The sequence below is a fragment of the Macrosteles quadrilineatus genome, unplaced genomic scaffold (genome assembly GCF_028750875.1).
Source record: "Macrosteles quadrilineatus isolate MER2022 unplaced genomic scaffold, UCM_ALF_1.0 Scaffold_2__2_contigs__length_208266976, whole genome shotgun sequence".
In the NCBI taxonomy this organism is placed as follows: domain Eukaryota; kingdom Metazoa; phylum Arthropoda; class Insecta; order Hemiptera; family Cicadellidae; genus Macrosteles; species Macrosteles quadrilineatus.
In genome coordinates this window covers 207,112,454-207,234,364 of record NW_026542595.1, presented here as the reverse complement: position 1 = coordinate 207,234,364, position 121,911 = coordinate 207,112,454, and the positions used below count along the sequence as shown (strand labels likewise).

The following is a 121,911-nucleotide window of genomic DNA, read 5'->3' as shown; positions in this document are numbered from 1 at the left end:
TTTGTTATTCCGCTATTTTACAGCAAAATACTGATGTTCGACGCCATATATAGGAATTGTGTCTTCTTTACCATCAAATTCCAGCATATTATCAGTCGTCCATTTGGAATTCTGGTAAAGCTTTTTATTCACATCTGTCTCTTGGGATAGAGCACAGAAAACATACTACTATAACCCAGAATGCCAACCGCATGGTAAAAACAATTAATTGTTTTGAGAGAGCTTTGCCTGTCAATCCGTAGGCAGCGCCACCAGCGTTGCCATGCACTCAGCATAGCAACGCTGGTGGCGCTGCCTACAAATTGACAGGCTAAGCTCTCTCAAAACACTTAAAGCTTTTTACCATGCGGTTGGCATTCTGGGTTATTGGTTATAGTAGTATGTTTTCTGTGGATAGAGGGAAAATAACATTTTCCTCAAAAATGTCCTCATAGCGAAGTCCATTATACATAAAACCCATGTGTTTACGGCTGTTTTAAAAGAACTGTTGAAATTCAGAGTCCAAACAGCCGTCAAGTTGCTCATTGCCGCTTGGAAAGTGGTTTACGAGACCAGATTCACAAGAAGGAAGAATTTTTTTTATCGAAGAATAAAACTGATTGCCAGGAACCAATCTCTTGACATCTCGAGCTACAATAAGCGAGTTGAAGCTGACAAATTGAACAAGAAGTGTGCGGGACAAATCATATCGTCAAAAGCCAACATTACCATGTCCTCGTCATTGCACTCACTTTTCTGGGAACATTTAGTCCCGTTACAGTGTAAACATCTCTCAACACCAGCAGAGAAGTCAAACTCTTCATTCAGGGTCCCACTGGGGATGACTGCCAAGTGTTGAACGCACCTCTTATGTAGATCAAACTGATGCAGAACGCAAACACGTGCAAAAATATCCACAACCAACTGTGCACTTTGTGTTGACCTTTTTCTCCGACATATTTAAGCCCAGGTATACCGAGTCTCCACGATTCAAACAACTTAGAAAGGGGGAATTGAAATGTTGTACTCTCTGGTGAAATTGGTTCCTTTATATCAATTGCACAATCACGTTGAATCTGTTGTACTTGGGAAGTTAATGATTTTAATGATTCATCCAATGAGAAAACCTTTTCATTAAGAAACATGAGAGCTTTCAGTGATTCTTCAATTGTTAAACTCGTACCTTCTGAACTTTGTTGCTCGTTACCAAGTTTTACTGTGGTTTTAGCCTTCGTGTATTTTAATTTTGATGTGTCCAACTTATTTATCTTTAATGGCTGATTGGTTAGGTTTTGATTATTGACTACATTCTCACCATTTATTCCTCCTTGTTCTCCAATACTTTTCATTAGCATCGCTGTCATAAACATCTGATTTGTAGTAAAATTTCAGGTATATAATCAAAAGGTGTTGGGTAAACCCCCTATAAATGTTCTTTAGGCTTTCAATCATGGATCTGAGCAATATCTTATCTACACATAAAAGCTGAGAAGACTTTAAATAAACCATCTTCACTAAGTAATACATTTTAAACGCAAATAAGAATGAGATGCTATAATAACTGCTGTAGCTATTCACAAAAAGAAAGAGTTTTTAAAACACCACAATTCTGACACCAATGAAGTTAATGTTTACACACTATCATTTTATTTTATGAACAGAACTAGTTTTTCGATTAGTAAACCTTCATTTGATTTTTTCATTATCAGCAAGTTTGGTTAGGTTATGGCAGTTTAATTTTATAATTAACAAATTATAAGATTAGGATTTTTTGAGAGGATAGCAGGCTTACCTGAATGGGATTTGTATTCCTGTGCCAGTTTGGACTCTTTCTGATTTAGGTAAGCCTGCTATCCTCTCAAAAAATCCTAAAAAATCTAGGCCCTTGTGCTCTATGCTACACCCTTAACCTCAAATTATAAGATTAATTTTATAATTAACTAATAGTGGAATAAAAACTACTTAGATTAGCATCAGGGAATATTTTTAGGCATCCTAAAAAATATCAAATTCTAGGGGGCCGAAGCCCTGAAGGAAATTACCTTTTTAGTTACCATTGGTCCCTCCACCAGTTTTTATTCTGCAAACCACAAACACAATACAATTGTGGATTGGAAAGCTGGAAGAAAGTAGAAGCATTATTAAAACAAACAAAATCAGGACAAGGAGAACACTCAATGTTTTGTTTGCACTTGGAAAAATGTTGTTGGATGGGATTAAAACCCTGCAAAAGTTGTTTGTGTAAAAATCAGACTTGTAGGTTTTTAATATGCACAAACAGCATAATCTCGATGTCGTTTAGTCCTAGTCCTAAATATGATAGCGACTGAAAAGGTATGTGTGGCCAATGACAACAAAACCAAATGGGTCCATCTCCCCACTTCACAGCTGCTGCACCCTTTGTGGAACTTGAAAGATTTTAAGAAGAATATATACTTATTAAATTCAAGGAAAAGATAAGCTAAGCGATAATGTTCAGGCAATGATACCAGATAGCTGTAGACAAAATAGGCAATAAATAGCAGTTGAACATTGGGTGGTAAGTTCAACAGTTGCATTGAAACTTAGCGTTTCTTTTGTTAACTTTCATGAAATTTAATAGTAAGAATGTACAGAAGATGTTGATATAATTGTTCGGTAAATGTTGAAAATAGATAGCTTCTATCACCAAATTTACATTATTAAAGCGAAACAGTCAAATTTTGTGATAATCGATTAAGGCCATTAACTAAATAAAAATACAGACATATTTACTGAAAAGCGTTTTTGGTAGTTCTTTATTGAGCGGAACAGTTTTGTGCTGCTTCTTGCATTCAGTAGGTCCAATATACAACAAATTGCTGATCACAGCCTTACCCTCTCTTTGTAGCCAAACTGTGAAATACCATTGGTGGTATAGTTTTTGAAAAAGACACACTCTCTCCCTTTAGAAACAGCGCCAGCTGGCCAAGGTAAGGCCGTTCTCCTTTCTTACTTTTAACTAGATATTTGTTGAGAGCACAGATAGTTTTGGAATACAGATATAGACTTTAATACTTTCTCATATTGATTAATTCAGACATTTTAATATTTTAGGTTATTTAAAACAATAATATGTATTTACATACAGACCAACTTCTATTGCCTCTTTTGGTTTTTAATACTTATTTTCAGAACATTAACATAAACCTTAATATTTGATTGAGAATTATATTTTGTCGTTAAGTACCATTCATTTGTTCTTGTTATTATATCTGTGTTCTGTTATCATATCTCTGTAATTGTTTAAATGTTTGTTCCACTTATGTGCTGTGCTTGGCTGCATATAGAATTTGAAACAATTGTCTAAATTAAAAGATAATAATTTGAATACACTAAGTGGTGAAATAAGTGTTTTGTTTCTAAAGTAAATAATATATGTGAACTATTTTATACAGCGGATACAAAAAATAGCATTATTCTTTTCCTTGTACTCCATCGCAAAGCGAAGGTATAACAGCTTGTGGTAATAGCTCACTCTAAACTAAAACCATTAAAAAATATATAAAGCTGTCACTTTGACTGGGATGGTAGATACATAGGATAAATATGCAACGTTAACAATTTTTTATTAATATTACCGGTAACAGTCTTTTAAATTAGGTAAAGATAGTACAAAATAATATACAAATAGTACAAATAGTATACAAATCGTTGATTTAGATATACAATATAATATACATTAAACAGAGGAAATCAATACTTTGCCTTTTTTTTATTATATAAAAACAAAACAGATCATTATTTATATTATGAACACATCAAATGTATGTTAACTAAAATAAAATGTCATCACTACGATTAGCCGGATTAAACAACTTACAAATTTGTAAAATATAAATCACTGCTTGATTTTGCATCTAAGTTTATGTTTTCCCAAAATGTAGAAAATGTACAATACCTAAACGGCTTATTTACAATTTGGCTTTAAGGAATTTTATATCCAAATGAACTCTATTAACTGAATGATTCCTTTATAATTATTAAACCTTTTACAATTTTGTTCCTGGAAATGGATGGTAAGATTTTAGTTTGTAGCTAACAGGTTCTTAACACTGAACATAAAAAAACCTGATGATCTTCACACGGATACAATATAAAATATAATCGTGTTAAATACCTTATGAAGGTAAAAATGAAACAGGACATATAAAAAATACAAATAACCAAGATTAACAATTGGAAATTGCATCTAAACCACTATCAGTCTTAAATGGTGTAAGGAACCACATTTAATTTCAACTTGAATTTTATGAGGCCAAAATACTGACTGCAGCTTATCTGGGTGGAGTAAATCAATACAAATAAAAAATCCATGATCTCTAAATAATAATTACTGAATTAACATTATCTTTGATAAGCAAAAATTATACAGTGGAAAGTTAAAGATAAAGTAATGTCAAATAATGATCTACATAACACATGATCAATCTACAAGTCTAAATAAAACTAAATAAATAGTGTAAACACACAATAAATATTTACTCCATTGATTCAGTGGCGGCTGGATCAATGACGTAGTACAGAACGTTATCTGACAACAGCTGGTCTGATTCACTGACTGGTTCGTCAGTCAAAATAAAAGCACTTGTAGATCCTGGAAACAAATAAAAAAAAAACAAATTTTAATATCTTCTATGAATAAAATTATTTATGTAAGACAATATTTTCTTCTATAAAGCCTCCTTCAGATCAGAGTAGCTTTCTCATTTTTATAGAGGTTTTAAGGTTATAACCTGATTTAAAATTAAATGAATTTTTATGTAATCACTTAATTTTGGCAGTATAATTTAAATTTTACTAGTAGTGTTATTTAAAGGTTCATAATGGACTTTTTCCATCACAATGGTAAAATGCAATACACAAACTTTCTGAATCTGAAATCTGAACCCGTCCTAAGGTGAAAACAAACTTAACCAACATATTACACTAGGGATATATCGACTCTCGATACCCCCGATACTAGGAGATTGGTATCGGTATCGAAAATCTATCCTCAAAAGTTGATTCTGATACCGATACGATACCAGACAGGTCCGTGAAGATCGCATGATACTTTAATGAAGGACTTAAAGACAGGGGTTTGTGTAGTGTTACCAATTCATTAAGAAAATTTGGTAGAACTAATCTATAAATGATTGTATCCGTATCGATATTAGGAATTGATAAATTTTGTGATCAACACATCACTAGTCGTAATAATTATAAACAAAAAGTTACAACCAACATTGCTGTAAAAATTACGATTCAAAAGTTTTTGCAGCTTTTGTGATTTTCCCCATAAAATATCATATTATTTACTCTCACCAATATCCAAATACGAATCAACAGCTTCATACTTGGGCTTATTATTCATCATTCAACTGGGGTATTCAAACCCAAATATGAGTAAAAGATGTGTCAAGAATATAAAAAATAGTAGTTAACACAACGAACGCGTAAAGATAGTGTTAACGACATGAGTAGAAATTTAAAGCACAAGCCTAGACTATTTACGCGAGTTACGTACACTACTGTACCTATGACCCGTTTTTAATCAATAACAATCACTACTCATAACTTTTAATAGAGGTTATGTTTCCGTTTATAACCTCTCATTGCCACTGACAGAGATGCAACGACTCATTGTACCGACCAATAATTGCACCACTCATTAACAATTAAATTGGTGTTAACAGGTGATTAGTTGCAGTTCGAAGCATTACAATTTTACTTCTTTTCTCCCAATCCTTGAACCACATTGGTCCGTTATTCATGTTGTCAAGTAAAACAATGCTGTTAAGTGAATTTTTTTAATTCAAAGAACTGAACTGAAACGGCTAGTTAAAAAAACGGTCGTAGGAAAAATGACTTAGATAACTTTCTTACTGACTCAGATCATCTGTTTCTTTTGCATTTACTAAAAGTACAATGATCAAGGAAAATTCCTGCTTTGGGTCCAACCCAGAAATATTACACATTACCCTATCCACCAACTATCCTCCAAGCCATTCACAATTGTTAAAATATGCATTTCCCACCAAAGACAGTGAATTTTTCAGGAGTCGTATACTTGAACTCAACAAGACGAGATTTGAACTTTCAAACTGAAGTCTCGTCTCTCAGCCAAGAAGACATCAGTAACTTACAATACTTTGTATCACAGGTCACGTACCACTTATCGTTTGAATGTCACTGATGTTAATCAAAGTCGAGTCATCTTCTGATGGCTGTTTGGTCACCAAGTCATTGTTTAACAGCAAACATCCGTCAGGCAAAACAACCGGGAAGTTCATCACAACTGGGCACTGATCATCTGAAAACATTCATACAATACTAAAATTATGCCAATTTAAATTACAACTGGCAAGTCAATTATAGCTGGAGAGCCCAGCCAGTTTGTAACTCTAACACAACTGTAACTAAAAAGATTTTGTTACTAGAATAACTAGAAATAGAATTTCTCTAGGCCAAGATGGCAATTTGCACAGTAAAGGGGTATAAGCTAGCTTAGCTCAAAAAGGTTCTGGTATGCCATACAATATACAGAAGACACAAAAATGCACAACATTTTCTCCCCTGAGGGAACTTGTCAAGTGTAGACAAAGAGAGGACTTGTAATAGTCAAATTTGAAAATAATAATCTCAAATTATTATTTTGAACTGAGTCAAATTCTTTTTTAGGCTTTGAGTTAACACCTTACTAATCTGTGTCCTCAGAATAGTTACAAAATAAGACAAATATGAACACGCCTAACAAGAAAATATTATTAACAAATATAAAAAGAGATAAGATTAGTAAAAGCTGGAAGTAGCTTATAGTGGAAGAATATTAGGAAAATCGACCTAACAAATTCGGACTAAGTGGAAACTTAGTTTATTTTCCTCCATAAGAATAACATGGGATTTTTTTATTTAATAATAACTTTTATTATTTATCTCAATAACCATTAGAGATAGAGCAAACATTGTAATATAAAAAAGATGTATTTTTAGATGTTCTTTAACCTTTCTATTTACAAAAATTCTCTAATATCAATAGTTTGTGAAATATTGTCAAAAAAGTGAAAATTGGCCGCCATTTTCCAAGATGGCGGCTGAAGCACAGCAGGGATTTATGGGGACTTTTGAAATTTTATTTATTTAGGCTTACTAAACAACTGTGCACAGTCCCGCCGAGAGGGGGGGGCCAGCGGGGGCATTGCCCAGGGGCCCGGGCCGGGCCTGGTCTAAAATGTAGTATGTAGTATAAGTAGTTATAACGTAATAATATAATAGAGAATATTGCTGAACGTACTTTTTCAATAATTTCACAATCCATGTTGTATTTAAAATAAAACATTTTTAACGTCTTATTGATGATTTATGATGAAGATTTATTGATGATAATTGTTACAAAAGTTTTAAGTTTAAGGCTTATTGCGTAAGCTGTGGGGCACTGGCACTAATGTCTAATGTGATATTATTACCGACCGCGACGCACGACGGGTGACCATAGAATTTAAACAAACACGGTGTTTATTTAAATTCTATGCGGGTGACGCTCGCTACGATTCGTAGGATTGTATACCGGCCACGGGCAATTTCAGTTTCAGCCTGACTAGCCTGAGGGAAAAAAGGGAAATTTCGGGCTTCGGCGAGGGAGGAACTGTCGAAGCGAAGTGGAAACACTGTTTTAGTGTCAGTTCGTTGTTTTGATTGTGCAGTGAGTGAGGTTAATGTTCTGTTCTGCTGTTTACCGTGTGAGAAGTGGCGTTGCCGGCGTTGGTTTTTCTAAGCTTGTTTTGTTGTGAAATGACGATCGTTCTGTGTATAGGCCTAGTTTATTAATTGAAAAACTGTGCGTTTCTGAGAGTTTTGTAACTACAACTATGGACCCTTATAAACATAAATCGGGGGCCCTTAAAAGAAAAGAACGAGAAAAGCGACTTGAGGCTAGTAAAAAGGGATTGCATTGAGGACGTTATTTGAAGTTGGTTTAAAAAAAGAAGATTCTAGTAATGAAGACGTATCATTGGAAAGTGCATCAAGAAGTACAGAAATCTGTTGTAAGAATGATAAAGATGACAATCAAATCTCTTCATTTCAAGTTGAAAACGAACAGCCATCCTCAAGTAGGCCTAAGCCTATTCAGCTTGAAACCCCGGCGCCGTTGCGTTTGGGGGATGGGGGAGTGGAGTGGGCCCGCGGCAACGATTGCCCAGGGGCCCGAGATTTCTCTCTGCGGGCCTGACTGTGCAAAGTTTCCACTTAGTCCGAATTTGTTAGGTCGAATGGCTTTATTATTTCTAAAATTCTTGGACTATTAGGAAGCTTAATTTAAAGTGAGACAAAATCTGACCTGAAACAAAAGAGGTGGATACAAAGTCTTGCTAACCACTCATCAGCATTAAGATATACCCAAAAGATTACCCGATAGGGATTTTAATATTAAAATAAACCACTTTCTTTGTAATCAGCCATTTTACTCAATATAAGATTATCTGTCAAGAACGTTGACTACACGATACTTTATTTAATGTTATAAACTAATTTCACATGCCACTGTATTTGTATGAGACCTTCACTATTAAATAAAATCTCATTTACGTAAAATAAATATTTTAATAAAATTATTTAAATTTAAAATTGTTGCTGACAACCAGATGATTCCTTTTGACTTTGGTATAGATTATCATAACTGTTGCCATCATTAATGGTAAACACAGACCTAGCGTTGTGAGGCCAGAGGGAGAGGGAATATCTTGAACAAAAGCAACAGGCATCGAGAGAACTTCTCCATCTAAGCTGACTAACTGTTGTATGTCTGTAACAGAAATGTAACAAGTGAGGAAAACTGTACAGGTATACATTTACAGCTACAATTACGACAAGAAGGTATGGATTGTAGAAGTTGCCTTTATAAAGCTATATTACACAGAAGCCAAAGGTCCCAAACATGACGGATTAGAAGAATTTTCTTGATAACCAAGCCACTGTTTAGCCGTCATACTCAACTAATCATCAGCAGCTTTTTTATTTCATTTTATCGCTACAAAAAAATTGTATTGGTAGAGAAAAAGGTGTTCACTGAACTTATAAAACATATTTTACACAGATTTTATTGAACAGGTGCATGTTCCCGTATTTTACACTCGAGAACACAAAATTACACCACTATCTCTCACTCACCGTCAGTTCCTTGTAGAACATTTATGTCGAACGAGACATTCTGAGTGTTACCATCTGCCATAGTTGTGACCAGGTTTGTAGTAGTCAGCTGAGAAATATCTGGCATTTGCACATTCTCCATGGCTTCATCGGGATCTAAAGTACAAAGAAAAATAAACATACAGTAGACTCCCTCTTAACCGGAACGGTTTAACCGGACTACACTCGGCGGAAATTACATCTCTTTAACCGGACAATTTTTATCAGCACATCGGTTTAACCGGACTAGATCGGTAGGAAGTGGGCTGTACTGAAACGACTGTTCTCGTAGGAAATATTTGAGACCAGTGATTACGTGTCTAAACACAATGCTCTCCTTAATTTAGGTCAAATATTTGGGTTACATAACAAGTTTTCGGGGACGTCGGTTTAACCGGAAAACCCGTTATCCAGACTACTTAGTGATTTTTACAGCTTAAAAAAATAATTACTGGACTTGAGATAAGTGTTACTTCTTGTTGCTTGTCTTAAAACTTACAACAATATTTAACATTGTGAATCACCACTGACCAGAATACCACAAAAAGTATATAAAATGATAACCTAAATATTAAACAAGAACTCGTTATAAATGAATAACACACGAGTATTGTTAGTTTAAAATGATGAAAGATCATAAGTGATCTATTGACAAAAGTACAAAAACCAAAAACCTGTTCAGTTTTCTCCGATACTAAGTAAACCACAGCTACTGACCATCGACGTTGTCTTCCTCCATCAAATCGTCTGCAGCAGTTTGCAGTATGTTACTGGCGGAAGCATTGTGGACTGTAGGCACAGAACCACCTTCTTCCCTTCCCTCAGCGTGTTTGTTTACTAAAAAGATGAGAAATATTGTTACACATTTATTGACAAATTAAGGATGAAAGTAGAGAGCAATATACATCTTTGGCTTCTCCAATGCCACAAAAAATTAAAGTAGTGAAATTAAAGAACTTGCATTGATTTATCTTTAAATAAAATTGTGATTTGTCGCTGGTTTTAACAGTTTTATGACACAGGAAATATTTTGAAAGGACATTCACCTGGCCGGCCAAAAACAAGTGATGGCAAAGTCAAAGAAATCCAATAATTCTGCATCAGAAGCCTGAAAAAATTTATATCCCGAGTTCTGACGAAGTCTTACCTAAATCAACACTCCTTCATGTTATTTGTAAAAGATTACTTCGTGCCAACAAAATTCAGTTAAGACATCACATTAAATCCGCCGATTGTCCTAAGGGTACAGACTTTGCCAGTTATGAGATTCGTAACAATCGGAATTTTATTAAAAGAGTGCTGTTCTCAGACAAAGCCATATTCCACGCAGGTGGTTTTGTTAATCTTCACAATTGTCGAATATGGAGTTCAGCAAAAACTAACATTGTACAGGAACATGTGCCCAATTTGCCAAAAGTGAACGTATGGTGAGGGTTAATGTATTACCAAGTGATGGGCATTTCTTTTTCACTAAAAAAAACAACAAAACATTCAGTGACATAATTTATCTAGATATGCTAGAACAATTTTTGTTTCCTCAAATGAGGATGTTGAAGAGTAGCGCCTATTGCCTGTTCTCCCAGGAGTATTGATTTGATCTCTTTGTACTTTTTTGTAGGGTTGTGTAAAGAACATTTTTTACGCTGAGAAAATTTGTGATTTGTCACACCTACGTGTACAACTTTAGAAGTGATTGCCATATGTGACTCCAGAGATGGTACTCAACACTTGGAAAGAAATTGAGAACCGCTTTGATATCTGCAGAGCAGCTAATGGAGCTCATAAACAAATGTATTAAGGTATGAAAACACCTTCGTTCATTTAGCTTCAATTTGACATTGAATCCTTAAGCACACGCTTGTTTTTTTTACGCTGGAGTGTGCGCGGGGATCTAGCGGACACCCAAATAAAAATGGGTATAAAAAAGCATTTTTTTATTAATTTCTTTAAACTTTGGACGTAATATATATATTCAATTTATCATATTGTTGTTTAAGTCTAAGATAATACCATATCCTTTAGTTGATTTGAAAATAATAGTTCGAACCCTTTCATGATGAAATGTACTAATGGTGTTAAAGAGGGGAAAATTGCAGTTAAAAAGTTTTTATTGCAAAGAAATGTTATTTTTAATTTTACAAAAGTATAATATTTGTATTAAACCATCAAATCAATCAATATTTCATGAATTAAAACATTACCCGGTTTGTAGAAAATACTGTACAACAATTCAAAAAATTAAAAACATTCTTTGATAATGTATGTTTTTTTTTCAAACATCCTTGTCCAATGGTTGGTTTGGACGTACTTTTAAACACACTTCACAAATACTTTAAATTTTCTCCCAGAAGATTGGTTTTTTAAGGTTTCACACTTAAATTTGGTCTTGGCGTCTTTTTGTCCAAGGCAGACGGTTATCAAGGCAGACTTGTCTTTGCACTGGGAGGCTACGTCAGTGGACTCTATGGTTGGACATTTATATCTAATTGGTTTCCAAATAGGCCTAATAAGTTTTTTGGCAAACTTTCAATACTATCAAAATTATACTGATAAAGTTATTAGTACTTATTATGATAATAGATCTGAGACACTACTACGCACGCGGGGGTACACTAGACCCCCCAATGAACACTGTACTGGTAACACAAGCACGTAAGTGGGGGTATGCCAGACCCAGGGGGGTGATAACAGGTCAATGACTTGGTCAAGACTAACAACCCTGCGGCCAGAAGATAGCATATGCTGTTTTAGGAAGCTAGTGTTATGCGTGGGGGTATGTCATACCCACATGTGCGCGGTTAAGGGATAAATTGATTAATTTATCTTCAATCAGTTATTTGTTTAATTAATAGCCAAACTTGCCCTACTTAGAAACGAGTACTATTAAAATAAGTAGTCAATTCAACTTAAGCCCATAGCTACCTTGAAAGATGCAGGTTTGATAACCATGTAACAATGAAGTTGAATCCACAATTTTTTTAACCTTGGCTTGAAATTTCTCTTGACTAACTTAAGATATCTTACTAGTAAAATATAAAAACATCTGATCTTATTGTAATGATTAGGCCTACCATATAATGAATTTAACAACTTAGGTCATCTTACCATATTCTACACTGTCCCTTCCAAAAGTCTAAAATACAGACTAAGGGCATTTATGTCTAAATTAAATGATTAAATAGAGATCTGTTTTTAACACTTACTTGAAACTTTTACCTGTTGCACATTAGTTAGGAATTGAGTATTGTCCCATTCCTTAGACTTGTCCTTGTGAAAAGCAGCGAGATGTCTCTTCAGAGAGCTCCTGTAACGGCATTGTACTTTGCAATAAGCACACTGGTATCTCAAATGCCTGCTTCTATGTTTGCAAAGTTGCAATTTCTAAAACAAACAAAAAACACAAGGAAAACAGTGTTCATAGCCATTTATTGTACTTTTTCATACATTCTAAATAAACATAACTTCTAAGTAGATGTGTGCAAGGGACCCAATTTTTGAGCCAAGCATAACCAACCAACTAAGAGTAATCGTAGGCAAAGTCACAAAATTGAGCTGAGTTTTTATTCTCGTGGTTTCAGAAAGCCTTTGCAAAGATTGCACTATACCTATAATTTCATTGTGACAGCAAGAGATGTTTGAGCTAACCGAACTACAAGTGGACTGATGTTTATTTATATATCTTTATAAAGCAAGCTAAATCAACTTACCTGTGTAAAAACTTCTTGGCAATCTTCACACTGGAACACTGACTTTCCATGGATCTGTAGATAATGTGAATTAAGTGTTTTTTTTGACAATAAGTTGACCGAGCAGAGATCACAGCTAAAATTACCCATGTGAAGTTTTAAATGTTTTGTAAAATTGGATCTCTGGCGGAATTTCTGGAACAAATATACCATGTTAGCTATAGATCTACTTTTGCTACAACCACAAAAATGAGTGAAAGACACCGTGATGCCTTGTGTAGTTTTGTTACTGACTAAGGTCAGCTGTTTTTTTTGTTGTCAGAACTAGGGATGTGTTGATTCTCGACCACCGATTCTTGGACATTAGTATCAGTATTGAGAATCGATTGTCAAGAGTAGTGATACCCGACAGTGGTTGAGAAAAGTTTGAATACATATTCAAGATTCTATCAACAAAATTTGACAATGGAATTTCAAATTTTAAGCAATAAGTTGCAGCATCTAAAAATAATTAAAACAAGGTCAGCGATGTATTAACAACTTAAACACACACAAAACACCTACAGACCATGAAAAATCTGTGTTTTGGTATAACATTATTTCCAGCGTTACAAAATGCAGAGATATTGCACGGTAGACAATTCAATGACAGGGGACCGGCAAGCGCCTTGCTAACTGGAAATAATCATGTTGATACTGGTATTGTGTAGGTCATTGCTGATTAATGATTAACTTATACAGAGTCAGGCAACATGCCATTGACTTGCTAACTTGAAAATATTGACTGAAGTAGAAATCAATTTCGTCATCAAGTTCTTAATATTTTGGCCTATTGGAAAAATTATATTTCCAGCATAGACTAGATTGAATACTTTAATTAATTATCTTCGATACCAATAATACATTTCTAATATTAAGCCCAGATAAAGAAATATTTGGTTTCAATCGGAATAATTTAATCTTGTTCTCTAAGTACAGTACCACAAGGCAAAACGGAAGCAGGTAGAATTTAAAGAAAAAAATAAGACTTAGTTGTATACATTGGTTGAAATAGAAGTGGCTTTACCTTATCACAAAATCTGCAAGTGTGCGAAGGTTCAGTGTGCATGCTTTTCTGGTGGTGGGAGAGGCCTTTTTCACTTTTGAGCTTCTTCAAACAGATTGGACACTCCTGATACAATCAGATCAATAGGGGTAAGAAAACAAACATAAAACCTTAGAGATTTTATGGAACTATACATTACATTCCCATGCATAATGTGTAGCCAGTTTTATAAAAAAGGTTATTACACATACTTTCTCCCATTAGCCTGTCAACAACATTTATCACGAATAAGCGGAAGGAGTAACTAAATGATATTTTATGGGGACCGTAATTTTTAGGGCAATGGGAATAGTACCATTTTGTTTAAAATCGTAAGAACCTTAACACACTGAATTATAATTCGGTCATTTATCATAAATGAATGAATCAGTGTCTGTATACGACCTCAAGAAATGTCAGTTGCAAAACTCCAACCAGTGGATCCAGTCTCTTAACTACCCTAATTCCGACTTAACGGATGTTGAAAGCTTCTTGAGAATTTTTGCCATGGTCTCTCCTGCTGTATTCGGCAAAGTTCACCTCGTCTTGTCTCAGAGAAGAGGTGAACCATTTTCCTCAGTAATTGCCAATTGTTGTTCTGGTTCTGTATTTATTTGTTATTTGCTATGCATGTGCTATTTATTATTACTTCTTATTTATTATGTTTAAAGCGCTTAATGATTCTTGTGTGAGCATGTACTTTTTCCAATTGTAAATTATAGCTTTGCATTTTTGTAGGTATGGTATTTACTATTTATTGAACAATGGCTTTTGTCATTGTCATATGCTTAAATAATCAGATGATTATTGTTATTGTTTACATTTTATCTTTTGTGTTTAATTAGTTCTGGAATAAAGTTTACTAATTAATTTACGTGTATTTTGTCATAATATAATTTGAAAATTACTTAAACTCATATGATGATGAAAACATATTTACGGTACTTTTAATCCTGATCATATTAATTGTTCTATTTGATTCTCATCTCTAAACTAGGCCTATACAGTCTATTTGCTATTTGTGTTCATTACCCATAAAACATTTTCGTGCTTTTGTGAATGAATCACTAGTCCATCCATTCTGGAAAATCTTTCTCCACAAGTTGAACAGCTGTAGGTTTTTTCATCTGAAAAATGCATTTAATACATTTAGATCAATTACAAGGGACAAACAATTTCACACTTAAAAGTTTTTAATTATTACTAAACTAATTACAGTAGTACCTAGATAGTTTGACACTTTATGGACTTAAGGGATGTCGAACTATCGAAATGTTGAACTATAGCGAGTAAATGGAGTTTAATATACAGGAAAGTAAAAACACAAGTCTTATATAGAAAGCACCCAAATGTATTAAATACTAAAAAGCTTAACAATTAATTTCACTGTTCAGTAGTTAAGTCTCAAGTCAACTATAAATGAAAATTAATGTTCAAGTCAGCTTAAATCACATTAGTAACCATTAAATATCACTTGATAAAATAGCTCAGCCCGTGTCGAACTATCGAAGGTTTACTAATTACTTTATAAAATAAACGGTATCAGCAATCTGACACATACTTTCTCCCATAAGCTTGTCAACAACCTTTACAGGGTGTCTACCAGATTTCTCAAATGGATTTCCCGACTTTTCATTACCATTTCAATATAAATCCCGACCAAAAACTCGGTCCATTCTCCATGTTACTACACCTTTTTCCGTCTCGTGGTCACGGTATCTTCGTCATCATATGTTGTCACTCGTGACGCAGCGAAATCACTGACGATCGAAACGAATCACATGCCGAGAAAATCCCGTATTAAATGTGGGGGTGTGTGAAGCAGCAAAACATTTCAATTCAAAGCAACGATTCGATTAAAAAAAATGTAGATGTAACTCGATTCGAAGCCAAAGGAATTTTTCTATTCATACTTTTCAGTGGAGTGAAATATCTGTTTTCAATCATACATTAGAAGAAACAGTATTTCTAGAAATATCAGTGAGCTTCTTGCCTAGTTCATAATTTTTACTTGCAGCATCATGTTGTTAAGCATGTTACCTATTTTATTGTATTGATTTTATAAATAAAAATATGTTTGGGTGTAAACAAATAAAAACCTTTGTAAGATTTAAATTCTGAATCTTTCAATCGGTTTACATTGATCAAATAAGAGGATAGAATCAGAACTACAAGGTATACATAACTTCTTGTTTGGCGAAGCAATGTCTCAGTGTATGCCAATGCCATGTACTTGGATGGCAATAACCTGTATGATGAAGCAATGTCTCAGTGTATGCCATGTAGTTGGATGGCAATAACCTGTATGGCTAAGCAATGTCACAGTGTATGCCATGTACTTGGATGGCAATAACCTGTATAGCGAAGCAATGTCTCAGTGTGAGTGTATGCCATGTACTTGGATGGCAATAACCTGTATGGTTAAGCAATGTCACAGTGTATGCCATGTACTTGGATGACAATAACCTGTGCTGTATGGCTAAGCAATGTCTCAGTGTATGCCATGTACTTGGATGGCAATAACCTGTATGGTGAAGCAATGTCTCAGTGTATGCCATGTAGTTGGATGGCAATAACCTGTATGGCGAAGCAATGTCTCAGTGTATGCCATGTACTTGGATGGCAATAACATGTATGGCGAAGCAATGTCTCAGTGTATGCCATGTACTTGGATAGCAATAACCTGTATGGCGAAGCAATGTCTCAGTGTTAGTGTATGCCATGTACTTGGACATGGCAATAACCTGTATGGCTAAGCATGTCACAGTGAAGGCTATGCCATGTACTTGGATGGCAATAACCTGTATGGCTAAGCAATGTCACAGTTTATACCATGTACTTGGATGGCAATAACCTGTATGGCTAAGCAATGTCTCAGTATGAGTGTATGCCATGTACTTGGATGGCAATAACCTGTATGGCTAAGCAATGTCATAGTGTATGCCATGTACTTGGATGGCAATAACCTGTATGGCTAAGCAATGTCTCAGTATGAGTGTATGCCATGTACTTGGATGGCAATAACCTGTATGGCTAAGCAATGTCTCAGTATGAGTGTATGCCATGTACTTGGATGGCAATAACCTGTATGGCTAAGCAATGTCACAGCGTATGCCATGTACTTGGATGGCAATAACCTGTATGGCTAAGCAATGTCTCAGTATGAGTGTATGCCATGTACTTGGATGGTAATAACTTGTATGGCTAAGCAATGTCTCGGTGAATAACTTATATAATTAATGTCAATCATTTGAATAATGTCAATAAAGTTATATGGATATTGATAGTCAAAGTAACAGTATCAATGTAACAGTCAACTATGTATATGGATGGAAGTTTTGCAACTCGTTCATCCCTAACTTTGAAAGGTTAGATTATTCCCGACTTTCGGCCAAAATTCATGACTTTTTCACGACTTTTCCCGACCTTTCAAAATCCCCGACTTTTTCCCGAATTTCCCGGAATTCCCGACTGGTAGACACCCTGCTTTATAATGGGTAAGCGGTGGGAGTAACTATGATAATTTTGTAGAAAAAAAACACAAAATTTACAATAACTTTTGAACCGTAATTTTTACGTAAATAGGATTTGTACAATTTTGTTCAAAATCTAAAGGTCTTTAACATAATAAATCTTAAGCAAAATCGTTTGGGCTATTTTCGAAGAAATCAGATTTTTCCGTTATTTAATGGGTTATTTATGGGAAAATCCCCATTAAAAATCAAAATTTCGAAAAATGGAAAAAAAAAACGCCTGGAGATACCATGGATTAGTACCTACATACCAAATTTAATCTAAATCGGACTACAGGTGTGGTCTGTAGCTCTGTACACATCCACTCATACAGACACACACAGACATCACTTCGAAAACCACTTTTTTGGGTTCAGGGGGGCCCAAAATGGATATATCCACTCAAAACTCAAACTCGAAAATTTTTGACAAAAACAATACTTCCTCCATATAAACAAATAACTCTCATTTTTACTTTCTCCCCCTATACCATAGTATATGGAGAAAGTATTGTTTTCGTCAAAATTTTCGAGTTTGAGTTTTGAGTGGATATATTCGTTTTGGGTCCCCCTGGACCCAAAAAAGTGGTTTTTGAAGTGATGTCTGTGTGTGTGTGTGTGTGTGTGTGTGTGTGTGTGTGTGTCTGTGTGTGTGTCTGTGTGTCTGGATGTGTAGCCTACAGAGCTAGGGACTACACCTGTGGTCCGATTTCAATGAAATTTGGTATGTAGGTTCTAATCCGTGGTATCTCCAGGCGTTTTTTTCATTTTTTTGAAATTTTGATTTTTTATGGGGATTTTCCCATAAAAACCCATAAAAAACTGGAAAAATCGGATTTTCTCAAAAATGGCCTGAACGATTTTGATAAAAATTTTGTATGTTGTAGCCCTTTAAATTCTGAACAAAATGGTACAAATCCCATTTCTGTAAAAATTACGGTTCAAAAGTTATGGTAAATTATGTTATTTTCCCATAAAACCCCCATAAAATAACAAAAAATAGGATTTTAGACAAAAATCCGGTTTTGATTTAACAGAGTATGTTATGATCCTTACAATTTTGATAGTTTTTGTCATTTTTTAGAAAATTTTATTTTTAATGGGGATTTTCCCATAAAACCCCATAAAAAACTGGAAAAATCGGATTTTCTCAAAAATGGCCCGAACGATTTTGATAAAAATTTAGTATGTTATAGTCCTTTAAATTCTGAAGAAAATTGTACAAATCCCATTTCCGTATATTTACTCTCACCGCTTACTCATGAGAAAGGTTGTTGACAATCTTATGGGAGAAAGTATGTGTCAGAATGCTGATACCGTTTATTTATGTTAGCTTAAGGATTACATTGAATATATAGTCCAGGCGCTAAACGGGTTGAGTATGCACTGAAAGTCTGACAAAATTTGACTTTTGATTATTGTTGGGGACATCTAGTAGATGAAAAAAATCGATGATGTCGCATTTCTAGGGTGGTCACAACTCAGGGGGAGGGGGGGAAGTTGCGCGGGTCATCGGTTTACGTTTTCGCGTCTAACTCACAAACGGTTAATGATAGAAAGGTGAATTAAGCGTCTATCTACGCCTAAATATGTTGTCCTTCAAAAAGGTTATTACAACCTTTCTTCTATCTCTTATACTTTAGGCGCTAATCAACATTTATTGCAAAAAATAAAATTTAAAAATACTTTAAAATGAAATATCAGAAATATTGCGCTTGTTTAGGGCATATTACAAACTATTTATGGTTAGAAAAACTAACAAGTAGTACAACAGCACCAAGTTTAAAGAAATCTGTGCAAAAACAACAGAGCTACGTTGATTTCAGTAAGAGTAAAAGTGGAAAATTCGTAGTAGTATCGAGGCGCGCATGGATGGTACGTAGCCCAGAGTCAATATAGGTTTGATGTTGTAAGTAACTATGGGAAAGCTGAATTTTTCTATGCTGTTAGACCATGTTGAGATGACCATTTTCCCGAAAGTCAACACTCCTCCCCCCTTGTGCTTTCCTTTTAACACCCCTTTTTAGATAAATTTACAGCCTCTTAGCAATTAAGCTATAACTTTAAAACGGGTAAGGATAATAATGCAATCTTTAATTAATCATTTTGCGTTACGATAATCTACAAAAAGAATTATGAGATAAATAAATATTTAAAAAGAACTATTATGGATTTCTGAAGAAGAAGAAGAAGGAAATTTGTTCATTGTAATAAAATATCAATACAGTGTTTTTTTATTTAAATGCAAAGAACAATGGTCGAAGACCGTCTGTTTTGTGTTAGACACACTGATTTTAAAATATTTTAAAACAGTTGAAAAAAATTCCATGAATCACATACAATTATTCAAAAAATAAACTGATTTCAACTACAGAATATACACAAATAGCACTACATACTAATACAGATCAGATAACAATTGAATGAATAATACAATTTAAATGTAGCCTACTGAGAATCTGAATTTTTCCTACAAACAGTTAATAATTCATAAAACAAACCTGTTACTTTTATAATTACTTTGATAGATACTTAACAAACAATGTTTTATAAATTTTTTAAATTACATAGATTTTTCCCATTTTTGTATTGATATCTCAATTCTTAAATTTAATAATTATACTCCATTATCAATTCCCACCCTTTACTCCACGCCTCTTTAAGATAATTTCCAAGTGCCCGCCAATCTTTGCCATTTAAAAATTCAAAAAAAACTCATATTCATTTAAATATAACTTGTTGGACCAAAATTGACGTATCTTTTTTTAAAATTGGACATTCTGCTATAAAAGGGTACACGTTTCATCCCGGTTGAGATTACATAGTGAACATACATAAATTTTATTTTCCATATAGAGTTAACTTTTTATTAGACGACCCCCTTTATTTGTAAAAAATGTTTTTAGGGATGATTACGAATAAAAAAAATATATCCACCATTTTCCAATATGGCCACCAACTTTGTTATTTCTTATGGAATACGCTGTATTTTAGTATTCTTTTAGAATTTAAAAGCTATTTTTTTCTTCGTGACATTTTTTCTCTAAACCTACCCCATTTAGGAGTTACAGCCTGTTATATCTAAAAGAAAGGCTTGTGGTGTACATTCGGCATCCTGTAGCTCATAAACGAGTAAGTTGAGAGAGAAAGTGCAAAGAATAAATAAGTCACATATAAGTCCTCGTTAAAAAAATTATATATAATACGTTAAAAAATACTGATTTTGTTGTTTTGAAAATGGCCACCATTTTCAAAAATGGTAGCTTACTTTGATATTGGGACAATTTATTTTATGGTTTTTTTTTTATGTAGATGTGATTTAAAAACTTGTTTATTCTTTGTATTTTCGCTCTTAAACTTACTCGTTTATGAGCTACAGGATGCAGGATGTACTCACAAACCATTTCTTCTTCGATGTAACTCCTAAACAAGTAGCTTTAGAGAAAAATGTCAAGAATAAAAAGGTTTAAAAATTGAGTGTTTACATTCTAAAACAATCATAAAATACAGGGTATTCTATAGGACTAACAAAGTTGTCAGCCATATTGGGAAATGGCGAACATATTTTTAAAATTCGAAACCACTAAAAACACATCTTAAAATAAAGGGTAGTGTCCCATAAGAAGTTAACTCTATATCTCATAATAAAAAAGTTATCTATTGGTTCACTTTAGGTGAGACACCCTGTATAATAAAATGAGGCTCTGGCGTACAGCAGCAAATGCACGATATTCATTCATATGTATCCACTATAGTCTGTATATGTACTGAATGAGCTACATAATGTTAATATAATCTATATAAAGCGGCAAATTCAAATACAAAAACCATAATATACGTAATTTTTTTCATTGTTGCGGTGCACAAAAAAATCAAATAAACCAAAAAATAAAAAATAAATAAAATAAAAATCAATTTACTGTACTATCTATAACCACTATATGCAAACAAACTGTTAATAACTATGTATCATTTTAAAATGTAAACTATGCACCCCTAATTTTGTATCAAACATTTTGTTGTGCGACCTCGTATAAAAAATCTACAAAGAAAAGTTTCATAAATTAATCCATAAAAATTACTTTTTTATGTTTATGATATTTTTTAACTATGAATATTTAGGATACCGTGGTAAATACACTTTTTGTAGAATATCGTAACGCAAAATTATTAATTAAAGATTGCGTTACTATCCTTACCCGTTTTAAAGTTATAGCTTAATTTCTAAGAGACTGTAAATTTATCTAAAAAGGGGGGGGGGGGTAGAGGAAAGCACAAAGGGGTAGGAGTGGGGACTTTATGGAAAATGATCATCTCAACATGTTCTAACAGCATAGAAAAATTCAGCTTTCCCATAGTTACTTACAACATCAAACCTATATTGACTCTGGGCTACGTACCATCCATGCGCGCCTCGATACTACTACGAATTTTCCACGTTTACTCTTACTGAAATCAACGTAGCTTTGTTGTTTTTGCACAGATTTCTTTAAACTTGGTGCTGTTGTACTACTTGTTAGTTTTTCTAACCATAAATAGTTTTTAACATGCCCTAAACAAGCGCAATATTTCCAATATTTCATTTTAAAGTATTTTTAAATTTTATTTTTTGCAATAAATGTTGATTAGCGCCTAAAGTATAAGAGATAGAAGAAAGGTTGTAATAACCTTTTTGAAGGACAACATATTTAGGCGTAGATAGACGCTTAATTCACCTTTCTATCATTAACCGTTTGTGAGTTAGACGCGGAAACGTAAACCGATGACCCGCGCAACTTCCCCCCCTCCCCCCCGAGTTGTGACCACCCTAGAAATGCGACATCATCGATTTTTTTCATCTACTAGATGTCCCCAACAATAATCAAAAGTCAAATTTTGTCAGACTTTCAGTGCATACTCAACCCGTTTAGCGCCTGGACTAATATATGAATTGGTGGAAATATCTGCTTCGTTGTAATCGGAAAGGTTGCTAATGCCGCAGCTAGTTTCGGCTTTCAAGAAGTCATCTTCACCTCACCAGAAGGTCGTCGATTCACATATCGTACATAGACACACAAACACGAACATTGAAACGATAAAAGGTACATGTCTTGAATCTGCATCCATTCGGCCATGACACATCATTCCCAATACAGCCAGGGCCGCCACCTTTGGTTGGGAAAAAAATTGGGACAGACCCTCCTCCCCCGGATTAACATGGGCATAAACACAGGCCCAAGGGACCGAAATCGGGACTCTCCCGACAGAATGGAGACTTGTGACAACCCTGACCGCTTTTAAAAATGGGCCCTGTGGGCTTGAACTCAGGGGTGCAAGAGGTTTTAGGTTTGTTTGGGGGAGCAAGGATTAAAAACATTGGGCATATGGACCCACGGCTGGCTTGAATGAAGTACAATTTATAAACTCCAGTTTAAGATCACTTTATCCTGCAGCTGGGGTCATATACCAGCAATCTCACAACGGATGTTTGCTCCCAAACCGTCCAATGTTTGTGGTTTTTCAACATGGACAAGTTGCTTTATTAAGCCCAACAAAATATTATTATGATGATATTCTCTGTGTTTTCCAGGGAAATTTTACGGGTGGAAACTATTAGCATCCCTGTCAATCAGAACCCTTTTTACCAACATTCCCAAGTTAAAACGCTGAACTTTTGGAAACTTACGATGTCTGTGTCTATGGAGACGAGCCCCTGTAATGCTTGTGTGCATAATCCCACAAAACTCACAAAGTAGGGAACGATCTGGTTTAACGTGAGTTCCTAAAACAATTCATAAAAAATCAGTTGTTTATTTTCTGCACAGTAAAGACAAAGTGGATTGTATTGATCTTTCTAAAGTTTAAGGTTCTGGTAGTTTCAATAAGATAAATCAAGGCAAAACCAATTGATAGAAACTAGAAAGGTAAGATTATTTTTGCTAGTGTAAGTAAAGTAAATGTAGTCAGATATTGTTTGGAGATGAAAAAATTAGGCCTAAATTATGAATTTACATTTACTAAAGAATAACAAATATTGAATTAGAGAAGAGAGAGGGGTAGTTACTAATAATAGCATATAAATTAAATATTTGCAGCTTTTATTTTTATAAATAGATGTACATTAGACTCTCAGTAATCCGGCAGATATAGGACCGTGATACAACCAGATAAGTGAAAATGCCGGATTACTGGAATGTCATCAATAAAAACGCAATCAATTAAAAAGCACAAAACGAGCGATCAAGGAAGGCTATGATGATGTATATATTACCGCAAAGCTCCTAAATACAGTCACACTAGACACTGTGAATTAAACTGTTTACACAATAACGTGTCTCAACTTGAATACCCCACCACACTTGTCAAAAAACGCCAGATCACTGCAGTGCCGGATTATAGACGGTCTACTGTGACATTAAAATTATTCATGAATAGCATATTTTTAAAGAAAATTGGCAAATTTGAGTGAATACTTTACATGTTGGTTGGAAGAACCTAACATACATTATTTATGTACTCATTGTTCTTACGTAAAATATTTTTAGGTTCATCATGAATAACAAATAACTTTTTCTTGACATTTAAAGAGATTAAACATCGGCAGAAAAATTTCAAATGTTTTATATCTAGATAGCATAATAATTCATTGGTCAAGAAGATATTACATCTACTTATAAAAAATGAACAAATATAAAAATAAATATCAGTGATAGCGCCATGGATAATTATATAAATAAAAAGGATCAAACTGGAAATAAAATCTTTTATCAAATCCTGCAGGGGGAATGATAAAAACTAAATTGAAAGGATATCAATGCAAACTTACTTAAAGTCGGATAGTTTTTGTGTTCAATAAACTCTTTTTGGGAGTTAAACTTTTTGCCGCATAATGTGCACGTCTTCCCATTGCTGAAAGGGCAGTTGTGGGTCAAAAAAAGTTCTGCACTATTTGAGATCAGATGGCACCTACAACTCCACGTGTCACCTGGAACATTTCATATTTCTATATATTTTGCATATCCAGTGCAGTCAGTCCTACCAACTCAGAGTAATGGGCAGCAGAAAAATGACGGGATATTTTATCACAAAAATCTTCTCAAAAGGTGCTAAATCGCAAAGACATGATATCTCTTGGAGGTTTTTATTGTTTTTATTTTGATTCTTTAATGGTTATTTTTGCATAAAACCTAGAAATAATAGAAAACATAATTTTTTACAACTTATTGTTCTATGAATATAATCATTTTAACTGCAACAATAAGTTACGATCCTCAAGGAAGTAAAAATTAACGTGTGAGTTTGCTGCTACTTTTAATTTTTTATTATTGGGGACATTGAGCACTAGTGTGGATAATATGTTTCTCTCTCTTATTTTAGGGCCAATTTCATAATGTTGTGCTTTACTGTTTAGTTCTAGAACCAGAGGACAAGCTAATGTAAATAATTACACAATTTTATTTGGTTAATCTAGTTTTTAAAAAAGTGAAATAACAAGAAGAAATAGTAAACCAAATCACACCACACATTAACTGCATAGAACTAACATCAAGATAGACCTGTACTTGATAAATAAGAATGATGAATGAGAGAGCATATACTTTATCTATGGTTGTAATGTAGACCACTATGTTATCCCTGGCTTGCCTATGAATGTGACTTAAATGTTGACTAATTTACAAGTTCTTTATTGTCTTTAGATTGGTGCACAGACTTGTAGCCTATGGTGACGGGCAGCTAAAGTAAAAAGTAGGGATGGTCAAATCTCGAAATTTCGGGAAATTTTCGGGAAATTTTAAATCTCGTTACACGAGACGAGATTTCTTTTTGACCGAGATTTTAATCGAGACGAGAATAAAAATAAAAAAATTAAAAAAAATTAAAAACGCCTGCAGAAAGTCAATGCAATACCCGCAATACAGGAGCGTGTTGTAGTTGCGTTTCCTTTGCGAAGGCGTTCTTATTTAATTAATTCTTTTAATGTAAATATTACTTTAATAACATTAGAGAAGTTTTGTTAAGTGTAAGCAGTGTGAGGAATGTTTTATTACTATAAAAAGTCAAAACAAGTAAATATTTTATAAAAATTAAGAATTGCTTTATTTTATGATTTATTTTATTTTAGGATAAGTTGAACTCTATCCTAACTGATATCACTATGTTTCCTAATCGTAGGCATTTTTAATAAGTTAGGCGTGATTAATAAAAAAATGTTATGCTGATGTTTTTTAATAAAAGATTGTAAATATTCTTGCCTATTATAATTATTTTTGTATTTAAACAGTCATCTAACAATGTTACAAAATCAGGTAAAAATTTTGAACGTGCATTTCCCGTTGTGTATGAGAAGGGAAATCCCGTCTCGATCTCGTCTCGAAATTTTATGAGAAATAAAAAATCTCGTCTCGTCTCGTCTCAAACTAAAAATCCAATCTCGTCCATCCCTAGTAAAAAGTAAATAGTTACCACTGCAGTAATGTTCCTCCATGTGTTGATGTAAAGAGGAGAGAGAGTAGAACTGGAGTCTACAATACTTGCAGACTATCCGCATCTGCCTGATAGAGTCTTGTGTGTCTTTCGCAATGGAGCAGCTCCGTCGATGGTTCTGCAGATTCTCGTTACGTGCAAACACCTAAACAGACAATGGTCTGACTCTCTTAACATTTGTCTTGACCAAACTAACTGTAAATACCATAACATTCTCCACCATATATGTGACATATGCATCACTCATGGCTTGTTTTCAACTACAGGGGGATGAAGAAAAATATTGTTAAATAGATTTAACAATTGTTTGATTCCCATCCCGACTAAATTACAATACGCTTATAGGTAATGTACACAATAATTATGATGAACACAATTAATAATACGATCACCAGTCTCGGCTCTTTGCAGACGCAACCAGATTTCAAGAGAGGACATCTTAAGGAGTTTCAGTAAAGGCAGACAGCCTGTTGTAGGAGTGGTTCTTATCTTAGCTTACAAACAACTCAATGCAGAGAAGGATCAATCCATCCATTTAACTCTTAAGTTAAATGTTCCCAGAGTATTTTCTGAACCTGTAAATCCTTTGGGCTTCTAGCTGGACACTAAACTAACATGGAATGACCATGTCCTGCAGGTTTGTACCATGTTTTCAAAAGCTATTTTTTTGTTAAGGAAGCTAAAATATGTTGTTACTAAAAGATATTTGATTAATGTCTACCATACAGTTTTTCATAGCCATATCCCCTATGGCATTGTATTATGGAGACAATCACCAACATTTTCTATAATCCTGCTCCTACAAAAGAAAGCCCAGCGTATCAATACCTCAGCCGATTATCTTACCCACAGTAGGCCTATTTTTCAGTGACTACACATTTTGATAGTGTATAGCCAGTATATTCTGAGTTTCATTTTACAGATCATAGAGGACATCTCATGTTATAAATGCCCAATATACAAAGGACAGCTGGGGCTTGTTTCGATCACGTAAAAACTGCCTCTAATCTTGAAAGGTTATCAATGAGAACTTATTTAGATTCAAGGCTGACTTAAATTAGATTAGTAAACTTCTGCATCTTAAAATTTTAATTTACTAGAACTTCTGTATTGTTAAGTCTAAGGTCACGTTTCATCCATGGCTGTCATTATATTGATGAACAATATCAATAGCCAAGCCAAAGTTAAGTTACAATTTTATTTATTAAGTACTAGCTGGCCCGACAGACTCCGTCCTGTCCTAATGTGGTTTTATGTCAAATGCTCGTTAATTTTCAAGATGAGCTCTTTTGCAATGCTCAATCACGTCCTGGTTGAAGTTCGTTTGCTACGCTTACTCACCTTTAGGTTGGAGCTCGTTCGCTGCGCTCACTTGCCTTCAGGTTTAGCTCGTTCGCTACGCTCACTCACCTTTTAGTTGCAAATTAACTGTTGTCATAAATTTAAAAAAGTAATAGTGCTGCACCCTGTTGGTAAACCTATTAACTTTTTAATGCTATTGAACATCGCAGAATCAAATTGTTTAGTTGAACCAGCTGTTAAGATTCTTTAATTCCATTTAAATATAAGTACTCGTAAGGTTAACATGGGAAACTCCAGAGGCACTGGGGCGGGGAGCCCTTTTGACAGATCTGCACCAAACTTCACACAAGCCATCTTTAAGTAATGCCTGAAAGTTTCATTACAATCTGTCAAGCGGTTTCGGAGTCCATAACGTTCAAATATGTATATATACATACAAACTTCCTCTTTTATAAATATAGATTAACCAACCTACCATAAAACAGCTGTTGCACTTGAACTCCCCAGTGTGTTTCCTTAGGTGTCTGTATAGGTATATTGACTTGGTAAAGATTTTGGAGCAAATATCACATTTGAAATCTCCACCTGGCTGGAAAGAACAAATATGATCAACAAGTGTTGAAAACATTGCACAGAAAAAAGGTTGTTTACTTAGACTAATCATTAATTGAAAGCCAATGACAAAAGAAATGGCAACTGAGTACCAATTTCAACAATCTAAACATTATTTTGAATTAGTTTGCATGGTGTAGGCCTAAAATATGAATTAATGTTTTAGCTTCACCTAGCTTTATAATATAGTATTCAGGGTGAAATTTAATTTTGATATGGCTGGAACGCTACCAATCGACCTTCTAATAAAGGAACATCTACAGAAGTCTGTAAAGAAATAAAGCAGACTGCTTCAGAGGAAACTGATAAGGTGTAGATCGCCTCAAGAGCAAAATATTCCCGCAGCAGCAAACCTGCAGACTAAGCGAATTTCCATTCCATTTGCCTGATTGAATTTTCATTAGCATTAGGTTTAACAAGTACATAGGTTTGCTGCTTCAGGGAGGGTAATTAAGTGTTTTTAGTAAAATATTAATAGCTTAGCATAAAATAAATAAATTTGCCAAGTTCAATCAAAATTTATCCATAAACAAGCAAACTACAACATTTTACAATATTCTCCATTAAAAATACATGAGAATTTTAAACTTACAGTTTTTTTAATTTTCACCGTAAGTAATAATCGTACAAACAATTATTTGGTTTTTAAAGCTCTTAAAAATGGTCTAGAGAAATTTTGTGTTTTGAGGGTCAAAAATGAGAAAAAACAATTTTTACCCAATAAAAACCCTGTAAAACCTCGTTCCCATGGTCTGATCATGCTGGTTTGCGAACTCATTTAAGTTATGACAGGATATGGAGCCTTCAGAAGTTACCTTGTGAGGATTCAAAAGGTCGAGGCAGATACCTTTTTTTACACTATGGAAACCTCAGAGACGAGAGAGAGCATGCAATCTTTTGGTGCCCAAAGTTTGAAAACGAGCCTCAAAATATGGAGGAAAGCCTCAGCCAGAGGGTCAGAGCTGATAATCTAATCAATAATGTTAGAGAAAGAAGAAAACTGAAAAACAACAGAAAGTTTCATACGTGAGGTTATGGAAGAGAAAAGCTGTTGAACTGAAACATTAAAAAACCATCCTGACCATGAAGTAATGCTGAAAGGTGATCCCGTGGCTAGTTAGGGATTGATTTTAGTGGGTTGCCCGGAAGAATTGGAAAGTGGCATCTCCACGTACCCTTAGTGTGCAAAGGCATCAGCAAACAGATTTTATCCCCTCTTGCAAACAAATCTTGATAAATATGATTTACCGTACCAAAGTGTCATAACTATAACTATTACGATTTTTGTTCGAAACAGTTGATTTAACAACACAAATAGTAAAAGAAAACTGTACAATTGACACATCGTTCTTACCTTAGATTGATTATCTCTCGTCACTACTTTGTTTGCGTGTGTCTCTTCATTTGTCTGATCCACTTTCGCATTATCGCTGCAACACCCATCGGTTATTTCATAATCACTGGCAAAAAAATTATCTTCCGTCTCAGTCAGTAACTTTTCAACGATTCTGTTCCTTTCTTCATCTGTAACATCATTGCAAGTAGCAAAATCTGTCTGAAGGAATTCGTTTTTCTCGAGGGAATAGAAAGATGTTGATTCCAAAGACGAGTTATGAGGATTGGTAACATCAGAGGGTATCAAGGACGGCTCCACTGTTCCGAACAAATCCAAACTTCTACTATGTTTCAAGTTACAGTCGTCATTGATCATTTCGTCAAAGGACTTGGTCAGGTGAAAGTCAATATCATCGCTCAGGTCAAGTATTGGAGGGTTCAAATGAGATTTTACAATAAGATTTTCTTCCAGGTTTTCTTCTCCATTTTGTAGCTGTTGAAACTTGCAATTTTTATTCATATCAATCTTGTCTTCAGGCCTCAGACACGCTGATTGTGTAGCAATAGTTTCACTTTTGTCTTTCTCTCCATGTTGTTCTGAAATGTTCCAAGTGTTATTTGCTAAATCCATGCTCTTGCTTGTATCGATACTTGAACTATCAGGTTTACAGTTTGTAAATGCTTCTGGATGAAGGTTTTTTGAAATGTCGACATTGACTGACTGACTAGTAACATTGTTATCATTCACACTAATAACGTCTGACGATATTGCTGCACCAGGGTTCACGACTTTTACAGTATAAATGGTTTGGTTTAAGTCTGATACATTTTTTGCATTAGAGTTTTTTTCCAGTGCTTTTTTGTTACATATTTCTAGATGTATTCGATAACTCTGGAACAGAAAATATGATTATAGAATTCTTTTATACATGGGAAATATTATAGAATAACGTTGAATTTTATGAAGAATTAAAGGTTATAGGTATTACTGTTGGATTGATCAACTAAATCGGATCAATCTGAAAAAGAAATCAGATAATTTAACCCTTTTTATGTATTCAAAAGCAAAAATATAATAATTGTTTATAAAAAATGAGTTTTCTGTTGCTTAAATCAGATTTGAAATATAATATAAGCAATGGTTGGATACTGGTGGTTGTCTTACAAAAAAAGAAAGAATCGAATGGCCAGTGTAGTATTTTTATTATATGACATTACTACACGAAAATCCACTCTCAACAGTAAAGAAAGTATTTAAAATAACCATTGGACATGGATTGTGTTTGAAAAGCTTTAAGTGCATACTAATATTAGGGAAAAATAATTATTAAGCCAAGAATTGGAGAATGTCTACAGTAGAATTCCATGAATCAATGTTTACTCACAATGTCCTTGCGGAAGTTGACCTTGCAATGCGGGCAGCGCAGAGAGGGTTTTGACAGGCGGAGATGAGTCCTGAGATGTCGAGCAAACGCAGCTACGTTCTCCTCTACCTGGCCGCAGGTGGAACACTCCCACTCACTGCGACGCTCGGCACCCAGTAACTCTCCTGGGAGCACATCAGGCGGCATCTCACGGTAGTAATCTGAGGTAAATACATTCTTACACATCCTGGTCCATCTCGCTTATTTGCAAAAGTATACTGAATAGGCTTAGAATCAGATCGATTCTTACAGAACCTGGTCTAACTCACTTTCTCCATAACATTTCTTATTAGTATTTAGATGCAAAGTTGTGCTAAGGTGAATTTACCGATCTACCTTGCTATAGAACCAAACAATGTGGATATATCCCAAAAGTATGTAGAGTGTGGGTGACCAAATAAATAAATTATCTATATTATAAAATCCCAGCTTAACATTTCACATACCGGTACAATTGAATATTTCACAAAATTATAAATAAAAGGTTAGGTTAGGAAGATTTTGTTTTATAAACTACTTAAAATTTTATTTAAAAATGGATTTATCGGTGTGGTTGGTATAATACCAAAGTACCTCCTTATCCTTTGCTTTATTTGCTTTATTTACTTGCTTTATCCTTTTAAGATTCTTTTAACTTTATTTTAACATTTTCTGTAGAATATTTAATATTTTATATAACATATGTAACAAAACATGTTGACCTTGTCTATTGTAATGTTTATATTACCAAACGACAATAAAGATTTATTATTATTATTATTATTACCTCATGATCATATAATCCATGCTCCTTACCGTTTTTAGAACTACAGCACTGAAATTAAACATGCACAGGTGTATTGAAAGAAACCTGATAACCTAGTGAAAATTATATTTGAGCGGAGCGAAGCGAAGCTCTTAGGGGTCGACTTCAATGCAAACTTTCTAACACCTTAACTCAATAACGGCTGAACATATTTTAGCCAAACTTACCAATGTTGTTTTGTCAAATGTTTGGAAGGTTTAGACAAAGCCAATTTCAATATTTGATAATACCTACAGGGTGTCTAGTTTATTTCCATTTTAAAATTAAAGACTAATTCCATATTTTTCAAGACTAGTTATTTTTCAACAAATAGTGAGTGTCGATACCAAAATCTATCAATTCTAAACGTAGTAAGTGGTGAAGGAAGTAGTAAAGGCTAGCAGTGCAGAGTGTGGGAACGCTTTGGGGCAGTTAGATTAACGTATCTAAAATATTAAAATGCTATGGGAAGGAAGGAAAACAAGTCCACGACGTAGGCAGTGGTGGAGGAAGTAGTAAAGGCTAGCAGTGCAGAGTTTTGGAACGCTTTTTCTAAAAAAATTTAAGTTTTGGTACCTGTTTAGCTCTAATTTTGAAGGCGGTCGAAATTCATTACTTTCTTACGACTTTTCCTGACCTTTAAAAATCCCCGACTTTTACTCACCCTGCAGGCCTAAATGTACAAAATTTAAGAAAACAAACCTCATAAGGTATGGTGACATGACAACTATCTATATATATAATACGCTAAGCCGATTTTTGTAAACAGAACTCCTCTCTCATTTTTGGACCGATTTTGACGATTAAAGTGTCAAAAGAATGGCCCTGATCTGTAGTTTTGCAAAGTCTTTTTCATTTTTTTAGCGAATTTCCCATATAGGGAATAAGCTATTACCGTAGTACTCATGGTAAGACCTGGACCCGGGACCAATTTTTTTTTTCGTTTTGAGGTCCCTAGAGGCCAAAAATACCATCCGTTCAAATTCATATATATATATATATTTATATATATATACTTTTGTGCCCACCCGGTTTGGCAGTCAGTGCGCTGGTAATTTACTCGGTGTGGCAGTCACCCGCCCGAAAGCCAGTCAGCTCTCCCATAAGCCAGTCAGGTATGGCTTCCCGTGCACTTTATACGTATGAAAACAGCAAACCGGTGCTGCTGCCTGTGTCGATAAGCGTAACTGCAATACCAATGCGGAGACTGTCTCATCGTGTGTTCTATCGTGGAGTAGTGTAGCCAGTACGGCACCCTACCCTACTTTGTAGCGGTAAAACCCAGCGGTCTGTAACGTTCGTTTACTCTTTGTTACTATTTGTGTTGGGATAGTGATTAACTACGTGTTAATGTTTAAACATGTTCATACTCCAAATAAATATGATGCCTCTCTAATAAGGATCGTCGAATATTAATTAATTATAATTGGTTGAATCTTGATCCTACCCGTTCATCATCTCATATTTTAAGTTATTTTGATTTTTTTTACCTTCAGTTGAAATTTTAGTTTCTCCTTTATACAATATTTTTTATCCTAGTATTTACAGTGTTTCCACGGACCGGGAACTATACGGATTTTCTTTATCTCGAGAAATATACGTGAATCTTGTCCGAGATACTGGAACTGTTTTTTACGCAATTGCGTAACGCGAAGGAGTAACTATTACATATGACAACGATATTATTCTATCTGATAAGAATAACCATGAAACTACGTTCGAAAGATAAAATATTTTTATAATAATTTTAATTTTACAAACAAACTATTACAGGAATTATATTTTGGGACGGATGAATGATAAGGAAGCAACAAAAAGTGGTCACGAGTGCAAATACGGTGGGGGGAGGGGGGTACAATATAACGAACGCCAGAAACGATTATTTGTTTACTTTTCAGATTCCTTATCAAATCTCTCTCTCTCTCTCTCTCTCTCTCTCTCTCGCTCCCTAACAATGTACAGATTGTGGACTTTACGATTTAAGTTTTCCTGCAATTATTTCAGTTCAATCCCATACCTATCCTTATGGTTTCCTATCTATTATTTTTCAAAATAAATAGTAAAGCAGGTTAAACTATTTTTTATTTTATTTTCTTGAAACCAAACACTCTTTACCATCCGGTATTCTGCAGAGTCAAATGTTTAACACTGTGTTTATAAAAATTGAATGGCCGCACAATTTTGTGTTTAATTTTTTTTTTTACTAATAGTAACTGGGATATTTATATATACCAATAAGTGCTGCAAGCTGTAATAAATGCTGCTGATTAATATCAAAACAAGTTATAATTTATTTTGTATAATACATCGGTCATTGAATACAAACCATAATGGGTTTTCTATTTGTAACTTTAACTTGCAAATACAGTAGAACCTCGCTTAACTGGAGTCGCATCATCATGATGCCTATATATTATATAACCTCACAAATCCCAAGAAAATGTTTTATTAACTGTGTTTTTCAGTCTAATATTTCGATATGAACGATATATTTAACTATTTACGGTAATTTTTATGTGCAGTAGGTTCCCAATTATTGAAATATTACAGTTCATTTAACAAAAATAAGATGGAAGCAAAACGGAGAAATATCGATCAGTATCGTCAAGGTCAACCTATACGCTCGCACCTACAGACTGACAATCTTGCACTGACACTGACATACTGACAATCGTCTGCTTCTGTCTGCTGTCACAACACTACAATATTTTGTGGTTGGGTCGTTGGGTGATTAGTAACCATGACAACTTGTGGATGTAGAGAAACCAAAGAAAGAATAGAACAAAGAGAAATAATAAGAGGTGTTTTACATCATTTTTATCTTTATCTTATTTTTATCATTGTTATTATTACCAGAAAGACTTAAGTACAGTACTATGATTTTATGGTGTTTTATGAGTTATTTAATATTTTTATCCCCATACTTCTGTTCTGAAACATCATGTAGTAGTAGCCTAGGATGACTACGGTATCAGTAGTCTTCTAGTCTACATTTTCATTTTGTTTTGTTCTTTACGTGATTTATTGCTGTACAGTAAGCAAGTTTTGTTTTGTTTGAGTAAGCATACGGTGTAGTTTTTATTAGTAAACCAAGGTTAATGACTTAACATATCACGGTTGCGCAATACCTATTGTATTTTGACTATGTAAAATGCAAATTTATAATCACGTTAACGTCCATTTATATAGTGTCCCGGAACGGCATTGTTCCTGAGTAAGAAACATATAAATATCATATTTAAATTATCCAGAAGTCCTTAGTTACTTACACGGGGAAAAAAGTTTTAGGCCTAAATCATTTGAGACCTGTACATTACATATTTTTGGTCGAGTTTTCGACCACTGGACGACCACTAGTTAAAGTTAATTGTATTACAACAATCTTTATAGTAAGCAATATAAGCTTGAATCGGACTTATCTGCCTTCAGCTAATCCATCATAAAATGATAGTACGTTAGAGAGTATGCCCATGCTGAAGTTTTACTTATACTTGAAGAATGACTTAATTTAGTACCAAGAAATAAATCACACCCCTTACACACACTGTGCTGTTTTAATGCTGTGTAGTTGATTGCTACTGTATTAACCTGTGATCGCATATTAATTCATTCATTAGGAACGTATTTAAAAAAATACTACTTTTATTTTTTTTTTATTTCTATGATTTATTTACAATAACAGAAATGTGTAAGATTAAAATAAATTAATGTGTTGCATTGTCCATTTAAAGTTACATCATAGTAAATTAAAATTCCACTGAAACTTAAACAATAAAAGCCGAAATTAGTTATAAAGAAAACACGAGTTTCCTTTATATTGCTTTTACAATCGAAATATACATACTGAGCCACGGCTCGGTCCCCCGGTACTTTTCATTTTAAATATTCAAATAAAGTCGATTATTTTTAATGTTTTATGAAACGTGACATAGCAAATTTCCACGGAACTTTTTTTGTCGGCTACTACTTTATTTTATTTTTTGGTCAGGTTAGTTTAAAAACAGTGGATTCTGTATACAAAAAGTGAAATGTTCTAAATCATATTTTTTTATTTTTGGCTTATGTACGTAATTTAAATTGTACGAGAGGGGCTTCCCACCGTGCCGGATTGCGCCGTGCGGGCATATTTTGATCCAGTGGCGGGTGTTGGGTGTTTTGAATAAGAATACTGAATTGCTCGTTTTAAGATCGTATCATTACAAATCCTATCATTTTAAGATTTGCTTACACTTACGAGAAATGCATTTTCCATTTGTACATTTCCCAGGTACAAATTTTATGAAATAACGTACATTATTGCGTTGTTTGACAAGTAGCTGGGGACCGAGCTTTGTTCGGGAAACTTTACACTTTGAGAGTATTCCTTGGTCAATGTAATGCTATCCCAAAAATAATAATTTGCGGTTTTTTTTCTTGACATTTAACTTCTATTCAAATAATAATATCATAGTTTACTGAAATGATGAGATAGAAGAGTTTTTAAAAATTTGTTTGGTTCCCCTAAATGGCCGAAACTATAGAAATTACCCAGTATTTTTCACGCTGAATTCAAAGAAGGCTATTAGTAGTATGAAAATCTTCCCACCTTCCTTCCTTTGAAGTATTAGTCACTGCAAGAACTTGGACTCGCTCCAAAACCAGAACCGAAACGTTTAATTTACCCTCAATTTATAAAATGTAATAAGTTACAATTTTCTGGAAACTCAGGACACTTTCTGACTGAAAATAATTACGGTTGATCCTTGTTGGTGAGTACCAAAAAGGAACCTTAGGTATAAACATGGTTGTATATCCAAGTTTGGTTGTCCTTGATATTGCACTATTTCATTGACACTGACAAATTAGGGCTAGGCTGCACTATAAGTTAATTGGGAGTTTATTTGATATCTAGTCCTAAGCTTATAGCCATCTTAAGGCAAACATAACCAAAACCTAACCACAGACATATAAATATAAGTGATATAAATATAAACACTCATCCTCTGTAGGCCTAAAGCTACCTATCTATATTTTTTTTGGGTTAGGATTAGTACTTTTTTGAGAGAGTGTCATTATGTACTGAGCACACTTAGATGATATAGGGTATCAGTAATTTATGAAATTATTTATTTATAAAAAGCAACCTAACGGAGTTACCTTAATGATGCACCCAGTATTTAATACAAACATTAAAGCTTATGCCTATGTATATTAGTTTTAAAACGGAGTAGAATAAGGCACCTATAATCTAGATTAGGCATTGATTAGTGTTTATAAACTAAACATGGATGAACCACTAAGTCAAGCTACTAATCCAGTTGTTCAGGCTAGGCTAAACTGAACTCTGAAAGCATCAATCTCAAAACGGCCACAACTTAAGAACAGATCCTAGAATTTGATTTATTTTAAACTTTATTTTTCTGAAATAGATAGCTAAACTGTCCAGTGCAATCATCCCACACTGCAAATAGCAACACTCAAACTTAGTTAGGTAAGCTAGTGGTAGGTTACAACTAATTATTATCCCTGTGACCGATTCAGAGTAACATCTGACATCAGTCAGAATCAGACGACATTATTGACAACGACACTCGTCGTGTCGTTTCTTTAATTTACGGTATAATATAGTATGAAACATCTACCATATCCATAATAATGTTCTACCACTGCACCTAAACAGCAGAAAAAAGCAAATCACCAAATTCAAATCACCAAGATTCGCACAATATGACAAATTATTTATAAATCAAAAACAGTATATCTTCTGTGCCAGTAGTTAATGCGTGATTGAACTTCAAACAAACAAACACACAAACTTTCACATTTATAATATTAGTAAGATAAGATGTATTAATTAAATATCAATTACAAGCTGTGTGCCCGTTCTACGCACGGGGATCCTCTAGTGGTCAGTTGAAACCTTCCTAAATAAAGAAAAACTATTGGTTTGCATATTTTCAGATATGCTAGCCAAACTATTATATACAAACAAATACAGTATCTGACAGTTTCAAGTAAAAAAAAAATGCGTAATAGATCTATGAGGGGTACACTTCCATATCTGTTGGCACAAACAACTAAATTAGTAATATTGATTATTCGATTGTTTAATTCCATATTAATGTTATTTATTTGTTATTTGTTATTTATTTATTTGTTATGTTATTTGGTTAGTTAGGTTAGGTTAACCTTACCTAACTAACCAAACGATATATAGTTATAATACTATACCTCAACCTCGCCATTAAACATTCAGGTTGGAAATTTCACTATCAAAGGTGCTCTTGGCCTGTCCGTACGGAACACTGAGTTATATGCGCTACCAACTTATAAATAATTGTTTAAGCCTACGAACCCAAGAGATGGATAATTGGTCTGTTGGACGTATGGTCCAGCGAGCAGCACATAGCGTTGAGAAGACTCATTAGAAATACGATTTGAGCATAATCCGTAAACCTCTGTTACAATCACCCACTGCAGTTGTCGCTAAACACTTTACACAACCACCATTGAAGTGCCGTCAACGAGTTGAAACCTTATATGTAAGCTATTGGTAACGCTTATCTAAAAAATGTAAGTTTCCCAGGCATATAGAACACTGAGTCTTTTCCCCGGTTATAAACCCAAAACTCGATAGAAATTCTATACACAAAGAAGCTCTATTTTCATTTACGGTTACTCTACACATTATTGCACTTGCGATTAATTAAATCCGTTATGTAAGGAAAAACGGTTTTCATCCAACTTGGTTTGGATTTGCTTTTGAAACTTGATCTGAAATGATTGCGGTATTTGTAAACAATATTCAATGTAAACATATCAGTGACAGCTAGAGAAAAATAATCTTGATCCGAACAGCTGTTCACTATTTCATATGATGATTACGTGATAAACATTGTGAGAAAACTTGACAAAAATCGCACAAAATTGGGTTTTAAACGTCCGTAAGTTTTTTTTACAAAGTAGCGAGGCCATATTTTAATAGCTAAAGACACTTTCGCCAATCCAGTGAATACATTAAAATGATTCGAGGATCTTGATAGGTACTCTCGTTTTTAGGAGAAGGCCGCGTAAAATGGCCTTTGGACCGTGTCAGACGGAAGATAGACAACAACGGAATTGAGATAATAATTGATGATTGAGATAATAACGGAATTGAGATGAAACTTTTTTCGGATTCTTGAATGTTTAAAACGTAAAAATAATCTAAAAGTTGATGATTCTGAGCAATGTACAGACAAAACTCTAATTTTATTTACATAGATTAGTACCTGTGGTGATTTTTATTAGAAATTTATTGAAGTAAATAAACAGCAAAGTTAAAAACCATCTGACCAGTGTTTTTATTTAAAAAGTACGTAGGCCTATTTGATTGGCTTTGTTTTCTGAACTAAAATATCTATTTCCTGATCTATTTTTAGTTCCTGTTTTCGAAACATAATTTGGCAAAACAATTATTTATTCATTAAACAACTTGATGGAAAAATAATTTCTAAACATTGGAGGACAATTAAAAAACTTTTGAATTCTAATAAACCTAGCTGCCGTACCTGTGTTTTACATCGGAGAGGATTTTGAAGAGAAAAAGTTTGATACACGTCACATATTTCAAATCCCACTCCAAACACGTCATGTTAATACGTTTACTTCCTTAAATTAAGAATGTCAGAATCTCCAATTAACAGGCCCGTAGCAAAAGTTAAAAGTTTCACAAATCGAATCGTTTCTACCTTTTGGACCGCAAAATCAAAGAACTTTATTGACAGCATTTAAAGCTGACTTCGTTAAACATTCTGTTATCCACATTCTTCAAAAATGTAAACATTGTGAAACTTTGGAATCCCATGGGGCGTAACTCAAAGAAAACACGTTAAATGTAATCGGTATATTTGTTAACCAGGTACAGGGCTACCTCTTGAATTGATATAGATAATAAATCGAAAAATAAAGAAATATAAGTTGATTGATTATTGGCTCTTACAAAAGGGTAAACAATCAAGGAATATGATTTAATTAAGTAACCACACATTACTGAGTCTATATCTTCATTCTTTCTTGTAAAAATCGCTTTGATTGTGGCTATATAAAATAGGGAAGTAATATTTCACTGTGCTCAAAAAGCTCAAGAACCAGCAATAAGATGGAAATAACCGGCAGAAACTTTAACCATCCACTGGCTCGCTAGTCGCTACCCCAGGTCGGTCAGTAGCCGGGTAGCCCATCAATGGAACCCGTTAGGCTCGCCCCTACCTCTCGCCACAAAAGAGACAAGAATTTTGCCTTGTTCCACACGCCTTTGATTGTTTGAGGCGGGAAAACTATTTGTGTGCTACGGCCCGCGCAACACAGGATATTGTTTTCGTATTAGTTGGCCTTTTTCCAAGATGACCGTGACCGTTAACTTATTTTATGGACTCCCTTGGAGAATAATTCAAAACTACAAAGAACATTTCTAATCCCACAGTATACTAGCTATTTAAATTATAAACACTTTGGTGTTTGAAAAATAGTTTTGGACGATAAATTTTGCAGCTTTTTGAAATCATCCAAGATGGCCGCTTGCCTCCAAGGACTCAACAATAGGCCTAATTGTGCGACTATAAAGCAATAACTTCCCACCTTACGCTTGCGAATTAGTACGGTACATATTTGTATCCACAGTTGCCAGGACGACTATTAAGACGACCAAACATTACATTGACATTTAGGTATTTAATCTGTAGAATAGTAATTGTTAAGTAATCTGGAAGACAACTAATTAAAATGAAGTGCGAAAGATGGGTTATGAGAGTGCTCAATGCCTGAAGCATAATCCATTTGTTTGAGGTGCGGATTTTCAAGCTTGTAGAACAAATAAATATCACGAAGTAGAAGGGCAGGGGTGAAAGTGACTGAAGTGACGGGATACCCGGGTGGATTTTCAGTGACTGGATTCCAGTGGTATGCGGTAAAATATATAGTGACTGGCTTAGCAGCACAAATTTTACGTGACTGGCTTTCCCATGCAAATGCGGTGGTGACTGCATTAGCATAGCATTTTTTACGTAATTATATTTTAGTATTTTTAATAAAAAAAGAGATATATACGTTCAGATATGTCTAGGCTTAAGATATTTACCAACATATATTATATATATATCATAGTCTTGAAATATATTGGGGGGTGCAACTGACTGACTTCCAGTGTATATTTTATGTGACTGGCTTCCCGGGCGCGGCCGTGTATATATATATATATATTTATATATATATATATATATGTGTGTCCGTTAGCGCGATAACTCGAGCAAAAATGATCCGATTTTGATGAAATTTGGTACAAACGTGTAAACCTACGTTTATTCGAACGAGTTCGCGAACCAGCATGATCGGACCATGGGAACGGGGGTTTATGGGGGCTTTTATGGGGTAAAAATGGGTTTTTCCCATTTTTGACCCAAAAAACATAGAATTTTGCAAATTATTTCTAAACTATTTTGTAGAGCTTAAAAAAACAAATAATTTAGTATATTGAAGCATTATAATGCGCCTAATGGTTACGGAGAAAATTCCAAAAAATTGTAAATTTAAAATTCCCATGTTATTCTTATGGAGAATAAGTAAACTGTTGTAGTTTGCTTGTTTATTAACATATTTTGCCCAAATTTGGAAAATGTTTTTATTTCTTACTAACTATTGACATTTTACATAAAAAACACTTTTACCCCCCTGTTGCAGCAAACCTAAGTATGTGTTAAACTGATTCTATTTAAATAGGGAATAAATGCGATATTTTTAAGGCAGGGTGTCCACAGAAATTTTGTCATCAATTTCCCTGACTTTCCATGACTATCAATGACCATTAACCATTGATTTCCATGACTCACGAACTTAACTCAAAAATTATAATATACCGTACACACACGAATAATACTGCCTAGACAAGTTATTTCACAGAAAATACTGAAATATGTATTACCAGATAACAATGGAGTACAATAGGTACAACAATGAACTAATACAAACTCAAAACCCATAAACTAAGACAACTGTATAAATTGAAATTGTCGTACATTTGTGAAAAATTCGGAAAAATAATACAATAGTCGCGGTTACGGCCGACTAGAGCATTAAAAGGTCCCCTGAAATCCATCCATCATTGGGGATTTCCATGACTTTCCATGACTTTTTGCCTATTTCCATGACTTTCAATGACCATAATTTTTTTCCATGACTTTCCATGACTATCCCTGACTTTCCAGAATGTGGACACCCTGTAAGGAGACAATTTAGTGTAAATCCAATCAGGCAATTGGAAATTCGCTTAGTCTGCAGGTTTGCTGCGGCGGGGGTATTTGAAATCTTTATTAGTTTGGGCAGGATCTTCCATCAAAGTTGGGTTTTCTCCCATAAGATTAACATGGGGAAATCTAAATATTTAATTGGAAACTTTGTCTCCACTAATTTGAGAGAACGGCTGGGCGTAGAAACTTGGTAGAGGTGTCCAAAGAAATGACTTGGTCTGTAGATGAGTTATCAAAAGAAAAACGAAGTAAATTCCCTTAGGGCTCTGCCCCAGAAGCCTTTAAAGATCCCTCCTCAGATTTGTTTACATTTTGGCCATGTGGATAATACTAACTTTTTAATGAAACAGCTGTTAATTTTTGAATTGCATTTTAAACCACGCACATTTATTGGGAGTTACTGAATTGTCCAAAAGAAGTATTTAGCAATGTTATTTTCTGATTTTAAAATTGATTTTCTTCTGTATCATGTCATGTTTTGCAAACGTTCCATTACGAAATCAGTGGAAAATCCTTTTATAACAGTAACTCCTACAATTATTTCTTATTGAACTATCTTATATCTATTGTACGGGTTGGTGTCTGCCTTTTCACACTTTTGGTTATATTTTATCATATTATTTCAGACAGATCATCATAGGTTCATGAGATTATTGTCATACATGTATTCAATCATTGGAAAAATCTTCGATTGTGTAATACAATACAAAATAATACAAGTGCAGAAGTGTCTTATTACCTTTAACAGTAATCCCACAACCAATTTCTCAAAACTATGCTAGAGGGTTACTCATTGGCACGGAAGTATGATATGAACTGACGCGATGTGACGAATGAAAAATCAAACTTACACTGTGACGGATGGACCTCCCTTTGAAGTTAGAACGTGTCTTCTCACCAAACAGATATTTTTTCTCAAATAAAATCATAGATTAATCTTTATTACACTGATGAAATCACGGAAGTTTTTAACTACAAAAGATCCACCAATACGATTTTAATACTACTTAAAGGTTCTTCCAAAAGAAGAGATACCAGTTAACATACTAATAATAACTCCGATGACGTAAGGTATGGGAAATATTTTATTAATTGAATGATCAACCATATTTGGTAACTAACGCAATTAATATCATTATAGTTTTTCCACTTATTACTCTTTAAACTATGCTAAAAGCTCAAAATATGTATAATTTCATCGCAGTTAGATGAATTCGCATAAGCCTTGAAAGTAACCGTCGATTTCGACGGGTTTCACCTAGTTTGTACAATTCTCTCAAAACAGCCAAGTCTATGAAAAGTTACATCTTGTAATCATATGGATCCATGCAGGATGATTACTGCCTGAATTGCAAAATCAGGCCAAGATTGAGAAAATGTCGATTGGTTTAGGTTCAAGGTCGGGATCAACCAGAACTGTGGTTGGTTCACCTGATGACATTAGCAAGCAAACACAGGAAAAATACTGATGAAATAGCAGTCACTTGTGTAACTCTAGTAAATGCGAAGTGGCAATTTGCACTCGTAGGCTACATATTATATTTTTTCTACAGTTATAATAAAGCATAGAAATAATTTGTCTTTCAAACACCAAACACCACGTTTTAGGTTAGGTTAAATCCAAGCGTTGAATGATATGAGAAACACTGCAACAGCTGATCGTAGTGGTAGTATCTTTAAGTGTTGCCAACTTATTTTCAAGCGTACACGTATTACGTGCCTAATAAAAGCACGCTGTTTTGTGTTGTTTGGTTGGAGTACTGTAGTGAGGGAAAAGAAAGTAAATGCAGCAATTAGAAACTGTTTGTATTATAATCATTGCAAGGAAACCCACTTTGTTAGGTGACTAGTAGGAAAGGGATACCTATGTATGTAATGTCCACATCTTTACTTATGAAACTTGTTATAGATGTTGGATAGTTCTTAGAAAAACTGATAAGTTTAAAATGATGAAATAGTTAATTGTTTATTATAGGCTAACTAAAAACTAGGGATGGTCAAGTTTCGAAATTTCGGGAAATCTTCGGGAAATTTTAAATCTCGTTACACGAGACGAGATTTCTTTTTGGCTGAGATTTTTATCGAGACGAGAATAAAAAAAAAAAAAAATTAAAACGCCTGCAGGAAGTCAATAATGCAATACCCGCAATACAGGAGCGTGTTGTAGTTGCGTTTCCTTTGCGAAGGCGTTCTTATTTAATTAATTCTATAAATGTAAATATTACTTTAATTATTTTAATAATATTACTTTAATAACATTTGAGAAGTTTTGTTAAGTGTAAGCAGTGTGAGGAATGTTTTATTACTATACAAAGTCAAAACAAGTAACTATTTTATAAAAATTAATATTGCTTTTATTTTATGATTTATTTTATTTTAGGATAAGTTGAACTCTATCCTAACTGATATCACTATGTTTCCTAATCGTAGGCATTTTTAATAAGTTAGGCGTGATTAATAAAAAAAATGTTATTCTAATGTTAAAAGATTGTAAATATTCTTGCCTATTATCATTATTTTTGTATTTAAACAGTCATCTAACAATGTTACAAAATCAGGTAAAAATTTTGAACGTGCATTTCCCGTTGTGTATGAGAAGGGAAATCCCGTCTCGATCTCGTCTCGAAATTTTATGAGAAATAAAAAATCTCGTCTCGTCTCAAACTAAAAATTCAATCTCGTCCATCCCTACTAAAAACATTTGTTTTTTATTTATTGCTTTATTAAAAACCATGAAACGTGATCGCTCCGCTCAACTGGCTTTCACTGCTATGAAAGCAATCCTAGTAATGATTGCCTAGATGTATAAAAATTATTGCTTACTTTATATGGTTTTGTAACACTTACTTTCTTCATGCATTAACTTTTTTGGTGGTCTTCTTCTTTTCCTTAACTTGGGGAGGTATTGATGATCTTGCATTTCAATTCCCCTTTGTAACTGTTAAAACACAAGCAAGTGTTTTATATTAATGCAAAAACATTTTACATTATATAAAATATAGTTTTTGAAACTACCATACCATTGATTGTTTTGATTTTAAAATCAATGTTTGTGAATAATTATGATACAATTTACACAACTATTTTGAGGACACTGTTTTCCAGATAAAAAGATGCAATTGGAATTTTATTGCAGAAGGAACTCTACGGTTGCTATTTTATCTATTATTAGAACTAACATATTTAAAAATTGGCCTTTACAAAACCACTTTCTGTTGTTATCTTTCAACACAAAAGATTGCACATTTTTTTTGGAGGGAGGTGTGCAATGTAGAAATTTATTCTAAAACCTTAGAGATCTATCCTTATTCTACTAACGATGGCCAACAACTTAAGCTGCAAGTAGCTTAACTAGTACTTAAACTTAAGCTTAACTTAAGCTCATTTCCTACTTGACACATTAACATAAATTTTGCACCCAGTAAACAAGATGAAGCAACAAAACTCAATGTTTTATGTCTTTTCCTACCCAATACTAAACAGCTTAATATATACAATACTTATTGTAAAAACATGAGAAAATACCAACAGACTCAAAAATTTCCTGGAATTCTTCATCGGAGCTGTGTATCAATTTGGATGGTCTTGGGAATGAGTGAGCACCCATTTTTTCAGCATAGTACGGAGCATACCAAACACGAAGCTCTTCTCCTTTTTCAATATTTCGCAGACTACAGAAATAAATACTTCCTTTTACCTGCAAAAGTTTATTGACACTGTAAATATGATCTCAATCAGATTAATTTTGTGACAAACAAGAGATAGTGAAAGTTTTAGAATATTTTTTTTACATTTTACTCCTACTTACAAAAGTGACCCATTTCGGGGCAAAACATTTATTGTCCAGGTACAACGGATTTAGTACCATATCAAGATTTAACTCACAAAAAAACAGTTTAAGTATGAACAGCCGTTACCTTACATTTGGATTATCTCAGGGGTCGATTCTTGGCCATCGTCGAACGTTCAAGGGGGTGGCGAAATTTAGGGGTGTGCGATGCATCGAAAATGCATCGAAATTTCGATTCGATTCGATTCGATGCATCGAATCGCGATTCGATTCAGTGGTGGTCAAAAAACGATTCGATTCACGAGGGAGTCAGTATCCATATACGAAAAACGCCTGCAGAAAGTCAATGCAATACCCGCAATACAGGAGCGCGTTGCTGTTGCGTTTCCTTTACGAAGGCGTTCTTATTTAATACATTCTTTGCATTAAATATAGCTTTAATTGTTTTATATTTTTTTGTTTTGACATTGCAAATGATTAGAGGTTTTGTTTTTTGTCTTGATGTAAGCAGTGTGTGAAATATTTTACTACTGTGAACCTAGCCAAAACAAGGTAGGTTACTCCAAAATCATTTTAAAAATAAGTCTGAAAAATTGTTACTTAATACTTAACTAGTAAGATCAATGTTATAGACTGATACATTTGGTATTTTTGTTAGGTGTCTGTCGGTCCCCGTCCCCGAATTTTTGTTGGGGCAAAAGAAAAAAAAGAATAATTTATTTCCAAAGAAACACTCTTATATTATTATATCTATTACAGAGGAATTAAAATGTTCAAATGAGAATTAAAAATTAAGTTGGCTCACGACCTTTAAGAATAAAGACACATTAGAGCAATTGCCGCACTGCCACTAGCCAGAGCCAGGTCTAGTCGTCTACTGATAAGAGTAACAAGACAAAAGCCGTGACGCAACACTAACAGTGCAAAGAAAACAAAGTCAAAAGAATAGAAAGACTATTTATCCAGACATACTAGTATAATCATTTATTGTTCATTCAATACCTAATTAAAAATATATTTTAGTATTTTACATAATAAATTATAAACAAAAGAAATATCTGATATAGTGAACAGATCTCAGGGTGTCCACAAAAGATTTGTCATTAATTTCCATGACTTTCCATGACTATCCATGACCATTTACCATTGATTTCCATGACTCACGATCTTTACACGCAAATTATAATATAACATACACACACAAATAATACTGCCTGGACATGTTATTTTGCAGAAAATACTGAAATATGTAATAACAGATAACAATGGAGTACAATAGGTACAAAAATGAACTAAAACAAACCGAAAACTCATAAAATAATACAACTGTAATAAATTGGATTGTCGAACATTTGTGAAAAATCCTGAAAAATGCTACAACAGTCCGGGTTACGGCTGACTAGAGCATTGAATGGTCCCCTCAAATCCATCCATAATTGGAAATTTCCATGACTTTCCATGACTTCTTGCCTATTTCCCTGACTTTCAATGACCAAAATTTTTTTCCATGACTTTCCATGACTATCCCTGACTTTCCAGAATGTGGACACCCTGGATCTGTATCTTGGTTAAATAGGGTTAAAAAAATATATTTCTAAGATCCAATACAATATTTACAACTCACAAATTACATTGAATTAATTTCTTTTAAAATAATCTCTAACAGTTTTGTGTTTTTGAATAAAGAAATATATTTCTTTGTCTCTACTTCCTTGTTTCATCACTTGCATTTTGTCAGCAATTGAAGCAACTGGGTAGCAACCGGGTGGTGTAAGAGGGGAGGGGGAGGGTCTATGACCTTGAATTCACACATCGTTGCCCGTAGTGATGGGATAACCGAATGGTTTCCATGACCGAATAATCAATCAGTTATTTTTTGCGTCAATCGGTTATTTTTAGTTGAATGAATCACCGAATCAATTTTAGTCATTATTCACTATCACAATCCACAACTAATTTTTATCCTATGGGAAACTGAATGGCATTTAGTCTTTCAGCGTCAATCGGTGATTTTTAGTCGAACGAATCGCCGAATAAATTTTAGTTACCTGATAATGTGACAAACTAAATCAACTAAATAACTAAATCACCGAATCGCACGGTAAGACTAATTTAACCGAACCAGGATAAAATAACCGAATTAGTCTATTCAGCATCAATAACCGATTGATTCGGTTATTTTCATTCGGTGATTCCCACCACTAGTTGCCCGGGCCTGGCTGGTGAGACTGATTCATTGTTTTTGTTGACATACTACTACCCTTCCTTAAGAGAAAAAGGCCCTGCTGTTCCAAAAACATTGAGGGTAGTTTAAAAACATTGACCTGTGTTGCCAAGGGCACTAGAAGATAGCATTTAACTTTCTTGTCTCTTGATTTAATATTATTTTAATCTTCTATATATTATTTAAGAGTTACTTTTCGGGTACCTAATTAGTTGTGATATTGTTTAGCTTCATTTTATGGATTTTTAATTCTTTTCATTCATTAGCTATCAAAATCAGTTGTTTTAGGATTTTAATCTCTTGCAGTACCGGTAGGTCTATACTACTGTATGACATGATATGCATTTTTTAGTCCTTATTAATTATACCATAAACAATGTTTGTATGTTATTTACTGTTTTTGAGTTTTATAGGAAATTAGTTTACACAATATCTTTTCTTCAATGAGTTCTCCACTTGACATGTTGCTTCTAGCCTATTACTATTTTAGGCCCTATAAAAATAATGCCTATATAAAGCTGTAGGCCTACTGATGCCAATAATAATTCTTTATTTATGATGATGTAACAAATAATGTAAGTGTGAGGTTATTATACTAAGGAGGTTAGGAGGCAGGGAATGAATGATACATGTTGCATGGTGGAAACATATTATTTTTATTTTCTTCTTGCTTGCAGTCCTGAAGCCGGTCCACAGGCCCTAAACTTGTGATATGTAAATTTATTTCTTAATGGTCTTTTTATATTAAGTTCCATTCAAATTTGTTGTAATTTAGCTACCGGTACCTATTTAGTTATTTAAACAGTTATTAAAATGAGAATGAATGTCTTGATAAAAAAAAATATTTTCTTCTTTCTTGCAGTTGAGCCAATTCCAAGTAAAAATTATGAAATAGGCAAGTAAAGCAGCTCACTGGTATTTCCAGCAGTTATTCTAATACATATGATTGAAAATAAATATTTTTTCACCTAAAATTCATATGTAAGTATGAATAGGCCTAATACCACATCAACAAAAATTTGTATTACACAAATGTGATAAATTTTAATTATTGTTAATCCACTCAATTGACAATTATGAATAGAAAAATACCGTATTGCTTCGAATCGAGTTGCATCGAATCGAATCGAAAATCTTTTGAATCGAATCGTTGCTTCGAATCGAAAATTTTTTGCTGCTTCGCACACCCCTACGAAATATCAAACTATAGGTGGTATATGAGCGACGTGAAGCTGGCCCGCCCATTCCAGCACACTTTTTTTAAATGTACACAAAAAAGTGTGCTTTAAGTGTGCTCTTTATAACGGCTATTAAAAAAAACTGTGCTCTTATAATAATTATGATATAATCAATTGTATTTGGGCGTTATTAATTGGATAGTTAAAGTATTGAGTTTTTCCTTGCACGAAACAACAAGAAGGCTCTAGTGTTTTGACCTTGGTGAATCCGTCATTGGCCACTGCCGAAATGTAATGTCATTACGGCCCGTGTTGAATTATCGAAAAGTTATGCTATACAAAAATTATAATTACTACCGTAGTTCAAAGGCATTTTGTGGCAGCCACTTATTTTAAAACAGGGCTTCAAGTGCATACAAATAAATAGTTTAGGTCAGGATTGTCAAGAGTCAACTGTAATAGAAACATGTAACATGTTTAAGTTTAAATTACCTAACTTTTTAAAACTTTAATTTATAATTTTTTTAACCTACGCAACTAGTACAATTTATGAACAAGTTAGCTTTTAATAAAAGATCTATTCTCACCTGGAAACATATCATATTTTGCTCCTCAGCTGAGCTGGCAGGAAGCACAAGGCACATCCAATTGCAAAATATTTCTTCATAAGTTTCTAGATAAACGCTCTCTGATTCATTTAGAAATACCTGGAAACACGCCCACTGTTTAAAAATACCACCATCGATCTAACCGATGTACACACCTAAAACTAGAAAGTTACAACACTCATTCAAATTTTAAGGGTGTAGCATAGAGCACAAGGGCCTAGATTTTATAGGATTTTTTGAGAGGATAGCAGGCTTACCTGAATGGGAAAGAGTCCAAACTGGCACAGAAAACACAAAACAAAACTTTACACTATATACACAAAACATTAGTACAATGTTTTGTGTATATAGTGTAAAGTTTTGTTTTGTGTTTCCTGTGCCAGTTTGGACTCTTTGCCATTCAGGTAAGCCTGCTATCCTCTCATTCAAATTTTAAGATACACCACTTGATAGTTAAGGATACCCATACAGTTGTGAATAATTTCTGTGATATATGGATATATGTGATATATGATACAGGTGATATATGTGTGTGCGCATATCTCACACAAAACTGTGTGCCAGTTTGGACTCTTTCCCATTCAGGTAAGCCTGCTATCCTCTCATTCAAATTTTAAGATACACCACTTGATAGTTAAGGATACCCATACAGTTGTGAATAATTTCTGTGAATACTTTTTGGATTAAATCTCAAGATTGGTGAATAACAGCTTTGCCTATTTGCTCTGCTAACTTCTAATAGGGAAGATTTGTTCTGACCCAGACAACTGCGGCCGAAGTGAGCGAGATTATCTGCTCAATGGAATCCAAGAAGAACTATGGGTGATGGGATCCCAAACAGCAAACTTAGGTCTTGTGTGTGTGTGGAATTGCTGATGCTCTGACTGTGGTTAACAATAAATCTTTGAAACTGGATTTATAACTCCTAAAAGGTTAAAACATCCAGGGTTGTTCTTTCATTAAAAAAGAATGAACCACAGTTGAGAAAGCCTAATCAAAGGCCAATTACAGTCCAATTATGCTTTAGTAAAATCTTTGAAATTGAATGTTTGAAACATTTCTTACAGTTAATTAGAGATAAATAATATCAAACAATAGCCAGTTTGGTTTTCAGAAGAATATGTCTACATTTTGACTTTTCTAGCTCTCTAATCTCGTTTTTTTTTTTTTAAGGTGGTTAATAAACATGTAGCCTAAAGTAACCTAAATGATCTCTTTTTGTCCTTAAAGATTTTTTGTAGCTAGCAAAAATGTGTAAGTTAATAATTACAAAACTATAGTTTTTGTTGGTTTTTCTTTATTAAACTTGGAATTAAAAAAGTGTGTTTTAAGCTTGGAGCAAGATTGTTAGTTCCACTTATAGTCATTTTCTAGACAATAAGTCTACAATATTTTCTACTTTTAAAAATACCTACGTAAAATATTAGGACCTAAGTCTTTTTTCCAATAATAAATTCAAAGTAGGCTATAAAATTGTTTAAATTAATTAATCTTATGGCAATAAACGATTCTGGATCTGTGAATAAGATTTTTACAAAAATGGAGCAGCTTCTTTTTAGCTGAAGGCCCTGTAATTTACAGCTAAACTTATCTTTAAAACACTTTGACTTAGACAACACACTAACACTTAACACTTAAACACTTATCTTGTTACAAAATATTTACCTTAATTGGAAACTCAATTCTGACATCAATCAACGTAGAAGTCTTGGCAATGAATGGTCCAAACTTCAATCCTTTGGATATCGGTTTGGTGGTAATAACAGTTTTTGACCCATCAGACAATTCTCGTACTTCAAGTCCGTCTGGCAATGTGAGGCGAGCATATGAGAGGGTGGGAGTGTCGCATATGTGATCGGTGAATCCTTCTATCAGCGTACAGCTATCTACAATGTGACGTTCCCCGCATATCTCACATTGACCTGTAACCAATTTTAAACTTAAAAGTACTCCGGTTATTTTGCATCAAAAGCAAGTTAAGTGAACTTATTGCACTTCTTATGGTAACAAAATACATTTTTTTAACAACACATTAGGCCTAACTTAATATAGGCCTACTGTCTTGTAGCTTAGGACCTTCTGAGAAGGGAACTGCTTCCAATTAACAGATTGCTAACGAAAGATAAAATTGCACTTTGGTAGGCCTACTGATAAGAATGTTGATATTTAGAACAATCTCTTAAACCTAAGCCCTTAATAAAACACATGCCATAAGTTATAAAAAACATAACCCAACATAGATTAGTGACTAGGTAAGGTTATCACGGTACGTTTCCTCAAACAAAGTGTAATAAGGCTAACTCAAATACTGTAGGCTACATACATAACGGTACGGTAAGTTAATAAAATTCATTGTTGTAGCCCCGGAATTGTAATATATAAAATCCTATTTGGTTTTACAATAGGCCTACCTTTATCAGTTCCAAAAGATATAAGTTAAGTAAATTTCAACATTTTCAGCATAAAAAAAAAAATAAAAATAAGGAAACAGAAGTAAGATAGCTACAATACTGATACGTACAAGGTAAAAAAAAACTGGCTCTGTAGAAAGTTACCTCCACCTAGGTTTACAATTTTTCTAAAAGAAAACATTCCTAATTAACTACGGTAACCAATTTATTTAGCCTAGGCTACCTGTGATGAGCCTGTTCATGTTTAGGTTCGAGCGGTTCGGCCTCGCCTAAGGGAAGAGACGGGAAACCAAAAGGAAAAACAAAGAAAACTGTACGGAAAAATTCTGGGGTTACGACAATACCAAACAGGACATGGAAAGAAAACCGCCAAAAAATTTTCTGTAGGAACTGGGTAGGGAATTAGGCCTATAAGTGTACCAATGTTTTAAGTGGGTAATTATGTCGACCTCCAGTCAACGAGCTCTTTTTTTTTATCTGTTCGTTTTTTAGCGCTAATTCCGAAAAATGACCAACTTGAAAACCAGTAAGTTAGGGCCTAGTGAATTAAGCTAACTGAAAGGATTGGCGCTATTGGTTAGCTGTTAAAGTAGCCTAGTAGGCCTAGCAATTTATAATTTTTAAAGGCCTAGTAAAGCAACATTTTTTCTGACCTAGACTATCCTATTTTTGCAAGTACGAAGTAAAAGATTTACATTACATTTTCTTACGATCCTCCCTTTCCCTTGTCGGGGATTGACTTTGAAATGTTATTGTAGGGTAGGGTAACCCTCGTAGCCTACAAAAAAAGTATCAAGAGTAGCCTAAGTTAAGAATATTTAAGAGACCTACCACTTTCGATTGGGGCAAATAGGCCTAAAAATGCAGTATCTTCGCTTTCAATACCCATATTTATATATTATTAAGAAGACTCGGAACTGAAATAACTAAGAAGTTTGAAGATCATTTTGGCTGGTTTAGTATATCAACTTATAACCTCAAACACGGAAACTACGAACTAGAACTACATAACTTCTCAACTTCTGCTGCTAGCCTAATAAAAAAATGTGAATTTGTTTACTGCATATTTTTCTTCTTTTTTTGCCTGTTGGCTGAGGGCTGACTTGGTTTTATAACACAATGCCACAATGCACTGCAGTCAACTTCACACGTCATACAAAAATGTTTACTGCTGAAAACATTACAAAAATGTATAGGCTGTAACCAGGTACAATTTTAATTGTAATACAGAGTTGGGCAAAAGTGTGGACACCCCCTATTAACTTTTTAATGGGTGGAAAACCAAACTCAGCACACATCTACAATCTACATAGGATAAAAGTTCACTTCTTGGTTGGTATCCCAATATTCCCAATTTCGTCCGAAAACCCAAAATATTGTTATTTTGGGATGGGGGTAACACAAAATCTAAAATTTAAAGCCCATAAAGTGACACCTTTTTTTGTCCTAGGACGCTAGGCACGAGCCCGGAATTGTTTTTCACATTACTTCAGGCTAGTGTGGAAAGTGCTCGGTTGTTGCGAAAGTCACATTTGTCACAATTGTGAAAAATTGGCTCGAGACGAATCCTCTTTATAATTTTTAAGTTTTATGATGCTCTGGAGGCTGGCCAATGTTTTGGTTTTAGTTCGCAATATTTTCAACGTCCATAACTGCGTGGTTTGCCGCCAGTGGCGGTCCTAAGATTTCATTTCGGGGGAGGGACGACCACCGGGGGTATGTAATATCTCTCAGAAAAAAATGGGGTCCGGGGGTACCCCCCTCCCCGGAAAGTATGGAATTTAAAGCCTAAATAAGCATTTGAGCTCTAAAATATGACCAAGTTAATAGTATTTATGTTAGCTAATAAAATATCAAATATTTTGGGGGGGATATATCCCTCCCTTCCACCCCTGGGACCATCGCTGTTTGCTGTGTGAGAATAACCAATTTCAGCATGGTTTGCAACGGTTAACATTTTATTTTATTTATATTATTTCATTATATATATTTTTAGCATAGTTCTTTGACGTTACCTATTGTAATTATTACGATTGGTATAATAAGTATTTTGAACCATTATGGTTTTGTTGTGATCTTATTATAGCTCAGTGCTCATTGTGATCTAATAATCTATCGTCACGTCGTATGTCTATGGTGCAAATACACAACAAAACAAAACAAATATTTTTTTTCAAAGTGTTCTTCTTCATATTCCCGCCAAATCTTCTTTTTATTCGCATAATTACGATACGAACGATTACGATTTACTACAAGAAGAATAATAGGAATTGCCGTTTTTGTTTTAGGAAAAGGAAACAATCAAACTGGAAGATAGATTTAGATTGATTGATTTAGGACCAATCAGTTAAGAAGATTCCACTGCTAACAAGATTTTAGTGAGTGAGTCGGCTTCGGCTAACACATTTACATAATATTAAGTTACAAGTTACATTTTATTCAAGGGTGGTAGTAAAGTTAAGTAACTTTACTTGTACTTTACCATCACAGTACTGTGACCTGTTCTTACCTGTGCAACTTTAACTTACCGTTCAAAATCAGAAGGATCACTCGGAAAAAGGTAAGCCTATACCTACAAGTTGTATTAGCATACGGTACCTTATTCTAGTGTAATTAAGGCTTAAACAAAATGGATAAAACAAAACAAACTAAGTTCGGCCTACTGGTATCTTATATTCGTGTGCAAAACATTTACTAACTCTAGGAAGGCATCGCTTAGGGTATCAATAGGCCTATGTGAATTTGAAGCAACTTACATAAAAATTGCATACAGTAAGGTATCATCATACAGTGTGACGTTAAGGGTATCAATACGTAAATTTGACGTACTGCCGGCCGTTTTTTACTAGCCTATAAGTTACACTTAGCTGGCCATTTTACTAAGTTACACACAAAGGGTATTGACACGTAAGATTGACGTATTCGTTCCAAGAAACGGACTAGCAATGATACAACTACCAACACACTACGACCCTTAACCAAGGTAGCCTTCACAAGGCAAATATGACTGCATTAGAGTAACTTAGGCCTACTGCTGGAAGGAGGGGAATGAGTTTTTACCGGACATCAACCAGCTGGTTATATTTGGCAATGATATATATGAAATATAACCCCTTTAATAGAGGTTATAAGTAGTGATTGTTAGTCCTTTTGTCGGCTGGGAATTTATGAGGATTTGTACAGATTTTTTTATTGATATGTTATAGCCTTAGAGTAAGATGGTGTAACATATCGTAACTTACCTCACTTGTCCATATTGTATTTTCCGGACTCGTATGGTAATCCCGCACTCGACTTCATCTCGCACGGGAACGACCACACTTCTGGAAAACATCTATTTTCAGGACTTATAACGTAATATACAGGGTTTCCTGGAACTCTAAACAAATTTTAGAGCATTGTTCCTGAGTAAGAGACATAGGCCTATCTAAATACCATATTTAAATTGTCCGGAAGTTTTTAGTTACTCACATAGCCGCCATTTTTTCACTTATTAAGTTAATTGTTTTCTAAAGAACGGTTAAACATACGAAATTGAAACTTGCACAAACATTTATGACAACTTAACTTAGACAAAGCTAACATACCAAAAAAGTTAAGATAATTTTTCAAATTCATAAAACAAAATGGCGGTCATTTAAAATTTTGATTTTATTACTTTGTTTTACAAGAATAACTTTTTTAAGGCAATATCATTACAAATTGATTGACACCTTATTTGGACAAATATTAACTGAGATATGGCAGCTTTAGTGATGCGTGACCGCTTCCAGCATGCACTGCAACTAATCTCCAGCGGTCACATATTACTAAAGCTGCCATATCTCAGTTAATATTCGTCTAATCTTAAAAAACAAGGTGTCAATCGATTTGTTATTAAATTGCCTTAAAAAGTAATATTTGTAAAATATTGTTAAATATTTGTAAACGGTTTTTGAGTTCTAGGCTACGGTATTTAGGAAACACAATTTTTAATTGCCGCCATTTTGTTAAATGTATTTTTTAAATTGTGATAATTTTTTGGTAGGCTAGCTTTGTCTAGCTGTCATAAATGTTTGTGCAAAGTTTCAATTTCGTATGTTTAACCAATCTTTAGAAAAAAATTAATAAATGAAAAAACCAAATGGCCTGTGTAAGTAAATAGGGACTTCCAGACAATTTGAATATGGTATTTAGATATGTTTCTTACTCAGGAACAATGCTCTAAAATTTTGGTAGAGAGTTCCAGGACACCTTGTATACTATTAAACTGGTAAGTTCCTTTGAAATGTCAGTGAAAAACAATTAGGTAAGTTAGGCTAAATTAATACCGTACTTTAATAAAATGGCGACCATTTGAAGGTAGGTAAGCTATTATGAATGGAGAAGAGTATAGTGGTGCGACCTTGTAGTCTTGTTACCGACATGTTCCTTAGACAGAATTGTTACCGGTAAATAAGTTAGCCCATACAGCCAATGACAATTAAGGGACCTACAGTTTATAGTGGAGTCCGAACCACAATTTATGGAAGGTCAAGTTATAGATGTATTGGAAGTATATTTAGGCTCTAACTGTTACAGTAGACCCAAGGGCGCAGGTTTTAGGTCTTAAGTTTTTGGAAGCAAAAATTCCCCGCAAGAAAAGGGGGTGGGCCGCAATTATATCTTGAGCATATAGTGCGGCACATGCAAACCACGGGCCTGAGTATTCCTAGGTACAGTTCGGCCAAAACTTCTGTGCCCGTGGACGGGTTGCTACTAGCCGAACTAAAACATACGGGTACCGGTTATTGGCAGTGCTGGAGGTAGGGGCGAGTGGTTAGCAAGACAAAAATGTTTTCACAAAAGTACCCCCTTGCCTAGACCCAACCAGATCTGGTCGCGTGCACAGAAACTTTGGCCGAACTGTCCTTAAGGCTTATTTTGCAGTTCTAAGTTAAGTCTAAGTTAGCCTTCATGCCAAGTTTGTAAACTTGAATTTAAATTTCTGGACACTACATATGCTGTTTCTCAGGGCCGTCCCGAGGGTAATAGACACCCGGGGCGAGATTTAAATTTTCGCCCCCTCCCCTAACAAGGTATTTGGGGGGTTTGCGTCAATCGACCCAGCGTCCAATATATCGATATCAAACGTTTTGCAAGTATTTCTTTTATAAATATAACAACTACACTGAACTAAATTATTAAAAACATTGAATTTACGACTCACAACGGACATCACGAAAAGACTATAACATATGACTATGAGTAGAAAAGTATGTAAGAATTTGAGCTTTGAGGTTAGAAACAAGCAAGTGTAGGTGAGGCGTGTGGGCGAATACGCAGTATGTTTGTCTCAGACTCGCAGTATTGCCAACAAGTCACATGCCAGACGTAAAAGTAGTAATAGTACAAGTTGTAGGTTATATTAAATAACACGGTATTTATTTTATGAACAAAGCGAAAGGTATAGATTGCCTTTTTTTAGAATAGTCTTTGATTACATGTTTACGAGTTTTCTCTAAAATATTTGTTTGCCGTTTGCCGATAACGTTGTTAACTTTTAAACCTTCCAAAGCCACGGCGCCCCCAAGCCACGGCGCCCAGGGCGGTTGCCCCGCTCGCCCCGCCCTCGGGGCGGCCCTGCTGTTTCTGATGAAAAGCCTACATGGCATTTTTGAAATAGGTACATAATCAAGTGGCAAAAACACAAAAAATACTTGGTACTAAAAATTATAGGTTAAGCATTACTCCATTTAAATTAAAACGTTTGCAATACGCCTTCCTCTTTTCTGAGAGCAAGTTAAGTTGTAAGCTTTTTTAGTTTTTTCCTATGATTGGTTTTAAGCTAGTATTTTAAGTCTGATTGTAAGACCTATTTTTTCTTACTTTTTCATTTTGATTTCCCCAGCGGCCAAAAACACCATCTGTTCAAATTCATAGATATAAGTTTGAGTGTCCGTAAGCATGATAACTCGAGACAAAATCTACCGATTTTAATGACATTTCGTAGTGTAGTGCAAACCTACGGTTATTCAAACAGCTTCAGGAACCAGCATGATCAGTCTACAGAAACTGTGTTTTATGGGATGAAATTGTATTATTGGTGTAGCTTTGCAGTACCTACGTTTAATAACTTAGTTGGCTGACTGGGTAGCTGAGTATTGTCACAATGTTTGTGACTTTGTCAATTGCACACATGTGTTTAAAGACAATAAAAATCTTTGACTTTGACAGGTAGTACTCACCTGGGAATCAAAGCTTGCGGGATCGATCCCAAAAGAAATGAGTAACTTTTTGGTGGTTTGAAACACTTGGCTTCTGGTTCGGCTGTTCCTGATCATGGAACTTTAAATAAATGACCCTGGCTAATAAAACAGCTGATCCTGGTCACTAACAAATCCACACAGATCATTTTACTCCATTTTACTCTCAACCTTCACCCATATTTGAGTTAAAACATACACCTAGGTGGTGTCCCCACTTAAGTTTATAACTAGGCAAATTATTTAAAAAAATATATAGTTTTGGAGAAGATAAAAAAAAACTAAATTTAAAATCCCCATGTTAGGAGGATAAATAAACTTTAGTACTTAGTATGGATAACTTGTATAGGGATAAATTACATTTTACTCCTTAAAACCAAAATTGGAAAATTTATTTACTTCATATATATCAATATTTCAATACGGTAACATACTGTATTACCCTCCCTGTATAGCAGCAAACCTATAAACACCGTAATCATTAAATTTTATGTTATCAATACCGTAGTGAATAAATCCGACAATTTAAAGAAATATTTCCCAGCAAAAATATAAAATAAATTAAAATTTGGTATTTGGTAAGGTTTGCTGTGGCAAAGGTATTTTATTTGGTAACTTAGCTTAGGCCTATAGGTACTACCTATTCAAATACATTATTATGCACAATTTTTACATATCCTGTTTTCCCCTATTTTATACTAATAGTATATAAAATTCAAATAGCCTACGTACAGTTTAAATACTCCGTGTATAGGCTTATACAGTATTGTAAAAAGTAGCATGTTTCATTATAAAATTTCTTTTAAAAATCAAATTTTTAAATTATTTTAGGTGCCAGTGGTGTAGTCGTTAATTTTCCAGTTCAGTAACACTTCAAGTCTCGGAAGAAACACGGGTGCTCAACTTTTTAGCAGGCTACCCGCTACAGTATAGGATTTTTGGATCAGCTGAGTGTGAAAGCCATTAGCGCTATACCACACCACTGTTAGGTGGGCTTCCTCCAATCAGGTGTGTAGTCAGGGAGTGATATCGGGATTAATCACTCCCACCTCCCAAAAAGTAATATGTAAGCTGAATATACACAGAAAATTATAAATTACACGGTTTGTACCTAAAAATAAGCACAAAACAGTGTTTTAACCCAAATAGGTGCAAGACAACCAGATCCTCATATTTGGGATCCCCTGAGGTCAAACCCCTACTGAAAATCATTTTTGGCTACTTCACTGTAAGATATAACATACAAGTTTGAATTTCAGATGTCCTTGGTTCCCCATATTGCTAAAGAGCTGCTGAAGGAACTGTACTGTGAGAGTCTTGGTTCTCTGCCACACACAAACTACATCCGACCCTGGCGACTTACCCAAGCTGAAGATAGTGGCGTGTCCAGTCTAGTCAAGGATCAAGATGGCATCAAGGTTGGTTCTGTTAATTTTACATGACAAATAACTTTGGCCTAGTGAAAAGAAATTACAAGGGTCTCGTTTTTTTAGTAGGCCTAAGGGCCGTTTGTGTGTAAGTTTGCAGCTTCTGAGTTCGCTTGTACGCTGCAATGAGGTTACTCACCGCTTACTGGCATCATTTGTGAACAGAACGATGCCATTTGCAGCTTTGTAACTACATATAGCTGCGAGTCTAAAAAAGTTGTTAAATTATTGAATCTTCCATTGCATGCAAGATATTTTTTTGACTGCGAGAAACATATCAACTGCAGACATTCATCACCAAATGACTGAAGTTTATGTCCCTAATGTAATGAGTGAGGGTCAAGTGCAGAGATGGGCTCATGATTAACGAATTGGGGGGAAATGTCCATTCCGGAAGGAATATTGTTTTTGGTGGGTACTCAGACTTCACAGGAGGACCAAAAAGTAAAAAGGTTTTCCTGGCCAATTTTATATTCCCGAATCCATTCTGCACTTTACCCTCACTCATTAGCGCATTAGGGCCATAAGTTTCAGTCATCTGGCAATGAATGTCGGCATGGGATACGTTTCTTATGGTAAAAAAACCTATCTCAGACACTGCACACTGCTTCAGACAGCATTGAAAACCTATTCCAATATTGATATAGCCTAATCCAATTTGAGTTCTTTAAAGTTCAATAGACTCATCACTTTAGTATTTTTTTAACCCTCCAAGTGTCTCTAGTTTTGGTCTTAATGTTCGCCCATTTATTGTGCAATCGCAGGGTTTTATTAAAATGTATCTTAGAAACTTAAAAACAATGTAAAGTATACTGTTTTATATATCATTTTGTTTGGAAAATTATGGGCTTCAATGTAACATATAAAACATAACAAAAGAAAAAATGTTCAACAATTTTTGTGGGGTTAACATTTCTCAAAAACTATAAAATAAATGAAAAAAATTTATGTTTGCGTTCAATAAATGGTTATAATTTATAAGTCTACAAATATTTTAAACAATTAAACGTAATAAAACACATCAGTCATCGGTGCGAGGTTAACCAAGCTGTTTACAGCTGCAGCAGTGTTCTGTGATCTGTCCAAGGCGTTCGATTGTGTGAGCCATGATGTATTAAGTAATAAACTGAAATATTATAACTTCTCTGATCTGGCACTGTCTTGGATACAACCTTATTTAAAAAAACAGGCAACAGAGAACTGTCATTAAGAAAAATGGTAAACATTTCATTTCAAAATGGCAAACCATCAATTGTGGTGTACCCCAAGGATCAATTTTAGGTCCCTTGTTATTTTTAATATTCATAAATGATGTTCCTAACAATGTATCATCAAACCTAATATTATATGCTGATGACACTACAGCTATAGTAAAAGCAAATGATGTACATACTCTTAGATTAGAGCTTGATCGTTCCATTGTAGACTTAACCCTTTGAGTGCCAACGTCCGGGGAACCGGACGTTTTTAAAACGAGCCAAAAGTGCCGACGTCCGGCCGACCGGACGTTTTTAGAACGAGCCAAAAGTGCCAACGTCCGGCTGACCGGACGTTTCGTAATGATCGAACAGTTGTCATAACAACCGAATGGATACTCGGATTCTTTTAACCCATATATTAACATTGAGTCGAAAGTTACTAGATGCGATACATCGATTTTCGTTGGTCGAAATATCGAAAATTCGATTTTTACAAAATTTTAACCTAAAAATCGCCAGATCGCGCTCGGCATTTTTAGCGCGACCTTCGGGAAAAATCATCGGCATTTTTTGAGCGTTACTTTTATTTCTCGCCTGGCACTCTAAGGGTTAACTAGCTGGTTTGCGGCGAATGGTTTAAAACTTAATAATTCTAAAACACATATTATGCAATTCCAAACACTACAAAATAAGCAAAACATAATTTTTGAATTACCATATGAAAATGATATTATAGCTTTTGTCGAACAAACAAAATTTTTAGGCTTAAATATTGATAAAAATTTGACTTGGAAACATCACATTGAAATATTAGCTAAAAAATTACATACAGCTTGTTTCCAGATGTATGTTTTAAGAAACATAATAGATTCTAAAACAAAGGTCATAGTTTATTACGCCATATTTTTTTCCATTATGCAATATGGTATTGAGTTATGGGGCTCAACATCATATGCCTCAACTATTTTTAAGATACAAAAGAAGTTTTTAAGAATCTTATCATTTACACGCAAAAAAAGTCATGTAAACCGCTTTTTGAAACATATGGAATGTTAACAATGTCTTCACTTTACATTTATAAAATTCTGGTACACTTCAATGCACAATTATTTATAGACAATCAATTTATTCATCAATACCAAACACGTTCAAAAAATAATTTGCAGTATCCAAGACATCGGCTATGCCTTCTATGAAAGATCGCCGTACTACATGAGTCTGAGGCTTTACAACGGTCTACCTGCTCATTTTAAAAATATCAATAGCATTGTAAAGTTTAAGAAAGAATTAAAAACATTCCTTATAAAAAAGAAATATTATACAATAGAAGAGTATTTAAATGACTGTTTTTAAAAAGTGACTAGTTTAATTTTAATCCTTAGTTTTAATTTTTATTTTTGTTAGCTAAGAAATGACAATGTCATCTGTTTCACCAGCTTTGCTGGAAATGTAAAATGTTTTATGACAATAAAGTGATATTATTATTATTATTACAAATACGCACGTCAGCTGTCTGCTACAATTATGATCGGCTCGAGAAAAAAAAGCGCTTAGAGACAGACCTCGGGAGAAAGCTTAGAATCTGCCAAAAAAAAACTACCTAACTCGATCCAGTTCAATCCGATTTAGTCAGTCATAGAGCCTTCGCCGTAAACAGTGTTTGTGACTGTGAGTCGCAAAAGCGACACAAAACACTACACAAAGTGTGTTATGAGTCGCTTTTACGACACATAACACTCGAAGGGTTAAACATTTTTTCACAACATACCATTTTACATTAAGCAATACTTAATTAATTTAAAAAGAAGTCAGAAACTTAATATTTCTTTTTATAAATCCGAGAATATTTTTAATAGGGCTAATACAAATGCCAAATCCTTCTCTTATACCATTAATGGAAAATCCTACTGGTAATTAAAAAATACAAAATATCTTTCCTTGAGGAGTGGTCATTCCCCAAATAACAAGACCTTACTGAAAATGTATCATATGTTATGTGGGAAAGTAATATCAGGTGATAAGCTGTAATGAAAATGATACTCTCTCTTTGTCCTATCCAATGCCATACAAATCATCCATGATTATAAGTTTTAATTTATATAGTAAAAATATGCTCTTTCATTATGAAACGCCCAGTATAATTCTACATATTTAGAATTGAAATAAAGTACTACTATACAGTTTATTAAATGATTCATGTTTCAGATCTCTCTCGACGTACAACAGTTTAAGCCGGAAGAGCTAAGTGTAAGAGTTGTCGGTGATTTCATTGTAGTAGAAGGGAATCACGAGGAACGTGTTGACGAACACGGATTGGTTTCTAGACAATTTACTCGCCGCTACCACTTGCCTGACAATGTTGATATTGATGCTATCAAATCAACAATGTCCTCGGACAACGTTTTGCAGTTGACAATTCCGAAGAAAGTTCTTGACAAGAAAAACATAGTCAACATCCCTATCTCTAAAATAAACCCTCCACCATCCCCATTTACCAGCCCAAAACCACCTGCTGAGAAGAGAATGAAGATTGAAGAAGGAGCTTAAGACTGAAGATTGAAGGAGGTGACCAAGTTAAGACTGATGATTGAAGTAGGTGCTTAAGTTAAGATACAAATAAAGACTGTATTAGGAGCTTATAAGTTAAGAATGAATATTGAAGTAGGTTAAGATATATTTTTGGATACTTTTTGTTAAAGTTTGTCATCACCATTCTCATTCCTCCTCAATTGAAACTCATTGAACTGCATTATTCCTACTTAAACACTTATAGCCTTCACATTAGCTAATTGGTGAAAATGAGTAACTTTAATACCTAAACTAAATCTTACTTTACTGAGTTCCATAACAGGCTAATAATTCTATCTTTTGCTATAATATACTGCTAACTTCAACAGTTCAAGTTACTGCCTCCAATACCCTCAAACTTTTGATTCTAAATTGTTGTTATTGGTTTTAACTTGCCAATCTATAAGTTTCAGATAGAAGTGTGGTTGTAAATTAACAGAAAAGATCCAAAAAGTTTTGTTTACATATGAATGATAATTGGATTGATGTGGTTTTGTTGTTGAAATGTAGTTGTATTTTTTCTTTAGTCAACATTCCTGTTTATCATGTATAGTTCCTTAAAAGACTGATTCATCTCATTTGTAGTGTATTTTTGTAAATCGTAAGGTTAAAAGCTTAGGCTATTTCAAAGTATTTGAGCTTGAAAAAATCTTAAGCTTTGGTATTATTCTATAGCTTTAGTTGTACAAAGTAATTTAAAGTAACTGTAAGTGTTAGGTATTTTTAACTGTTTTTATGTACAATCATCTGATTTTTGTTATTTACCGTTTAATCTTTTGTGCTCCACTCTCTCCTTACCGCAAAATAGCGTAATACTTTGATATCAATTTTGTGACAAGGTTTTGTAGAAAGAAACAATTTCTTATAAATATTCATGCTATAGATTTCAAAATTATCATAGTACGCTCATTCAGTGGTTAAATCTTTCTGACAGAAATCCCATCTCAATTCATTGCTCAGGTAACAGGCCCAGGCCTCTACAGTTTAAATGTGAAATGTGACGTGCTATGGGCCCGAGAGACAATTGCACCCCCTTCCCCCTACTGTGCAGGAATTTTTCTCTTCCATTTGCGCCCCTTGACCTAGGCCCTTTTATTAAAGCGGCCATGAGAAGGCAAAACTAGTACTTCCGATGTTATAGATTCTTATTCTTCTGCTATAGATATCTCCATGATGTGGCAAACTAGAGTAGTCAGTGTCAATGGACTGGTGGACTAATTAGTAATTACATGTAGTTCTTGTGGAAACTCCAAGGATTATTTATCTATTGCTAAGGACTCTGTTGGGACTTGCCATAGCAAAGTTATTTTTAGTTCTTGCATGCTGTGTTTGCTGCAATTTATTCATTTTTTTCTTAAACCATTCTAAATTTATTGTTATTGTTGCTGTTTTGTGTGATAGTAAAGCTATTGCAATGTCATAAGTTCAAGGTGGTTTTACTGTGATAGATACCACTTTTACAAACCAATCCATTAATACTTTTAAACTTTAAATTTGTAGACTTAAATGCTGTTGTGTATTTTACCAGGCCATAAAAGCATTTGTTTGTGCCTGGTTTTGGGTTGAGTAAGGTTGTCTTATTGCCCAACCAATTAATTGTGCGTTGGTTGTTGGTTTAGCTTAACAATTATAGGTCAATATTTTACAATAGTTACACCTTTTTTCAATACTTTTTACATTAAGATTTTTAAGTAAGATATGGATTTGATGGCCAATATACAGTTTCAAAATTTATGTTAAAAAAGTGAGAATAGAATTAAGGTAAGTTGTTGTGTTTTGGTTGTAAGCATGTTTATTTAAATAAAACATTTTTCTTAATATTTACCAACTATTTTTCCCTGTGAATCTTCCATCCAACAACATAGTTGACTTGACAATGTTGACATCTTGTAGAATCAGTGAAGATATGGTATGTTACAAGAGCTGAGAGACAGTATGGTGCAGAAGTCGTATAAATTTTCATGATCAAATTTAACCATGATTCATCTATCTAGCTATGGAAAGCAAAATTAAAGCAGTTTTATTCCACTCTTTTAACAATGGAACAGAACTTTATTTCACGATAATAGTATACATAGTCTTATAGAGACTAAAATAATAGTCTTAAAGCTACGGCCACTTCTGTATAAGAGCCAAAAAGACACTATAATTTTGAATGTATGCACAATAAAGAAATTTGTATCTGTAAATTTGATATAAACAATTTCAGAAAAAAACATACAAAAGGTTTTAAACTGTGATGGATTGAACAATAGTACATTTCACCATGTACCAAGAGTGACATTTTCCTGTGCTTAAGCTCCACGTGTGAGGCAATGCCAAACACAGGAACACCAAATTCCTCGTGCAAAACAAAACCGAGCATATGAGATTATGTTTCACGGGTATAAGGCGAAGCGTAAGACAGGAATAACTGGAGCAACTGCCGAAAACTCACGTTCAGGACAAGTATTAGCTTACTCTGTATTATACTGTGTGTGTGAAACAGTTATTTAAAGTCCATAACTATTATAAATAATTAAAAAAATACCATTGAGACTTTTTGTATGAATAATTAGCAATAGGGATTGGTATCAGTTATACTAAGAAAGTTTTAATTTGGTAAAATATATATTTCAAAGGAGAAACAGAAAAACCCAAATTGTATATCTTACGCTAAAATAATTTGTCAATACAAACTGTTAAAAGGTAATAAAATAATATAACTCTACCCATATTATAAGTAATGAAATTCATTAGGTATGAAGAAATGTCATGTCTGTTACGTATATAAAAGAGATATAAAAATATATATCTTATCTTATTAATATTATAAACATACAGAGTACCTGTCGTTTGTACGGGGTTGGCGTATAAGTACAAAATGCTTATTGCAGTCATGCTCTTGCTTTGCGCTTGCAATGGGAGAGGACACGTACATTATAAGAAAATTTGGTTTACGTTCATTTACTGCATACTGCATACTATAGTACTATCTACCATAGCCATAATGCTCTACAACTGCACCTAAACAATAGAAAAAAGTAAAGTTCTCACAGCTTTTTGTTGCTGATTGGTTCAAATTAGCTGTTGTTATAAATTCAAAATGATTAATAACAATGATAGTGCTTCACCATGTTGGTAAACCTTATAACCAACTTGTGTACTTGAAACAGCTGGAAAAATTCTTTAATTCCTTTTAAATATGAATACTCATAAGGTTAACATGAAAAATTCTAGAGCCACTGGGCCGAAGCAAGGCCCCACTAGAAAAAACAGGCCATGCTGCAGCGCGGGTAGCGCAACACTACGTCACAGTGGTGGATAGTTGTACTAAACTCTTACCATTAAAATCTTACAAACAGCCAGCTTGTTTATTTACCTAAAACATATGGGAATGGTGATGGCAATGAATTTATCAATGAAATCCATCCACTAGTGTGACGTCATGGATCCTGCAGCATGGCCTGTTTTTTCTAGTGGGGCCTTGGCCGAAGCCCGAATGGATGTTTTAGATAAGAATATGTCATACGTCTATATGTTATTTGGGAATGTGAGCTATCAATCATCATACCAAATTTAAACTCAATCCGACCAATAGTTAATGCGTGATTGAACAAACAAACACACAATAATATTAGTATGATGTGAAAGTTTGTTTGTTTGAAGTTCAATCACGCATTAACTTCTGGACAGATTGGGCTGAAATTTGGCATGATGATAGCTGATAGCTCACATTCCCGATTAACATATAGGCATATTCTTATCTCAAAAATCCTTTCGGGCTCCGCCCCAGTGGCTCTGTAGTTCCCCATGTTAACCTAATGAGTATTCAAAGGGAATTAAAGAATACAGTCAGCTGTTTTAACTAAAAAAGTTGGTTCGATGGTATGCAAAAGCATTAAAAAGTTATAAGATTTACCAACAGGGTTCAGCACTATTATTTTTTTTCATTTATGAAAACAGCTAATTTGAACTAGGCAGCAACAAAAAAACTGTGATACACAATGAGAACTGTCAAAGATTGTTTAGAGTTATGTTTATGTTTTTAATTTCATGAATAATTTGTGATATTTTTAATTTTTTGTTCTCTATTATTTAGGTAAAGTGGTAGAACATTATGGCTATAGTAGATGTGTAATACAAATCCTCAGTATACAGTAAATTAAGAAAGGAAATTTGATCAACAGTCCCCCATTGAAAACGCAAAGCTTGAGTATAACTGTAATAAGCATTTTATACTTATATGCCAACCATTTTATACTTATACATTTTATTATGTTGTCTATTGTCTAACCCTGTACGAAGGACGGGTATTCTGCTAGTATATATATATATATATATATATACAGTAGCGAATACATACACTAGTGGTCACTTGAGAATTACATAATTGCAGTTGCACATTTATCCATACTTAATCTGGTCCGTATAGTGTTACGAATATACGGATGAATAGTTTGGTTGCAATTGCAACAATTTGGACAGTAAATATTTACAAGCTTTGTAGTTGCTTTTGAGCAAGATGACCTTCTTCTTGAAGATGATCTTTCAAAAACATTGGATCAATGGTACAGTTACACAGTACACAATGGACAGAACCATCTGTGAGATTGATTGTGCAAAAATCTTTATCATCTTGAAACCTTTGTGGGAGCGACTGAAACAAGTGTTCGACCAACAAGTGGTAGGATTCTCGAGCACCGTCGCTGTTAAGTTTCAAGTCTCTGCAAGCTTCTTCCCCAGTGTTTAGAGCGCTGAGCTGTTTAATTTGACATTGAGTTTTGTTCTTGTGAAACTTTCCTGAGAGATGAATTTTCACAAAGCGAGTCGATGGTTGGACTGAACAGTTGCAAATCACACATACCAGTTTGCCATTTTCATTCTCAGCCATGCAAGTGATGTTTCCGTATTGATTTTTCAGGGGTAGGAGTATTTCTTTAATATTGAGTTTACTTGTTCCTTTGGTCATATTTTCCTTCGGTTGGGCCATGGGACTTGAGTGATGAGGCTTCAGTGGGGTCTCGTCAGAAGACATCAAGTTAGCCAATCCAGTATCAGAACTGTTATTCAAAGGGAACTTGTTATTTTTGGTCGAAGGAAGTTTATTGGTCGACAGAGGGCTCTTAAGAAATTTGTCTGATTTTAACTTCTCGTAGCTTTTACAATGTTCTAACAACTGTTCGATGTTGGCTGGCACCAAAGAGTTACATTGTGTGCAGTTAATACTGCCATTCAAAACAGAGAAACAGTGCACTCCATTCCTGTCGCCATTCATATCTTTGAAAAGCCTCAAAACACGAATTGCTTTGGAGTTCTCACTGTGCAACTTGCTATTAATATGTGTAAGGAAGTTTTGCTCTAGCTCAAAATTATTTTTGTTGAAATGAATTATTTTCTCACACAATTTACAACTGAAACGTGGCTCAATTTCAGCCTCAATGAATTCTTTATGTTGATTGATCAAGGAGTTTTTCTCTGTTATTAATTCTAAAATTCCTAAACTACTATTGTTGTCTTTTGGATTCTTGAGGGATTTTGCTTGGGAGTGTTTTACATCATTATTGTGAGAAATGACGTTCAGTAGTGTCTCTTGAGGATTTTGTGAGTTCATCTCTATTTTGCATCTACAAAGGTTGCAACATAAGTTAGAGCCGTAAAATGATACATACTCCATAGTACTCTGCATGTGATTAGATAGTTTACCTTTCAGCCAGATGATTACATTATCTTCATGTCTTTTAGTTTTTAAGTGATACTCAACCATCTGCTCTGTATTCAACGTTTCACCACAGACATGGCAAACAAAACTACTGCTGTTTACAGTTATATAACCTCTGTGATTTTCCAAATCTTGTGACAAATCAAACGATTTATAAGGTTGGTCTGTCAATGTCAAAGTTTTTAAATTTGAAATACTGTCTCTGTCTCTATTCTTCACCTCAGTGAAATGTTCAGTTTGTTTTTTTACAGATAAATTGTTTGCAGAATCCAATTCATGAATTTGTTGATGACAAATTTCAAAATGCTCCATGAAGCAATGGTTAATATTGTTTTGGAAAATTTCAACTAAATTTTCACAAACCGGGCAAATTATATAGTTGGTACATTCTTTTAGCTCTCCATAGACTTTATCCTCGTTAAAAACTATTTTTTGTTTCTTCAATATAAACAATGCTTTTAATGTTGGATGTATGTTCAAATAATGTAAGTCCAAAGAAGCTTGAATGTCATTAAAACAATCTTTTTCAATGAAGGTCTTGCAAACAGGACAAAGGAGGTCCCAGTTGTTTACTCCTCCACAAGCCATTCTGAATGAGATCCTGGACTTGAGTTGTTTCAATCTTCTTCGCAGATCTCTGTAAAATAATTTTTATGGTGAGTAATTTTTAATGTACAAAAACATTTACACTAGATGCTAATGACTTTAACTCTAGCCTGAGGAGAACTCTTAAAGACTGCTATGGAGTACAATTGGTCTCTCCTCTCCTCTCCCCGTCCCCATTTTTTTAAGGGCTGACTGGGTTATAGCCCATAGGGCAACCAGGATAATTGAGGATGCCAACATTTTTCCAGCACTGTGTCGCTTACCGCCGAATCACAGCCTAAATCAGAGTCAGGTTGATGACTAATTATACACTACTATTATCGTTGTGACAGTTTCCCATGCAATGATAGAGGGTTAAGGGCAGAAATTGGTTAGGGAGTTTAAAATGGCTGTGAAACTGTCCATTTGAGATGGAATTGTGTTTTTGGTGGGTACCCAGACTTATCACAGAAGACCACAAAGTAAAAAGGTTTTTCTGGAACTTTAATACCCCCTTACCCATTACCACACTTAACCATCACTCTTTGCATTTGGAACATAACCTTCAGTCATCTGGCAACGAATGTAAGCATCGGATATGTCTCTTGTGATAAAAAAAGTGTCACTGATTTCATGTCACATGCAGCGTGAGATTCAATCATTTTAAACATTTTCTAAACACACAGCAAAGCGTACACGTCAACTACAGAGCTGTAAATGACACCATTCTATTCACCAATGATGCCGGCCAGTAAGTGGCGTACACGCAAACATAAAAACGGCCCTTACTTATAAAACGACCCTCAATCATCTGGCCTTCGTTCTGACAGTGCATTTTGAAACTGGCCAGAAGATATCAATAACACTCTTCTATTTCAGAAATATTATGTAGTGTAGTTCAAAATTACTGTATATTTTTAACTACAGTAATTCTTAACTATTATCAGATGTGTTTTTTAACTAATGAAAATTTATATTACAAGCATAAAGCCAATTCACAAGATATCAACCACAATTTTTAGTTTTTTTTTATAGTTAATTAATTCTTTTATCAGAACCAGTTTCATTTTACATTACCTATTATCTTGCACTGTTTATAGACATTCCATTTCCATATTACAGGTGTAGGTAGTCAGTTTTAGAGTACACTAATGTAAATAACTGATTTCTGTTGAATACAAAAATAAAAAAATAACATATCAATCAAGTCAAACTGGAAGGACTAATTTTAAGCTATACAGCATCTTTAATATCCTCAACTATCATAGGAACAAAAACTAAAGAAGAAATAAGAGTTTTAAACTGCATTATACTATGTGAGTACTTAAGGCCGGCACCACACTATCCCGTTTAGTGTGATGCGTTTTTACCGCATTGACATTACCCTGTCACACCTTCCTGCTCTACCACAACATACTTCAAGTGACGAGCACGAGCATCACATGCTGAGCACTGTTGATATCGACAACAGTAGAGATAAACGCATGGCCCAACTGGATAGTATGGCTGCTCTCAATTAACTGCATGTAAATCAAAATAAGAAGGTTGTAACGAAGGTTGTAATGAAATTTAAAGAGACCAAATGCATGCATTGCTTCACTTTTGTCTCTCGTTTTTAATTAGTAGGCCTACTGTAAATAGTTTTTCCTGTTTAAATGTTTTGTAACTGTGTTTTAAAAACTGTGACGTGACATGAGTCAAAAACTTCAAGTTTGTATATGGATCTGATGATGGTATAACAAATACCGAAACGCGTAATCCTGTTGGATATTTAAGGACCACTAAAGGCAGTCTGCAGGTATTGTAACCTTCTTATTTTGATTTGCATGAAGTGGCCTAGAAAAACAACTAGAACATGTAACTGCATGTGTTTCGCCTTTCATCCTGTCGTCTTGCTATGCCGCAGCAGCATGCAGTGGATCCCGTTGATGCACCGCAACCGCAAAAATGTGACCGCTCCCATTAAAACCCATTTGCGTTCGAATCATCCTGCCAAACGGGTCCTGTTTAACCGGGCTGGCGAAACGGGATAGTGTAGCGTCGGCCTATTTCAACTATGTTCTTTTTTTATAAAATAAAAAAATAGAATGTCTACTTTAGTATCCAATAGTCAATGGTATTGAGCAGTAAATTTGTCAAATTTATTTGGTATTACAAAATTATATCTTTTGCAGGATTAAAAACTTTAGGTTACAAACTAAAGTGGTGCAGTGTGCAAATTGCTACACGAACAATAAACCAAAGGTGAGCCTTTCAGTGCTTCAGTAATGTAGCAATTGCATGTAATGTTTTTCGTGACACATAAACCAATTGGTCGACCAATACTATATTATTAGTTTTTATTGTTGGAAATGGTAAGGTTGTTTATTAGGATGATAGTGTGTATATAGCTTATATTCACCTTCACTAATGATTCTTGAGAAATAAGTTTGACTGTCTCTTCAGGTGGGAAGGAACTTAGTATTTGTTAAGATTGGTATATTAAGTAGGCAACACCAGAAAACAAAAGGCCATAGTTTATACATTGTGTTGTACTATAGCTTGAGTCCTTATCCTAAAGTAATGTGTAAAACAGTTCCTGGCTTCAACCTAGCTTTCTAGGATGTGAAGGTGGTAGATAAAAAGAGTAATAACTTGAGTAATCTGTGTTCTAAAGAAGCAAAACAGGTGTTGTGTGCAATCACTATTAAACTAAAAAATGCCGTCAACTTCCATCCACGCTCGACATAGTTTATTTAAGAATGGGCTCTCCCACCAGCTAAGCCACATATTATTGAGCTTAGTATTAATTGCACATGTACGGGATTCAAACACGCACATGTAGAAAGATCTCAATGCTAAACTCAGTGTAGCGCCTTCAGGTCCAATTCCTATGCTGCGACTTATACGACTGTAGTGGCGCGGCTCCAAGGACTCTTAAGGGTTTATAAATGTTAATAGAATAACGAATGTGTTTTTATTCGCCATGATGTACAAATAGAAATGCTTCCAAAAACTAACTCATTTAACACGTTTACTCATTTAAAAGTTTGACTCTTTAAATTTTTTTAATGGTTCAGACTCAAAATTACTTGACCACTCGACGTCTCACACACCCCTAGCTAGCTTTGAGTTTAGAATTTATGAGGTATTTGAGTAGAATAAAAAAAGGGAGCAAACTAATGAAATGTTAAGGGTTTTAATCTACATACAAATTCCTTCTATATCTCTAGATATGGTCCCCATTTCAAAGTATAGTATAGTGTCTAATATACATACACTTCATACTGAGCTGGATAATGCTGATATCACCCAATGATTAGTCGATGTCATCATAAACATTGCAAAAGTGTGATTACTGGTAACTTAACACAAATAACATTCACACCATCATTTCCAGTCAAGTTTATCTAGGCATTATCAACCAATTCAGATAACAGCTACTGTGTCAATGTATCTTATCTGACCCCCAATAAATTAGCCATGACTAATTTTAAGTACACCAGGAAATATCACAGTTCTATCCATGTGAAAATATTACATTTACTAAATGTTTAATTATATTTTGAAAGAAACCTCTGAAGACATCTAAGTCAACAGCACGGTATCTTAACACTACATTACATTAAATTTAACTCATCATTTAAACTTCTCTTAAACTATTTGTAAAACAACCAAGTTTTTATTATTATCTAATTTATTTGTTAGGTTGTTTTACAGTCTTTTACGGTGGTAAAATAGGAAAAAAAATTCAACACTACCTGAAGCTATTAGTTTAAGCAAATAAGTCCAATAGGAATGATAGAGGAACAAACCTATGTATTCCCAATTTTTCAGAAATGTGTCGGGGGAAGGTCCCCAAATGAATATATGATAGGTGAGAATAAAATCACCCTGCCGCTCTGGGTTTGGGGGGGGGGGGGGAGTTGGTTAACGCCCCAATTCGCGGATTTTCCCTCATAACTTAAAACAATTAGTCCAAGACTACGTTTTATGATCAAAGTTGAGGCTTATGAAATTTGCAACATTCAGTACATTATCAGAAAAAAATGCATAGTTTCAGAGATATCCACGCTCAAAAAGGTATAATGTTCGGAAAAAACTGTTCAACTCACATTTTTTTTTAAAATGCTATTTTTTTCCAAACAAGAATTTGCAATCATTTGTGTAAATCAAAATTTTTTCAACAATGTGACGAAATAAAAAAGTTGTGTATTTATTACGGTGGTCCAAGTTAAAACAATTAAAACCTGCAAAATACCCCCGCCACAGCAAACCTGCAGACTAAGCGAATTTCCATTTGCCTGATTGGATTTACACTAAAATTTATATTTAAAAATATAACATTTATTTCCTATTTAAATAGAATTAGTTTAACAAGTACTTAGGTTTGCTGCATCAGGGAGGGTAAAACAGTTTTTTTTTTGTAAAATGTTAATAGTTCTATAACAGTTAAAAACTTATTCTCCATGAGAACAACATGGGAATTTTAAATTTACAATTTTTTGAATTTTCTCCGTAATCATTAGGCGCCTGATAACGCTTCAGTATACTAAATTATTTGTTTTTTTAAGCTTTACAAAATGGTTTGGAAAGAAATTGTGACATTTTGTGTTTTTTGGGTCAAAAATTGGAGAAACCTATTTTTACCCCATAAAACCCCCGTAAATACCCGTTCCCATAGTCCATAGATCATGCTGGTTCGCAAACTCGTAAGAATAAATGTAGGTTTACACGTTTATACCAAATTTAATCAAAATCATTTTTGCTCGAGTTATTGTGCTAACGGAGGCATATATATATATATAAATACAGAACAGAACTATCAAAATATATAAATACATAATTGAAATAATAAAAACCAGAGTACCTTGATTTTCATTTTTATTGAGCGGAGCGAGCGAAGCTCTTATACGTCGACTTTTATGCATTTCGTAATACGCAAACTCCTCCTAGACGGCTGAATCAATCGTTTTCAAATTTTGCATGGTGATAAAGACCATATCGGTGAGTGCCAACATCTATATGGCGTTAAAAAAGTCTCTCAGGAATCCGCCCCACTGGGTCTCAAAGTTTCAATGTAATCCTTATGGAAGCAGTATTTGACACATAAAAAAAGACATATGATCAGCTGTTGACTTTTGAATGCAATAGATAAATAAATAGCTGATAGCATTATTCCACAATATTAGTACATAAACGGTGGTATGGAACATAAATATAATCAAATGACGACACTAGCTTGAGGTCCGTGACGTAGGAAGTGGTGAAGGAAGTAGTAAAGGTGAGCAGTCTGGAGTGTGGAAACTGTTTAAGACGATTAGATTTAGGTAGGTATCTGCATTCCTAAAATTCGATGGAAAGGGAGGAAAACGTGTCCGCGACGTAGGAAGTGGTGAAGGAAGTTGTCAAGGCGAGCTGCCTGGAGTGTGGAAACTGTTTATGACGATTAGATTTTGGTATCAGCATTCCTAAAATTCTATGGGAAGGGAGGAAAACGGGTCCCCGACGAAGGAAGTGGTCAAGGCGAGCTGTCTGGAGTGTGGGAACTGTTTATGACAATTAGATTAAGGTATCTGCAATCCTAAAATGCTATTGGAAGGGAAGGAAACAGGTCCGCGACGTAGGAAGTGGTGGAGGAAGTAGTAAAGGCGAGCTGTTAGGGGTATGGGATCTGTTTATGACCATTAGATTGAGGTATTTGCAATCCTAAAATGCTATGGGAAGGGAGGAAAACAGGTCCGTGACGTAGGAAGTGGTGAAGGAAATAGTCAAGGCGAGCTGTCCGGAGTGTGGAAACTGTTTATGACGATTAGATTAAGGTATCTGCAATCCTGTTTATGACGATTAGATTAAGGTATTTCCAATCCTAAAATGCTATGGAAAGGGAGGGAAACAGGTCCGTGACGTAGGAAGTGGTGAAGGAAGTAGTAAAGGCGAGTTGTCTGGAGTGTGGGATCTGTTTATGACCAATAGATTAAGGTATTTGCATTCCAATAATGCTAAGGGAAGGGAGGTAAACAGGTCCGTGACGTAGGAAGAGATGAAGGAAGTAGTAAAGGCGAGTTTTTTGGAGTGTGGGAACTGTTTATGACGATTAGATTAAGGTATCTTGGTATCTCCAATCTTAAAATTCTATGGGAAGACAGGGAAACAGGTCTGCGACGTAGGAAGTGGTGAAGGAAGTAGTCAAGGTGAGCCGTCTGGGGTGTGAAAACTGTTTATGACGATTAGATTTAGGTATCAGCATTCCTAAAATTCTATGGGAAGGGAGGAAAACGGGTCCGCGACGTAGGAAGTGGTGAAGGAAGTAGTAAAGGCGAGTTTTTCGGAGTGTGGGAACTGTTTATGACGATTAGATTAAGGTATTTCCAATCCTAAAATGCTATGGAAAGGGAGGGAAACAGGTCCGTGACAGTTTGACAGGCCGTCCAAGGCCAGTGAGGACGCCGGAGAACGTGGAGCGAGTGCGACAAGCTGTGCTAACGAGCCCGCATCGCCCGGCGCGTAGACAAGCTGCTGCTCTTGGGTCCACGTTCTCAGGCGTCCTCACTGGCCTTGGACGGCCTGTAGGCCTACGTTTTGCAGTTGATCCTGTGATCTAAAGGTATCCACCCACAATTTGATGGTGTTTCGGGATGGGATAGGTTCCCCACGAGCCACATTAAAATGCCTCCAAAACTTATGTTGCGTACCAACAACAGAATCGCCATTTTTAAAAAACGCCTCAACGGCAAAAGCGCGATGTATACTGGTCCACTGCTCCATGGCGACTGAAATGGCATCACTTGGCCTTGAGAATGAGCCGCTCCCCACCACCCCACTCCACTCGGCTGCCGGACTGTACTCGCTTGAAAACCGTCAGATATTTCTGCCGCTCCCTGTATAAATATATATATGAATTTGAATGGATGGTGTTTTTGGCCTATAGGGACCTCAAAACAAAAAAAAATCGGTCCCGCGTCCAGGTCTTACCATGAGTAGGCCTACTACAGTAATAGCTTATTCCCTATATGGGAAATTCGCTAATAAATTCATATGATGATACAGATTGATCTTATTCTTTTTCACTGTATTCTTCCTCATCATTTTCACATTGTTATTTACATAACTATTACCAATTTATACCTTAAATATATTTATGTTTGGCCTAAACAATTATAAGAAACCGTACAAATCATGCAATGATAAAAAAAAAACAAGAATTTTCTATTATTTGTGTAAATCATGATTTTCTCTTTAATCTTAAAAATGCTGTAACTTTTGACCTAGATCATATATATTTATATACTGGTATGTGGATATATTATTGAAGTAAATTTAATTGTCTACAACTTTCTTTCAGTCAATATTTCTGAGAAAATAACAAGTACCTACCGTAGGGAGAAAAAATAAGATATTAACAACAAATGTGAGGTGAACATTTTTTTTTTAACATTATATCTTTTTGAGCGCGGATATCTCTGAAACTACCGTATGCGTTTTTCAATGATAATGTACAGGACCAAAGTTATTGCAAATTTAATAAGCTTTAACTTTTACCGTAAAAAATGTAAGCTAGGACACACCGTTTTCATGTTATGAGTAAAAAACCGCAAATTGGGGTGCAAACCTAGGTACTCGTTAAACCTAATATTATTGAATTATAGATTTAATTGAAAATAAAGTCACGCAAATAGAAATTTGCTTTGGCTGCAGGTTTGCTGCGGGAGGGGGGGGTTATTATGGAATTGTAATTCATGTAGAAAGAAGACTTTGTGGTAGTACATGATTAACTTTAATTTATATAAGATAATAAATAAATGAATCCCGTTGGTCACAATTAGTAGCGCCGGTCGCTTGTTATTTGAACAGCTACTGCAAACCAGCGCTACTATTCGTATTTGCTAGCAGCTATACCCGTGCCTTGTAACGGGGCCAGTATGCAAAAGAGACAATGTTGGTTCTTTGAAAATGCCAAATGGTTTCACTCTGACCATTTATTTTAGAAACAAAATTGAACTGTATTACTTACAGGGTGTCCACATTCTGGAAAGTCAGGGATAGTCAGGGAAAGTCATGGAAAAAAATTCTGGTCATTGAAAGTCATGGAAATAGGCAAAAAGTCATGGAAATCCCCAATAATGGATGGATTTGACAGGACTTAATGCTCTAGTCGACCGCAACGGCGACTATTGTAGCATTTTTCTGAATTTTTCATAAATTCACAACAATTAAATTTATTACAGCTTACAACACAAATACTATTACAACTCAAATTGCAATACAAATATTGTTATAATGTTTTGATTTGTCTTAAGTTATGTCTATTTTGTTAACCTAATTTTTTGAAAGACTGTAAACTCAATAAAAAATTAATAATAAAAAGTATACAGTAAGGAAAAAAGAAAGAGTAGAGAGAACTAACCAGCTATGGGGACGGAGTAGACTGCGTTTTCTTTTTTCCTTCCATATTTTGAATACCATATTATTTTTACAAAATTTATTACTCTATTGTTATCCGTTAATACATTTAAGTATTTTCTGTGAAATAACTTGTCTAGGCAGTATTTTGTGTGTGTATGTTACATTATTTTTACAGCTGACGGAACAATTCAAATCAAGTGGACTTAAAACTCTTGTGTGTTCACCGATGGGTTGCGTAAGAGACCTAATCCAACCAGACCATTTCATACAAAACCTTGTCGAATTTCAACGTGCGACTCAGGCCACTATCATCGTTGTTTCATATTTTCAAAGGTCTACCAGAATCCTGAGGAATGGACTCTCGCATAGGGACTTCTTGAGAGCACTGGAAAAATCAGTTGAGAAGTGGACTACTACTCCTAAAACCAAGCAGTCATTGTCAGGTGGTTCTTCTACAAGCCAGCAGCCAACACCAGAAGCTGACACTTCAAGTCACCTCCATCAACAGCCTTTCTCAACAAGATCATCCAGCCCTGTTGGTCAACCACAGTCAGCTACACCAGACACCACTATGAGGTCACAGCAGCTATCCTCTCCATCCAGTGTACAACAAAAAAACTTGATGGCAAACCAAATTGTGAGTCCAACTTAGATTTAAAAAGACGTCTTTCTGTGTTATCTGTAAGAACCATCATATTTCTTTATTTTCAAATGACTCAGTACCCAATACTAATTTTTCATGGCCAGTTTGTAGTGCAGCCAAAACTGATAATAAATTTAATTGGTTAATGCATTTGAATATTGAAGGTGGCATAGTAAACAAAAAGAATGATTTAGAAATAATATTATCTGATTCTAACATTTCAGTGGTTTGCTTAAACGAGCACTGGCTAAAAAATGATAATATTTTAATCTTGAATAGTATTCCTAACTGTACTTTAGGACACTTTTATTGCAGGAAGGAAGGAATTCGTGGTGATTCTTGCATACTATTAAAAGAAAATTTAGTATATAAAGTAAGAAATGATTTATGTGCCTTAAGCGAAGATTATGTGTTTGAAATTTCTTGTATTGAAATTGTTACTCTAAATATTATTGTTGTTGCTATTTACAGAACACCTAATGTTGATAACTTTAAACATTTTCTTAGAAAGTTGGAAAGGTTATTAAAACTTCTGGTTAAAGCTACATGTACTAAAAATGTATATATTGCGGCTGACTTTAATGTTGATGTACTGGATACTTCTAGCCACCCACAGAAAAAGTTAGAGTTCATTTCTATTTTGGAGCAATATGGTTTTAAAATAAATTTTTTCTCTCCCACAAGAATTACCAAGTCCACAAAATCCTGTATTGATAATATTTTATCACCAAAAATTAATCATCATCTGTCTGTATCAACAACAATGAATTTAGAATTAGGAATCTCTGATCACAGAGCATTATTTTTAAATATATTTAGTAAAACTGATAAAAATATAATAAATGGTAACAAATGTAAAAAAAGAATTTTCTCAGAAGAAAATACAGCAAAATTTATATATAATGTGAAAGAACCTTTCTGGAATGTATCTGTAAATAATTCTTTTGAAAATAACTGTTTAAATTTCTTTGGCACTTTTCAAAATTTATTTGAAGAGGCATTTCCTATGAAGTTTTATCATACCAAACCGCATAATAAAAAAAAGTCTTGGATAACAACCGGTATTAAAATATCTAGTATTAGAAAAAGGGAACTAAGCAGACTAGTAAAGAAATCAAATGATAATAATTTCATTAATTATGTTAAAAGGTATAAGTTAACTTTCAACAAGGTATGCAATGAAGCTAAAAAATTGTATAATGCTAAATTTATAAAAGAATCATGTAACAAGAGTAAGGCTGCTTGGTTTATCATTAAATCTGAACTCAGTTGTAAAAAAAGTGACTTAAACTTTCCTGATGGTTAATGACAATCATCTAAAAAATGGCAAGGAAATTTCTGAATTCTCTAATGAAAAATTTAAAAATATCACAACAGAAATTGGTTTAATACCTCATGAAGAGGATGCACTAAAAATGACAAGGCATTCATTGGCAGGAAATCAACCAAACCAATTTGACTTTAGTTTTGTAAGTACAGAAGAAGTTATTAATAATATAAAATCCCTCAAAAGTAAAAAATCTGCTGGCTGGAACGGTATTCCTATTGATCTGATGAAAACTGTCTCTAATTTCATAGCTGAACCTTTATTCATAATTATTAATCAGTATTTTAAAAAAAAACTTTTCCAGACCATTTAAAATATGCAGAGCTCAAACCTCTCTTCAAGAAGGGAGAGAGACAAAATCTGGACAATTATCGACCAGTTTCCCTTTTACCATCATTTTCAAAAGTGTTTGAAAAATTAGCATCTAAACAAATCTCAAACTTTCTCGAGAATAACGATATTTTGGCTAATGAACAATTTGGTTTTAGAAAGCGCTTAAGCACAATGAAAGCTTTATCAGATTTTATTAGTGAGGTTTCATGGGCTTTGGATGGGTCACAGAGCACAATGGGAGTGTTTTGTGACCTATCCAAGGCATTTGACTGTGTCAACCATGATATACTTTTAAAAAAGCTAAAAATTTATAACTTTTCAAAAGAATCTGTTTTGTGGTTGACTTCATTCTTGACAAATCGATTTCAAAGAACAGTAATTTTTAAAAATAATGAAAAATCAATATCAGAATGGGAAAAAATTGCAGTTGGTGTTCCCCAAGGGTCAATTCTCGGACCTTTACTCTTTATTTTATATATAAATGACTTGCCTAAAAATGTTTCAAACAACCTTGTTTTATATGCCGACGATACAACTGCAGTTGTCAAATCTAAAAATGATTCAGAACTATCTCTCAAAGTTAAACAAGCCCTATCGGAATTGGAACGGTGGTTCAATATTAACGGTTTAAAAATGAATCAAGATAAAACCCAATTGGTAAAGTTTTGTACTGCTTAGGCAAGAGAGTTTAGTGACCAAAATTTATGTGTTCAAGATGATGCAAAATTTCTCGGATTGTACGTAGACTCAAATTTAAATTGGAACAAAAGCATTGAAAATTTGATTAGTAGACTGAATTCGGCATGTTATCAAATGATATGTTTAAGAAACACAATTGACTTAAAAACTCGTTTGATGTTATATTATGCATAGGCTACTTCTATTCAATTCTTCAGTATGGAATTGAATTCTGGGGCTTTGCATCAAACATCGATTTAATTTTTAAGATACAGAAAAGGTTTTTAAGAGTAATGATATTTGCACCTTGGAGAACATCATGTAAACCTATTTTTAAAGAATTAGGGATAATGACTGTTCCGAGTTTAACTATTTTTAAAACACTTTTGATGGTGGAGGGAAATTTTGAAAAATTATGTAGTGAAAATGTCAAGCATAAGTACGATACTAGGTTTAAATATAATTTTCAATATCCGCGGCACCGTCTTTCATTAGTAGAAAAAACTCCGACATACATGGGCAAAAAATTGTTTAATAAATTGTCTCAAGAGCTCAAAAACAGAATACAGTCTAAGCATTTCAAGAGCAGCCTTACTAATTTTCTTTTAAGGAAAACATACTATAGTATAGATGAGTTTTTATGTGATCAAGATGTGTAATTATTTCATATTTTAAATGCAATGTTTAAATTTATCTATTTTGTCTACAACAATTATTTCTATTTTCATTGCGTTAGTTTATTTTTACTTTCTCCCCCTATACCATAGTATATGGAGAAAGTATTGTTTTCGTCAAAATTTTCGAGTTTGAGTTTTGAGTGGATATATTCGTTTTGGGTCCCCCTGGACCCAAAAAAGTGGTTTTCGAAGTGATGTCTGTGTGTGTGTGTGTGTGTGTGTGTGTGTGTGTGTGTGTGTGTCTGGATGTGTACAGAGCTAGAGACCACACCTGTGGTCCGATTTCGATGAAATTTGGTATGTAGGTTCTAATCCATGGTATCTCCAGGGGTTTTTTCACTTTTTTGAAATTTTGATTTTTAATGGGGATTTTCCCATAAAAACCCATAAAAAACCGGAAAAATCGGATTTTCTCAAAAATGGCCCGAACGATTTTGATAAAAATTTAGTACGTTGTAGCACTTTAAATTCTGAACAAAATGGTACAAATCCCATTTCTGTAAAAATTACGGTTCAAAAGTTATGGTAAATTATGTTATTTTCCCATAAAAACCCCATAAAATAACGAAAAAATTGGATTTCAGACAAAAATCCGGTTTTGATTTAACATTGTATGTTATGGTCCTTACAATTGTGATAGTTTTTTTCATTTTTTAGAAATTTTTATTTTTAATGGGGATTTTCCCATAAAACCCCATAAAATAACGGAAAAATAGGATTTTCCCAAAAATGGCCTGAACAATTTTGATAAAAATTTTGTATATTATAGTCCTTTATATTCTGAAGAAAATTGTACAAATCCCATTTCTGTGAAAATTACGATTCAAAAGTTATTGTAAATTATGTTATTTTCCCATAAAAACCCCCTAAAATAACGGAAAATCAGATTTTTCCAAAATTGGCTCGAACGATTTTGATAAAAATTTAGTATGTTATAGTCCTTTAAATTCTGAAGAAAATTGTACAAATCCCATTTCCGTATATTTACTCTCACCGCTTACTTACGATAAAGGTTGTTGACAAGCTCATGGGAGAAAGTATGTGTCAGAATGCTGATACCGTTTATTTATTTTTATTTTTATTTTATAACTCCTTAGTTTTAACCCTTTCCACTCGGATTAGTTGACCCCTTGTTGTCCCATACGCTTGCATTTATTGCCATGCAAAAAAACATGTTTTAAGTTTTGTGTACATATACTGACTAAAATAAATTATTTGTTGTACTTGAGGGCTTGATTCTTATTCAGCATAAAATTGTACACAAGTAAAACAAAATATCAAAATAAATATACCCATAAAATATTTTTTGTGTGGTCATAATATAAAAAAAAGCAAAATAAAATGTACAAAATATTTTTTAGGAGGCTTTTTAAAAAACGTTAACACATTTTCAGGATTTGTAAAACACTTTATCAACATTAGATATCTAGTTGCCAATTCAAATCAGCCATTACAAGAAGGATTAGGTGTATTTTTAATGAAAAAATGCATTTTCAAACTTAGATTTTTTGGTGATTTTGGTCGTCATGGTTACTGCACACTTGGTGGACACATGGTGTCATGGGTACACTTCTCTATTCTTTAATCCACAGCTGACTAAATAAACTTACAATTATTTTTCAAGCTACCAAAGACATGTAAAATGAATAAAGAAATCATTAAGTTTGTATTCAACACAAATTCAAAACATGCAAACACTATATAAAAGGGATTTATTAATAAAAAGCCGATGCTGAAAATGTCGCGGCGGCCGCGACATACGAGTGGAACGGTCAGACGTGAATGTCGCGGTAGCGGCGACATACGAGTGGAAAGGGTTAAGGTATTTGTATACTGTATTGACAATGTCACCTGTTTTATAGCATTGCTATATTTTGTAAACGTTATGTGACAATAAAGATTTATTTATTTACTTATTATAATTTTTGAGTAAAGTTCGTGAGTTATGGAAATCGATAGTAAATGGTCATGGATAGTCATGGAAATCAATGAAAAATTTTCTGTGGACACCCTGTACTTAACTTGATAATAGTATGTTTTTGTTAGGCTCATAACTCATACTGGGAATACTTATTTAGGCTACCTACGATACAAAACCAATGATAGATTTTAAGGTATAATAAAAGAATGTGTTTAATGGTTTGCACTGTAAACGAAAAGCTATCACAATAGTTCCAAAACGAAAAATAGAAAAAATAGGAAAATAGAAATAAATATGGAAAATAGGGTAATTTTCTAACATATTTTAGTTAAATTGTAATCAGGCAAATGGAAGTTCGCTCAGTTTATAGATTTGCTGCGGCAGGGGGATTATATTACTGTTTACACTAAAATAAATCAAAACAATAAACCTCTTAAAACTCAGGATAAGAGCCTAGGTCATGGTGGAAGGAAAATACATAGGTGTGCTATTCCCGTCATATGCTGACGTCACCCAGATTGCAAAAAAAAATCACCTGATTGTATTTTCATATAAATACATATTTTATTTGATTTTGTTGTTATTGTTTATATAATTTTTCCTAAATGGTGAAATAGTGTTTGCAATCTGAGTGACAGAATATGATGGGAATAGCACACCTATGTACTTTCCTTCCACCATGGGCCTAGGTTGATACGGCAATGATTATAGAACCTTAAGGGTGCGCTCTACCTCATCCCGGATTTCTCAATACGAAGTTGCCGAACGCCAATGTCCCTATACCATTGAACAGCGCCTTGAAGAGCGCGTGCAAGCCTTTTGAATCTGCGTGATTACATAGTTATCCTTCAACTTTTTTGTAAACTAACGGCAGGTTCTTGTTTTTAAGAATCTATTTCACTTTTCCCGTTTTTTATTTTTTCTCTAAAAATTATTTGTATGCGTTAAAGCTTATGATAAAAAACGTGTATTTTAACATTTTTACCAACCTTTGAGCCCAACATTTTTTAAATTATAAAAATTTTAAAAAAACCGCAAAACTACAATAATATTTAACAAAAAATATGACACCAAGATCTTTTAAAATCGGTTCACAATTGGGGCTACAATCAGGAAGAACTAAACCCTTTGCATTCGCGCTCGCCAGACGGGTAGAGCACACCCTTAATTATTTCCTATATCCATGAATGATTTCTTTTACAACGAATTATTCCCTGTAAAATATTATTTCAGCATTTCACAAATATTAGAACAGACTCAGTATAATCATACTAATATTATAAATGTGAAAGTTTGTGTGTTTGTTTGAAGTTCAATCACGCATTAACTACTGGTTGGATTGTGTTGAAATTTGGTATGATGATAGCTCACATTCCCGATTAACATATAGACATATTCTTACCCCAAAAATCCTTTCGTGCTCCGCCCCAATGGCTCTAGAGTTTCCCATGTTAACCTTATGAGTATTCATATTTAAAAGGAATTAAATAATTTTGCCAGCTGTTTCAACTACACAATTTGTTTCTATGGTATTCAATGGCATTAAAAGGTTATACGGTTTACCAACAGGGTGCAGCACCATTAGTTCTTTATACATTTATGACAACAGCTAATTTGAACCAAGCAGCAACAAAAACCTGAGTGTGAGAACTTTACTTCTTTCTATTGTTTAGGTGAAGTGGTAGAACATTATGGCTATGGTAGATGTTCTATATACTATAGTATACTATAGATTATAGTAAACCAAATTTTCTCAAAACGTGTCCTCTCTCATTGCAAATGCAAAGCACGAGTATTTAACTACAATAAGCATTGTATACCAACCCCGTACGAAGGACGGGTACTCAGCTAGTAGATCATAAACATAAACAAATGAAGAACCTGAAAGAATAATATACTAATGAAATTACATTAACATAATGGTTTTGACAGCTCCATTTAAGTAATGTTAAATAATGTTTACATTCAGGCTAGTGACATCATTATTTTAAATTTATAATCCTTACCCTCTCTTTTCTAATATTCGTGCAGTACCGGTATTTACTTTGTTTGAACCAGCTGTGTGGAATTGCGAAATCAAAATTCATTTGACTGTTAGTTAGTTCTGCTTGTTTACATTTTTAAACTTTGTAGGTTTGTTCTTTGTTACCATGGATACCATCAATCAATATTTACTTTTAAATCTCTCACCTCAAATTTTTGAAAGCCCACAGGGCAGAGCCCTAGGACAATTTTGAAGCGGGAATAGTTCTTATTGTATCTTTGAAGCTGTAGCTTCATTTGTGTGCAATTTGAGCCCAGTCGGTTCAGTAGTTTTTTAGATTATCTCATACAAACACACACACACACACACAGACACCACCTCTTCTTTATAATAGTATATATATATTCTAATATAATATAATCTAATATATTCTATTATAATAGTATATCTTTATAATAGTATGTTCAACCGTAGTCTGTCCTCTGGCACTTTTCCATCGGTCCTGAAGAATGGTTTTGTCGTTCCCATATTTAAGTCGGGAGACAACCGTGACATTACGAACTATAGGCCAATTGTCCTTCTGTCGGTTATAAGCAAAGTTTTTGAAGGCCTAATATTGGATATCGTACAGCCCTTGTTCAGACAAGTGTTGATAGACGAGCAACATGGATTCACCTCTGGCCGCTCTACTGTGACCAATCTCCTCACGCTTCAGTGCCAAGTTATGGATGCCTTCAGCTAACGAAGCCAAGTTGATGCTATTTACATAGATTTTAGCAAAGCCTTTGACAAGATTAGTCACCGTCATCTTCTTGCTAAGCTGGAGGGCTATGGCGTTGTTGGCACGATGCTTCGATGGTTTGAGAGCTATCTTTCTGATCGACGTCTGGCTGTTGTCTTCCAGTCCCACGTCTCTGCTAGCTTCGTCGCGAGTTCTGGCGTCCCGCAAGGTTCTCATCTTGGCCCACTTTTGTTCTCGATCTTCATCAACAACATTAAAGATAATATAAAGGTGCCTTTTCTACTGTTTGCTGATGACATAAAGTTGTTCGCTGAAGTCAACTCTCACTCTGACTGTCAACTACTTCAAGAAGCTCTCGACAACGTCGTTAGTTGGTGTTTAGTGAATGATATGTCAGCAAATCCTGCTAAAACGAAATGTATAACGTTCAGTAGAAAGAAGAACAACTTGGAAGCTGACTATTTCCTTGACGGGAACAGGGTGGAAAGGTGTGACAACATCAAGGACCTGGGCGTTCTGATTGATGCATCGTTTGATTTTGGACCGCACATAAGTCATATATGTACCAGGGCGTCACGCATGCTGGGATTGATCTCTCGAACGTCAAGACATGGGTTGAGTGCCAACTCCTCAACGATTCTGTTCAAGGCCTTAGTTCGTCAGCTGCTCGAGTACGCCTCTGTGGTCTGGTCGCCATATCTCCTCGGCCAAATCAACCATCTTGAATCAGTCCAGAGACGCTTCGTGAGACATATGGGTTGCCGCGCTGGGGTCAATTTCATGGACGTCCCAGTTGAGGCAATATCTGTAGCTTATGGTCTCCAAAGCTTGGAGTGTAGAAGAAGAGTTGCTGATGTTGCCTTCCTCTTCAAGCTGCTAAACAACCAGATCAGCAGCCCTTTTCTGCTTGAGAGGATCAATCTGCACGTTCCCAGAAGCACCAGGCATCAACGCTTGTTTGAGCTGGACCATGCTTCGACCAGCTATCTACGCTTCTGCCCCATCCCACGTCTGATGCGCTCCGGGAACGAAATATGTTCGTCGGTCGACTTCTTCGCTTCCAGTTTGGTGGCTGTTAGGCGAGTGGCAGCAGAGGAGCGAGTCGAACAATGATAATTTCTTTTTTGTTTTTTCTGTTATCGATATATATTGCATGTTATCTCAAATCATTAGTATTTTTGTTAATTAATTATTTATTATTGTTGTTAATTTAATTATTTATTATTCTTGTTCATTTCTTTATTATTACTGTTACGCATTTCATTGTCTATTGTTGTTATCAATTTAGTTTTTATTATTGTTAATCTAGTCATAAGCACAAATATTCACTGTTGAAGCTGTCAAACTACTGATTATCTTTGTAAATTGGTGTATTGCCGTTGGTAAATAAATAAATAAAATAAATAAATAAATAAAATAGTATAGATAGATAGATAGATGGATAGGATCCTTTCTCTTTTTTTGTAGCTACAGCTTCTTTAATTAAGTAAACAGATAATTTGTTGGTCAACAATTTTATTTCACATACCCAGTACATAACAATTCTGATTTGTTATATTTTGCAATTGATAAATATATTATCGCCCTTAATTGAACACAATTTTTTTTTTTTTAATTTTTTCATTGGGAAGATTGTGATATTTTAATATAGTTAATTATGATAGTATTCAATATGTATGGCAATCAAATAAAACAAAATGGTTTCCGTTCCTTTATTGTACAACAGTTTATGTGGTATAGAACAATAAGATTACAATATTATTGTTGTAACAATAATTATTTTTTGTAGGATCAAAAAATATATTAGTTACAAGATAATTGTTTGAAATAAATTTGTACAACAGGTCCTATGCACATCATCCTCCTACCTCAAAAGATGACACATTAGTAGCTAGTTCAGATACAAAAACTTTTAAAAATTTTCAAATAATTATTACAGAAAATTATTTTTGTCAGTTGTGTTCTGTAAGAAGATAGAAGATAGAACAAATCAAAGGTTTTGAATATTTTGTGATTGAATTTGTATAACTTTTAACATTATGACTATTTCAAACGTCAATAAAACCATTATGGATACAGCACAATTGACATTGTTTTAGTGGCAATTTTTGTACATTACATACTTTTTTACTGTGGTTTAGTTGATTGGTTAGTCAAGTTGATCACAATCACACAACAATCTTCTAGTAAAGACAGTAAAGATCAGTTTATGACAGTGACTTATCAAACCCTGATAATAAGACCTTTCCAGTTTAAAAAACTTTTTTGCAAAAGAATTGAAATAAGGTTGGTTTAAATGTTTTAAGACACCAACTGAACCTATCCAATGCACAAACAAACTATAATCATTTAATTTTACTATTATAAAAGGGTAAACAAGTTTTTATAATAGTAACTCTAAAATAATGTTGGATTGACTTTTTTCAACTAAGGAAACAGATTAAGTTTTGTATTTACAACATAAAATTGAAAAGTAAGTATTAAGGCTGACATCAATAAAATTATCTACTTATAGGAATACTTTACAAACATGCAAACTAAAGATAATACAGTACCTCAGACTGAAAGAGACCAAATATTAGCAGTAGAGTTAGAGTAGCAAAGATTTGAAGACTTTGAGAAGAGTAAATAGAGAGCCTACAATATTTTTATCGATTAAAAAACACTTTATAATACGTATGGCCTTTCAAAGTGGGACTATTAATGTAGAATAACTATTCATTGTAAAAGTTCATTCGTTTTTAGGTATGTTATTTAATTTGAATGCAGGACACAATCCAGTAGGAACTTTTGAACGAGTTTGATGTACAGAATGGTTTCTAGTGAGGGATGAATCGAATGAAGAGGTTATTTCTGCCATGGAGATTTCAGTTGTATCTTTTTCAACAAGGAAGACAGAGTATCCAAATGTCTCAGCACATTTTGGTCTGTCACGACATGAGTAGTTTTACTCAAGAGGTTTGGTTTCTTTTTTAGTTCTTTTTCTTGAGTGTGAACCAACTCTTCCAGATGTTCTTTCAAGTAACGGGGATGAATCATGGAGTTACAAAGTTTACAAGACAAAAATCGCTTGAACGGACTGAATGTGATGTATTCAATGTCCTCCAAGTACTTGGTTGGAAGTTTATTAAAGCAATGACTGATATCGTCATGAGGTTTATTTCCAAGTGTATGTCCAATGTATTCATTGGATACTTTTTTGTTTGCATTATGACCAGATTCTCTCAAATGTACAGCTAAATTTTCAATTATCTCATCATTTTCTCCATTTGAAGGAATTGTAAAATCACACAGAGTACACCTGATGATGTCATCTTCTGTTCTTAAAACATTAAGATTCTCCCTGATTTCAGTATCTGACAACTCGGTCTTCTCAAGGAATCTAACAATTACTTCCTCTTCTTGAAATGTTAGTTTTTCATCGTGTTCAAGAGTCATGATGTGTTCTATGATGCTTTCTTCAAGGTCTTTTACATTCTCAATCACTATACAAGTGTTGTTACAGAGCTTACAAACAATGGCATTCCCTTCTTGCTCTATATATTTAAAATTGAGTCTGATCACTGCATTACTTCTTGACAATTCTCTATAAACTTCATTACTTATTGTAGCTGGATCTTCTGTAGTTCTGGATTGGTTGTAGTTCATTAAGACAATGTTTTGCAGATGTCCCTGACTTGAGGTGTGTTGAACTATCATTCTTTCCATTTTTTTTACATTACAAATTGGTAATCCATTATTTACAAAACATATTTTGCAAATATAAAAATCACCTTCCTTGGCCAGAAACTTGGTATTCAAGTTGTGTTCAAGTCCTAAGATATGATTCATAAGTCTTCTTTCAAGTTCATTTACATTCACAATCACTATAGGTAAGTTGTTACAGGGCTTACAAACAAAGACATTTTCCTCTTGTTCTATGTATTTATCATTGAGCCTGATCACTTCATTGGTTCTTAGCAATTCTTTATAAACTTCATTGATATTACATATTTCAGCTGGATCTAACGAGTATAACAAAACAATGTTTTGCATGTGTTTCTGACATGAAGTGTGATTCATTATTCTTTTTTCCATTTTTTTTAACTTCTTGTGAATTTTTATTTTATTGTTTTCACTACATATTGTGCAAACATAATAGTTATTTACCTTCACCAGGAGCTTTGTGTTCAAGTTGTGTTCACGACCCTTCATATGGTCCATAAGTCTTCCTTGTAGTTCTATTACATTCTCAATCACTATACATGTATTGTTACAGAGCTTACAAACAAAGACATTTTCCTCTTGCTCTATGTATTTATCATTGAACCTGATCACTGCATTACTTCTTGATAATTCTCTATAACGATCATTAATACCATTTATTGCATTTTGATCTAACAAGTTCATCGAGACAATGTGTTGCATATGTTCCTGACTTGAGGTGTGATTAATTATCCTTCTTTCCAATTTTTTTCTTTTTTCCAACTTACAAATTGGTATTACATTATTTACACTACCGGTACATATTGTGCAAATATAAAAGGCCCCTTCCTTGAACAGGATCTGTGTGTTCAAGTTGTGTTTGAGTCCCAATATATGGTCCATGAGTCTTTCTTGTAGTTTTCTTACATTCTCTATCACTATATGCGTGTTGTTACAAGGCTTACAAACAAAGACATTTTCCTCTTGCTCGAAATATTTATCATTGAGTTCAATCACTGCATTAGTTTTTGATAAATTTCTATAAACAGCATTAATATTACTCATTACATCTGGATCTAATGGCACAAATCGTTCAACATTTCTTATATGTGCTTGACTGTAAAAGTGATTTTTTAATGACCTTAAACTTTTTAACTTCTTCATTTCATTATTGTTTTTTTTGCAGCATGTTTTGCAAAAATAATAGTTACCTACCTTGGCAATGAGCTTGGTATTTAAGATGTGTTCAAGGCCCAAGAAGTGGAACACGAGCCTTCCTTCTACATCCTTTACATTTGCAATTATATGAGTTTTGTTACAAGGCTTACAAACAAAGACATTTTTATTTTGCTCTATGTATTTATCATTGTATCCAATTAATGCATTGGTTTTTATCAATTCTCCATATACAGAATTCATATAATTTCCTTCTGCTGAAGTCATTTCTGCTCCTGTAAAATTATTAGTTGTTGTAAGATGCTCTTGGTTTACAGAAACAAATTTATTTGCAGTATCAACTGTTTTAGGCAGGGCACCACTTTTGTTATTTGATTTTGACAGACTCTTAACCTGGTTTAAGTGGTCATGTGTAAGATTTAGAATAATTTTCACTGGAATACTTTCCATGTTACCATTGTGACTAATTTCATTGTCAATGTCTAATTTTCTTTCTCCAAAATGAACTAGTTGTGGTGGAATTGCTTGGTTCAACTTTTCCTTTGTTTTAACTTGGTTTTCAGAGCTCGGTAAATTTTTTACTTCCTTTACTGATAGTGTCACGTTATCAAATACTGTAGGTAATTTTTCATCCTTTTCATTGGTCTTCAACGTCTGATTTTGCATGTTGTCCTCTTGTAGTTTTTCCATGTGTTTTGTATTCCTTGTGTTATTTGTTGTATCCTCTTCGTAAGGGCTGCAGAGATTTGTTAACTCACTCTTCGAGTTTTCTAAAAATTCAGCCCTACTCTTCATGGTCATATTGGTTTTTGAGAAATTCTCAAAAGCTGTTTTTTTCTTCCTTACCGCTTCTGAAATATTAGGACCAAGTAAGTGCACATGATCCTGTGTTGCTGGGTCGCAACAACTTTGGCTCGGGTTGTGGTCACATGATGCATGATTAGAGTGGCTCTGTTCCGCGTTATGAGTGAAAATATTGTTGACTGACTGGTGTAGATCACTTGAGCAAAGAATTATTTTACATTCACATAAATTGCAATAGAGATTTGAATTATAAAATGAGACAAATTTCATCTGATCCTTTGATTTCAAGGGCAACAGAGTCTTGAGTGTGTTGATGATGTTATCTTCGTGCAACTTAGTTTTTATGTGTTGTGGAATGTAAGAAATCGGGTCAACTGTAATTTTGCATACACTACATATAGCCCTAGAGTACTCTGTTTCTGAAAAAAAGTGTATATGGACTTTCACACAATCAGGCATTGAGGGAAGAATTGTCTCTAGTAAATTGATTAATGAAGGTTTTCTTGCAGTTGTTCTAGGTTGATGATTTCCAAACAAATCACCAACAGTTGAGAAAGAGGAGTGTGATAATATGTTATCTACCTCACACTGTTGCTTTTGAACAAGTGGCTTAAGAGTATAGATTCCATCATTGCTCGACACTTCAATTTCTTCATTACTGTTATTACCAATCTTTTCAAATTTCAAAGGCATCTCCACTTTTATAGTTGGATGTGATTTCTTGTGAAGTTTCATGGAATATTCAAAGTTGTTATTGAGAATCTGCACTAGTTCCTCACATTCTGGACATACTGCAATCATTGTTGTAAGATTTGCCTTGGCCATGGCAAATTCTTTCTCTTCCAGATTCCAATGGTCTTTATTTTATGACCTGAAATTAACATTAAGATTATTTTCAAAATGTCTTAAAAGCTTTGGGGGTATGTTTAAACATTGTTTAAAATTCTCAATCCCCTGTGAATCCATCTGCTGCCTAGTCTAGATGACGTAAAATTCTACGGTTAAAACTTTATTTAGCCTAATGACATTATCCAAACAAAACACAAAGGGTAAACTGATCAAGACAAACATATAATAGCCTATACATACATTGAACAATAGTTATCATATTATATTATAACATTAACCCTCCATCTGATAAATGACTGGTGGCTACTCGCTAAAAAGAGGTTATTTCACTGGCAATATCGTCTAATCACTAGTTGTTTAAGCATCGATCTTGTACACTGCTTAAATTTGTTACTAAAAACATATGTTCACACGTTTAGAAAGTTGGGGAGGAAATGGTGGAATGATGCAACTGCTAGCCTAGCGAAGTTTGAGGTAAAATTCACTCTTTGTTTTTCTGATGAAAATTGAATTTGAGAAGGAAACAATCTGCATCACTACTAAGTACATTTCTTTCTTTTCAATTAATATCTTGTTTGCATTGTTTACTTTTTATTTTTGGTTGATCCAGTTCGGCTTAAACACAGCTGTTCAAGGTTCGACAGTTACACCCTGGCAATGCTCATATTAGGCCGCGAGCTCAGGTTGTCAAAAGCTGTCTGGGGGCAAAGGCTGGAGAGAGTACCTGCCATTAAATGAGACTTAATGCTCAACAAGGCCCACAGAAAACTGTGTATACAGTTCACACACCTCTACCGGAAAATCTGCACCAACCTCAGAAGTGCCTATGGCCTACAGGCAAGGTATTACAATTTCCGTCAGGAGGAGGTGAAGTATTGCAACAGCTATACATTGTGTGCTTCGTCGAATCCACATGCAATATTACGCAGCCACACCTTGATCAGGAAGCTCTCCACTAAATTTGAAGAGCCCTACGAGGTTGTAGCACAGCGTGGAGCCATAATGTTTTCGTGCAGAGGGATATGCCCAAGGGGCGCAGTATACAACTTAATGTTAATTTTATACTGTAAATTTTGCCGACTTATCTTCGACCCAATAGGCTCTACCAGTCAGTGGCCATTATTTTGTTCGATATAAATGAATCTTTACAGAACTATAACTGAACCGCTCTATTTGTCTAATTACGCTGATCTCTAGATGAATTATTTTGGTTGTTTGAAAAGTTTTATCCTGATCCGAGGCTGTATGTTGGGATTAGAGACAGCATTTTTTTACAAGGTGGGTTGCCGGCCCAACGCTCAAACCCCAACCTGGAGGAGTTATTGTCAGCTCACAAAGTGAGGAACACTTGGAAATAAAGAACAGAATAAACCTAGCCAGTACAAGTATGTATGCTCTAAACAAATTATTATCATCAAGATTATTGTCTCATCACACTAAACTTAAAATCTACAAAACTATCATAAGACCTGACTTTCTTTATGGAGCTGAAACCTGGGTTATGGATAAAAAACTTATTACTTTTGAAAACAAAGTCCTGCGCAAAATCTTTGACCCTATAACATCAATCTTCACTATATAGAGCATTATTATATACATCAAGAAGGGGGTGTATGGAGAATTAAACATAATGAGGATCTAAGTGACCTATTCAAGGAGTCTGATATAATTGAAAGTTGAAAGCAGGAGGCTCTGCTGGATGGGCCACACCATTAGATGAGAGGAAACAAGCACATAATATCAAATATGGAAAAGTCATCCACTGGGGAGAAGACCACAAGGGAGACCGAAAAAATGCTGGATGGATGAAGTAATGAAGGATATGGCCAGGATGGAAGTCAATGAAGATACCACAAGAGACAGGATGACATGAAGGCAGTATGTTGGTGAGGCCAAGTACCACTTGGGGTACAAATGGCAATGGGAGCAAGAGTAAGAGTTAAGAGTAAGTAATTTGAAAGTATAATACCCCAAGAATTACTATCATACATGTTCCGCTGCTGTCACGGGTGATACTAGTAAGTATTGGGGAGTGATTGATTTAATCTGAAGAATGGCAATCTTATATTTATCTTATCCCTGCCACAAGATAATCTTTGTTTTAGCTATACTAATTAAACCTAGATGACTCAGTAGGATTTTTTCAGTAAATTACACTACGTTCATCACCTTTTATTCTGTTTTTGCTTGATAACAACAATGTTTTCTCACCTGTTTTTAATACTTGGTGCAAATGTTGATCTTTAATTATGACCCGTTATTAAATTACAAATGGGGAGGACACAAGTTTTATCGTTTAATACCATTGACTTTCTCATACTTAAGTAGATACTTCACCTATATGGACCACATGTCCATATTTCTTCAAATAATCAAACTAGACCAGCCATTTTTTTATAAATATAAAATAGTTAAACGAACAACTCACAGTGTTCACACCTGTAAAAATTATATTTTCTCTCTGACTTTTAAACACTGTGATGACTGGCAAAACATAAAAGATACTACAGTTTACAGTAAATTGCTCTCTTAGATTGGCTTGGTTTAAAAGTTTGCTTATTCAACCTAAATCAGTAATTTATTTCAATATAACTCGGTTGGTGGGTAAATTGAACCCCATTAACTTCATAATAAAACTGGCAACAGCATGGGAATGGTATGTATACTTCTTCAATGATCAAAGATGAAACTCAAATTGCTAGGTAATGTCCCCCCCCCCCCCCAGACTCCTTCAGGGAGCTGCCACTGACAATACACATGCCAAGATGTAAGCTAGATAAATAAAGATTGAGTGGACCTAAAATTTTTCTTTAGATTTTACAAAATGTTGAGCAGTCTACTTGCAGTCCCCAAGTCGGTGGTGCAGAAAATGTATTTAACAGAAAACTTAAAAAAAAAACCACCATATTTCGATGACAAACATTTACTATTTAATGTTTGATCCTCAACATTAAACATTAAATGTTTGAATGTTCATACCTCTCATGAACTTTTTCAAACATTTATACTAGGTAGCAATGATAAAATCTTGTTTACCTGTTTGTCACAAGCTTTTTATCTATTTGTTATTCATTTCTCTTCTTGTCATATTTATGACGTGATGACTCATCTAGAATATTTTTTTCCATACCACTGTAAACAAAACATTGATTATCAAAATAATTAACAACACTGTTGAAATTTTATAAAGTGAATAGACATTTTGAGAGTTAATTTTAATTTTAAAAAAACCTTAATAATTTAAAAAAAAATTTTATAAAATACTAGTCAAATACAAATCCATAAGAGTGTGAACGTTTCAAAAACGGGAAGGTTGAAAAGAGACATTAAATATAACACAGTAGTATATAATGTTTCAGCGGTTGAGCATGTTGTAATTCACAGTATAGGTATAGTTTAGTTAAGGTGTAAGCAGTAAGCAAACCAATATTCTTTGTTGAAATTTTTCTAAAATTTAAGTGCCAGTAAATTTCTTTTTTAGCTTTGATAATATGTTTTTTACGTTTTGTTTATGTGTATATTTTTTTAGACTACTAGATGTTACAGAATTTTTTTATGTTTTTTACTTGAAGTCTTTATCCTTGACCGACACTGTCTGACAGATTATGACTATTTTTCTAGGGAACGGGTTTGAAACCCTGGTCTTGTTACTATCTAACGTTGAATTTGTTACTATCGCACTTGTCTTTGAGAAGACAGAGATGGTTGAGAAGGCAAAATTAGTTGTTTTTCTGGTGTGGTGTAAGTGCAGGCTTTGGTTTCTTAGCTGGTGACTTGAGACTACATGAATTGTTTTAGAGGGATTTAACAGTGAGAGCTTTAAGTTATTGATGTGACGGCGAGTGTTTCTTGGATTATTTCCTAGTGACAGCTCTGGAAGGCCAGTATTTATTTAACTTAACCTAAATAAACTCAAGTTTAGAATTGGAGACTCCTTTCCATAGGTTACTACCATTCCATATACTGCATGAAGCGTCATTTGAAGAGGCATAGGAGACTGGTTTGTCAAAGGAAATCACTAAAGTGTACTAGCCTTAAAATGTGCGTCTTTCTTACAAAGGTTACTTATGTCACTGCTTTAAAAGTTTTGAATCTACAGTACATCATTCCAAAGGTTCTTTTTGCACTTTCTTCTTCTTTTCGGTTAGTGTTGTAGATGTTAGACATTTATGCTTAAGGTGATGTTGTTAATTTGGACTGGTTCAATTTTTTAAGTAGTTGTTCTTTGATGTTGCATTATTTGTTTGATTACTGTTTATTGGGACACTAAAGGTCCGATTGCACAGAGCAATATTACAAGCTACTTAGCCGAATTTTTATTTGCAGCTCGTAAACTACCCCACTGTACTCAAAACACTTTGTCAATAGCTGCTATTCAAGTAGTCAACTTTGAAAAAGTTGACTCTGTCAGTTGAGTTGAAGTAGATTCCTAGTAAAGCATGTGTTGGATGGTAATTAATTACCATATTTACTGAAGCTGTTAGTGGGCCAAGTTCTATGTTTAAACTTTATGCAGACCTTCTCAACTGTGTGAATCTACACACTGTGCACCTATGCTGATTATTGGGCATAAGTGCACTGTGTTTTGCACTTAGCATGGTGAGCATAGGTGATCAATAGTTTACCCTAAGGGGTAGATTCAATTGATCGAGCTATTGCAAGGGTGAATGAGCAACACTGCCAGGACATTAAGTGTTATACTGAACAGAGGTCTCAACATTCATTCATCATATCACTTGCGTTTCCTAGCTGGCTTTGGATGGACTGCAAGTCTGAAATGTTAAATCTTTTTGCTAAATACAACTAAATTAAAGCTGCTTCAAAAATTCCTTTTCAGTGCTTTATTGATGCATACTTAGGGAAATGGCATCAGAAATGAGGCAATGGACAGGATTCAAAGACTGCAGCAAAGGTTGTATTTGGTTCTCAGAAGCATAACCACATACTGTATCTGCACTTTTGAAAAAAACTGTTTTGTGTTTACCTCAGCAGCCTTGAGTAGGATGAAAACCTGCACTATAGTATGAGTACCGACCGGAAAAGGAACCGGTTAACCTGGTGGAACAGAGACTATAGGTCGGCCGCTTAGAAAGCGACCTCCTCCAGCATTGGTTTAGCATTAGCGCGCAGGTCGTTTTCTAAGCGGCCGAACTATAGTTCCTTTTGACCAGGTGTTTCAGGGCAAACCCAACAGAACAAGCAGCTTCCCAAAGTGAGATTTATACTTTGGGCTTAAGTTGTAGGGGTGTCCTTGAAAATGTACCCATCCTAACATTCAAATAGTCTAGGTTGAAGACAATTGCATATCCCTCTGTATCAACAGTAATTGGCCTTTTTTTATCAAAGTAAACAAATAACTGTTTTGCAAATTTACGTTGTTAGTTTTAAGGTAGAATTATAATTTCCTTACAAGTTCTCCAAAGCAGTCTGAGGAACACTATATATATTAGAGGATGTAGAATTTTTAATAAATATCTAATAGTGATGTATCCAGTATTATCATTGATAAAACATACTATCTTAGTAGATTTCTCATCCTAATGGAACAGCTGAAGACAATTTTATTGTTAGTTCTGTACGGTTTATGTAGAGGTCGTGTTTTGTTTACAATTTGTTTCCCGTTAATACAGTCATTTAAAACCTCGATTAACCAAATAATACGATCTAATCATAAACAATATATTGTCCCCTAGCTATTTAATCAAACAGTAAAGCACAAATCAAGAAATTAACCCTAAAATAATAGAAACAAAATTTCGTCGACACTAGCGCCCAGTGTGGCGTACATGAACTAGACATGAAAACGAGCTTCAAAATTTACAATGGGATGAGAAGTCTACTTGTGGTTGGTTAGTCTATGGTATTATCTTAATGTATATTTTGTTGTTTGTGCTGGTTGCCTGCCTAAGTATCTTGTTTTGAGTGTCATGAGAGGACCATACAACAAAATTAACTGAAAGTCTAAGCCAAACTCAGAGGTGAGCATCCTATCAAGGTCCTCATTATTAAGTAGAACTTAATAAAAATGTTAATACAGGCAAAATTTGTTTCAGTGGAGTTTTTACGTAATTGTAAGTGTAAGGTCCAAGCCCTTTTCTTAGTAACGTCAACCTTTTGTCAAATGATATAATTGATTTATTCCAAAGACCAAGCATCCATGTTCATAATCAAACCAGTAATTTTCACATTTTAGGGTGATCACCATAATCGCTTGGCTTCTCAGACATATCACAGTATGATTGTTTGTAAAATAGGTTCTCTACAACTCTGTAAACTTTCATAATCATATTGTGTGTGATATTAAGAGCTGTGTAGTAGATTTCTCACCCCATGGTAAATTTTGAAGCTCGTTAGTTTCAAAGAAATTTTGTATCTATTATTTTAGGGTTCGTTTTATTATTTGTGCTTGACAAAGCATTTATATTACCAAGCTGTTATGTAACGAGGAAACAAGTTTTTATGATTAGATAAATTTATTAGGTTAAATGAGGTTCTAAATTACTGAAATAACAAGAAACAAATTGTAAAAAAAAACACAATCCCTACAGTGCACCAGACAGAACTAACAATAAAATTATCTTCAGCTGATCCATAAGGATGAGAAATCTACTAAGGGAGTAATGTTTGAACTTATCAAATGAACTATGACTGTATTACTGTGTGAGTGTAAAATCCTTTATAGCCAATTTTCAAATAGGGAATAAGATATTACCGTAGGTCTCGACCTGGACCCAGGACCGATTTTAGTTACTTTTTTTGTGATGTTCCAAGAGGCCAAAAACACCATCCATTCATATGTGTGTGTGTCGATAAGCTGATGGCAACAATGTGTGCACACTTATGGCCTAACTCACCAGCCAGCAACAGCAGTGCGCCTAGATTCTGGTGTAGACACTATCAGATTCAATGCAAAATCTATTGTTTGTTGAGTTCTGGGTTATTTATTTTGTGTCAAAGAATAGTTGGCACAAATCCTTGATACAACCTTGCACAACGAATCTATAAGAAAAACTGGCCAGTTTTTTAAAAAAGCAGCTATTACATTAGTTACCAATACACTCATTACAGTTTGTATGCAAAATAAACCAGTTGCTCTGCCAGTGCTTTGCAACAAAATGACAATACAAAAGAGAATAATGGGGCTTTTTAAATGAATTTAATTTTAATTTATACAATTTTCCTACGCTAAGTGTTTTGCCAAAGATACGTTTCGGGAGGTAAAGATACTCCCTCTTGTTTTCAACTGACTATAACTATTGTTAACTTCATATTAGTTTGGTTTGTGGGATGTGCATGGTGGTGTCCCTGAGTGTGTTGTGGTTTTCTTTTCAGATCAGATTGGAGGCATTGGACTGATAAGTATACTTGTGTACTGATAAGTAAATGTATGTGTGTGTATTTGGGTACTAATTGTAGTTTCTATTGTGTGTTTGGTTGTGTTAGGTTTTTGTTCAATTGTTTTTTAGGTTATGTAATGTAAACAATTTCATCAATTTATAAAAAAAAAACATTAGGTAGGTTAGGTTAGATAGGGTAGTTAAGTAAATAAATGTAGATAATAGTTTGACACTTGAAAATGGGAGGAGTTTCATTACCTAACAAAACGTAGTATAGTCAAAACACTTGATGTAGGAAATGTCCAAAAACTAAAATAGTTATGGACAACTATAACCTTTTGAACTATGAACCTTAAAAACGCAGACTTTAAATATACTATAAAAAACCGTTGCACGCTCACTATCATTACTATTATTTCAGGGACAAAACTCAATCATACTTATTGCTTATTTTAATAAAAAATCTCTTTGGTTTATGTATTTCCAATCAGTTGTGTGCCAGAATCAAAACGTATAACTTTAATGTAAAAATAGAAAATCTGTAATAAGAATCTATAACACAGGAAAAAGTAAACAATCAATAAAAAACAAAAACAAATGTAACAGCTGTTGCATATTAACTGTTTTAAATGTGATTAAATACAAGCCTTTAATTAGGTTTGTGCTCTTAGGATATGGTTTATCGTTTCCAGGAAAGTTTTCATCAAGACTTGTAGTGAATTTCCCTATAGGGAAGTAGCTATTACCGTAGGTGGCACGGTAAGACCTAGGCCCGGGACCGATTTACTTTTTCATTTTGCTGTCCCCAGAGGCCAAAAACACCATTCGTTCAAATTTTTATATATATATATATATAGATTTATATATATATACGTCCGTGAACGCGATAACTTGATTAATTTTTGTCCAATTTTGATGAAATTTGGTTTAAAGGTGTAATGCGGGATAAACTTGAATGAGTTTGCGAACCAGCATGATCGGATCATGGGAACGGGGTTTTACAGGGGGTTTTATGGGGTTAAAAATGGTTTTTCAAATTTTTGACCCTCAAAACACAAAATTTCCCAATTTCTCTCTAGACCTTTTCAAAGAGCTTAAAAAAACAAATAATTTAGTTTATCAAGGGTTTTTTTTACGGTAATTGGTAACGGAGAAAATTAAAAAAATTTTAAATTTAAAATTCTCATGTTATTCTTATGGAGAATATTGTAAAATGTTGCTGTTTGCTTGTTTATGGATATATTTTGATCAAACTGGGCAAATTTATTTATTTTATACTTAGCTATTAATATTTTCCAAAAAAAAAAAAAACATTGATTAGTTTCCTTATAGCAGCAAACCTAGGTACTCATTAAACCTTAAGTTATTTAAATAGATTTAATTAAAAAACCAATTCAGACTAATGGAAATTCGCTTAGTCGGCAGGTTTGCTGCGGCGGGGGTATTTATTCAATGCCTGATTTGTGTGCACCCAACGGTTTGCTCAAAATTTGTGTACCTAACTAACTTTAACATATACAGATAAGATTGTACAAGTACTGTTGTTAACTGGTTTTTATCAAGACACATGATCAATGTCCAACACTTTATTTTCAATAGTAAAACATATAAAACCAACACCCAAATTGTAAAACATAACATCAAATTGAAAGAAGTGAGTTAACAATTAATTGTGACGGATGTAAATTCAATAAAATATTGCTAAAAAACAACCTTGTTAAGGCAGCTCCAGATATGCGCCATTCCCCAAGCACAAATTATTTGATGTTCGGTGATCTAGTTGTCTTTCTATTCGTCGATTAACGAAACACGTGTTGTTTCCCGAGCAACTGTTAAGTTTTTTTTATTTGTTTTAGGAATAGCAAATATTCATTCACTTTGATGTGTGCAAAAATACCGATAATGAATGGGAAAACACGAGCAAGAATGTTTGCTCCTTGCCAAATAGACAAACACTTATCCACACTACTCGCGATTTGGCAAGTTGCTGCTCAGTGCTTGGCAAATGGCGCATACCTGGAGCCGCCTTTATGTAGGTAATTACAAATACCAATACCAAATAATATACATGAAGTACTGGAACAGAAAAAATTATGATTTAAAAGTTAGATGAAGTTACAATACAGTATCCCACTAACTTAAGTAAAAATCAAATAAAGTAAGAGTGATATTTACAAATACCTTATTACCATAATTGTAAAATGATGATTGAATTCAGACATCCCAAAGCTAATTTTTCGATATACAAATCATTAGACCTAGGTTTTATTTTATTTTAACCACATGGAAGAACCTGAGAAATAGTAGTATTAATTAATTTTCCTTTCCCTTAAATACTAGGCCTATTGGATTTTGCATTTTAACATAGGTCTTACCTTACAAAATATATTTAGGATTGGTGCAATGATAATTATATAAAACGAGCATGTAAGTGTGAAGTAAGGCACTTTTGAAAGCCCTTGTTGGATAGTACACATTGATAAACACAAATATCAGTCATTATAGCAGATAGGCCTAATATAATTAAAAATTGTTGTAGGTCTAAGCAGTATTTATTACAAACGCTTAAATATTTCTGTCATTAATAACAACGTCAGATACTAAAAGGAGTTAACTACCCTAAGCTGTTGGTTTTTTGTGCAAGTCTTCAAAAGGTGTTTAAAAAAACTTGGTATGGATGGTAGAGAAACAAAGTTTACAGTTGGCCTACAATATAGATAACCAGTGATAGGGTAATCATCAAAAACACAAAGTCCACTGCTAATGTTGGTGGGAGCTGATTAAATTCTTCTTTGGCAATTTTCAGATCAGCTGGACCAAGAGATGATGCAATTTCGCCCTCAGTTGTTTGACTGGGCACTTTGGTAGTACTTAACAGACCAGTAATTTGTTTGTCAACTGAACCAACTGATAATGCACGTTTGCTCTCAATTGTTTGACTGGTCACTTTGGTAGTACTTAGCAGATCAGTAATTTGTTTGTCAACTGAACCAACTGATAATGCACGTTTTCTCTCAATTGTTTTACTGGGCACTTTGGTAGTACTTGACGGATCAGTAATTTGTTTGTCAAGTAAACCAACTGATAATGCACGTTTTCTCTCAATTGTTTTACTGGGCACTTTGTTAGTACTTGGCAGATCAGTAATTTGTTTGTCAACTGAACCAACTGATAATGCACGTTTGCTCTCAATTGTTTGACTGGTCACTTTGGTAGTACTTGGCAGATCAGTAATTTGTTTGTCAACTGAACCAACTGATAATGCACGTTTTCTCTCAATTGTTTTACTGGGCACTTTGGTAGTACTTGGCAGATCAGTAATTTGTTTGTCAACTGAACCAACTGATAATGCACTTTTGCTCTCAATTGTTTTACTGGGCACTTTGGTAGTACTTGGCAGATCAGTAATTTGTTTGTCAACTGAACCAACTGATAATGCACTTTTGCTCTCAATTGTTTTACTGGGCACTTTGGTAGTACTTGGCAGATCAGTAATTTGTTTGTCAACTGAACCAACTGATGATGCACTTTTGCTCTCAATTGTTTTACTGGACACTTTGGTGATACTTTGCAGAAAAGCAATCTGACCATCACCTGACAATCCTCTTCTTTTACTATGTTCAGCACCTTTAAGATGTGTGATTACATTTTGAATAGAAGTATCATCACTATCTGTTAGAGGTATCATACATGTACACAAAGCACAAAAAGCATTTCCACTTTGTGCTGTCAAAAACATGTGATTAGCTTGGATGTATTTGCTGGAAAGTTGTCCTATTTTCAGAATGTTTTCAATCTCATTCAATAGTTGTTTCTGATGTTTTTTACCGTTGATGTGGATTGTAATATTTTTCTCAAACACCTCTATTAAGGGTAGTTTTCCAAATTTCCCTTCAATATTACAAAGTTTGCATTTGTACCCGTCATTAAGACTTTCAAAATATTTAACACTCCACAGAATAGACACATTTGTTTTAAGAACCGTATTATAAATTACATCTTTGACATTGTAAATGCGTTTGTTAAAGTGGTTGTGGCCATGTATTAGTGGTCCCTTTTGATTCTCCTCCAGCCTGAGATTTATCTGTGTACTTGATAGATTTGATGGTTTTACATTCTCTGGGTCAAATTGGCTTTCTTCACACAACACTGACTTAGTTAAAACATGGGAATGCAAATTATCTATATTTGACTCAACAGTCACAGAACAAGATAAACAATGAATAGTTTGTCCTGCTACTACAAACTTGTGATTTTTATTCCCATCAATATTCAAAGCATTCCATTGTTTCAAAAGACTAACAGCTTCCAAAGCCCGTTTGTGACGAGGGGAGTTTAAATGGGATTTAAAACAGTCCAATAGTTCAACGTTATTTTCACTGTACAAAATTGCTTCGTCACACAGTTTACACAAATAGTAGGGACTCATTTTAGATTCAATTATATTCATATTTTCTTTTACGAGAGGATCAGTCAGTGCAAGAGTTTGTAGAATAACTACAGCCTTGTTGGCCTGCCCGATATTACTCTTCATTCTTGCATGGGTTTGGCTAGCATTATGTGCAACAATATCAACTACTGTTTTATGAAGGTTATTTGAACATAGATTTATTTTGCAACTGCACAGATTGCAAACAAGAGTGGAGTCGTAAAAAGAGATAAAATTCATTTGATCTTGTAACTCGGATGGTATTAAAGTCTTGATAACAAAAATAGTGTTGTCTTCATGTAATTTAGTTTTTAGGTGTAGTGCAACAGATGACACACCTACTGGTTCAATAGTTAATCCACAGGGATTACAAAAAGCTTTGCAATCCTTTTCTGATATGAAACTTTCATGAGCTTGCAAACTTGGCATATTATGAAAGATGTTTTTGATGATAAAACTAATCTCCTTCCTCCCTTTTGGTTCTTTAGAATTATCCTTCTCAATATTTGAATTTTTTAGAATTTTGTGGTTTTGAACATGTAGTTGAAATGATAAAATAATGTCATTATTTATTATTTCGATGTCCTTATTACATTGGTCGCAACGTTTTGCTTTTGGTAATGAGGTATTATACACGTTTTCTTCAGGGCACTCCAAACTTCTATTGATTGCTTCAAGAGATATATGTGATTGTTTGTGTAAATTCATGGAAAATTCAAAGTCGCCATTCAGTACTTCTATTTGCTTACCGCACTCTGGACAGCTATTAACCCAAGATGAACAACTTGCCATGGTGATACTTTAATTAAGCTTAGTTTGTTGCACAGAACAGGACCTGGAAAAATAGAGTAATTTCAACATCAACCCCCATTGTAATTTTTTCAATGAATTGTATCTTTCCTTGTTCTCTTTGTCTAGTTTATACATAGGTATCTCATATTTTGCATTTGATGTATTGGGCCTAAAGCATTGCAAAATCAGTATATTTTTTTATTATTTATTTGTTCAACTGGCCTGAGCGTAGGAGATTCCAAATCACAAGAATCTGGCCAATTTTACATGTCTACGAGTACACACTGAATTGGAAAAAATCTAACAATACATCCTTGATGAATTTATATATATATATATATGTGTGTAACATTAAAGAATACAAAAATAATTTTCTTAAACTAATTACCGTAGAATGTGATTTGCATAATTTTAAACCAATACTAATTTGACCAGACAGAAATCTTACAAGTTTAAAATTAGGAGTTGCACAATTTCCTAGAATAACAATGATTCTTTGTTATGTACCATTAAGGATCGCTAAAGAAAATCTTTGCTATTATTAGAGTTTAAGTTATGTACATTAAAAGAGTTTCCAAACCGATGTTTTGAAAGTACCATAGTATTAATCGGTAGTTAAGTTACATTGTAAAACAACAAACTTTACAACTAACTGTTATTAAAGTTAACAATTAAATGTTTGCAGTTTCTAAGAAAAGTCAGTGACGATTTGATTTGAAGGTCAAAGATGGTTACAATTCTGTAAATGTTGCAATATGATAAATTTTCATTCTGTACATTTGTTGATATGCTACTTAATAATTTGACTGATTCATAAAATTTATTTTACAACAGAGTATTCTCTACTGCCTAGCAAAACAAAAATGTGATCTAATAAACACTTTTTCAAAGCTTACAAAACTTATACACGCTGCTAAATAGTTAGTTGCATTGTTAATGAATAGTAAGTACTTCAGTAGTAGTACTGGGTGATTAGCAAAATATGTTTACCTTATCAACATGTAAAATAACTGGCAATTAACACAACCAGAAGAGTTTGACTTAGTTTTTATACAAGATTCAGAATTTCCCCTCTTTCCAGAGCATTCCAATAACGTCCTCCAACTTCTTCAATTGCTGATCGAAGGCTGCGGCATTCTGATGGGAAGACGCAGATGGCATACTTGCTTTAGATTCCAACTTATTTTTGTGCGCAGAGCCTGATAAATGGACTTCTAGGTTGTGTCTAAGGCGATCAGCATTAGACATAGATATTTGACAGGGGCATAATGTACAGATAACGGTATCATTTCTTTTCTCCAAGAATTTTCTACTGTTTCTCACTATTTCGCTATCGATCTGCATTTTGTCAAGCATCATACTAAACTCACCGGCTACATTCTTCAGGTGTTTCTTACCATTAAAATGGCTCAAAAAGTTTACTTCGAGGAGATTAATGTCAAACGAAGCTTTTATTACCGCTTTGCATAGTTGACAAAAATAATCCTCATTAGTCTTGCATATGTACTTGCTATTTTTCTTGATTTCTTTATGGTTCTTCTTAAGATCTTCAAATATAGCTTCTGGGTCGATAGTAGGTTTTCCCACTACATTTTTTAGTTGAATCTTTCCAAATCTCTCAACTGATGATTTATGATAACCACCTTCAAGATGTTCGATTAAACAGTTCTTGTGTCTTGAAATCCTAATGTAGCAGATTTCACAATAGATAAAATTCATCCCCTCTGGTGCCTTGATATATTGCAAATCTTTTTGAAAGGTCATGGGGATTACATCAAAGAGTTCCTTCACCAAACAGTCGCTATGCCTGGGTAACAATTGACACATTTCCTGTTTAAGCTGGATTTTGTTCAAGTGATCTTGATTGTCAATATGTAGCAGAATGTTTCTTTGCAGGTTTCCATCTTCTTGAAAAATAGTCCCACATAGAACACAGATGTACTTGTCTTCACCATTATACCTAACAAAGTACTTCTTATTTTCAGCTAACCGTGAATGATAAATGGATGGCGAATAAAACTCAATGCCAGAGTTTGGATTAGTTGTTACCTTTTCTTGACCACGAAGTCCTTTGAGTTTCTCAGCTATATTACTGTTAGGCCTACTAGCAGACGATTTTGATTCATTTTCTTTCTTTTTGTGACTATTTCCATTAAAATGGGTTGTCATATTGTAAGTTGTTGGTGGAATTGTGCAGTTGCAGATTGAACACACAGCCTCTCCTTTCTTATTCATTGTAACCATGTTTTGAAACTGAGCAGGTAAACTCATCACTAACCTTTTAACTGTGGCTGATACTTTTGGTATTTGATTTTGTTGAGCCAAGGATGGCTTGTTTATAATCTCTTCTGATTGAGTTTTCATATTTATTTTACTTTGTGACGAATCAGTTTGAGTATGAGGTGTATTCATAGTCTTTTGAGCAGCATTAGACTGCGCTGGTTCTTGCATGACAAAATTCATTCTGACATGAGACAGAAGTTGATCAAGGTTTGCTTCAATATTACAATTGCAGCTTGAACAGTAAATATTTTGTTTCTTTACGGCAAAATTGTGATTTTCTTTACCAGGGATGTTCAAACCACTCCATTTCGACAAAAGCAAAACAGCGCTCAGATGTTTGGTGTGAGCTGAAGAATTAAAGTGAGCAATAAAATTTGATGCCATCTCCTTATCATTCTCACAATATGCAAGTTGCTTTTCGCATGGTTTACACTTGAAGTAGGGATGCATGCTGTGTTCAATAAAATGTTGGTTTTCATTAATTATAGGGTTCATGAGAGCAAGACTTTTTATGATAAGTAAAGTTTTATCAGTACTATTGCCATCATTAGTTCTTTGACATGAGTGACCTTTCCCTGCATTGTGAATGACTATACTCATTGCAGTCTTATGTAGGTTATCAGAGCAGAGATCGATTTTACAGCGGCATAAATTACAACAAAGATTTGAGCCATAAAAAGATATAAACTCCATTTGTTCGTGTAGCTCTGAACTAAATATTCTTTTGATTACTGAGATCGTGTTGTCTTCATGTTGCTTTGTTTTCAAATGTTCACTCATGCTAAAAATGGGATCAATTATTATTTCACAAAGGTTGCAAACAGCTTTACTGCAACCTTTTTCAGAAATGAAACTGCGATGGGCCTTCAAACCTTCAGGCATTGTATGGAAGATGGCGTCTAACATACTTGTTACCACAGGCTGAGGTTGTTGTTTCTCTTTTGTCACTTCTTGAGATCCCTTAGTTTTTTTACTAGAGGTAGATGAATGATCTGACAAAGCATCTGTATTATCTCCTTTGTGTTTCTCAGCATGTCGTTGAAAAGATAAACTGAAGTTGTTATTGATAATTTCAAAACTTTCATTACAATCGTGACAGTAGTTCAAATTCAGTTTTGAAGCATTATCTATCTTTTCAATTGAGCGGTTAAGGTTTCCGTCCAAAGAGTTGTTGACATAATCTAGTGATTTATGTGATTGGTTGTGCAGTTCCATGGAAAATGCAAAATCGCCGTTGAGAATTTCTACATGTCTTCCACATACTGTGCAAATGTTGGCCCACGTTTTTCCACTAGCCATGATGTTGTTTCTAATATTTTCCTTTTATATTTTTTGTAGCACTGGTCATAAAACCTGGAATAAAATACCTTGTTACAAAACTTTAATGAGAGAACCTTTTCCAGGTAAAAATATCTACTGATCCTTGTAGAGAAGTTTTCTAGGCCCATTCTACACGACCGGGAAACCTGCAACAGGATTTTCCCTTTGGTGCCACACGATCGACAGGGACCATTGAGTTAAATTGAGGTGTCTACACGAACGGGATTCACGACGAGAATAGACGCAGGTAGGCAGGGGCGCTGAGTTGACATCGACATCCGTGTCAGACCCGTGTCGGGAATTCCATTCAGCCATCCTACACGTAATGGTATCACCGCGCACAGCAGCAGATAACTTCACATAATACTGTCCAGTTGTGCGGGGTAACACGATCCGGTGTGATGTTCGATCATGAATGTAGCATTAAATTTGTTTTCATTTCTCAAACATTTTATATTCCTTTAGTCACAAGTATTTTTGTTTAAACTATAAAAATAATCAGTCAACTAGTAAGTTAGTAATGTGTTTGACATTTAGTAAATTTAATTTATTAACATAAATTACAATAGATATTCATTTGTAATTGAAGAGTAAATACAAAGAATAATCACAATAGTACAACCATAATTCGTTCCATAAAATTAAAATTGCAAATTATTTGTTGGAGATAAAGCGACTTTGTATGCATTGAAGTTTAAGTAAGTTATATAGGAAATAAATAATTAAGGATAACTAGTCCAAATTTCTGGAGTTGGAGATCTACAGGCATAAAACCGAGCTCCACTGTGTCCTGCATCTGAACCGCCTCAAGTAGAATGGCCCCCAACGGGTTTCAAGCGGACTAGATGTAACAGGGATCCTGCTACATGTAGTTTGCACAACATTTTCCCGCCGTCACGAGACGGTCCTGTCCCGAAATTCACGCTCGTGTAGAATGGGCCTTGAACATGGTGACCAAACTTAGCTTGTGCTAAAAAATGTTTTTATGCTAAATATTCACCATTTTGTTTAGAAGTTTTAACACTTTTCATAAATGAATTTACGTACTAATCTTAACATAACAGCTACCTATTTTTAATTATTTATTAATCCTAATGATTATACTTACACAGGCTTAATAGAATCAACATTCCAGACATTACTCCATGCCGTGCTTGTATCACCCAAGATTACCAAATTAATTACAATTTCAAAACAAATCTAACTGAATTGAATTACACTTCACTGAGAATATGTTCCAACGGCTGAAACTATTCATGTTATATTCTTTTCTATTCATTTACCACTAGATAAGCAGCGTCAGATTACAAACAAGATAAAAACAATTTCAAATGGCTTTATTAAAAAAAAAATGATTACAGTAGACCCCCTCTTAACCGACCCTAACGGGACCGGACCTAGGTCAAATAACTCACAAGGTCAGTTGAAACAGGCATCCCTAAAAAAATTGAAGTGCTATTATTTGGAAAGTTAATGTTATTGTTATTATTCTAATGTAACGACTCCAGGTAGGTCTAATTGAATTTAGAATCAACAACTTAATTCACACATTTCTTTGAACAAATAGGCCTATTGTGATTTTTTATTGTTGTTGTAAATTTTATATTATATCTTTAGGATTTGAATTGTATGCTATTTGGCCAATATACTTGCAGGCAAAAAGGGTCTTTGTCAATGAATAACTTAAATAAATGCTGAATCAACCTACAAGACAAGATATGGCTGTAATTTAACAAAACCACTCAGTTTTTTTTTACTATCACAGAATAAAGACCTAACACTGAAAAAAAAAGGTTTCGCTTTTGAATCATTTAGTGCCTACACCAGAATCTAGGAGCCCGGCAGTCACTGGCTGGTGGGCTAGGTCAGACCTGGGACAGTAGTAGAGATAACTGTTGTTGCTGATGTGTAGATCAGCTTAAATACAGTACATGTTTTTTTATGAAACACAATCTAAATTACAAGCATAGGGAGTCACTGTTCGGGGAAAAGCTCATGAGTTGGCAGCCCTCCTTCCAACGTAGGCCTACTTCATTAACAATCAGCTGAATTGTATTGTTGCATTGTTGTTTGTATAAATTAGTGTAATGAGGAATTGATTGTAAATAATCGTTAACATTGAGTTTTGCAAGCTCAAAGATCATGAATTGTATAAGAATATCTACATTTAAGTAAATCATTTGATTCATTTCAAGAAATATTTGCAACAAAAAATGAATAACAGTACCGTAGAACCCCACTAATACGATCTCGGCTACGCTAAGCAGATTTTTGTGAACAGAATTCCAACCTCATTTTTAGACCGATTTTGATGATTAAAGTGTAAAAAATGTCCCTGAACTGTAGTTTTGCCAGGGGTTTTCATTTTTTGAAATCTTTATTAGTTTTGGAAGGATATTCCATCAAAGTCTGGTTTTCTCCCATCAGGTTAACATGGGGGAATCTATATATTTAATTGGAAACTTTGTCTCCACTAATTTGAGAAAACGGCTGGGCGTAGAAGCTTGGTAGAGGTGTCTAAAGAAAGACCTTGGTCTGTAGATGTGCCATCAAAAAGAAAAAAATTTGGAAATTCCCTTGGGCTCCGCCCCTGTGACTATAAAAAATTCCCTCCCCGGATTTGTTTACATTATGGCCATATGAATAATTTTTTACTACTTTTTAATGAAACAGCTGTTCATATTTAAGCTGTATTTATAACAACAAAGATTAGGGAGTTGAATTAGTAAAAAAGAAGTAGGGTGACTTGCCCAGTGAATGAACACTGCCTATGAAGAATATGACCGTTTTGTTCTAAAACATCTATAATAAAGGTTAAATTAAGACAGGAGTGAAAAAAATAGTTTAGAAAATATATAATTACTCTATTCTCCATATTAAATTATCAGTTGTTGTTGTTAATTATTTATGTTTATTTTGATGATCTATCTTGGACATGTTTTGAATTTTTGTTTTTAGCTTCTGCCACTATAAGAATTCTGCCTTTGCCTAAACGAAGAAATTTGTAGAACATTATTTCAGGGTAACTCAATGTCTTATTTCTGGTGATATACAATTACTAGGCCTAACTTGACTTATGGTTTTCTTCATGTCACTCTCTCGGGAATAATTATTGGGTACAGTTCCCCAGAGAACCTGCGATATATTATAATCGGATTAAATACCTATCAACATATATAGATTACTAGTGCACCTGTTGCTCGAATTTGAGCAGTTGCAAAGTGGATTATTAAAGGCGTTATTTCAAAACGAATAACAGTCATAATCTTCGATGACTTAAAAAATTCAACTCAATGATAACGTAATCAGTCACTCCACTCCAGTTATCGAAACTGAAATGGAACGCTCTTGTGTGTAATGTACTATGAACAGCTGTTTTAGTATGCAATTAATTACAATTATTCGTCTGTTAAACAAAATCTTTTCTTCATAAGAAATAGCCTACATTGGGATTTTGATGGCCTGTGGGGCAAAGCTCGAGGACTTTTATTACAGGAGTTGGTGAAAGGGGGCGTCTACACAAAAATACTTAATTTTGGCACATCGACTGTACAAATCCGTCCATTACTAACAGAGGAGCAGTGTTTTGTAGAAATCACCTTCATATATTATACAGGGTGAATTTTAAATGAGTTCCCCCACAGCCACCTCTAACACAAGGCCGCGACGTTCGAACTGGCAACGCCGCAATCACCCCCCCTCTGCGTCCGTCTTCACACGCGCTAGGCTATGAACATCAATGAGAGTATTGCTGCTCTGTATCAATGAATGAATGTATTTAAATTCGTAATAACATATTTTAGTAGATTTTAAGGTATGGTAAAATAGACAAAATTGGAATCTAGGTTGTTTATTTAGTGAAAAATTGCAACATACCACAATATGTCTAAAACTAAAAATATACAAACATAATATTTTTGGTTGCATTTATCGTATTGTAAGTACGATGAATGTGGAAATAGATGGACTTTACATATTTCCTTTGTTAATTGTGTTATTGATGTGTTATTCAACATAGTAAAAACTACTAGACAGACTGTGCTTAAATTTTACAAAATAAAGCTACTATACCAAGAATGGTAATGGTAATACAGTAGGACTGACTAACTTATTGCCACTTCAATATTTGTAGAGACTTTGGGATTTGTAGAGACTAACATATAACAATTTGTTCGAATCAAATTAATTTTCATTTTTCAATAGGAATATTACGTTTTAGTCTACCTGAGAAAAACATTAGTTAGCGACAACAAAATTTTAAGTTTTCATTTTGAAGGCATGCTGACTATAAATAATTTATTTTCTTTGAATAATTACTAAGCAAAACGTTTTTCATTTTGTAAACGATTTCAGAAGCTAGGCCTCCATATGGCTTTCCACAATATTAATAGAATTGTTTCATCACATCAACATTCAGACTGGAGTCGGAGAATATGATGCTTTAATTGTTAGATAGTGTAGTACATATTTTTTACTAGTAGGCCTACTAAACAGAAACACCGGTTTATTTCTTCGAAGTGCTAGTTATTTAAGTTATTTAATCACTTAACAACAGCTTTTATCAATAGATAGACAAATAAACAAGGAAATAGTACGGCTTGCTCATACCTAAAACTCGCTTCTCGCGTGTATATTTACACGAATCAAAGTCTTATTCTTAAATTTTTTTACAAATTTAATTTCATATTCGTGAAAATGTTTCACACAAAAACGAGAATTGTTTTAAGATGTCTAATTTGATCGAAGCATAGCAGGAAGCAATTGTTACTAACGCGGCGGATCACGTAGAATCTTAGAACACTGTATGTATTATTCATTTTTAATTGAGCTATCGTAATTATTCTTGCATCCAGGCACATCACATCTATCTGGCATGCTGTAGTAAGAAGTTTAATGTCATTAATAATGATTAAAAGTAGTAGAAACGCGATTATGTACGTCGGTACGCGACTCCTCCATTCACTGTAATGGTAAGACGACCGCGCACCAAGACACTGATGCGACGTTGCCGCTTTCACTCGCCGCGGCCTTGTATTAGAGGTGGCTGTGGTTCCCCCCCTACTTTTTTCTACATTTCTTAAGATATCAACTTCGGACTACGTCAGATCATTGTAGTGTAGTAAGTACTTCATTTTGACAGGGTAAACATTTTTGGCCGCCATCTTGGACCCGCCATATTGGATACAAAAGTTTTTTTTCAAATGTAAGGCTAGGATTATACTAGGACGCTGGCGTCCGAGAGGCCAGCGTCCGGGACGCTAGCAGGGCATTAAATCAAATGGGGGCGATTATACTATGGATGCTAGCGTCGGATGCTAAAAAAAGCCACCGAAAGCTCGAAGTTATTACCGTAGGTGGCATGGTAAGACCTAGGCCCGGGACCGATTTACTTTATCATTTTTATGTCCCCAGAGGCCAAAAACACCATCCATTTAGATTTAAATATTATAATATATATAGGCCTATATGTCTGTAAACGCGATAACTGGAGTAACTTTTGTTCTATTTTGAAGAAATTTGGTTTTAAGGTGATGGGTGGGATAAATTCGAATGAGTTCGCGAACCAGCATGAACATACCTTGGGAACGGGGTTTTATGTGCTAAAAAAAGGGGTTTGTCATTTTTGACCCATAAAACTAAAAAATTCACAATTTCTCTCTAGACAATTTTAATGAGCTTAAAAACAAATAATTTAGTATATTTAAGTGTTTTTGTACTGTTATTAGTTATGGAGAAAATAAAAAAAGAGTATATTAAAAATTTCCATGTTATTCTTATAGAAAATGTTGTTAAGTGTTGGAATTTTCTTGTGTATGGATTTATTTTGATTAAACTTGGCCAATTTGTTTTATACTAAGCTAATAATACAGTATTTTACTAAAAAACACGCTTTATTAGCCCCCTTAAAGCATCAAACCTTGGTACTCGTTAAACCTAATGTTATTTAAATAGATATAAACAAAAAGTGACTGAACATTGAAATAAAATGGCATTCCGAGAGGCTAGCATCCCAACACAAATCACGTCATTTTTCGGCTCGAGGTGGGACGCTAGCCTCTCGGATGCCAGCATCCCGGACGCCAGCGTCCTAGTATAATACTAGCCTAAAACTGTAGTATCCAATATGGCGGATCCAAGATGGCGGCCAAAAATGTTTACCCTGTCAAAATGAAGTACTTACTACACTACAATGATCTGACGTGGTCCAAAGTTGATATCTTAAGAAATGTAGAAAAAAGTAGGGGGGGAACTCATTTAAAATTCACCCAGTATAGGCTATTAGAATAATTCGGTTCTATAGCATCGAATTGATACATTTGTAGCTAAGGTAATAACTTAAGTTAACAATAACAAAACATTAGGCCTTATAAAGTTGTTTCTATTTTTTAACCTTAGTTGTAGGCCTATCCAAAATTTTACAACTAAAAAAAAAAATCGCGACTGACCTGTCGCGACTTATCCATCACCGGCGCCGCATCACGTTTCGCAGTCATTCTTTAATTAATGTTTAAATGTTTCGTGCGTGTTTTCGTGTGTGTTAATGTCTACATGTTTTTTGTGTAACCATGACGAAGTCAACACCGAGGGATGTTTTATAAAGAAGCTGGCGTTCAACAAACCTGAAGATGTGCCAGTGATAGGCATGAAACAGCTGTAATTTCATAAAACTACCGAGGATCGATGACAGAAGCCAGGTAATTTAAACCTTATTAGTGCTAATTTTAACGATCCAGAGGCCAACCATCATGGAATATACATTTAAGGAATTGCTAAAATTAGTTAAACCACTGATTGAAAAAACATTTAGACAGTTGTACTTTTGTGTAAAACCAAGTGGAAAATTATCTTTTAGTCGCCGATAGCACGCTTCTAAAGGTGGTCGGACTAAGACTACGCTGCTGGCTGGCGTCAGCGAGTGTGAGTGATCATGTGATTACAAGTCACTGCTGCCTTGCTAACCAAAAGTTGAACATGTCCGACTTCGCCAGCCACTGACAAATACTTGCCGGCTGGTGGTGTCAGCTGCAAATTTTGAGGTCACATTAAGCTGACAGCTTCTTTCAATTCGCCGCTGATGCCAGCCTAGTGTGACCCGTGCTTAAGTGGAGAGAGTAACAAAAGTTAGATGATGAGAAGAATAACATCATTGATTAACTTCATTTTTTTAGAGATATAGGTAGCCTACGGTAGATAATACTGTCTGACTAATTACATGTAGGCTAGTTCTTTTAGGCATGTCAGGGTGGTCGGTCGAGTTTTTGCGAATTCGTGACTGCATTACCGTAAGTGTTTTGTAGTAGGTTATATGAGGAAGGTAAAGTTTAGGTTATAATGAGCCGTAAAGTACTATATTCGTACTTACATACGTATCGTACTTTAGGTGTTTTTCTCTCTCTCAGGGATTTAATTGTACAAAAACAGACTGTAGGTAACATTTAACCTAACTAACAACTCGATTCATTATAACCTTAACTTTACCTTATCAAATCACCCCTTACCTTCAAAGGACTTAATGCAGTTTTGCACGTCATCTGTCTGCTACATTATTTTCGGAACTAAAATGAAAAGCGTCTAGAAACAGACATCAGGAGAAAGCTTAGAATCTGCCGAAAACAACGATACCAATCTCGATCCAGTTCAATCTGATTCAGTCAGTCCCAGAGCCTTTGCCGTAAACGATGTTTGTGTGTCGCAAAAGCGACGCATACCGGTAACACCACGGCAGGTGTGTTGTGCGTCGATTAGCCTACCGTACGCGACGCTTAACACTCAGAGGGTTAAGTGTTTTGAAGTTAGATTAGATTAGGAAGGTAAAGTTTAGGTTAAAGTGAACAGAGTTGATAATTTATATTACATACAGACTGTTTTGTGCTATTGAAATAGTGACTTAAACATAACAAAATAACAATTTATTAAATGCTTGCAGGGCTAGAAAAAATATTGTTACCAAGCATGGAATCTCTTATTGTTGGGGTGTCCTTAATATACATGTAGGCCCTAATAGAATTTTATTAGTTTATTGCTGATGAAATTATGCACTAAGGCACGTTTTCACTTTAAAGCACTGTGGGATTGTGCGCCTAGATATTATGCACTATGGGATTAATGTATGCACTGTGAAATTATGCACTAAGTTTAACTTATGGGATTATGCACTATGGCACTTTACTTAACAGACGTTGAAGGTTAAAATGAGGAGACGATCATGTTGTTATTGAAGTGGCAGTGGTATAGTCTCTATTAACTTCTAAGGTTAATAGAGACCTAACACTCTCTATTAATTTTATTTTTTAATAAACTTATTTTAATGAATGTTGATGTAATCGTTTATGTATCGCAGTTGAGTTACTGTTTTCTAAACGATGTCAAAGTCCGTTGGTTTTAATAAAATTGAATTCTTGTAAGAAATAACTCAACGAAACTGAAGCTTGATATTAATTATTTAATTGTACATCTACTTAGGAATCTCTCCGACAAAAACTGATTACATTTTTTGATTAGGCCTAGGCCTAATCGTGAAAAAAACTAAGTAGGCTAGACATCAAATTAGCCAGCTACACTTTACTTGACGTCCTACACTCATTCGATTGTTTTTTTCGATTCGATATTTTCATTCGATATATCGTTTGGTTAGTTAGGTTAGGTTAACCTTACCTAACTAACCAAACGATATATCGAACAAGCAATCGATTAATCAATATATCGATCGATATTTTCATTCGAATGAGTGTAGGACGCCAAGTAAAGTGCAGCCAATTAGCCTACCGGTACATCCTAAGTTATCCCAATTTAGCCTACTTAAGCTAATTGGATACGCTAACTTACTATCATAAGTGACCGAAATATTGCACTATTAGTGTTGCCCCCTCCCTTATTACTCTGTTAGGCCTAGGCCTAGTCTGCAAACTATATCCCTAGCAGTGGCCAACCGTCGTCTGGTTACGGTATGACGTTGATGCTTAGAATGGCCAAAGTCGTCTGGTTACGGTATGGGCCGAAATTTTTTTAACGGTAAAAAAAACACTTACAATCAACTCAGATTAGAATAATATATATACCATTCGAAAGATCACATTCTGAACTTTCATTTCATTACATAAACAAACCCTGTAGCAGGTAAATAACAATGTCACGACGATTAGAAATCAAATGAAATTTTGGCGCGGTACGACTTTTGCAGCCGACACTTGGGAACTGGCAAAACACGTCTTGTTTGGCATTACCCTGCTCGGGTAATTTTCGTCTTGGGATGTTGCGGGTGATACCACTGGATAGCCATTGATTTTATCTTCATTGTGGTAGTGATATTTATAACTAAATATTGATTGCACAATCGGTACGATTTTATGAAAACAGCTGTTTTCGAAATTTCTAACAAATGGCCAACAGTCGTCTGGTGACAGTATGGAAAATACGAATTATATACAGTGAAAGTTATTATTACTAGTCATATAGTATATCATTTTGAAGAGGAAGAAATTTAGATTCAGAGAGTGGCAGCCATGCACTCAGGGTTATTTCTGTATGCTCGCATGTAGACAGTGATGTAGACGACGGAAGTGAGTCATTACTGCCACAGTCTGTCAGCTGTCTTGTATTGCCATTGTTTGTTTGTGTTGTTGCCGTAATAGTTTTATCCGCGATTTATTACTAAATATGTTATTAGTTCGTAGTGTTAGTGTAAGTGAAGTGTTGTGTGTGTGTATAACAGTTATCTTCATGCATAAATATTACTGAATTGTGTGGAATAGTGTTCATAAAAGGTTGTATTTTGTTAGCATCATGTCCTAAAATGACGATTCTGACATTCAGAGATTGTTGTACCTATATAATGATATACCCAAGGTGTTATACATTTTTATAAAGGTAAATGAATACACTACAACATGTTTATAATGGTTCGGGGGTAAACAATTTTGTAAAAAAGTTATAGCCTATACTAAATAGGCCTACTACTGTAGGCTATTTTGTTAGCATCATGTCCAAAAATGACGATTCTGACATTCAGAGGGGTTATAATGATTTACCCAAGGTGTTATACATTTTTATAAAGGTAAATGAATACACTACAACATGTTTATATTGGTTTGGGTGTAAAAATTTGGTAAAAAATTATATAGGCTACTAAATACTGTACACTCCATTTTCTCGAAATGCGCAAAAAATTCAAAACGTTCTCAAATTGATAGGCCTACATAATCATAGGTGAAAATAACTTTTTACCATCATACTTATGACTTTTTTGGATTCCTTACTTCATTGGCTTTACAAATATGTAGGCTACATATCATCAGCCTACATAATGTTTCACAACACAAGCAAACACTGTAGGCTATAGTTTACACTTATTTGCGGTTTTGCGGTTATTGTATTATTATGTCCCTATTACGTACCTACAAAAAAAATATTTCTAACATGTTATACATTTTTATGTTGGTAATTGAATACACTACAAGATTATTATGTTGGTTTGAAGTAAAAAAATTTGGTACAAAAGTTGTATACTAAGTACTGTGAATTTTGTTTTTTGAGAAATCGCTAAAATATATAAACATTATTTTATATACGTATGTTTATAGGTAAAAAATTATTTTTACCATAAACTTTATGACTTTTTTTGATTCCTTACTTCATTAGCTTTACAAACATGTATATATCATTATTAGTATACACATGTATTATAGAACTTTTTACAACATAAACTAACACTGTACGGTTCTCAATTTTTTCGGTTCTCCGTTTGTCATTATATTTCGCCCCAAAAACTTATAAAAAAAAAATATTTTCCTAACATGTTATATATTTCTATGTAGGGAATTAGATTTTCTACAAAATGTATATAATGAATTTCCCATAAAGAAATCCGTAGAAAAAAAATACCAAGGCCGCTTTTGAAATTTCAAAAAAAAAAATTCTAATTTTTTTATTTTTTTCACTTTATCGATAAAATACACTGTCTAAATCATTATGATATTACTATTTCTAGATTCTCCTGTTCTTTCCGAACAAAATGAATATGAGGTTGGCTAGGTTTACTTGTACGGTTGAATTTTTACGAATTTTCAAAAAAAGGTCTGCAAAATCGCCAAAATGGGTTGGCCATTCCCCACTTCTAACATTGGCCACTGCTAGGGATATTTATTTTATTTTATTTTATTTTATTTCCAACGGCAGCAGCCAATTTACAAAGATAAACATGATGGTTGAATACAACAAAATAGGTAAGCAAAATTTGATGATATATTTAAGTTCAACTTGTTCGTTATCACAGAAAACATAAGTTACTACTAAAAACACTACTGAACATTGTAATAGTAGTATGTTTTCTGTGTCCTTATGTACAAAACAAGCAAAAGGGCCCACAATGTGTTACTTACGTAAGTTAAATAAGTTAGGCCTAGGTCCACTGGTTACATGGCTCCACATTCCATACTGTAGGTCTAGTAGGATAGCTTCCCAAGTTACATCTTCGATACTGCTAGTTAGGCATTAACAAATTTGTATCAAAGGAAAAGATACTTATTGACGCAGAGAAACTGTGATTGGACACGTAGGTTAGTGTAGTACCCCAATTCTAATGTAATTTGATTATACATACAAATTACAAACGGAAACGAGTCGACATCACACCAAAAATTGATGTCACACTCACACCTCACCACCACAGCCAACAGGACACAGGACAGCCTGACGACAGGACAGGACGACAGGAAGGAAGGACACAGGTTGTTTTGTTTTGTCTTTTCTTTTTCTCTTTGTCTGTTCATTACATAGAGGATAGAGATGCTCTTCTTCTTCTGTGGTTCGTTACGTCTCTAGCTGACGTACATTGGCTATTCGATTTTCGATTTTATTCCAGCCAGCGAGCCAGCCCATAAGGACTAGATGACTAGATGGGGGAGGGACTAGGGACTAAGGGAGGGACAGTCGAACAGGAAATTGGAAGAAAGATTAGAATATCTCACTCTCGCTCAATTCCTATACACTTCCCTGCATAGCCTCCTCTAATACAAGGCCGCGGCGAGACAACAGTGACAATACCGCTGCCCCGGCAAACCGAAAACGCTTGTTTACACCTTGTCATTTCTGTTATTACATGCCGTTACGACAATGCCACACACCAATGCCGCGGCCTTGTATTCGAGGAGGATATGCTTGCATTCATTCTTCTTCAGCCTCCTAAGTGTGCACCACTGTCTACTGTCTGTCTCACAGAATTGGTAACTCATCACCATTGGTTTTAACTAGAGGTGGCTGTGTTTTAACTCACCACCACCACCTCAAACATTTTAGTGACAGTTTGACAGGATGGAATTGGTCTTTACCGTGTGTTGTGGTGAGTTATCATGGAAGCACACTGTCGGGTTGGCACCTTGTCACCTGTGTGTGTGTGTGTGTGATGTGATAGCAGGTTGATGGGGACAAACACGACAACTCTCCACTCGAAAATGTCGTAATGGCAGATTGTCGGGAAGGCGCCTCGTCTTGTCGCAAGCGTGCGTGGGTGTGGGTTGTCGTCCTGTCTGCTTGTCGGGGCTGTCACCCTACGCTGACAGGGTGGCACATTGACATGGTATGTACATTATTTACATTATGATCAGCTGGATAACTTAATGGCTGTTAATATTTTAGTTGCAATTAAGGGAAACGTGTGCTACAAACATTTACTGACTTGGTTAAATGAAATATTTACTATTTGAATTTGGGTTCGCGTAAATATTACAATGGAAACAACCGAGAAAGCTTGGACATAGGTGGCTTTGATATAGGTACTAAAAAGAAAGCTGAATTAAAACTGTGCTGCATTTCTTGAACAATCATTGAAAGAGCCGATTTGCAAACAAAGGAAAACATAGGAAAGTCATATAACACCACTAAGTAGAAGAAAAAAGAAATATTTTTTATAATTTATAATCGTTAATAAGGACAACCTATTGCGGCTATGAGTGGGAAATATTTTGTAGAAAACACTAAAAAACAAGGTCAGCTTTTGAAAAATGAT

General features: G+C 34.4%; 3 protein-coding genes across 17 annotated transcripts; 1 reads left to right on the top strand and 2 right to left on the bottom strand.

The window, feature by feature from the left end:
* Positions 1–3,663: 3,663 nt before the first annotated feature.
* On the bottom strand, positions 3,664–52,846 carry LOC128985944 (gastrula zinc finger protein XlCGF48.2-like). 4 transcript variants are annotated; one of them, XM_054405947.1, is made up of 20 exons: positions 52,672–52,846; positions 51,095–51,351; positions 49,409–49,528; positions 45,159–45,326; positions 44,477–44,567; positions 30,545–30,744; positions 29,179–30,051; positions 27,688–27,801; positions 25,890–26,055; positions 24,253–24,411; positions 23,113–23,208; positions 14,968–15,062; positions 13,918–14,022; positions 12,873–13,046; positions 12,369–12,546; positions 9,883–10,002; positions 9,148–9,282; positions 8,687–8,782; positions 6,152–6,292; positions 3,664–4,594 (listed from the first exon to the last, which is right to left on the bottom strand). In XM_054405947.1, the coding sequence occupies exons 1-20, from the start codon at positions 52,727–52,729 to the stop codon at positions 4,479–4,481; spliced, it is 3,462 nt and encodes a 1,153-aa protein (XP_054261922.1). In that variant the 5' UTR covers positions 52,730–52,846; the 3' UTR covers positions 3,664–4,478. The 4 variants fall into 4 exon arrangements, with proteins under 4 accessions (XP_054261922.1, XP_054261923.1, XP_054261924.1 ...); XM_054405948.1 differs by having other exon boundaries at positions 12,873–12,926; XM_054405949.1 differs by lacking the exons at positions 23,113–23,208; positions 24,253–24,411.
* Positions 52,847–54,118: 1,272 nt separating this feature from the next.
* Positions 54,119–65,078, top strand: LOC128988052 (protein lethal(2)essential for life-like). 2 transcript variants are annotated; one of them, XM_054409234.1, is made up of 4 exons: positions 54,119–54,400; positions 59,324–59,482; positions 62,896–63,282; positions 64,421–65,078. In XM_054409234.1, the coding sequence occupies exons 2-3, from the start codon at positions 59,324–59,326 to the stop codon at positions 63,235–63,237; spliced, it is 501 nt and encodes a 166-aa protein (XP_054265209.1). In that variant the 5' UTR covers positions 54,119–54,400; the 3' UTR covers positions 63,238–63,282; positions 64,421–65,078. The 2 variants fall into 2 exon arrangements, with proteins under 2 accessions (XP_054265209.1, XP_054265208.1); XM_054409233.1 differs by having other exon boundaries at positions 62,896–65,078.
* Positions 65,079–65,849: 771 nt separating this feature from the next.
* Positions 65,850–120,625, bottom strand: LOC128988037 (uncharacterized). 11 transcript variants are annotated; one of them, XM_054409214.1, is made up of 5 exons: positions 120,287–120,625; positions 105,263–105,348; positions 95,784–95,879; positions 92,481–92,769; positions 65,850–69,596 (listed from the first exon to the last, which is right to left on the bottom strand). In XM_054409214.1, exons 4-5 carry the CDS (start codon positions 92,552–92,554, stop codon positions 67,733–67,735), a joined length of 1,938 nt encoding a protein of 645 aa, XP_054265189.1. In that variant the 5' UTR covers positions 92,555–92,769; positions 95,784–95,879; positions 105,263–105,348; positions 120,287–120,625; the 3' UTR covers positions 65,850–67,732. The 11 variants fall into 11 exon arrangements, 8 of the variants coding, with proteins under 8 accessions (XP_054265189.1, XP_054265190.1, XP_054265191.1 ...); XR_008490322.1 differs by having other exon boundaries at positions 69,511–69,596; positions 105,263–108,941; XM_054409215.1 differs by lacking the exon at positions 92,481–92,769 and having other exon boundaries at positions 120,287–120,622.
* Between the last annotated feature and the right edge of the window lie 1,286 nt (positions 120,626–121,911).

What these genes read in the sequence shown, in the direction of transcription:
- LOC128985944 (XM_054405947.1), bottom strand. Translation starts at nt 52,729, where the DNA reads ATGGGTATTGAAAGCGAAGATACTGCATTTTTAGGCCTATTTGCCCCA. An exon ending in AGTGCAACAGCTGTTTTATG is followed by an intron (nt 26,056 to 27,687) that starts GTAGGTTGGTTA and finishes TTGTCTGTTTAG; the next exon opens with GTGTTTGCACGTAACGAGAA. An exon ending in CTTGCAGATTTTGTGATAAG is followed by an intron (nt 13,047 to 13,917) that starts GTAAAGCCACTT and finishes TATTTGTTCCAG; the next exon opens with AAATTCCGCCAGAGATCCAA.
- LOC128988052 (XM_054409234.1), top strand. Translation starts at nt 59,324, where the DNA reads ATGTCCTTGGTTCCCCATATTGCTAAAGAGCTGCTGAAGGAACTGTAC. An exon ending in AGGATCAAGATGGCATCAAG is followed by an intron (nt 59,483 to 62,895) that starts GTTGGTTCTGTT and finishes TTCATGTTTCAG; the next exon opens with ATCTCTCTCGACGTACAACA.
- LOC128988037 (XM_054409210.1), bottom strand. Translation starts at nt 92,723, where the DNA reads ATGGCCAAGGCAAATCTTACAACAATGATTGCAGTATGTCCAGAATGT.